Source organism: Pituophis catenifer, unplaced genomic scaffold, assembly GCF_029215685.1.
Source record: "Pituophis catenifer annectens isolate HBS135680 unplaced genomic scaffold, rPitCat1.0.hap2 SCAF_5, whole genome shotgun sequence".
NCBI lineage: Eukaryota > Metazoa > Chordata > Lepidosauria > Squamata > Colubridae > Pituophis > Pituophis catenifer.
Window position 1 is genome coordinate 78,395,220 of NW_027256885.1, and position 144,179 is coordinate 78,539,398.

Genomic DNA, 144,179 nt, shown 5'->3' on the forward strand with positions numbered 1-144,179 from the left:
TCAGTTAATTACTGAGTTTCAACCTACCTATGAAATCGATGATCATCAGCACCTGCTTGGTATAATGGTTAATTATACACCTGAATTTAATCCTACAAAATCCCTGACTTTGGGCAAGTTGTAAGAATTGATGCTGTTTTGAAAGCAAAGGGTGGTCACACCAAATATTGATTTGATTTGGATTTCTCTTCTGTTCATTTACCTTCCATTTTGTTAAATTTTTTAAATTTTTTAATTTGTGATTTTATAAATTGGGTGTTTTAATCTGTGTTTCGGCCGAAATATTTAATAATTTTAAGGGACTTTTTTAATATTTGGATTATCTGTATTTTATCTTGGCTATTCACCGCCCTGAGTCCTTCGGGAGTAGGGCGGTATAGAAATTTGATTAATAAATAATAAATAAATAAATAAATTGATAAAAATAAACTATTAACACTACTATTTCTGAAAGCATTCTTAATTTACAACATTTTAGCAAAGCTGCCTAACACTTTTGCACAGTACTGTATATGTAAAAGGGGACAATTGTAGGAAGAATTTATAAATTTTATAACTGTTAGATCAGGCGCAGGAAATGAAGACGTGACCAGCTCGATACATTTAGTAACTTTATTAGCTACAGTAACAAGACAAGACAAGACTGGCTGCGCGCTGCCGGAGCTCTCCTTATATTTGCTCCGGCAGTCACACTGCCCCTGACAGGGATTCAAACTTTCCCGCCCGATGGCTGGCAGCCAATCTGGGCGGATGTCCTTATAAGGACATAACACTCCTCCCCTCTTAGTCCGGGAACAGTCAATTCTCATTAATGAAAGTCACGTAATCACGCAGGTACGTAGGACGCCTTGGCACCCTAGTTGACCTGCGCAGTCTCACTTCTTCCTCATCCCCGACCTGGACGGACAGGGCTCCTGTGTCTCCTGGTTCCCTCCCCGGAACCGGGCTCGGTTCGGCTGGCGAGTGTGCGGGGTCACCCTCAGCGCCTCCGGCCGGACCGCAGACCTCGGATGGCTGGTTCTGGTGGTCTTCCTCCTGGCCTGTGGATCTATCGTCTCGTCGCGGTTGCTTGGTTCCGACCCGGGAAGAGCGTCTGAGTCTCGGTAAGTCCCAGGCTGTCACTTGCTCCTCCCCGGTCTCCCGGGCGCTGCGGTTCGGCTGCGGTTCGGCTCGTTGTCGTCTGTGGGGTGGTTCGGATCGGTGCCCTCGGGTCCGGTCTGCCAGCGGTGGGTGGTGTTGGCTCGTGTCGTGCTGTCCGACCTCGCAGGGGTGGCACAGGTCCCCTTGGTCGGGCTGGCGTTGGCCTACCCCGTCGGGTCGGCGGTGGTCAACCTGGTCGGGATGTCGTTGTGGGACTACCTCTGCGGGTCGGTGGAGGTCTCCCCTGCCGGGGTGGTGCAGGTCTCCCTGGCCGGGTTGTTGTCGGCTTTCCCTTCGCCCTAGTCCCTGGTCTACCGCCGGTTGGTGACTGGGGTCATCTGGGTCGGGTTGTTGTTGCCGGGTTGTCTTCTGTGTTGGGCGGGGGTCCCTCTCGCCGGGGAGTCGTGTGCCACCCTCACCCATGGGCAGTGGGGTGCCCATCTTGGATGGTTCCTGGTCTACTCGCCTGGAGTGGAGGTCTCTCTGGCAGGGCTGGCGTAGGCTGCCTTCACTGGCAGGGTGCGATGCTTCCACTCTGGGCAGGTCCCGGTCTACTCGGGGGCTGGTTTGGTAGTCCCTTGCCCTGTCGTGCCGGGAGCCCACCTCGCTGGGTTGGTGTTGCCATCCCCCATGCGGCTGGCCCCGGTCTACCGCGCTGGACTGTCGATGTGATAGTGCCTGGTAGTGTGCTTGGCCGGGTGGCGTTGGTCTGCCTCGCAGGGGTGTGGTAGGCCTACCTTGTCGGGGTGTTGTAGGCCTACCTCGCCGGGGTGTCGCAGGCCTACCTCGCCGGGGTGTTGTAGGCCTCCCTCGTCAGGCTGGTTTTCGTGCGCTCCCCCCCACCTTTTCCGGAGCTGGTCGATGTGACGTCTACAGACCTGTCCATCTTCCAGCTCCACGGTGTAGGACTTCGGGCCGGTTGTGCTGTCTATCTTCCCCTTCAGCCACTTAGGAGAGCCATTGAAATTCAGCGCGAAAACTGAATCTCCCTTGCTGAAGGCGCAAAGCGGGCGGCTGGCCGTTGCGGTCACTTTTGGGCTGTATTGGGGGTGCAGCCGGTCCAAGGGTGACCTCAACCTTCTGCCCATCAACAGTTCGGCCGGGCTCTTGTGGGTGGTGGCATGCGGCGTGATGTGCTGGGTGAGGAGGAAGTTGTCTATCCTTTCCTGCCAGTCTCCCGTGCCCATCTTGGTGAGTGCCTCCTTGGTGAGTCTCACCATTTGTTCCGCTTGTCCGTTCCCAGCCGGCCTGTACGGGGTGGACAGGGCATGGCGGATGCCCAGTCCTGCCAGGAATGCTTCCATGGCCAGGGATGTGAGTTGGGGGCCGTTGTCGGATACCAGCACATCCGGTAGACCATGGGTGGCGAAAAGGCGGCACAGGGCCCAGATCGTTGCTTCCGTTGTGGTAGATGCCATGGGTACCACCTCGAGCCACTTGGAGAAGGCATCTACCACGATGAGGAGGTGTCGCCCTTGCATCGGACCCGCGAAGTCGATATGGATCCGTGACCAGGGGTTGCTGGGGGTCTCCCACTTCGCTGTTTCGGTTTGTGGCGGCGCGGGGCGTACTTCTTGGCACGGGTCACATCTGGAGACCCACTCTTCGATGTCTCTGTCCAGTGAGGGCCACCAGACGTAACTCCGTGCCAGGGCCTTCATGCGGACGATGCCCGGGTGCCCCTTATGTAAAGTCTCTAGCGTCCGCTGTTGCAGAGTGCTTGGGATCAGCACCCTGTCTCCCCATAGCAAACAGCCCTTCATGGTGGACATCTCCTTCTGCTTCCTGGCGAACGGGCTGAACTTCTCCTCCGTCTTTTCAGATGGCCACCCCCTGAGGATCCAGGACTTCACTTGGCGGAGTGTGGGGTCCTTTTGGGTGTGGACGGCCACATCTGCGGATGAGACTGGGCAGCTGGCGTCGTCATCTATGTGGAATAGGTGGAGCGTGGGGGCTGGGTCTTCTACAGAATCCTTCAATGGGCATCTGCTCAGCGCGTCGGCGTTTCCTATGGCTGTGCCTGGCTGGTGCACGAGCCTGTAGGAGTAGCCGGCTAGGAAGATGGCCCATCTCGTCATCCGCGGGGACATGAAGGTCGGGGTGGGTTGGTCGCCTGTGAGGAGCCCCAGGAGTGGCTTGTGATCGGTGACTATGATGAAATTCCTCCCGTAGAGATACTCGTGGAATCGTTTCACTCCTGCCACGATGGCCAGGGCTTCTTTGTCCAGCTGACTGTAGTTTCGTTCCGTGCCGGACATGGTTTTAGAGAAATATGCGATTGGGGCTTCGGCGCCGTTGGGCAGTTCGTGGCTGAGGACTGCCCCCACCCCGTATGGCGACGCGTCGCAAGTCAGCTTGATGGGGAGCGTCTCATTGTACTGGATGAGGACGCTTTTGGAAGTTAAGAGTCCTTTTACTGCTCGGAATGCTGCTTCCTCTTCTTGGCCCCACTTCCAGGAAGCCGCTTTCCCCAGCAGGCGGTGGAGTGGCTCAGCAACTGTGGCTTTCTGTTTGAGAAATATGGCATAGAAGTTAAGCAACCCAAGGAATGCCTGAAGTTCCGTTTTGTTTTTTGGGCTTGGAGCTTCATGGATTGCTTTCGCTTTTGATTTGGTGGGGTGGATGCCAGTGCTATCTATGAGATAGCCCAGGAACTCGACTTCCTGTACTCCTAGGATGCACTTATCACTCCTGACCCTCAAGCCCTTGGCCTTGAATCGCTGCAGGACAAGCCTGAGCCTTTCAAGGAGTTGTGCTTGTGAGTCTCCGGAGATTAGCACATTGTCAAAGTAAGGCACCACCCCTGGAACACCTTGGAGTAGGCGTTCCATCATAGATTGGAAAATGCCGGGGGCAGCGCTGACTCCAAATTGGAGGTGGTTGCATTTGAATGCCCCCCTGTGCGTGACAATTGTTTGTGCCTCCGCTGTTTTTTCGTCCACTGGCAGTTGCTGGTAAGCCTGGGCCAGGTCCAGTTTCGCAAAAATTGAGCCAGTTCCCAGGGAATGCAGCAGGTGTTGCACTACTGGGACTGGGTATGCGCTCTGTGCCAACGCCTTGTTGATGGTACAACGGTAGTCGGCGCAGATGCGCACAGACCCATCATGCTTCAGTGGGGTCACAATGGGGGTCTCCCATGAAGCATGATCGATCGGTTCCAGGACGCCCTGGGCGATCAGCTTATCCAGCTGCTCGTCTACTTTCGGCCGCAGGCCAAAAGGAACCCGGCGGGGCTTTAGCCTAATCGGGGTGATTCCCTTGTCCAGATTAAATGAGATTGGCCTTCCCACGAATTTCCCCAGCTTACCATCGAAGACTTCTTTGAACTCTTCGATGAGGTTGTCGAGTTCATCCCTGTGAATTTGGTGGATGCCTCCGATGGATAGCCCCAGCAGCTTAAACCACTCCACTCCTAGCAGGTTCGGTCGGCTGTTCTCCACGACTGTGATGGGAAGCTCGCCTTGGAAGTCCTTGAAGGTGATGTGGAGGGTGGTTCTGCCCAGGACTCCAATGGGGTTTCCGCTGAAATCCACGAGCCTCGACTTCAGGGGTTTCAGCTGGGTCTTCTCACAGGATGGCTTTAGGCGCTTCAGATGCTGCCAGTCCATGATGGAGTAGGCGGACCTGGAGTCTACTTCCATCTTGCACGGTGACCCCTCTGCCAACAGTGTCACGTGGAACTTGGTGGTACCCTCGTCGTTCGTGTGGGCGATGGTGGTCTGGTGCACTGCTCTGCTGTGGGGATATTCCTCATCTCCGCGCCTGGACTGGTTCGAGGACCGTTTGGATGTCCTCTGGGTTTCTCTGCAGTTTTCGCGGAATCTTGGCCTGGGTGGTTCCGGGGCTGGATCTGCTGCTCTGCATGCCTCGGCGATGTGTCCCCTCTTCAGACAGCGGTGGCAGGTTGCGTCCCTCCATCTGCAGGTTGCCCTGGGGTGGTCGCCTTTGCAGCTGCCGCAGCGTTCCCCCCAGTCGCCATGCTGGGGGTTTTCCCGCCTGGGAGGGCGGGAAACCTTGTGGACGGCCATTTCCTCATCGGACTCTGATGGTGTGGTCGAGTCATCTGATGAGTTCGGGCCGGACTTGTGGATCTTGTGGATCCCTCTTGCCTTTACCATCGCGGCGGCTGCTTTTTCGGACGTCTCGGCGGCTGTGGCTTCTTCGAGGACTTCCTTGAGTGGGATCCTCTTGCGGCTCAGGAACTTCTTCTGGAGACCCACATCCCGCATTCCGAAGACAACGCGGTCCCGGATGGCATTGTCCACGTTGTCGAATTCACAATTGGCAGCGATTTGGCGAAGCGCTGCCATGAATTCTTTGATGGATTCACCTTCCCGTTGATTCCTTTGTTGGAAGGTGAATCTGTTGGCGATCGGGGTGCCTGTGGGTGCGTAGTGTTCCTGTAGGACTTCCTGCAGGTCGTTCCAGGACATCTCCTCAATGTCCCTGGGTGCCACGAGGTCAATGGCCATTTCCAGGACGTCGGACCCGCAGTGAGCCAGGAATAGGGCTCTCTTTCGCTCGTCGTCGAGGTTCTGGTATCCATTCCCTCGAAGGAATTGCCGGAATCTGACCATGTACGACCTCCATTTCTCTCGTGCCGGGTCGAATGGGTTCAGCGAGGCAATCGGTGCTTGCGGGTTTGCCATTCTGAAGGTAGCTGCGGTTGAGTGACTTCAGCTCGGTTGGGCGATTGTGCCACGAGTCTTGCTCAGGTTCTCTTCTCTAGTCCTTCGTCGCCAGTGTTAGATCAGGCACAGGAAATGAAGACGTGACCAGCTCGATACATTTAGTAACTTTATTAGCTACAGTAACAAGACAAGACAAGACTGGCTGCGCGCTGCCGGAGCTCTCCTTATATTTGCTCCGGCAGTCGCACCGCCCCTGACAGGGATTCAAACTTTCCCGCCCGATGGCTGGCAGCCAATCCGGGCGGATGTCCTTATAAGGACATAACAATAACTGTTAGAATTATTTTTTTTTATAAAAAGTTTTTTATTTTTTTAAAACAAACATTACATCATTTATCATTCAGTGTGTCATCTGGGCACAAATTTTGTGTCATCATAATATTTATATTTCTTTGCTTTTACATTTCAATTTAATATATCTCCTGTTAAAACATTTTTCTTCCGGGTTTATTTAATTTTGCACTGCTTTTTGTACATATTCATTTTCTATCCAATAATAAAATTGCCCCATATGTTGTAATATTCCAATTCTTCCTTCCCTTTAATTGCTAATGTTAATCTATTCATTTCTACACATTCTAATATTTTCTTAATTACCTCTGTCAGAGGAAAAGCCTCTGAGCATTTTGCTGCAACTAATTGATTGTTTAGTTTACATGGTTTGAATGAACCAATCAGAGCACAGCTTCCTGGCTCTGAGTTTCCTGTGCTTCCAACGGCCAGTTGGCCAGTATATAAGTAGCAGCAGGATTACAGCCACTCCAGAGCTGCAGAAGAGCTGCCACAGAGCTGAAGAGAGCAGAGTTGCTGAGCTTCAGAGAGAGCCTCTCACGCAGACTCCCTGAGAGACGCTGAGAGACAGAGAGAGAGCAGCTGTGAGATGAGACAGCCGAAAGCCTCCAGAGCTGAAGTCACTGCAAAGAGTTGAGTCACTGCCTTGCTCCTGAGAAGACTTGCAGGAGAGGACTGGCAAACAACATAGAGGACCTCCCATGTTTTTGGGAAGACTAGAGCAAATGGACTTTGCTAAGAGGAGAATCTTTTAGGCTGTTGATGCCTTTTTTGTAGGTTTGTTTTTATGTGTTTTTGTATTATTAAACTATTTACCTTTTTAAGACTCCTCTCTCAATTTGCATGCTTCAGTGCGTTTGTGTGTGTATCGGGCCACGGTTCATTCGAATCCAGAACCTCCTTCACAACCTCTCCCTCTGTAGGGATTTTTTCCACTTTCCAATTTTGTGCAAATACAATTCTCGCTGCAGTTATTACATGGATAATCAAATATACATTTTCTTTACTAATTTTCTCAGGTAAAATACCCAACAGAAAGAAGCTCCAGTGTTAAATCAATATGTTGCCGAATCATTTTCTCTAACCAAATCTGAATTTTTGCCCAATAATTTCTCGCTTCTGCATATGTCCACCACATATGGTAATACAATCCCGGTGTCTGGTGACATTTCCAACACTTAGTTGATTTATCTTTAAACATTTTGCCAATCTTTCTGGTGACATATGCCATCTATAAAACATTTTATACAAATTCTCTTTGTATGCTGTTGCCATTGTTAACTTATAGTTTCTTTCCCATAGTTGCTGCCATTGATCTAATGCTATTGTGTATCCAACGTTTTTTGTCCATGCTATCATTGTTTCCCCCTTCATGAATTACTGCCTTGTCGTGGCAAAGGGGCTTGCGTAGTGTTGTGGTCCTCCAGCAGCCTGCGGAGCTGGCAGCGGAGTCGGACAGCGATGAGGCTGAGGAAGAACATGGGCCAGTCCTGGAGGCTGGGGAAGGCCCGGATGAGGTCTCTGCGTTGGAGGCAGAGATGGGGCCAGGGCCATCAGGGAGTGATGTGCGGACTTCGGAGCCTCCAGAGGCTGACAGTAGAGAGGCAGAGGAACAGGAGGAGCCTGTTCCTAGTGCATGTATGAGAAGAGTTGCCAGAAGGCAGGAGCAGCTAAAGCAGAGAGGACGACTCGGGAGTAGGGCCAAGAGATGATTGGCCCCTCCCATAAGGCTTAAAAGACCAGCAATGGCTCTTGGCCTCTTTGCCAGAAAACAACCGTTGAGAGATTTGCTTCATGTTTGGATGTATTTCTTTCTTGTCAGCGTCTTCTGTTCCTGAACTGTTGCCAAGAAAAGCCTTTGGCAGTTTGCCTAATTATCCCAAGGTCAGAGATAAACTGAAGAATGGTGTTTTGAGGACTTTGCTTTCATTTAATTTGGAATATGCTGAGAATGAGTTAATTCTCAGCTGTTTTAATAAAATCTGTTTTTGGAACTGTTTTGCATTTAATATTAACTACGTGGGCCTGGGTCACAACAGTTTGTTTTCCAGCCTAACGAGGATAATTAGTAACAAACCTCAAACATAATGTAGCAGCTCCATGCCGAAAATGCGCAGCTTCAGCAGCAAGTAGCTTTGTTAGCTGTGTCAGGGCATTTATTAATCCCATGTTTGGCTCTGGGACTAATTACCCTGGTTTAGAGGAGATGGGTCGTGGCTTAATCCAAGTTGTCAATAATCTGAAAAGAAACGCTAGGAAGGTTTCTAATAAAACTCATTTATTTGTTATAAAGAAAATAAAACACCTCACTAACTAAGAAAAGTTAATTGTTACATTTTTGAAAATAATTTTCCTGCCGGTCCAAGACGGACCTTGCTGGCAGGAGAACAAAGGGAAGAGAAGGTGAGAAGCAAGTGAAGGAATGTGGGTGGATACGGAAACACGTAGCTTACTGATAAGAAGTTGTCAAGCTACGTAGAGTCTGATAGTCCAGAAATAATGAGCTCAGCTGGTAAATAAAATAACGCAGTGACATTCCCCTTCTTTGCCAGTTGAGCGAATATCAGTACATCATCAAATAAGGCACATCTTCTCACGCAGATACTCGTGTTGAGCTGCTGGAAGTGGTTTGTTGAGCATATCAGCAATTTGATCATGTGTAGATACATATTGCATTTTGACAAAACCTTTTTTCACTAAATGCTTTATGTTTTGGTAACGAATGTCAATGTGTCTGGACCTAGAACCTGTAAAATGAGATTCAGAAATATAAACCACCGATTCATTGTCTTCCATCACGGTGATCGGTCGGATCGGGTGTGTCCAGATATCTGTGACTAAAGCATCAAACCAAGTTAGGGAATTACATGCATCTGAAACACAAGCATATTCAGCTTCAGTAGATGAACAAGAAACAAAATTCTGTTTACGTACTTGCCAATAAACAGGACATCCATTTAAGAACATCATATAACCTGAAGTACTTTTACGTGATTTCTTATCACTTGCCCAATCAGAATCTGCATAACAACATAATTCTGCATAATCAGTATGTGTTGGTTCTAACAATAATTTCATGTGTTTGGTGTATTTTAGGTATCTCAATAATTTCTTAATACATGTCCAATGAAACTGTTTTGCCTTACCTACGTGTCGTGATAAGAGATTAACACTAAGTGCAATGTCGGGTCTGGTCCAACTACTAATGTATAACAGTGACCCAATGACTGAACGATAAAGTGTTTGATCCTCGAACTCAGGACTTTCTTCTTGTGTCAAGTTGTGAAAATCTGTTTGCATGGGTGTCTTTGTTGTGTTAGCATCTTTCATGTTGCAATGATGCAAAACTTGTTCAATTTTATCTTCTTGTGAAAGACTAAACCCCTTCTGTGTTTTTTCAATCTGAACACCTAAATAAGTGCTAATGTGACCTAATGATTTCAATGTGAAGTATCTCTGCAAAGCTTTGGCAAAAATTTCACTCATTTGCTTATTTGGACCAATATAAACAATATCATCAACATAAACAAGAACTATCTCATATGCATTGTTAGATCTTTTTGTGAACACGCACTCATCAGTTTCGGACTTAATAAAGCCCATTGAATTTAGTTTGTCAGTAAGACATAAATACCACATTAAACCAGATTGTTTCAGACCATAGAGACTTTTGTTTAGGAACCAGGTATCCCCTTCTTGCTGTCGGAATCCTGGAGGACTTCTCACGTAGATCTCTTCGTCTAGGTCTGCATGTAGATAAGCCGTGTCAACATCAAATTGGAAAACTTCTAAACCAAGGATAGTTGCAGTTGCTAAAGCAATTTTTACACTCTCAGTTCTGACTGTCGGTGAGTAAGTATTTGTGTAGTCCTCAGGATAACGTTGAGCGAAACCCTGAGCTACAAGTCTGGCTTTGTACAGTGACTCACCATTTGGTTTCTTTTTGATTCTGTAGACCCATCGAGTGCCAATGACCTTTTTGTTTACTGGAGGTTTTGCAGGTGTAAATACCTTAAGTTTCTTTAGACTGTCCATTTCAACCTGCATTGCTTCATACCATTTGTCTTGCTCTGAATCAGGGAGCTGCTTGATTTGTGTGAAATTATCAGGTGGAAGTATAACATTGCAAATCAAAGGCAAGGGTGCTTTTGTCAGTTGCCAAGAATATCGTTGTGGAGGGATTCCTTTTGTGACCCTCTTGGAACGTCTCGGAACAACTGTCCAGTCTTCTTCTGCTTCGTCCTCGTCCTCACTTTCGTCGCTAGCGTCAGCATCCGCGGCTTGCGAAGACGGAACATCGGGTTGAGAAGAACCAGTGGAATCTTGATCATCAATCTGCGTAGCATCAGCAGTATCATCTCTGGGAAAATAAACTCCAGGATCATTGGAATGAATCCTGGACCAGTCAATATCTTCTTCAAAATTAGCAGATTGGGAAATCACAATTACATGTTTAGAGTCAATAAATTTGCTCCACTTTGAATTATCATCAATACCCATAAATCTCAGTCTCTTTGCTGCTGGACCTCCTTTTCTTCTTTGAGCTAAGGGAATGTTCACCATAGCGTATGAACCAAAAATATGGATGTTTTTAAGATCAGGCTTGTAGCCATACAACATGAAGAAAGGAGTCTGATTTGTTACACTGCTCCAAGTACGGTTGACAATGTAATTTGCATACTTGATAGCTTCACCCCAGTATATCATATCAAGATTGGCGTCTTCTAGAAGACAACGCATCATGGTTTGCAGTACCTCTCCGTTGTGAGCCGATGTGTCAGGGGGTGAAGTCTGATGAATAATTCTATTCTTACGCATCCAGTCCTGGAAACGCTGAGACATGAATTCGGCACCACGATCACTCTGGATTCTGGCGATGCGAACTTGGTGTTGGGTAGAAACAAGGGTTGCAAAGTCTTTAAAGATCTGAAAAGTCTCTGATTTTTCTTTCATAGGATATCCATATCCATATCTAGAGTAATTATCAACAATTGTTAGAAAATATTTTCTCCCACCAAATGATGGTGGGAAAGGACCAACTATGTCAATGTGAACCAAATCAAAAATGCGTGTTGACAGGCGTGTAGCGCGTTTGGGAATGGCTGCTGCTTTGGATTTGGCCTTTTTGCATACAGCACAATCCAAAAACACCTTACACCCCTTTAGATCCAAACCTTTTGCAAACTCCGGCATCTTCCTAAGAACACGGAAACTGGCATGCCCCAATCTTCTATGCCATTTATGGATACACCTGGAATGCAAAGGTTTACCAGTTAGTGAATTCTCAACATTGACATTTTTATGCGGAACCTCAGGCTTGCTCTGAGCAATCTGTTTACCAATTCTATTTTTGTTGGCTTTAGGAGCCTTAGGGGTAGCAACAGGATCTCTCTCTGGAGCATCTCTATCTGGGCCTGTGCCTTCCCTTTTTGGAGTTTGCATATTTGCCTGTATTTGTGTTTTAGGCTTTGGCTTTAAGTAATAAACACCACCAATTAATATGGTTTCAGCAACAATATCTCCATCTTTAACTATGTAACTTGCTTTTTCAAGGTGGTGAACTTGGAACTTTAACATTCTAGACAAGTGATACTGACTAAGCAAATTACTGGTTGCTGTTGGTATGTAATAAACATCAGGAATGAATGCATCGAGCTCTTCAACATAAACAGTTCCTTTTCCTTTGACCTAACAAGGATGATTGGAAAAAAAATAAAGTTCACGTAGTTCAGGTTCAGGCTCGTGCATTTCTGTGAAAAGTTCCTTTCTGTAGGTAACATGCAATGCTGCACCACTGTCCAAAGTCCACAGGAGTCGTCTGTCGTACTCTGGTTGAGGTTGTGGATCATTGGTTAAAGCCAATGTGGCGAGTGGAGTTTGTGGATCACGCCGGGGACCACGACGACCTTGTCTTCCGCCTCTGCCTCTGCCTCTGCCTCTGGAATCTGTTCCTCTGGGCTGGTATGTGACGGGAGCTGGAACTCGTTGGGGACAATCCCGGGTGGCATGTCCCACACGGTTGCAGGTGTAGCATCTTGGCATCCGTGGAGCGTAGGTCCTTCCTCGGAAGGAGCGCCTAGCTGGAGCTCTTGATGCGGGTGGTCCTCTCAAGTGTGGCGTGGCCAACATGAATGCCTCTTCTTCAATTAAAAGTCTACAGACATTGTCCACTGTGCGTTGAGCAATAGGGACTTGGTTAATTTTTGTAACAGCATCTTTCCATTCATAGTTCAAAGAGTTAATAATGATGCTGATCATTTGAATATCTTCAATGTTATGGCCTCTTTTTCTCAATTCTGTTCTCAGTCCTTTCAGTTTGGTCAAATGTCCTCCAATTTGTTCACCAGGTTTCAATCTCGAACCGTGGAGTTCAGACATTTTTAGTTTTGACTCACCAGTTAGTGGAGAGACAGAAAATGCCTGGTGAGGAGCCTGCACTTGGTATGCTGGCTGTGCTGGCAGAAATGCCTGTGGTATTTGCTGTGCCTGTTGTGGACCTAAAAATGGTCTTGGTTGTGCCATTGGAGGTGGGCCAGGAGGTGGCCCTATTTGCACTTGTGGCTGGGGCACATATGCAGGCATTTGTAGCTGCTGTGGCTGATGCACTGGAATCTGCTGTATTCCAGTTGCCATTTGTGCTTGAGCTGCAATATTGGCATGACCTGCTGGAGATGCAATCATTTGCCTTTGCTGTGTTCCATCTAAAAGGACACCAACACCACCAGGGGGTGTTTGAGTTTGGGCCTGTGGAAACACTTGTGGCATTTCAGCTTCCTGTAGTAAATTACTTTCGCCAGCAGATGGTGCTGCACCTTTGGGCAGCTTTGCAGACGTGGCATGTTTATATGTAACTTGATCAGGGAGACTTTCATGTGACGTGTGCAGTGCTCTTTGCCTTAATTGGCCTGACACAGGATCCACCAGGGGGAGTGTCTTTGGCTCTGGAGAAGAAGGCAATATGGCGCTTTTTAAAAAATTTAAGTCACGGGATTCTTCCTTATCATGCTCAAGCATAAACAAATCTCTCTTAAATCGAGACAGTTCATTTTCATAATATTTTACATGCTCACGATAGGATTTGATGGCCATCTCACGCTGGGTGAGCTCAGGGCTTTGAGAAGAGTAATGAATTACTTCTCTCTCTGCGTGGGGGTGAAAAAGCTTTGCCGTTTGTGGAAACTTTCTTGGCCTGGCACCAAGCACATCGTAATCTGTGGGCTCTGGTAGAATAGATTCATAGCATGCAAATTGAGAAGAAAAAGCTACCGACCTCAGTCGCAGTTCATTATCTTCAAAAGCAGCTGTTCTGATATCTGTCCTTTGATGTGTTTCCGAAGGCATTTTCAGATCTTCTTCACCCATGGCACCTTCTTGGCAAAATACATTTTGTATTTGTTTTACTTCTGTTTCGGCATCTCAGCAATATAATTAGCGTACCTCAGTAGCTAAAAACTAATTGCCTATGCGCTCTTATCAGAAGTAACAAAACAAGGAAAAAGCCATAAATCAGACCATCCTCGTGCTATCAGTTGTCAGGGCATTTATTAATCCCATGTTTGGCTCTGGGACTAATTACCCTGGTTTAGAGGAGATGGGTCGTGGCTTAATCCAAGTTGTCAATAATCTGAAAAGAAACGCTAGGAAGGTTTCTAATAAAACTCATTTATTTGTTATAAAGAAAATAAAACACCTCACTAACTAAGAAAAGTTAATTGTTACATTTTTGAAAATAATTTTCCTGCCGGTCCAAGACGGACCTTGCTGGCAGGAGAACAAAGGGAAGAGAAGGTGAGAAGCAAGTGAAGGAATGTGGGTGGATACGGAAACACGTAGCTTACTGATAAGAAGTTGTCAAGCTACGGAGAGTCTGATAGTCCAGAAATAATGAGCTCAGCTGGTAAATAAAATAACGCAGTGACAAGCTGCACGGATGGCTCAGCTCCAAGCTCCAGCTTTTCCCCCTCCCTGTAGAATATGTCATGTTGCTGTGCCAGACAAGTTTGACGGCACTCAAGCCATGTTTCCTGCTTTTATGGGACAATGCCAGCTTTTTATCATCCTGCGAACGGAGGACTTCCCCACTGACCGGGATAAAGTGGGGTTTATACTCAGCCTGCTCTCCGGCTCTGCAGCTCGCTGGGCCACGCCCCTGCTGGTCCAGGCTGTTGAATGATTTCAGGAGGTTTTGTGAGCATCTCCAACTCATGTATGAGGACCCCATCAAGATGCAGACAGATACCAGATGACTGAAGGCCTTGAAGCAGGGCCGGAAACCACTGCAGGAAGACGCTCTGGGTCTTTGGAGAGGGGCGGCATATAAATTGAATAAATAAATAAATAAATAAATCAGTGAGTTTTGACTGCTTAGCCAGAATTCGGCCTGGAATGAGGCGGCCCTCATGGACGCGTTCAAGGATGGCTTATTGGAGGAGTTGCAAGATGAGCTGCTCCAGGTTGATACCCCTCCGACCCTCAACGCACTGGTACATCTGTGCCTTAGAATCGACGGCCGGTTGCAGATAAGGACCAGTCGCCGTGCCTGCCAGGAGACCCGTGTGGTTCCAGTCTGGCGTGAGACCCCGGTTCCACAGGAGGAGCCCATGGAAATAGGTGCAGCCAGAACCCATCTGTCGGTGGCTGAGAAAAATAGACGACGATCAGGGTGGTTGTGTTTGTATTGTGGGGAACCTGGGCACATGGTGGCCTCTTGCCCAAAGAAGCGACGAGGGGAGTCAGCTCCTGGGCCTACCCCAAAGCCACAGAAAACCCTGTTGGGAAATGCCCTGAGCTCGATCTAGGGGAGATCCTGAGTTGGGCGCACCCCAATACTAAGGCACGCCCAGCAGACGTGGAGCCTGGACTTTTTAAATAAAATCTGTTTGTTTTTTGGAAGTGTTTTGCATTTAATATTAACTATGAGGGCCTGGGTCACAACACGCAGCTCAATGAAGCTATGAGCTATGCCATGCAGGGACACCCAAGACAGACAGGTCATAGCAGAGAGTTCTGACAAAATGTGATCCACTGGAGAAGGAAATGGCAACCCACTCCAGTATATTTGCCATGAAAACCCCAAGGACAGTACCAAAAGGAAAAAAGATATGACGCCAGAAGATGAGCCCCTCAGGTCGGAAGGTGTCCAATATGCTACTGGGGAAGAGCAGAGGGCTAGTACTAGTAGCACCAGAAAGAGTGAAGCTACTGGGCCAAAGCCGAAAGGACGCTCAGCTGTGGATGCATCTGGTGGTGAAAGGAAAGTCCGATGCTGTAAAGATCTATACTCCATAGGAACCTGGAATGTAAGATCCATGAATCAAGGCAAGCTGGATGTGGTCAAACAAGAGATGACAAGATTGAACATCGACATCTTAGGGATCAGCTAACTAAAATGGACAGGAATGGGTGAATTTAATTCAGATGACCATCAGGTATACTACTGTGGGCAAGAATCCCTCAGAAGAAATGGAGTAGCCTTCATAATCAATAAAAGAGTAGGAAAAGCAATACTGGGATACAATCCCCAAAATGACAGAATGATCTCTGTTTGAATCCAAGGCAAACCATTCAATATCACAGTAATCCAAGTCTATGCCCCAACCACTGATGCTGAAAAGGATGAAATTGACAGGTTCTATGAAGCCCTACAGCACTTTATAGAATTAACACCAAAAAATGATGTCCTTATCATCATGGGGGATTGGAATGCTGAAGTAGGAAGCCAAAAAATAACCAGAATAAGAGGCAAGTTTGGCCTTGGAGTACAAAATGAAACAGGGCACAGGCTGATAGAATTCTGTCAAGATAATACGATGGTCATAGCAAACACTCTTTTCCAACAACCCAAGAGACGACTCTACACATGGACATCACCAGACGGTCAACACAGAAATCAGATTGACTATGTGCTCTGCAGCCAAAGAAGGAGAAGCTCTATACAGTCAGTAAAAACAAGACCAGGAGCTGACTGTGGCTCAGATCATGAGCTTTTCGTTGCAAAATTTAGACTTAAATTGAAGAAAGTAGGAAAAAGAACTAGGCCACTCAGGTATGAACTAAATCATATCCCTGATGAATATACAGTAGAGGTGACAAATAGATTTAAGGAATTAGATCTGATAGACAGAGTGCCTGAAGAACTATGGACGGAGGTTCACAACATTGTACAAGAGGTAGCAACTAAAACCATCCCAAAGAAAAAGAAAGGCAAGAAAGCAAAATGGCTGTCTGAGGAAGCTTTGCAAATAGCTGAGGAAAGAAGGAAAGCGAAAGGCAAGGGAGAAAGAGAAAGATACACCCAGTTGAATGCAGAATTCCAGAGAATAGCTAGAAGAGATAAGAATGCCTTCTTAAATGAACAGTGCAAAGAAATAGAAGGAAACAATAGAATAGGGAGGACCAGAGAGCTCTTCAAGAAAATTGGAGATATGAAGGGAACGTTTCATGTAAAGATGGGCATGATAAAGGACCAAAATGGCAGGGACCTAACAGAGGCGGAAGATATTAAGAAGAGGTAGCAAAATTACACAGAAGAACTATACAAGAATGAGCTTAACATCCCTGATAACCACAATTGGGTGGTCACTGACCTTGAGCCAGACATTCTAGAATGTGAAGTCAAATAGGCCTTAGGAAATCTGAGCAACAACAAAGCTAGTGGAGGAGACAGTATTCCAGCTGAGCTATTCAAAATCTTAAAAGACGATGCAGTAAAAGTGCTACCACTGATTGGTTCAAAATTGGGAAAGGAGTCCGGCAAGGCTGTATACTGTCGCCCTGCCTATTTAACTTATATGCAGAGCGCATCATGAGAAAAGCGGGGCTAGATGACTCAAAAGTTGGAATTAAGATTGCCGGGAGAAATATCAACAAGCTCAGATATGCAGATGATACTATTCTAATGGCAGAAAGTGAAGAGGAACTAAAGAGCCTCTTTATTTTTATTTATTTATTTTATTTTATTTTATTTTATTTTATTTTATTTCTATACCGCCCTTCTCCTGCGGGACTCAGGGCAGTGTACAGCCAAGATAAAACATAGCATATAAAATTTAAAAAACATTTTAAAAAACAATTAAATAATTTTGGCCCAAGTTTAAAACAAACCAATTAAAACCGAATTCAAATTAAAAACTGAGAGGATGGGATCAAGCCAGCCCAGCTAGATGGAATAAGTGTGTTTTCAGGGCCCGACGAAAAGTCCGGAGGTCTGATATCGTGCGTATCTCAGGGGGCAGGTCATTCCAGAGGGCAGGTGCTGCCACAGAGAAGGCTCTCCCCCTGGGGGTTGCCAGCTGGCACTGTCTGGCCGACGGCACCCTGAGGTGGCCCTCTCTGTGCGAGCGAACCGGTCGGTGGGAGGCTATTGGCGGCAGAAGGCGGTCTCGCAAATACCCCGGCCCTAAGCCATGGAGCGCTTTAAAGGTGGTCACCAACACCTTGAAGCGCACCCGGAAGACCACAGGAAGCCAGTGCAGCTCGCACAGGAGAGGTGTTATATGTGAGCGCCCCGTCGCTCCCATAATCCCCCGTGCGGCCGCATTCTGGACCAACTGCAGCCTCCAGGTGCACCCCAAGGGGAGCCCCATGTAGAGAGCATTGCAGTAGTCCAGGCGGGAAGTGACAAGTGCTTGAGTGACCGTGCGTAGGGAGTCCCGATCCAGAAAGGGACGCAACTGAGGTATCAGGCGAACCTGATAAAAAGCCCCCCTGGCCACGGCCGTCATATGCTCTTCTAAAGACAGCCGTGCGTCCAGGAGGACGCCTAAGTTGCGAGCCCTCTCCGTGGGGGCCAGTGATTCGCCCCCAATAGCCAGCGATGGCACCAGCTGGCTATATCGGGACGCCGGAAGCCACAGCCACTCGGTCTTGGAAGGGTTGCGTCGGAGCCTGTTTCTCCCCATCCAGGCCCGCATGGCCTCCAGGCACCGGGACATCACTTCAAGGGCATCGTTGGGGTGGCCTGGGGTGGAGATGTCCAGCTGGGTGTCGTCAGCGTACTGATGGAACTCCACCCCAAAGCCACGGATGATCTCACCCAGCGGCTTTACATAAATGTTGAACAGAAGGGGCGAGAGGACCGACCCTTGTGGCACCCCACAAACAAGGCGCCTCGGGGTCAACCGCTGCCCCCCTGTCAACACGGATTGCGACAGGTCAGAGAGGTAGGAGGAGAACCACCGCAAAACGGTGCCCCCCACCCCCAACCCCTTCAACCGGTGCAACATGATACCATGGTTGATGGTATCAAAAGCCGCTGAGAGATCTAACAGGACCAGGATAGAGGAGCACCCCCTATCCCGAGCCCTCCAGAGATCATCCACCAACGCGACCAATGCCGTTTCCGTGCTGTGCCCAGGCCGGAAGCCGGACTGGAGCAGGTCTAGATAGACAGCTTCATCCAGGTACTGGGGAAGCTGCCGCACCACCACATTCTCAACAACCTTCGCAATGAAGCCAAGGTTGGAGACCGGACGATAGTTAGCCAAAATAGCCGGATCCAGGGAGGGCTTCTTGAGGAGGGGCCTCACCACCGCTTCTTTCACAACCGCTTGATGCGGGTGAAGAAGGAGAGTGCAAAAGTTGGCTTGAAACTCAACATTAAGAAAACTAAGATCATGGCATTTGGCCCTCTCAATTCCTGGCAAATAGATGAGGAAGAAATGGAGGTAGTGACAGATTTTATTTTCCTGAGCTCCAAGATCACCGCAGATGGGGACTGCAGCCAAGAAATTAAAAGACGCTTGCTCCTGTGGAGGAAAGCTATGGCAAATCTAGACAGCATACTAAAAAGCAGAGACATCACCCTGCCAATAAAAGTGCATACAGTCAAGGTGATGGTTTTCCCAGTTACAATGTATGGCTGTGAAAGCTGGACCATAAGAAAGGCTGAGCGCCAAAGAATTGAGGCCTTTGAACTATGGTGCTGGAGAAGACTCCTGCAAGTCCCTTGGACTGCAAAGCGATCAAACCGGTCAGTCCTAGAGGAGATCAACCCTGACTACTCTTTAGAAGGCCAGATCCTGAAGATGAAACTCAAATATTTTGGCCACCTAATGAGAAGGAAGGACTCACTGGAGAAGAGCCTAATGCTGGGAAAGATTGAGGGCAAAAGAAGAAAGGGACGACAGAGAATGAGGTGGCTGGATGGAGTCACTGAAGCAGTAGGCGTGAGCTTAAATGGACTCCAGAGGATGGTAGAGGACAGGAAGGCCTGGAGGAACATTGTCCATGGGGTCGTGATGGGTCGGACACAACTTCACAACTAACAACAACAACAATTCACAATTCAATATGACATTCAGAAATGCTTAATCCTGGAATTTGTTTAAAGTCAGTGTCATTCTGTAAATTTGAAGGTGTCCATTTAATCATTTGAAATCAAAAAGCTGCTTCAAGAGTTGGCAAAATGATATACATGAAACATGAGCACTTGATTTATATTGAACTCCCGTCTTAGCTTAACTCAGTTTTACAGATCCTCATGGGAAAGGATCTAGTTTTGTTGGAGAAAGTCTAATCAACCATTGTTCTTTTGTGCACCATCAATAAACTAACTCAAATAAAAGTAACACTTCATTAGGAATATGACTTCAGATTATGCTGATCTCATTTGAAATTAAACTGTATTAAACTGAAGAGTGATGCAGTATCAAGGATTCAATTCCAAATATTGGCATGGGCTTTAATCACTTTGGGATTCTAAATTTTTGAAAAGTAAATAGAAATAGTACATGTGAGAATTACTCTCAAATTCATGAAAATAAATTCCTTAGATTTGTTTTAGATTTAATGCCTTAATACTCATTTATGTTGTTTAGGTAGAAATACCATTTAAGATCGTTCATACAGATTTCAGCATATTTTTGTAATACATAAAATGTTAACTTATTTCTTTGCTTTTGAGAAAGTCACTTTTAGTTTCTAATAATTTGCCTTATAGGCCAATTATTTGGTTTTGGTGGTATAGCACAGTATCAAAGTACTCTAAATACTGTAGGTTCATCCATAAGCTTGTATATATCTCCTTTGGATTTCTACTTCCTCAAAAAGTGTCTCATAAAAGCTTCTGAAATTCTACTGCCTTTCACAAGTAGTTTTCCATGCAGTATTTGGGGCTGTAGTTCAATAAATCCAAAGCATACTTAAATATTTTTTTTTAATATACTTTATTAAGTTTTATATATATACAAAACAAAAATCTCATTTCTATTAACATCGGATCTGCAGTGTTTATACATATGTACATAAAATATATCTGGTGTCACTTAAGCAATTTGTTGCTACTTATTTATCGTACCTTATACTCCTTCTTTAATTCTATTGTTCAACCATTCATACCACCTTTCCCACACAGTATAATACTCTGAATTCTCATCGTTGTTTATTTCATACGTTAATTTACTCATCTCTGCGCACTCCAGTATTTTCCTAATTATAAGTTCTTCTGGTGGCAGGGTTTTCTCTTTCCAGAGTTGTGCATACGCCAGTCTAGCAGCTGTGGTTATATGTATTATCAGATGAATCTTTTTCTTTCCATACCCCTTCTTTACTATTCCCAGGAGAAATATTTCCGGTGTCAATTCTATGTCTTCTCCAATTATTTCTTGTAGCCATCTCCAAATTCTGTTCCAGTATCTTTTTGCTTCGGGGCATGTCCATCACATATGAAAGAAGGTGCCCTGGCTATGACCACATTTCCAACAATTAGGGTGCATATTGGGAAACATCTTAGCTAGTCTGGCAGGTGCTAGATACCACCTGTGGAGCATTTTATACTGATTCTCCTTATACGTCGCAGCTCTGGTCAATTTGTAATTTTTATTCCACGCCTCTTCCCATTCATTAAAATTTAAACTATGTCCTATGTTTTTTTCCCATACTCTCAATTGGTTTTTAGCTGTCTCTTCAGCTCTGTCCTCATCTAACAGGTAGTTGTATAGTTTGGCCAAAACTTTTTTCTCCGATCCCATCAAAATTTTGTCTAGTCCATTATATCCTAATTCTAAGCCAAATTCTTCCTTATCTTTCTGATATCTTGATTTTATTTGTAAGTAGGTCCACCAATCTAGATTTATACCTTGGTCTCTCAGAGTGTCATTTGTTTTGAGATTTCCTCCCCCGTCTAATATGTCTTTATATCTGCACATTTTCTCCATTCCCCACCTGTTTGGATAGATCAAGGCCTCCATCGTGGAGAGCCATTTGGGGACTTTAGTATAGTATCGCTGCCTAATTCCAATCCATGTTTGTATTAGGGACCCCCTAATTTTATGTCTATGGAAATAAGTTTTCTTTTTTTTATCTGTGTCCCACAGGTAGGCGTGCCACCCCTTCTGTAGATCGTGACCTTCTAAGGTTAGAATTCTCTTATTTTCCAATATGGCCCACTCCCTTATCCAAACTAGCTTGGCTGCCCTGTAATAAGTTTCCCAGTCGGGGAGTCCAAAACCTCCCATATTCCTTTTTCCCTGTAGAATTTTGAGTGAGATCCTTGATTTTTTCCCATCCCATAAAAATTCCCTAATGTTTTTGTTTAATTCTGAAAAAAAAAATTATCTAGGGTCACTGGTATGTTTTGATATAAGAATAGAATTTTGGGAAGGATGTTCATCTTGATCGCAGCTATCTTGCCTATAAGTGATAATTTAATTTTCTTCCATCTGTCCAAATCTTGTTTCACTTTTTTAATTAGGGGAATATAATTGTCTTCCTTTAGGGATGAGCACCTTGTAGTTATCCAAATTCCCAGGTATTTTATTTTTTTGACAACCTGTAATCCCAGCGATTCCTCTATCTCTTTTTTCTGTTCTTCAGTTACATTCTTGGTTAGTATTTTAGTTTTAGTTTTATTCAATTTGAAGCCTGCCACCTCTCCATATTTGCCCAATTCATCTAATATTTTTAGTCCGGATTCTAAAGGATCTTCTAATATTAGGGCCACATCATCCGCAAATGCTTGCGTTTTATAGACTTCTTTCCTAATCTTTAGGCCTTTAATTTCTTCATTTTTTCTAATTTTTTGCAATAGGACTTCTAGGGCCAAAATAAATAATAGCGGTGATAGGGGGCAACCTTGCCTTACCCCCTTCCTAATCTGAAATCTTCTTGTCCTGTCACCATTCACTAAAATGCTCGCCCTTTGGTTGTCATAAATAGTTTCTATCATTTTTACAAAGTTTGTTCCAAATCCCATTATTCTAATTTGTTTAATCATGAAATTCCAATTCAAATTGTCGAACGCCTTTTGGGCGTCCAGAAAAATTAGGGCCATCTGCTTTCCGGGATGCTCTTCATAATATTCCAGAGTGTTTAATACAATTCTCAAATTGTCCCTAATTTGCCTCCCCGGGAGGAATCCGTTTTGATCTTTGTGTATCCAGGCGTTTAATATTTTTTTAATTCTTTCGGCCATTATACTCATGAATAATTTGTAGTCAGTGTTTAGGAGGGATATTGGCCTGTAATTTTGAATTTGTTTTAGATCGGCACCTTCTTTCGGTAGGAGTGTGACATGCGCTTCCCTCCACGTATCTGGAATTTTTGCCCCCGTCAGGGCCTCATTAAAAATTTCCACTAATTTTGGTTGTATTGTTTCTTCCAACTTTTTATATATTTCCCCTGGGAATCCATCCGGGCCTGGTGATTTATTGTTTTTGATTTTGGAGAGGGCTGTTTTAAGTTCTTCCATTGTTATTTTTCCGTTAAGCATTTCCCTCTCTTCCTCCGTTATTTGTGGAAGCTCCGCATTTATCAGATATTGCTCTACTTTTTCATCTGGGACCTCCTCTTCTTTGTATAGGGCTTCGTAGTATTCCCTTGGTCTTTCTAGTTTGTCTTCTTCTTTATTTAAAAGGTTACCCTTGGCATCTTCTAATACATGGATTTGCCCTTTTTCATTTTCCTTTTTCAATTTATAGGCCAACCACCTTCCCAATTTGTTGGCATTCTCAAAGTAATATTGTTTTGTTCTTTTTATTTTTAGGGCTAGTTCCTCCTGGTCTAAGATATTCAATTTGTGTCTCCACATCAGCCAATTTTGTTTTGCTATTTCATCTCCAGGGTTTTCCTGAAGCTTCCTTTCCACTTCTCCTAAGTGGTTAAAAAGATCTTCCAAGGATTTCCTTTTTTCTTTATTTTTAAATGCATTATAGGATATCACTACCCCTCTTAAGTAAGCCTTCATTGCATCCCAGACTATTACTTGTGGTGTTCCTTGAGTCTCGTTTTCTTTGAAAAAGAGCTTTACTTCTTCTTTCAGTTTTTCTATGCACTCTTTAGCGTTCAATAATTTCACGTTGAGCCTCCATCTCTGTTGTTTCTTTCTCTTTGTACTCTTCCAATTTATTTCAAGGGGGTTGTGATCCGCCCAAGTATTTGGGCTAATATCTGCCGTCCTTATATCTAATCCCACCTTCCTGGTGACCCATGCCATGTCTATTCTAGACCATGACTTTTGCAGGTTGGAATAGAATGTATACTGTCTATCATTTGGATGCAGGGTTCGCCATATGTCAATTACATTTAATTCGTCCGCTAAATCAAAGAAAGCTCTTGGTAAATTTGCTCTTTTATTTTTGTTAGATTTATTACTTTTATGATCTTTATCCGGATCTACAATGCCATTGAAGTCGCCTATTATGCAAATTTCGTTGTGAGCCAATTTTCCTAATTGTTCATGGAGTGTTTTGAAGTATTCTCCCTGTTTTTTGTTTGGAGCATAAATGCCCACTAATAACATTTTGGAATTACCTCTTGTAACCTCGATCATAAGAGTTCTGCCCTTTTTATTGTTGTACTTTAATTCAGCTTCTATTCCCTTTTTTTACATAGATTACTACCCCCCTCTTTTTTTTCTCTGCTAGTGAAGTAAACACTTTGCCATATTTTGTATATTCTAGACAAGTGCCCTCATCCTTTTTTATGTGAACCTCCTGTAGGCAGATTATATCTGCATTTTGTTTCGCTAGCTTTGTGAGTATTAACTTCCTCTTTTTGTAATCATTCAATCCGTTAACATTTATTGATATTAGTTTTAGATCATTCATTCCTGATTTCCTTGTCTGGTTCCTAGTTCCTGTTTGTTCTTACGGCTCTTACTGGTCTTGTTTTTTTCCCTTTGGCTTCTTCTTCTTCTGTCTTCTTCTCCTCTGCGATTTCTTCCTTACTATTTCGTTTATGTGAGGTTTCTTCTTCTAGGTTTGTTGCCTCAATTTCCTCTTTACTGCTCTGTTCTTCTTCCACTCCTCTTAGCTGGTCAAGGAAATCTTGTGCTGAACTCAGACTGTCTATTTTTATTTTCCTCCCCTGCCAGGTGATTAGCATCCCTTCTGGCAGGAGCCATCTGAATAGTATGTTCCTTTTATTCAGTTGCATGGCTAAAAATCTGTAGTCCTTTCTTACCTCCCTCACTCTTCTTGGCACCTGTTTTAATATAGTCACCTCTTCCTCTATATGTTATTTGTCCCTCTCTCGCTATATTATACAGGATGTCTTTCACTTTCTTTCTCGCAAACCTCATGTGGACTTCCCTAGGGAGCCTGTTTCTCCTCGCGTAGTTTGTTTGTACCCTATAAACATCGTCCAACTCTCTGATAATTTCTTGCTTATTCTGTTGGAGTACTTCCGCAATCAGTTCAGCCATTTTTTCTCCCAGATCTTCCTCTTTGTCTTCTATGACATTTTGGAACCGTAGGTAGAACGATGCCCTATCCTTTTCTAATTGGATTAACGAATCCTCTAACTCCTTGTTCTGCATCGTCAACGTCTGGTCCACCATGTCTAGTTTCTTCTCATTTTGTTCAATTCTTTGTTCTGCCTTCTGGATCCTTTGCTCGTTATTGAATATTGAGACTTGAATCTCATTCATCTTCTGGTCCAGTGCATGTATGTCCGTTTTTAGTTCAGTATGGTTGCTTAACATTTTCTCCTGCATAGCCATCATGGTTTCTTGTATTAACGTCAAAGATGATTGAACAGTTTGCAGTGATGGTGTTGTTGTAGATTTTTCCATTTTGGGTAGGCCTTCCGTTGATTTCTGTGTGGCTGGGGAGGTCATGGTTATAGTGGGATTGGAAGGTGTCTTTTTTCCAGTTTTCAAGATCATTGATGACATACTTGTCATTTCTCTCAGAATTATTTTTTGATCTCTAATTATTTTCTCAATGTTTCTCCAAATTATCATTCACTGGTTGCCACCTCTTTTGTCTAATAATTCCGTTGTTTTAGGGTACTAATATCTTTCTTAGTTTTCAACTATGGGAAAGGTCTACTAATCCCTCAATGTCAGTCTAACAATCTATGGCACTTCCAATCAATATCTTAGACAAATAAACACTTGAATTACAATATTAGTAATAGCAATTAATTGATTATAGTTAATTAATTGATTATACTTAATTAATTTAACAACTAATGATTGGTTAGTTAATATGAATTAATTATACTTATGAAGGGTTAATTCAGGTCCTCTAAGCACAAAAAATATCTAGCGTTTCCTAATATCTTAAATCACTCTACTTCCTAGAAAATACAATTGTCATCTAATCCTTAATTTCCTATATCTTGCTTGATTTATAAAGTTAATTTCAAGTACAAAATATTATATAGCTATAAATAAGGTAGGCTAATATAAATAAGTACTACCAATACAAGTAAATATAGTTAAATAATTAAATAGTTAAAAGGTTAGATATAATTAAATATATATGTGATAGAATGTACAAAAATATATGTTATGTATGAAAAAGGATCAAAATTTGCTAAGTATAAAAATTTACAGTACTTGTTAGAGTTAATAATAATGTATAAAAGGTCAGAATACTACAGAAAAGAATATCGGGAAAAGAGCAGATAACAAACCCCTTGGTTTCCTTTTTTTTTTTTTTTTTGGTTTTTTTCCTTCTACGAAAGTATAATGTTCTTTACTACTCAGCCTCCAGACTTCTCCAAGCCTTTCTTCTTCCCGAATTCAGTGGTCAGAGTCAAAACTCTATGGTGGATCTCACTGCTAGTTTGTCTCTGTGTCAGTCTTTCTGGTTGTTGCTCTGTCCAATCACTGTATTGGCTGCATTTCTGCAATCGGGTATGGTCAAATCTCCCACTTGCCTCGTCTTCCACTAGTTCAATGCTGTAGACAACAAAAAAAAAAAGAAGTTTTCCTGGGTTCTTTTTTCTTCTTGCTCGCTGAACCCGCCAAACCTCTGTTTTGCACAGTTGGTCTCACGCCGTCAGTCTTTTCATTCACCGCGCCGGCTTGTCGAGCTCCGTCGTCTTTAAATCTCCTTCGTTCGCAATCGCCGCTCTTCTCCTCACTGAGCCCTTATCGCCCGACTCCACTGGCCCCTTCTCCGATATCCACTTTAGTTTGGGTTAGGAAAGGTGCATTCCAATTTCAGCACTGCAGCCTCCGAATCTCCTAGCTCCCGTCTAGTTGTCGGCTGCTACAGCTTCAGGTCGGCCATTAAAGGCTGACTCACTCGCGTTGGATTGACAGAGCTGCCTGGTCTTGCAAGAAGCATTTGTGCTTCGCTTTCTCGCTCACCCGACTCTCTCTATTGTCCGCGGGGCTCTCTGGGTCCCGCACCCCCAAAGGGATCCCCAAAACGCGGTGACAAACGGTGCTGAGGAGTAGCGATCACTCACTCGGCACCATGTCGCTGTAGCTCACCAACCGGAAGTCCTCAGCATACTTAAATAATTATATGATGGCTCATTTTAGATCAATGGCCAGTGTATATCGGGGGGGGGGGGAATGTAAATCCTCACATAGCACTGTAGCAGACATGAAAGCACCATTTAAAAAACTTCCCAGATCTATATCTAGTGAATTCTACATTCTTAGACAAATATGCTTTTTGAAAAGGTAATAAACAACTTGAAGGATTTTTCTGGGCATTTCTAAGAACATTAAAAAAAATAACAGGCTTGTCAATGTAAGCTTTCTGGAATGATTTTTTTTAAAGTCTCAATTTCCTGATAAAATAAGTAAACTCGAAATACAGTTGCTTTACTTTACATCATTAAGATCTAAACTTACTAAATGAATGCTTACTCCAACAAGGACCATATGAACAGAAGGCTCTTTAGAAAAGATTCGTTTTTAATGAAATGCAGGTAGTGTCAGGTTTCGTTGCTATCTTAAATAAACTTCATTTTCAAACGCAGAGTCTCTAATGAATCTTTTTTCTTTATTTAAGAATAGAGAACGACATTTCTGAACTCTGTTGCAGCCAAACTGGCCCCTCCTTCCAACACCCTCCCCTTCCACTCTCCAACCCCAATGTCCCATTGGCCATCATGCAGATCCATCTCTTCGTCCCAAGCACGTTCTTTCACAGGAATTTGCCCCCTCCCTCCATCACCCAGGTAACACTATCGGCTGTATGCAGAAAACTAGGTAAAAGTTCATCTCAGCAGTAAATCAACGCTTCTTCTCTTTCATTCATTTCAATCATGTCAGCGCTGGAAAAGAGCCTAATTTGGAACGCTGACAGGTAGTCCTCGATTTATGACCACAATTGAGCCCAAAATATCTGTTGCTAAGTGAGACATTTGTTAAGTGAGTTTTGCCCCATTTTACCACCTTTCTTAGCACAGTTCTTAAGTGAATCACTGCAGGTGTTAAGTTAGTAACACAGTTAAGTGAATCTGGCTTCCCATTGACTTTGTTTGTCAGAAGGTTATGAAAGATGATCACATGACCCTGGGACACTGCAACCATCATAGATACGAGTCAGTGACCAGATCTTACCACATTGCGGGCCGGATCTGGCCTGTGGGCTTTGAGTTTGACATGTCTGCTTTAGGGTGTTATCAATTCAGAGTGATGACATTCAGCTTACAAGGAGCACCTGCAGTATTCATGCAGTTGATAAATGAGGTGCTGCATGAGTATTTGTATAAGGGGGTGTTGGTGTATTTAAATGATATTTTAATTTATACTGAAACGATAGAAGAACATGTAAAATTAGTGAGTGAAGTGTTTAAAAATTTATTGGATAACCAACTGTATGTAAAATTGTCAAAATGTGATTTTCACAAAACCAGTTTACATTACTTGGGGCACCGTGTTTCTGAAGGAGGCATAGAAATGGATCCAGGAAAAGTAAAGGCAATATTGGAGTGGGAAGCTCCTCAAACTCAAAGGAAGTTGCAAAGTTTTCTGGGATTTGCAAACTTCTACAGACAATTTATTCCTACCTTTGCACAGATTGATTTTCCCATAACCAAGTAAGAAGATTCTGTAACTACTGGACTGATTTAACTGGCAAAGACTTGGAATTTGTTTAAAGACTATGAGACTGTTTTTCTACTATAAAGTAAGCTTTTGGTAAACCAGTTTGCATATCTCTTATTCATTGCTCTCAGCAACGTTTCCTTGTGCATACACTCTGCTGGTTGGTAACACAACACCAATATCCTTAACACAATCCTTAACCAATTCAGTTTCCGAGTCTATTTCCAGTAATGCATTATACAACCTTTTAATATCCATCTGACTTTGATCTCTAATCTGTTTCACCAAATTTTCCTCATTTTGCATAACCCCAATTTTTTGATCCTCCCTCCATCTAGCTTGGAGCTGACCATACTGAAACCAAGTATAAATTATCCCTTCTTCTTTTAATTCATCTAGAGATTTCAATTGCAACTTGCCCCTTTCCAAAAGAAGAAGCTCTTTATAGGTAATCACCTCTATTTTTTGCTCTGTACTTATATTTTCTATTACATGTCTGGGGTTTGCCCATATAGGTATCTTTTTTTTTTTATTGAAAAAGTTTTACAAATACAAATTTTCCCATTCCACCCCCCCTTTCCCTCCCTAACCCTCCCTAACCCTCCCCTCCCCCCATGACTTCCCCAAGATGAAATCCAAATCCAAATCATATTGTATCATACTTTACCGCCCATCTATTCTACCCCCTGTGTACTCTACATTTCTACATGACATTCAACTATTCTACCCCCTATGTACTATACATTTCTACACCACATTCAGCTAAAAGCTATCTGGTACTTCCTAGTTTGATATTTATTCTGCACATAATCTATCCATTTCTTCCACTCCCATGCATAGGTCTCTTGAGTCCGGTCTTTTAAGTATGCTGATATCTTCGCCATTTCTGCAAAACTGGCCACCTTCAAAGTCCATTCTTCAATAGTAGGCATAACATCCCTTTTCCAATATTGACCAATCAGTAACCTAGCTGCTGTCACCATATACAATATCAATTTTGTTTCACCCAATGAAAAGTCCTTAACTATACCCAATAAAAACAATTGAGGAGAGAATTGGAGTTTTTTCTTCAAAACATTTTGCATAACCCACCAAATTTTTATCCAAAAAGCCTTCACTTTCTTGCAAGTCCACCATATATGATAATATGTAGCATCTAAACAATCACATCTCCAACATTTTGGTTGAACATTAGGATACATGCACGACAATTTCTTAGGATCTAAATGCCATCTATAAAACATTTTGTAAAAATTTTCCCTCAAATTCTGTGACTGCGTAAATTTAACATTCTGGACCCATATTTTTTCCCACATTTCCATCATAACTGGTTCTGCAAAGTTTTGCGCCCATTTTATCATACAATCTTTAACCAATTCATTTTCTGAATCTCTTTCTAGCAAAACGTTATAGACCCTCTTGATATGCATTGGGCCTTTCTCTTTTATCTGTCTTACCAATTCTTCTTCATGCAACATTAAACCAGTTTTTTGATCTTCTTTCCATCTCAATTGAAGTTGATTATACTGTAACCAAGTTAAATTGATCCCTTCTTCCAACAGTGTATTTAATGTCTTTAGTTGCCATCTGCCCCATCATTAAAAAGTACTTCTTTGTATAAAAACCCCCCGAGTGACTTTATCTTTATATTCCGTATAATATGACCAAGAACCAACCACAACGGTATTTTATAATCCCATTTGAACCGGTGCTTCTTCCATACTTTCATCAAGGAGTTTCTAAGCATACGGCTGTTGAATACTTTATCCACTTTATTTTCGTAAAATAAATATGCATGCCAACCAAGTTCAAGGTCATAACTTTCTATATTCAATATTCCAGTCTTTGTCCTTCCAAACCAATCACTTGCTTGTGTCAACGCTGCTGCTTCGTAGTACAGTCGTAGGTTTGGAAGTTTAAGGCCACCCCTTTCACGAACATCTTGCATAATTTTCAGTTTAACTCTCGGCTTTTTCTCATTCCAAACAAACTTATTCACTCCTTTTTGCCATTCCATCAGCTGTTTATCACTTTTAAGCACCGGAATAATAATAATAATAATAATAATAATAATAATTTTATTTCTATACCGCCCTTCTCCCGAAGGACTCAGGGCGGTGTACAGCCTATTTAAAAACACAAAAAACACGACAACAATTAAAATTTAAAATCATTAAATAATTAGGCTCCAATTAAAATCCCAGAAATTTAAAATACCCCAATTTAAAACATTATGTTAATAGCCCTGCCTGGCGGAACAACAGGGTCTTCAGAGCGCAGCGAAACACCCGGAGGTCGGAAATCTTTCGTATTTCGGGGGGCAATTCATTCCACAGGGCTGGAGCTCCCACAGAGAAGGCCCTCCCCCTGGGTGTCGCCAGCCGACATAACTTGGCTGATGGCACCCGGAGGAGACCCTCTCTGTGGGAGCGAACTGGTCGGTGGGAGGCTATTGGTGGCAGAAGTCGGTCTCGAAGGTACCCGGGTCCTATGCCATGGAGCGCTTTAAAGGTGGTAACCAACACCTTGAATCGCACCCGGAAGACCACTGGGAGCCAGTGCAGCTCGCGCAGGAGGGGTGTCACATGGGCACAACGGGTTGCACCCATAACCACCCGCGCGGCCGCATTCTGGACCAGTTGGAGCCTCCGAGTGCTCTTCAAGGGGAGCCCCATGTAGAGAGCATTACAATAGTCCAACCGGGAGGTGACAAGGGCGTGAGTGACCGTGCGCAAGGCGTCCCGATCCAGAAAGGGCTGCAACTGGCGAATCAGGCGAACCTGATAAAAGGCCCCCCTGGCCACGGCCGTCATATGCTCTTCTAAAGACAGCCGTGCATCCAGGAGGACACCCAGATTGCGAGCCCTCTCTGTGGGGGGCAAAGATTCACCCCCAATAGTCAGCGATGGCACCTGCTGACCATATCGGGGCGCCGGAAGCCACAGCCACTCGGTCTTGGAGGGGTTGAGTCTGAGCCTGTTCCTCCCCATCCAGGCCCGCACGGCCTCCAGGCAGCGGGACATCACATCAAGGGCATCGTTGGGGTGGTCTGGGGTGGAGATGTACAGCTGAGTATCGTCAGCGTACAGATGACACTTCACCCCGAAACCACGGATGATCTCACCCAGCGGCTTCACATAAATGTTGAACAGGAGAGGCGAGAGGACCGACCCTTGTGGCACTCCCCATGCGAGATGCCTCGAGGTCGACCTCTGTCCCCCTGCCAACACAAACTGCGAGCGGTCGGAGAGGAAGGAGGAGAACCACCGCAAAACGGTGCCCCCTATTCCTAACCCCCTCAACCGCTGCAGCATGATACCATGGTCGATGGTATCAAAAGCCGCCGAGAGGTCTAATAGGACTAGGACAGAGGAGCAGCCCCTGTCCCGAGCCCTCCAGAGATCATCCACCAACGCGACCAATGCCGTTTCAGTGCTGTACCCCTGCCTGAAGCCCGACTGGTACGGGTCTAGATAGATAGCTTCATCCAGGTGCCGGGGAAGTTGTCGTGCCACCACGCTCTCAACAACCTTCGCCACAAAACGAAGGTTGGAGACTGGACGATAGTTGGCTAATTCAGCCGGGTCCAGGGAAGGCTTCTTGAGGAGGGGCCTCACTACCGCCTCTTTCAAGGCGGCAGGAAAGGCACCCTCACTCAGAGAAGCACTTATAATCCCCTGGAGCCAGCCTCGTGTAACCTCCCGGGAGGCCAGCACCAACCAGGAGGGACACGGGTCCAATAAACACGTGGCGGCACTAATCTTACCCAGAACCCTGTCCACATCCTCGGGAGTCACAGGATCAAACTCCTCCCAGATAACATTCTCAAGACCTGCCCTCGTCTCCTCCCGTGGACTCATCCAGTCGGAGTCCAAGCCATCCCGAATCCGAGCGACTTTATCGTGCAGGAATTGCACAAAATCCTCAGCGCGACCCTGCAAGGGATCTTCCCGCACTCCCCCCCGGAGGAGGGAGTGGGTCACCCTAAACAAGGCGGCTGGGCGGTTCTCTGCAGATGCGATAAGAGCGGAAAAGTGGTTAGACTTTGCCGCTTTTATCGCCACTAGGTAGGTCTTGATATAAGACCTCACCTGTGTCCGGTCGGAATCGGATTGGCTAGTCCTCCAAATGCTCTCTAGGCGTCTTTTCCGACGCTTCATCTCTCTCAGCTCCTCAGAAAACCAAGGAGCCAGTTGAGATCGGCATCGGGTCAGAGGCCGCAAAGGCACGACGCGGTCCAAAGCTCCAGCGGCCGCCCTTTCCCAGGCGGCCACCAGCTCTTCAGTCGAGTCGTGTGCTAGGGTCTCAGGACACGGCCCAAGCTCCGTCAGGAACCTTTCGGGTTCCATCAGGCGCCTGGGACGGAACCATCTAGTTGGCTCCGTCTCCCTGCGGCGGGGGGCGGCGGTAGGAAAGTCTAGTTGGAGGAGCGAATGATCTGTCCATGACAAGGGTTTAATATCTAGGTCCCCTCTACCAAGATCATTCAACCACTGACCAGAGACAAAAATCAGGTCCAGAGTGTGTCCCCCTATGTGAGTGGGGCCTTGAACTAACTGGGTCAGGTCCATGGCCGTCATGGAAGCCATGAACTCCCGAGCCACCTCTGACGCCTCACCCGCGGATGGAAGGTTGAAATCCCCCATGACAATAAGTCTGGGGGTATCAACCGCCACCCCGGCAATGACGTCGAGTAGCTCGGGCAGGGTCGCTGCCACGTGGCAGGGAGCCAGGTACGTAGTCAGGAATCATTTGAAACAAAAATAAAAATCTAGGTAGAACGTTCATCTTAACTGTTGCTATTCTTCCAAGTAAAGACAGCTGCAGTTTTTTCCAGGTTTCCATATCCTTTTGTACCTTTCGCCACAACACCTCATAATTCTTTTGAAACAATTTTATATTTGAATCTGCAACTTGAACTCCTAGATATCTCACCTTTGGTACTATTTCAAAACCTGCCTTCCTTTCAAGTTCCTTCTTTTGATCTTCTGTCATATTTTTGACTATCATCTTGGTTTTTTTCTGATTCAGTCTAAATCCTGATACCATACCATATTCTTCTATAATGTCTTTCATCTGTGTTAGGGTAACAACCAGATTGTCTGCAAATGCCCTTGTTCTGTAGTCCTCTTGCCTTATAACTATTCCATTCAAAGTACTCGAGTCCCCTATTGTGTTCAACAAGACTTCTAGAGTTAAGATAAACAACAATGGGGATAACGGACACCCTTGTCTTGTGCCATTTTGTTAATTTTCAGTTTCACTCTTGGTTTCTTCCCAGCCCAAATAAAAGTATTAACCCCTTTCTGCCATTCCATCAGATTTCCATCTTTTTTAAGCACTGGTATCATTTGAAACAAAAATAAAAACCTAGGTAATACATTCATTTTTATTGCTGCTATCCTTCCCAGTAGTGAAAGTTGTAACTTTTTCCATTTTTCCATTTCTTTCTGTACTTTTTGCCAAAGAATTTCATAATTATTTTTATACAATTTCGTATTTGAGGCTGCAATATATACTCCTAGATACTTAACCTTTTTAACTACTTCAAACCCCGTTATCCTCCCTAACTCTTCTCTTTGAGTTATAGATACATTTTTAGTTATCATCTTTGTCTTGTGTAGATTTACTTTGAATCCAGATACTTTACCATATTCAGCTACTATATCCAACATATAGGGAGCTCTTCTATGGGTTGAGATAAAGTAAGAACCAGGTCGTCTGCAAACGCTCTTAATCTATAATCCTGCTGTCTAATTACAATTCCTTTTATTTTGTCAGAATCACGTAGCTTATTCAACAAAACTTCTAAAGTTAAAATAAACAACAATGGCGACAAAGGACAACCCTGCCTCGTACCTTTCTCAATTTTAAACACATCTGTTAAACCTCCATTAATTATTATTTGTGCTGTTTGTTCCTGATATATTGCTCTAATTGAATGTATAAAATGCTCCCCAAAGTGCATTTTTTCTATTATTTTAAACAAAAATGGCCAGTTCAATCGATCGAATGCTTTCTCTGCATCCACAAATATAAACGCTGCAGGGACCTGATTACTTTTCTCCAAATATTCCAATAAGTTTATAATTTGCCTAACATTATATTTCATCTGTCTCCCTTTTATAAAGCCTGATTGGTCATTGTGAATAACTTGTTGCATAACTGGCATTAGTCTAGTCGATAGTATCTTAGCAAAAATTTTGTAATCCGTGTTCAAAAGTGAAATTGGCCTAAAATTTTCAGGTTTGATACAGTTTTGATCTTTCTTCAGAATCAATGAAACAAAAGCTGTTCTCCAAGAGGGTGGAACTCCTCCCCCTGATTGAATTTTACAAAATAGAGTTCTAAGCGGCTCTACCATTTCAAGCTGTAAGTTCTTATAATAAACAGCTGTTAGTCCATCTGTTCCTGGAGCTTTCCCTATTTTTAACTGCTTAATTGCCGCAACAATCTCCTCAGAAGTTATTGGTTGATTCAATCCTTCCTTCTGTTCCAACGTTAGTTCCAAAATATTCCCTTCCTTTAAATATCTATCTATATCTATACCTTGTATTGAGTCACTAGCATATAGCTTTGTGTAAAATTCCAAAAAAGCCTTTTTAATCATATTCTGTTGGTAAACTTCCTTACCTCTATATTCTATCTTACTAATGACTCGTGCTTTCTGTTTTTTCCTCAACATGTAGGCCAACCACCTACCTGGTTTATTGGAATTACAAAATGTATTATGTTTAGCATATTGTAAACTAGTTGCCACCTGATCAGCCATTAACATATTGAATTGCCCTCATAGTATGTTTATTGTTTCTTTTACTTTCTTATCTCCTGGATTAGATATAAGTAATTGTTCTTTCTTTTTTATTTCTTCCTCTATCTCTTTACGCTTCTTCTGTTGTTTTAGTCTATATTTATTATTCATATGTATTAAGATACCCCTCATATAAGCCTTACTAGCATCCCAGACCATTTCCATAGGAGTACCCTTATTCATGTTAATAACAAAAAATTCTCTCATTTGTTTTTTAAGCTCCTTTACATTTTCTTCATATCTAAATAAGTTTTCATTCAACCTCCAAGACCTCCTTTCTCCCCTCTCCTGTTCAAATTCAATCCAGACCGGACTATGATCAGTTAAAGTTCTTGGACATATCTTCGTCTTCTTCACCCTGGAAATAAAATCATTTGTGATTAGTATAAAATCAATCCTGGAGAAGGATTGATGTCTATCAGAGAAAAAGGTAAAATCTTTTTCCTCCAGGTTACGTTCTCTCCAGATATCTCTCAATTCTATATCTTCCATCATATCAAAAAAGGATTTAGGTAGTTTTGCACGTGCTGAAGTCTTTGATAAGCTTTTTTTTATCTTTCTGCGTATCAATTACTCCATTCCAGTCACCCATTAGTATAAAGGATTTATAGTCCCACTGTATTATTTTAGTATGTAAAAATTTATAAAACTTGTCCTGTTGCTGATTAGGGGCATATATTCCAATAAGAAGCATTTTTCCAGACTGTGTCAATAATTCAATTGCAATATACCTTCCTTGATCATCTGCCTCAATTAGATTAGCTGATAGTCCTTTCCTTACATATATGACTAGTCCATTTTTCTTCTCTGGCGCTGATGCCACAAAATTTGTACCTAATCTTGAATTTATCAAATATTTTTGGTCTGATAATCTAATATGTGTTTCTTGTAAGCAAATAACATCATTGTTAAATTGTTTCAAGTAGTGAAATACTTTCTTTCTTTTTTGTGGTGAGTTTAGGCCATTAACATTCCAAGATAGGAATTTAGTTGCCATCTTTAGCCTTTCGAAGCCTTGTGAGCATCAGCTGAAGCTCCTCCTCCACCTTACTCTTCGGCCTAGCTCCCCCCACTGCTTCTGTTTTTTGAACTTCTTGAGGTGAATCTTGAGATTGTTGCCCTTTTGGTTGTTGTTGTTGCAATTTATAAGTTGATCGGGTCAGTAGTTGTGCTTTCAGCTCTCCCTTCTTAGGTGGTTCCAAAGTTGGGGGTAAACCCCCAAGATCCAAATCTTCTTCCATAATAATTCCTCCAGCTGCAGCTTCAGCGTAGGTTTGTATCTGTTTTCCATCTTTTTCTTGTTGTAACATCTCCATTTTCTTCCTTCCCCCCCCCCCCTGGTGAGGGTGGGTATCCAGCCTGTAACACATTTACATAAAAATCTTTTGCCTTCCAAACTGTGTTTAACCGGTATCTTTCTCCTTTACAAGTCACTATTAGACCAATTGGAACGTCCCATCTATATGCCACCTGTTGATTTCTCAACTCATTTACCAGAAAGCCAAAGTCTTTCCTGCTTCTCAACATCTTTGGAGGAATCTCTTTCAAAACCACCACCTCCTGCCCAGCCACCTGAACTTTATTCTTGTAAGAAGCTTGTAGAATTTCATTTCTGATCCTCCTAGTTGTAAAGTAAATCACCACATCTCGTGGCAGCTGTCTTTGTTTTGCCAACCAGGAATTAATCCTGTAAATTTTATCAATTTGGATTGCCACATCTTCTGGTCTTTCTTTAATTATCTCAGCCATAGCATCAGCACAAATGTCTTTTAAATTTTCTTTGCTATTTTCCTTCAGGCCTCTCAGTCTCAGAGCAAACTCCATAGATCTGTATTGTAACATTACCAATTCATCATCCACTTTCTCTGTTCTGGTCATGACATCACCCATTTTGCTCTCCAGATTTAAATTGGCTTCATTAATTTCTTCAACTTTCCCATCAAGCTGGATAACAAGATTTGAGAGTCCTGATACAGCAAAAACAATATCATCTCTTATTTTATCATGCTCCTTTGCAACTGCTCCCTTGATCGAACCTATGTCTTCCTCTATTTTCTTAAATTTCCCTTCAACAAGTAATGTTAAATTGTTCATTGCTTCTCCCATTGCTGTTGCTTGATTATTCATGGCTTCTTTCATAGCTTCCTTAAAATAATTAAGTGCTGCATCTTGACTCTGGCTCTGGCTCTGGCTCTGGCTCTGTGAATCAGCCGGAAGTTGTGCTTTCTGTGTCACCACTGACACAACTGGGGAGCCTCCCCCTCCTTTAGCAACTCCTGGTTTCACTTGTCTAGAAGCCATTTTTTTTCCTTCCCCACCCCCATTTTCTTTAAAAGCAACAAAGTCTTTAAAGATGTTAAATTATAGTCTCTAAGTTGCCAAACAAAGTAGTTTTTTTTCCCTTTTATTCTCTTCCCTCCGCACTCTCAGTTCCCAGCAGTTAATAGGCAGCTAATCCACTCTCCCAGCGCAGAGTTCTTAAGCACTTTTGTTTCAGGCTTTCACTTTCAAAGCTCTAACAAAGACGCCATCTTCCGCCTCTAGCTCAAGATTCAAATTGAAACAAAGTAACTTTGGAGTTAAGCTCTGTAATTTTAAGGCTTGTTCTCTTGTTTTCCGCTCTGCCTGCGCTCGGGATCAATCAAACTCACTTTTTAAAAGCAGGATCGGATTGCGGCTTCTCGCCCTGCTTTTGCAGGGTCATCCTGGCTCCGGAGCTTCTTGGCGGGCTGACTGAGGAGCTCTCACCCTCCAAGCCTCTGGAAATGATCCAGAGGACTTTCGGGGGGCTCTACTCTCGCCCACCAGCTCTCCTCTCCTTCTTTTCCCAAAGGAGAGTTTTTCAGCCATTTGACAGCCGATTTGCACTGTCAAAACGGCTTTTACGGAGACGCAGGGCTGGCGGTCATAAATGACCGTCCACGGAGCCTGCGGTGCCAACCGGAAGTCCCATGTGTGTATACTTCTTGAATGCTATCAGATACTGAGAGAAGGTGGGTTGTATGGGAAAAGAAAGCCTTAGCTGTCTGCTGGGCTCTCCTAACATGGAGACAATTCTTAGAGGGTAGTACAATCCCATTTGAAGTGTGGACGGATCATAAGAACTTAGAGGCTTTAAAAACTTTAAGGAAATTGTCTCTTAAACAAGTCAGGTGGGCTCAATATTTTAATTGATTTAATTTTAGTCTCCGTTGCATACTGGGGGAAAGAACTTTTTGGCTGATGTTCTTTAACGTATACCTCAATACCAAAGTACCAAGGAAGAAGTGGTAAATTCCATAATCCCTTCCAGCCAGCTTGCAGTGCCAGCTTGAGGGGTTCCATGCAGGGGAAAACCACCCAGGCTAGCATTAGATCCCCTGAGGCAGAAGTTTAAGGAGGCTTTGAAACAAGATAATTGGTTTCAGAACCACAAAGAGGATCTAATGATAAAACAAGGTATGGCATGGAAAGGGACCAAAGTGTACATCCCAGATAGTCAAAGAACCTTAGTGTTAAGCAGAGCACATGATGGAAAATCAGTTGGCCATTTTGGGTTTGTAAAAAGCCTTCATCTTGTGAAAAGACAGTTTTGGTGGCCAAAAATGAAATGAGATATAAAATAATATGTAGCTAGTTGCTCAGTTTGTGCTTCCATGAAGTTGTTGCCTGGGGAAACCCCAGGTTTATTACAACCAGTAGCCAACCCTAAAAGACCCTGGGAAGAAATAGCAATGGTTTTCATAGTGGAATTGCCGGAGAGTGCTGGAAATACTGTAATATGGACAGTAGTTGACTTATTCTCAAAACAAACACACTTTGTAGCTTGTCCAAAGCTTCCCTTAGCTAAGAAGTTAGCCAAGATGTTTCTGCAGCATATTTATAGGTTGCATGGAGTCCCTAAAAGGATCATATCAGACAGAGGTGTGCAGTTCACAGCAAAATTTTGGAGAGAGTTCATTCTGGCAATAAATTCATCACAAGGACTCCATTCTGGATTTCATCCATGTACGAATGGAGCAGTTGAACGTATGAATGCAATGATAGAACAATATATAAGGTGTTATATAAGTTATCAACAGAATGATTGGGCTGACTTATTGCCATTTGCTGAAGTAGCATACAATAATGCGGTACACCACAGCACCAGTTTTACCCCTTTTAAAGTGACCACATTAACCAATTGGATGGATAACATAGAAAGTACATGGCTAGGTGTGCAAAGCTCTAGAAAAAAACCCCAAAAGTAAAAAAAAGACAGGCAGACAAGAAACGAGCTATTCAAAAGGTGTTTAAAGTAGGCAATAAGGTATATTTGTCCACAAAATATTTGAACCTAAAAATACCTTGTAAAAAACTAGGTCCTAAATATATAGGACCTTTTACTATCATAGGGGTGATCAACCCAGTTATGGTAAAATTGCAATTGCCAAGGGATTTTAAATGGATACATCCCGTGTTTCATTGTAGTTTATTGAAGCCAGTTCAAGGTTCAAGAATGAGACCAATAGAAAAATCACCTTCACTCCCAATTTTAGTTAAGGGGGAAAGACATTATGAAATTGAAGAAATTTTGGATTCTAGATATTGTAGAGGAAAGCTGCAGTATTGAGTAAAGTGGAAGGGATGCCACAAAGAGGAGGGGGTCAACTTCTTTTCCAAAGCACCAGAGGGCAGGACAAAAAACAATGGATGGAAACTAATAAAGGAGAGAAGCAACCTGGAATTAAGGAGAAACTTCCTAACAGTGAGAACAATTAACCAGTGGAACAGCTTGCCTTCAGAAGTTGTGGGTGCCTCATCGCTGGAGGTTTTTAAGAATAGATTCACAGTCACTTTGTCTGAAATGATATAAGGTCTCCTGCTTGAGCAGGGGGTTGGACTAGAAGACCTCCAAGATCCCTTCCAGCTCTATTCTGATTGAAGTCACTGGAGTACTTTCTGAAAGGCCAACAAATAAAACTGTTCAACTCATCCCCAGTACTGTGAGAAATTTGTTAATGGAAGTACATTTTAAAATATTAATATGGCAAAGCTGTAATTAATCAAAGTGATTATGGGTAGTTGTTTGCCAGATGTTAATGTGTGTGCCAAAGTTGTTTACTATCTGTATAGTTTTCCTAGTTAGAGGGATTTTTACTATGTGTCTATTCCTGCTTTTTAAAAAATACAGCAGGGGTGTGACATTACGTGTAGAAAAGCTAGTTTAGAAATAAAACTAAAAAGGAAATGAAGTGTCATATAAAGCACAATGGTACTATAGTGATGCATGCATAATACAAATGTGTTCTTGATTGCAAAAAAATTCTGCATTAGTTAATTGTATCTGTTATCCAGTTTTCTCTAGTGTTAAATATTGTGTGGGAAGGAGACCGGGGTGAAATCCAGCAGGTTCTCACAGGTCAGAGAACCGGTAGCGGAAATTTTGAGCAGTTCAGAGAACCGGTAGCGGAAATTTTGAGTAGTTCAGAGAACCGGCAAATACCACCTCTGGCTGGCCCCAGAGTGGGGTGGGAATGGAGATTTTGCAGTATCCTTCCCCTGGAGTGGGGTGGGAATGGAGATTTTGCAGTATCCTTCCCCTGCCATGCCCACCAAGCCACACCCACCAAGCCACACCATGCCCACCAAGCCACGCCCACAGAACTGATAGTAAAAAAATTTGGATTTCACCACTGAAGGAGACCAAACCCTCCATCATGTCACCTTTCCCCCACCTCTTATCTGACCTTTCAGTGAACTCCAAGGGATAGAATAAAGATTACACTTAAGCCAATTTGACATCAAGGCCAAAACTGACAAGCCATGTTTAAACAAGGATGAAATCGGCAAAAGACATCAGCCTACCCAAATAAGAAAATCCTTTCAAAATATCGAGTTTCCCGTTTCACAATAGATTTCTTCATAAAATCCTTCACTCCCAAGGTCATCACCCTGACTTATAAATGGTATGATCACCCCATTTCCTTTTCAGCAACCAATTGCACTCAAGGAGTTCCTAGAAGGCAGGCTAGGTTTGTGTGCTTCCTAGGGTCAATAGAAGGATGTTCCTATAAAAACTCCCTGGGGAATTGAAGGTTGCCCACCTTTGACAGCTACGATTGGCAATTTGCCTGTGTGGGAACAATTTTAATAATTGTAATTTTAATTCAAAATTAGATGTATTCCTGTACTGTCTCTGACCCTCCTTTCTATCATTAACATGACCCACAAGTAACCCAAACTAGAAAACCACATCACTAATCTACTTCTACCTCTGGTAATTAATAACCAGGCTAAACTAATTAACTTTCACAAATAAAGGAAACAGGGAAAATAACAGGCAAGTTTACATAAACTTCCTTGAACCCACAAATGAGTTGCCCAAACATCAAAGAAAGAGGTCTGCAAACATGAGAAAAGTTAAAGTACTTTCCCCACCATTGTTACACATTCACCAAAGTAAACATCACAGAAAACATATACACACTCACTTCCTTCACCCCCTCACAAATACCACCTTCCTTGTAAAAGTACCTGATCTCTGTACCCTCATTTGTTGCTACCTTTTTTTTTTACGCTCTACCTGCCTCCTCTTCAAACACCATGTCCAGTGTCCCAAAGGTGCTTTTTCAGGAGGCAACTGGACTTTCTTGTTTTTTCTTTTAAAGACATTTTTCTTTTCTTTTCTTTTTTTATTTTTTTTATTTTTTATTATTATAACATAAAATGACATTACAAGACATACAACATTTATATATATACTCTTTTAACAGCTACTTCATGATGATCTTCTTCTAATATTTACATTTTCTCTGTTTTCCCTTTATATTATTCCAGTTTCTTCTTGTCCCCTCTCTTTTAATTACAGTGTATTTATTAAGACCCATATTAACTTTATATTTTCTATACATTGACATATTCATTCTTTCCTTTTTTACATTTCACCCCTATTTTTCTTCTCCATTATTCCTATTCTCCAGCCACTTATACCATTTGTGCCAGATTATATAATATTCTGTATCCTCTTTTTCTTTAAGCTCTTTTGTTAATTTATCCATCTCGGCACACTCTAAGATTTTTTTTATCAACTCTTCTTCTGTTGGTATATTTTCTTTTTTCCAATTTTGTGCGTATACTATACGGGCAGCTGTTATAATATGTAAGATCAAATATTTTATTTCCTTGGTGTATTTTTCCATAAATATCCCTAATAAGAATGTCTCTGGTTTTCCACTCATAGGTTGTTCTATTATTTTCTCTAGCCATTCTTTAATCTTAGCCCAGAAGTTCTTTGCAGCTGGACATGTTCACCAAAGGTGGTAGTATGTTCCGTAGCTCTTGTTACACTTCCAACACACTGGAGATTTACTCAGAAACATCTTTGCAAGTCTAGCCGGGGGTATATGCCATCTATGAAACATCTTCAACTGGTTTTCCTTGTATGCCGTGGACATTGTTAATTTTGTATTTATTTGCCACATTTTTCCCATTTCTCCAATTCTATTGTGTGGTTAAAGTTTTTTGCCCATTTAATCATTGTATCTTTAACTATTTCTTCTTCCATTTTATATCACAGCAAAAATTTATATATTCTACTGATTAATTTCTCCTTCATCCCTTGTATAATTTTGTCCAATTCATTTTGTTCAGTGTGTATCGCATTTAATTTTGTGTCTTCTTTGTATTTCGACCAAATTTGCGTATATGTTCACCAATCGATTTCTCTATTTAGATCTTGTTCCAATTCCTGTTTTGATTTCAGATTTCCTTGTTCTTTTAATATATCTTATTATCTTGTCCCACTCAGTTAAATTTGGATGTTTTAATGTTTCTGTAGGTGAAATCCAAATTGATATTTTTGTGCAATGTTTTTTTATCTTGATCCAAATTTGTAGCAATGCGTTCCTTAGTATGTGTCTTCTAAAGTAACCATGTATTTTGTATTTTTCGTCCCAAAGGTATGCATGCCATCCCACTTGCAAATCGTGCCCTTCAATCACTAATGTTCTTTTGTCCCTTAACTCCATCCATTTTTTCAGCCAGGTTATACAAGATGCTTGATAATATATTTCCCATTCTGTGAGTGCTACTCCTCCTCTATCTTTTGTGTCTTGCAATGTTTTTAATCTAATTCTCGGTCTTTTTCCTTGCCATATAAATGTGGTAATTGTTCTATTTAATGTTTCAAAGAAAGTTTTCTCTAATTTTACTGGTATAACTTGGAAGAGAAATAGTATTTTGGGCAAAATATTCATTTTGATCATAGCGATCCTTCCCATAAATGAAATTTGTAAATTTTTCCAATTATCTAAATCTTTTTTAATTTGCAGTAGTAATTTGTCATAGTTGTCTTCCTTAATTGAGGAGCATCTTGCAGTAAGCCAAATCCCTAAGTATTTTATTTTCTTGGTTATTTTAATTTTTGTACTGCATTCTAATTCCTTCTCTTGTTTCTTTGTAAGATTTTTGGTTAATAATTTGGATTTATTTTTGTTAATTTTAAGTCCTGCTACTTCGCCAAATTTTTCTATTTTTTTTATCAGTTTTGGGCCTGATTCTAATGGTTCCTCCACTATAAACACCAGATCATCGGCAGAGGCCTGAAGCTTATATTCTTCTGTCTTTATCTTTAACCCTTTTATTTCTCAATCCTCTCTAATTCTCTTCAAAAGTGTTTCTAAAGTTAATATAAATAGAAGTGGAGAAAGTGGGCATCCTTGTCTCACCCCTTTTGTTATATCGAATTTTCCTGTCATATCTTCATTCATGATTTTTTATTTTATTTATTTATTATTATCAGATTTATATACCACCCTTCTCCCGGAGGACTCAGGGCGGTGCACAGCCAAAGTAAAAACATAAATACAAGCATTAAAATACAGTTAAAAAGATATATATGCGTTTGGCCCCATAATTAAAAAACAATAACAAACCTATTAAAAACATTTAAAAATGTGTTAAGCCAGCCCGGCTTGCTGAAAAAGAAAGGTCTTCAGGGCACGGCGGAAGGCACCGAAGTCTTGGATTCTTCGTATCTCTGGGGGCAGCTGATTCCAGAGGGCAGGTGCCCCCACAGAATGATTACCCTCATTAATTTTTTTTTTAATGAAACTAATGAAAAAATACAGGCTGTTTCAGATGAGATTTTAATTCGGAATCAGCAAATTAGAGATGATATACTATTGGCATTTAAATGTTTGGCAGGTGATATTGAAATGGTGGATGATAAAGTTGAAGAAATTAAGCAATCTACGGAAATTTTGGACAATAAACTGGGAGAGACTCACAGCAGACTTGAGAGAGCTGAAGATGATGTAACGATGTTACAATATAGAGATATGGAATTTGCTTTAAGATTCAGAGGGGTGAAGGAGAATAAACAAGAGAACTTGAAAGAAATGATGTCAGAGACATTGGCACAGTTGCTGGGGGAGACGAAAACTGAGCTGGGCTGGCAGATTGACAAGGCATATCATGTTAACTCTTGGGTGTCCAGACAGAAACACTTACCAAGAGACATTGTAATATATTTTACTACAAGGAGAGTACGCAATGAAATTTTACAGGCTACTTTTAAAAACAAGCTTCAGGTTGAAGGCCAGGAGGTGATGACAATGAAAGAAATCCCCCCCAAGATGTTGAGAGCTAGAAGGGTGTATGCTTTTCTGGTGGATGAGCTGAAAAAATGTCAATTACAGTACAGATGGGAGGTCCCAGCCGGTCTTGTCATGACTTATTCGGGAGAGAGATATCGGCTTAATACAATATGGAAAGCAAGAGATTTTTACATCAATGTATTAAAGGCTGGGACACCCAAATCATCAGAAGGAAAAAGAAAGAAGGAAGTACTGGAAGGAGAGAGAGAAGAGCTACTGACAGTAGTTCAGGGGGGAGCTTTGACTGGTCAAGAAGAACCACTACAAATTCAGATGGCTGTTCAAGCCCTCTCTGGACCCAGCTGTTTCGGCAAACTATCGTCCAATGTGGTTGCGCAACAGCTCCCACAGTACCTGGATAAAACCGTCTATCTAGTTCCGTTCCAGTCCGGCTTCAGGCCCGGGTACAGCACGGAAACGGCATTGGTCGCGTTGGTAGATGATCTCTGGAGGGCTCGGGACAGAGGTTACTCCTCTGTTCTGGTCCTATTAGACCTCTCAGCGGCTTTTGATACCATCGACCATGGTATCATGCTGCGCCGGTTGGAAGGGTTGGGAGTGGGAGGCATTGTTTTACGGTGGTTCTCCTCCTATCTCTCCGACCGGTCGCAGTCTGTGTTGGCTGGAGGGCAGAGGTCGACCTCAAGGCACTTGGTTTGTGGGGTGCCACAAGGGTCAGTCGTCTCGCCTCTCCTGTTCAACATTTATGTGAAGCCGCAGGGAGAGATCATCCGTGGTTTTGGGGTGCAGTGCCATCTGTACGCTGATGACACCCAGCTGTACATCTCCACCCCAGACCACCCCAACAATGCCCTTGAAGTGATGTCCCGGTCCCTGGAGGCTGTGCGGGTCTGGATGGGGAGGAACAGGCTCCGACTCAACCCCTCCAAGACTGAGTGGCTGTGGCTTCCGGCGTCCCGATATAGTCAGCTGGTGCCATCGCTGACTATTGGGGGCAAGACATTGGCCCTCACGGAGAGGGCGCGTAACTTGGGTGTCCTCCTGGACGCACGGCTGTCTTTAGAAGAGCATATGACGGCCGTGGCCAGGGGGGCTTTCTATCAGGTTCGCCTGATACGCCAGTTGCGCCCCTTTCTGGATCGGGACTCCTTATGCACGGTCACTCATGCCCTCGTTACTTCCCGCCTGGACTACTGCAACACTCTCTACATGGGGCTCCCCTTGAGGAGCACTCGGAGGCTCCAACTGGTGCAGAATGCGGCCGCGCGGGTACTTTTGGGGGCGACATGGCGCTCCCACGTGACACCTCTCCTGCGCGAGCTGCATTGGCTTCCAGTGGTCTTCCGGGTGCACTTCAAGGTATTGGTTCTCATCTTCAAAGTGCTCCATGGCTTAGGGCCCGGTTATTTACGAGACCACCTTCTGCCTCCGATAACCTCCCACTGGCCAACACGGTCCCACAGAGAGGGCCTCCTCAGGGTGCCCTCTGTCAGGCAATGTCGGCTGGCGACCCCCCGGGGAAGAGCCTTCTCTGTGGGGGCACCCGCCCTCTGGAATGAGCTACCCCCAGGGATACGACTGATCCCGGACCTCCGTACCTTCTGCCGGGCTGGGTTAAAAATCTTTTAATTGGGGAATTTTATGGGTAAGGGGTTTTAAATTGGGGAAGCCAAAGATAAATTTAATTTCGTTTTAATGTATTTTAATATTTGTATTGTGTGTTTTTAATTTTGGCTGTTCACCGCCCCGAGTCCTTTGGGAGAGGGGGCGGTATAAAAATTTAAAAAATAAATAAATAAATAAATAAATAAATAAATAAATAAATAAATAAATAAATAAAGATGTGGATTTAATTGATATATTTGCAGAACCGAAGGCTCAAAGACAGACCAGAGCAGCAACAGCTAAGCGTAAGGAAGAATTAAGACAGCAGCAGCAACAACAACAACAACAACAACAACTGCAGATAGCAACCCAAGAAACTACCAAAATGGAAGCTGTGGGAGGAGCAAGACCTAAAGGTCAAATGAGGCAAGACCATCAGAAATTTCTCCAGACGCTTCAGAGGCCCAGAGATGGGAACTAGATTTTTGACCTGGAATGTCAATGGTTTGAATTCTCCACAGAAGAGAAGGAAAATATTTCACTATCTTAAACAATTTAAGAATGAAGTAATTTGTTTACAAGAGACTCATATTAGGATACAAGATCAAAAATATTTGACAAATGCAAGATTAGGTACACATTATGTTGCAGCAGCATCAGAGAAGAAAAATGGTATAGTTATATATGTGAAAAGAGATTTAATTGCAAAATTAGTTGAAGCAGATGATCAAGGAAGATTTTTAGCGATTGAATTTTTAATAAAAGGAGAAAAAACACGTGTAATTGGAGTATATGCCCCGAACCAACAACAAGAAAAATTTTATAACTTACTACACTCAGAGTTGACACAATGGATATATAAAACTTGTATCCTATTAGGGGATTGGAATGGTGTTTTGGATGTAAAAAAAGATAAGAAGGGACCTAAACAAAATGTTTTAACAAGAGCAAAATTGCCCAAACCATTCTGGGAGATGATGGACGACTGGGAGTTGAGAGATATTTGGCGTGAAAGAAACCCAGAAGAAAAAGACTTTACTTTTTTCTCGGATAGACATCAATCCTTTTCAAGGATTGATTTTATATTAATTACTAATGATCTTTTATCTAGGGTGAAAAATACGAAGATTTGCTCAAGAACATTGACAGACCATAGTCCAGTCTGGATGGAATTGGAGTATGGGAAAGGGCCTAGGAGGTCCTGGAGGTTAAATGATAATTTGTTTAGGTATGAAGAAAATGTAAAAGAGTGTAAAAAATTTATGAAAGAATTTTTTGTTATGAATATGCAAAAGGGCACATCAATGGAAATGGTATGGGATGCAAGTAAGGCATATATGCGAGGAATTTTGATATATTTGAATAATAAATATAGAAAGAAACAGGGGGCAAAAAGAAAAGAATTAGAAGAGGAGATTAATAAACAGGAACGGGCTTTAATAGCCAACCCAACAGATAAGAAAATTAAAGAGGCAATCAATTTATTGAAGGGTCAGTTTAATATGTTAATAGCAGATCAAGTGGCAACCATCTTACAATATGCAAAACATAATACTTTTTGTAACGCCAATAAACCAGGCAGGTGGTTGGCATATTTGTTAAGGAAAAAGCAGAAAGCAAGGACAATAGAGAAAATAAAATACAAGGGTAAAGAGGTTTATGAGCAAGAATTGATTAAAAAAGCTTTTTTAGAGTTTTATTCAAGGCTGTATACTGGTGATAAAATTCAAGATATAGATATAGATAGATATCTGCAGAAAGAGAATATTTGTATAACTTCAAAAGAGCAGAGGGATAGTTTAAATCAATTGATAACTTCCAAGGAAATTATGTTTGCAATTAAGCAGTTGAAAGTGGGTAAAGCTCCTGGAACGGATGGTTTGACAGCTATTTATTATAAAAGTTTACAGGAGGAAATGGTGGAACCACTGAAGGAATTATTCAATAATATACAACAGGGAGGAGAGGTACCTCCAACTTGGAAGACAGCATTTATTTCGCTGATCCCCAAAGATGGGCAAGACTATACAGATCCTAAAAACTATAGGCTGATTTCACTTTTAAATACAGACTATAAGATTTTTGCTAAAATTTTAGCAAACAGATTAATGACAGTTATGCAGCAAATGATTCATCATGATCAAACTGGTTTTATAAATGGAAGACAAATGAAAAGTAATGTAAGGCAGGTTGTTAATTTATTAGAGTATTTGGGAAGGAACAACCAGGTCCCCGCAGTACTAGTTTTTTTGGACGCTGAAAAAGCTTTTGATAGATTGAACTGGCAATTTTTATTAAAATTAATAGAAAGGATGCAATTTGGAGAACATTTTACACAATCTATTAAGGCAATATATCAAAAACAAACAGCGCAAATAATAATCAATGGTGGTTTAACAGATAATTTTAATATAGAAAAAGGAACAAGGCAAGGCTGTCCCTTGTCTCCGTTACTGTTTATTTTGACGCTGGAAATTTTATTAAACAAAATACGTGGGACTGATATAATAAAGGGAATTAGAATTAGACGGCATGAATATAAGCTACTGTCACATGTAAATGCCTTATTCTCTAATATGTAAATAGTATATGAACGGGATATCAGGGGTTAATTTATTCTTCACTTCTTAATGTATTCATACTTCACCACTCCCATACCTAGCTCCACCCATTGTATATATAAGGAGCTGCACGCACCCATTCCTTGCTTCTATCTGTGAATATTCAGTGAATATAGAATGCCTTGTGTAAATAAAGAGAGATATATTTGAACTCTTAATTCTTAAATGATTTATTGAGTCTGATCCTGAAAATATTGCAACAGCTACGAGCATTTGCGGATGACCTGGTGGTTACCTTAGCCCAACCGGTACAATCGATTACAGCCTTGATGGATATAATCTGCTCATATGGACAAGTATCTGGTTTTAAAATAAATACAGCTAAAACAAAGATAATAGCTAAAAACATGGACAGAAGCCAGAAAGAAGAGATAGAAAGGTTAACAGGATTTGAAATAGTTAAGAAGGTTAAATATTTAGTGGTTTATATTATGACTGCAAATACGAAATTATATCAACATAATTATGAACCGTTATGGCAAAAAATACAGAAAGAGATGGAAAATTGGAAGAAATTGCAACTGTCTTTGCTGGGTAGGATAGCCGCTGTAAAAATGAATATCTTACCAAGATTTTTATTTCTTTTTCAAATGATACCTATACTTAAAAAAGATGAAAATTTGAAGGAATGGCAGAAGGGCATAAACAGGTTTGTGTGGGCAGGGAAGAAACCACGAGTTAATCAAAAGATAATGCAAGTCACCCGAGAAAGAGGTGGTCTTAAAATGCCCAATTTAAGACTGTATTATGAAGCTGCTACCCTCTCAGCAATTACAGATTGGATAAATTTAACGGAGGAAGAGATACTGAATATTGAAGGATATGGTCTGGTCTACGGCTGGCATGTTTATCTATTGTATGACAAGAAAGTAGATAAGACTTTTAAAAGTCACATATTAAGAAATGCTCTACTGCGTGTCTGGAAAAAGTATAAATATAAACTAAAGGATAAGTTACCAATATGGACAGTACCCAGACACGCGATAGAGAATATAAATTTGGAGCAAAAGCAAGATAAGTTTACATATAAGGAACTCCTTTATAAGGAAGGAGTTAGATTACAATTAAAATCTATGGAGCAATTAAGAGAAGAAGGAATTATTAAGACTTGGTTTCAGTATGGTCAGCTGCAGGCCAGATGGAGAGAGGATCAAAAAATTGGTATTTTGCAGCAGGATGAGAATTTGATAAAGCAAATAAGAGATAAAGGTCAAATGCATATTAAAAGGTTGTATAATGTATTAGTGGAAATAGATTCGGAAACAGAGCTAGTCAAGGATTGTATGATAAAATGGGCACAAAACATAGGTGAACCAATAATGTTGGATACATGGGAAAAGATATGGATTAGAAATGTAAGATTCACACAAGCTCAAAACTTAAGAGAGAACTTTTACAAAATATTTTATAGATGGCATTTAGACCCAAAAAAATTAGCCTGCATGTATCCAAATTTACAACCCAAGTGTTGGCGATGTGAATGTGAAGATGCTACATATTTTCATATATGGTGGACATGTAAAAAAATTAAGGCTTTTTGGATAAAAATATGGTGGATTATTCAAAATATTTTAAGGAAAAAAATTAAATTTACACCACAGTTTTTTTTGTTGGGAATAGTCACAGATTGTACTGTAATAGAGACTAAGTTGGTTTTGAATTTAATAACAGCTGCCAGGTTACTGGTGGCACAGTACTGGAAGAAGGAAGATCCACCTACCATTGAGGAATGGACATTAAAAGTTGTGCATCTGGCAGAGATGGCAAAAATTTCATCATATCTTAAAGATCATTCAAATGAAAGATACATATCAGAATGGAGAAGATGGATTGACTATATACAAAAAAAGTATCCGAACAAGAAGATTCATATAGCTTATGAATGAAATATTTTTGAGTAGTTTATGTTTATAGTTTTTGAGTTATAAGGAGTTAAAGATTTAGGGAGAATATGAATGCAATAATTTGTTAGCATATTTTAGCTTTATGTTTGTGAATGCTATACCCTGTGCCTGTTCTGGGAAGTCTAGGGAGGGGGGTGGGGGGGAAGGAGGGGAGGGGGAAAGGGTGGGGGGTAGAAAATGTTTGTATTTCTTATAAAACTTTTCAATAAAAAAAAAGAATGATTACCCTCGCTGTTTGTTTTGTGTAAATTTTTCCAATCATATTTTCAAATTTAGTCCCAAATTCCATACATTTCAATTGATATAACATAAATTTCCAGTTCAAATGATCAAATGCCTTTTGGGCATCAAGGAAAACCAGTGAAGCTTGTTTTTCCGGATGTGCTTCATAGAACTCTAAGGTATTTATTATTGTTCTCGTATTGTTTTTAATTTGTCGACCTGGCAGGAAACCGTTTTGATCTGAATGTATATGTTTGTTCAAGATTTTTTTTGTTCTTTCAGCTATGATTGACATAAATATCGTGTAATCAGTATTTAACAATGAAATTGGTCTGTAGTTCTGTATTTGTTGATGATCTATATAGTCTTTAACTTTTTCTTCTGCTATCTCTTCCTGACAGTATAGATTTGAGAAAAACTTTTGTATAATTTCATTTTTGTCCTCCCTTTTATGTTGGGTTATTCCATTTTCATCTTTCAATTGATATATCATTCTTTTATCTTTATTTTTTTTTAATTTATAGGCCAACCATCTACCCGTTTTATTCGCATGTTCAAAAAATTTTTGTTTTGACATCTTTATTTTCTGCACTATTTCCTTTTGGATTGTTAAATTTATTTTATGTTTGACTATATTCCATTCCTCTTTTATTTTTTTATTTTGGGGATCTTCCTGTAATTTTCTTTCTAACTTTTTAAGTTCTTCCTGTAGTTTTTCTTTTTGACTTTTCCTTCTTCTTCCTTGCGTTGTCCATTGTCAGTCCGTGGATGTATGCCTTTAGCGTATCCCAAAGGTTTTGTATTGATGTGTCTTCTTTTTTATTCACACTAAAGAATATCTTCAACTCCTTTTCCAACATCTGTTTGTATTCTTTGTCTCTGCATATATTTTGATTCAATGTCCATCTTTTAAATCTTTTTTGTCCTTTCCATTTTATAGTTATTGGGTTATGGTCTGCCCACCCGTTTACTCCTATTTCTACTTCTTCCAATCCTGTCCATATTTCTGCTGTCATCGAAACCATATCAAACCTGGATCAGGATTGATGTGGGTGTGAATAAAATGTATATTGGCTCTCTTCACTATGCATTTCTCTCCATACATCTCGCAATTTTAGTTCTGTTGTCATATTAAAGAATTCTTTTGGTAATATATCTTTCTTTTTTAAAATTTTTTATTACTCTTGTAATCTTTTTTAATATCCACTATTGCGTTATAGTCCCCAATTAAACAAATATTATCATATCCTAGTTCTATTATTTTATTGTGCATTTTTTTAAAAAAAATCATGTTGATTTTTATTGGGAGCATATATTACTATTAAAAACAGTTGTTTTTGTTCGATTTCTAATTGGAATAATGTTACCTCTCCTATTTCATTCTTAATTTCTTTATGATGTACTTTCGCCTCTTCATGATTATCAGCTATTTTCTCTTGTGTTTTCATTAATGTTTCCTGTATCATCTGCAACATACTCTGCATATTGTTTGCTGCCAAATCTGTTTTCTCTTTTTCTTTCCCCAACATATTTTCTGTTGTTCTTTGGTTTGATGGGGAGGCAGCTATTGGTGGGGGAATTGTAGCTGTTTTTTTCCCTGTTTTGACTACAGTTGCCATGTTTGACATTTTTAAGCCTCGGGTAAAATTTTTCCACAATATCATATAACCAATACTCTCTAATTATGTTTACACACGTATCACTGTAATTCTTATTTACTATATCCACACTCTTCCAAGACAGTCTCTCTTAGTATTTTTATCTCTTATAACAGTAATTTGTGTTTTTTTTCCCGTCCACTTACTATATACTTATATATTACACAATACAATTATTGAAATTCTATATATATATTTATCTCACTTAAACTTTATCAATAATTATCTTTTGATTACTTTCTATTTATCTTATACAAGTTATACAAGATTATAAATCACTTTAGTTCATTCAACCAAGTCAATTTAATCTTTCATTACTTCATTAATTATTTACCGTCTTTTACCTTCCCCCCCTTTTCAATAACAGTAAAAAGCTCTATTTATTGTTTTTCCTTACTTTCACAGTCTATATTTATTTTATTTTGTTTTCAGTTGTTTCCTTTTATTACTTAACCTCTGGTTGCAAATGTCTGTAGTAATATTGTATCAATGTTGCATCAGACTCCTTCAATCCTTCAGTCCTATCCCCAAGTCCTTCTATTATTCTATTATCTTCTCTTCCTTCTTCTTTCTTCTTATTTATGTATCTTTGTATTTATATTTCCATTATTATAATTGCACAGTTTATATTTGTATTGTCACTCACTAATCAGTCATTAATCCTTAAATGTTTTTTCCAATATTGTAAGTCCCTTAGAATATTTTCCAATATATTTTCTTCGCTGTTTCCCCTCTCTTCTTTTTTTCTGGCACCCTCTCCGCTTCTTTTTATTTTTAAGTTCTTATCTCTGTTCCAGTTATCCTCTCAGTCTATTTAAATCCACTTTATGGGATCTTCCTTCTTTCACATTAACCTCTTCTCCAATTCGTCTCTCCGTTCTGCGCTCTGTTTCCTTTCAGTCGCCGCCTTTCCTTCTCCTCCGCGTCTTTCTCCTCTCGTGCCTCCGATCAGCAAATTTTCATCTCTCCTTCTTCTGGATTCTCCTCGGCCACCATCCGAAGCTGTTTTCACTTTCCGCTTCCCTGCTATGCAGCCGCCATCGCTCTTGGTCTGCCCTGGAGGCCGACTCTTTCTCCACTGGATTAAGAGGTTTTTCTTTGTCTTCCCAGTCGATTGCTGTTTGCCCAGGGTCTTCAGACCTTCCCCTTTTGTTTTCCGATCTCTCCGCTCATAAAGAGCTCCTAGCAGAGAATATTTGGGATTTCGGGGACGATGCTTCATTCCCTCTCCCACTTCGCAATGACGAAAGACATTTTGCTTTTCATTCAAGAAGCTTCTTCAACTCTGACAGAATAGAGGGGATTGGAAGGATTTATATTCCTTGCAGACAGCTGGTAATCTGCAACCTTTTAGAGGGTGATTGAAGCACTTGGAGGTTTATCTGTGTCCTCAGGGTCACCTGAGTAGTGCTCCTGGTTCCTGTAGTCTGCAATTTTTCCTCTGGAAATCCATTTCTACTTCCACACCATTCAAAGAGTGTTCATCCCAAATTGTATAGCTAAAGGTCTGTAGAGATTCTCAGTCATCCAGGTCATGGTTGTCCCAAAGGTGCTTTTTCAGGAGGCAACTGGACTTTCTTGTTTTAAGAAGTCTTCAAAAGAAAAAAACAAGAAATTGTTGGGCTTGGCTCAGTGCTATGGTCAGTCATGATTGGCTTTACGTGGGGCCAATGGATCCAGAAGTCTCTTTTTCTCTGCAACTTTCACAGGCATCTGGGTGATCAGTAGGACCTGGGAAGATCTGTTCCACTCTGGTTACAGTGGTGATTTTCTAGTACTGTGTTTTCCCCAAAATAAGCCCTACTTAAGAGCCTGCACAGTTGGCTGGCTGCCTATTCTGTCCCACCGTCTGGTTGCTTGCGTTGCCGCCGTCACGAGGTGAGGCAAGGCAGGAGGAGGGGGTTGGAGCTGCCCCATGCGCCCCGCACCGGATTACCTCAGGGCCCCCGCAGCCATGCCATCCACGCCCTGACACCTGCCTCGCGGTGGCGGTTTCATCAGCCCCATCCAGCAGGAGCCCGTGTAGCCGCCAGTCCACTTCTGCTTGCTCGCAGGCACAACCGAGTTGGAGGCTGAGCAGTGCACTGGTGCTGTGGCCATGAGGTGAGGCAGGTGGGGGGATGGAGCTGCCCCACACACCCTGCATTGGCTTACCTCAGAACCTCCACAGCCAGGCCATCCATGCCCCGATATGTGCCTCGCAGCGGCAGCACCAGCAGCCCCGTCCAGCAGGAGCCACTTCTACTTGCTCGCGGCCGTGAGCAGGAGGTTGAGTGGCGCACTGGTGCGGTGGCCACGAGGTGAGGCAGGTGGGGGGGTGGGGCATGAGGTGAGGCAGGTGGGGATGGGGTGGAGCTGCCCCACGTGCCCTGCACCATCTTACCTCAAGGCCCCCACAGCCAGGCCATCCACGCCCCAACACCTGCCTCACAGCAGCAGCTCCGGCAACCCCATCCAGCACGAGCCCACATGGCCACCGGCCCACTTCTGCTTGCTTGCTTGTGGCCGCAACCACAAAATCTCCATTCCTAAAGACCAGCCTCTTCAAGCTTCTGCTTGATGCTGTTTTCCTATGGCAGGAAGACTAGGGCTGCTTTTTGCCTTTGTTAAGATTTTTTTCTCCTCTTCTCCTTTAGGGGAAATATTTTTTGTGCCCAGGAAGTGAGTGTGTGTGCCTCCTGCCATGTCTCCTTCCTCACACTGCAGCAGGAGGATCTAGGACAATTGGCCATGGCTGCATTGTTGTGACCACTTCACGATCACCCCCTGCCCCACCGCGGCCCTGCTGTACTACCACATGCTCCACACCCTGGGCATCCCTCCGCCACTGGCCCTTCCCTGCCCCTCAGCCCCTGCTGCATCGCACTGAGCAAATTCCCATGGGAAAAATCTTCCCAGCTGCTATCCTGTGCAGGACAATTAGCTGCACAGGATAACTCACCAAATGCCAGGGTGGGGAGAGTGGAAGGGTGTTCTGATTCATGGCCGGGTGGAAGGCCACTCTGCCCCGATGGGCAGGAGGCCTCTTTGCCTCATGGGTGGGGGGGACACGCCATCTGGCCCTCCTGCCCATGCTTTCCATTTACATGTTCATTGAAATTGCCACACTGCAGAAATTTTTTGCAGTTGGCACCAGCACACCTAATCTGCAATGCATTCTCCTCCAAAAGAGAAGTTGGTGTGCTGGAAGGACAGGTGGAAAAAGGTTGATTTCAACTTTTCTCTCATGTTTTTTTTTTTTTTTTTTGCTTCTTCTCGCTCTCTGGTGGGCTCTCAATTTTTCCCTTCTGTCTCTTTCTTTCTTTCTTGCCCCTCCCCAAACTGGGTCTGAGGCTGCTGCACTGGCTCCCCACTGTCACCTGTGATGTGCCCTAGTTTGTCCCCACCACCGCTACCCACTTGCGCATCAATCACACATTTGGTGACCACACATTGTACCTCACAATCACTGCCTGCAATATTTTCCCCCCACGGAGGGATGAGCACTTGAAAGAGGAGCTGGGGTGGGGTGCAGGGAGGCAGCACCTTTTCACCCGGCCAACACTGTGTTGTGACCCAGGCCCACATAGCTGATATTAAATGCAAAACAGTTCCCAAAAACAAACAGATTTTATTAAAACAGCTGAGAATTAACTCATTCTCAGCGTATTCTAAATGAAATGAAAGCAAAGTCCTCAAAACACTATTCTTCAGTTTATCTCTGACCTTGGGATAATTAGGTAAACTGCCAAAGGCTTTTCTTGGCAACAGTTCAGGAACAGAAGAAATAACTACAGCCAAACAAGAAGCAATTCTCTCAACGGTTGTTTTCCGGCAAAGAGGCCAAGAGCCGTTGCTGGTCTTTTAAGCCTTATGGGAGGGGCCAATCATCTCTTGGCCCTACTCCCAAGTCGTCCTCTCTGCTTTAGCTGCTCTTGCCTTCTGGCAGCTCTTCTCATACGTGCACTAGGAACCATCTCCTCCTGTTCCTCTGCCTCTCTACTGTCAGTCTCTGGAGTCTCTGAAGTCCGCACATCACTCCCTGATGGCCCTGGCCCCATCTCTGCCTTTGACGCAGAGCCCTCATCCGGGCCCTCCCCAGCCTCCAGGACTGGCCCATGTTCTTCCTCAGCCTCATCGCTGTCTGACTCTGCTGCCAGCTCCGCAGGCTGCTGGCGGACCACAACAAAGAGAAACATTATATGGAAATACCAATGTGGCTTTCAACAATAGAAGAGTTGACACATCCAAATATGATAAACATGGACAATATTGTTAGATATAAGGACATTTTAACAGAGAAGGGAGAACTAAAACAGAAACAAGATTTAGAAAAACAAGGGATTGAGATTGATTGGTATGCATGAGTGCAGATACAATCAAGATATGATAAAGATCTGAAACAATATGGTTTTAATTTGGGGGAATCAGAGTTGGATCAGATAATGACTGAAAAGGATGAAAAAATTATTAAAAGGTTGTATAATTATCTACTGCAGATTAGATTAGAAGATGAAGAAGTAAAAGATACAATGATAACATGGGCGAAAAACTTTGGTTATGCAATAGAATTAGAGAAATGGCAACAACTATGGGAAAGGAATTATAAATTGACTATGGCAACTCCATTTAAAGAAAATTTATATAAAATGTTTTATAGATGGCATATGCAACCAGAAAGACTAGCAAAAATGTTTAAAGATAAATCAGCTAAATGCTGGAAATGTTTGCATTTGCCAGGATCATATTATCATATGTGGTGGTCATGTACGGAAGCAAAAAAACTATTGGTCTAGAATACAGATATAGTTAGAGGAAATGTTACATAAACCTATAGAATTAAAATCAGAGATTTTTCTATTGGGTATTTTGCCAGAAAGATATAGCAAAGAAGAAGTATACTTACTTATACATATAATAACAGCAGCAAGAATTGTATTTGCATAAAATTGGAAGACAGAGAAAATTCCGTCAGAAGGTGAAGTAATAAAAAAGATTTTAGACTGCGGAAATGAACAGATTGACGCTAAGAATAAAAGATAAAGAGGAATCGGTGTATTTCAAGACATGGAAAAGATTCTACGTATGGATAGAAAAGAAATATGAATAAAAGTTGATAGATAAATGATATAGATAATAGAAAGTTAAATGAGGGATAAGATAAAAAAGAAATAGAAACTCAGATGACACCAGAGTAAATGGAAAAGGAGGGGAGGGGGAAGAAAGAAGATTATAAATATAAATGTACAATTATGAAATGATAGATTGGGTAAAATGGGAAAGAAATTGAAAAGAAAGTATATATTATTAGAAAATTGGAGTTGCTCGGATACCAAATAAGGGAAATATTGCACAACAAAGGAGAAAGAAAGGAAAGAGGAGGAGAGGGAGAGAGGAGGAGAGGGAGAGAGAGGAATGGAAGAAAGGGGAAGGAGAGGAAGAAAGGATAGGGGACAAGAGCAAGAGAGAAGGTGAGAAAGGGGGAAAAGAGGGGAGGAGTGGGGGAGAGGAAGGGGAAGTAGGGGAGGAGAGGAGAGGAGGAGGAAGAAAGTAGAAGAAGAGAGGAGGGAGGGAGGGGAAAGAAAGAAAGAAAGAAAGAAAGAAAGAAAGAAAGAAAGAAAGAAAGAAAGAAAGAAAGAAAGAAAGAAGAAGGTTTGTTGTGAAAAGAGGGAAAAGAGGGTTGAAGAGCAACCCCAAATGTAATTAAAATGTCTTATTTTTATGCTTTCATTAGGAAAAAATATGTATATATATGATCAATTATGGATAATAGAATGTACATTTACAATATGTGTATAAGAAATAAAAATAAAAAACTTAAAAAAAAATAGAATAGCCAGCACCTGCAAAACCTGTCAGGCCAACAACAACACCTCCAGGAAAGCCATCCATGATGGGGGTAGGCCGTGGGCCCAACGACCATTTGAGAAGATATAGATGGAGGAGGGAAGGGGATGGGAAAAAATTGTTGTAATACTTGTTAAAACTTTTTAATTAAAAAAAAATTCTGGACGTCGTTCTCAAATAACTTTTTTATTGGTGTAAGAAAATCAGGAAATTTTAAAGGAATACAGTTAAGTGTTAAAAGAAGAAAGGGATATTTCACTTTAAAATTTAAATATTTTTAATTAATCCATTTAGCATTTAAAACTGAAAATGAACAAGTGAGTTGCTTAGAATTTCCAAACAGAAATACAGTGACATTTGAGTAGATTAAAGATTCTGAAGAAAATTGCATGTTGTGAATGGATAATAAGACAGACAGAGACAGACAGACAGAGACAGACAGACAGACAGACTTTCAGCATTTCAGCATTTGGTATGTATTTATGACAGTTGCAGCATCCCAGGGCCATAGGATTGCCCTTTGCAACCACCCTAGAGATACATTTGTCTTCTGCCTGTCTATCTATCATTATATATCCATCCCATCCAACTATCCATTCATATCTATCATCTGTCTGTCTGTCTGTCTGTCTATCTATCCCCCCCACTCTCCTATTATTTCAACATATAGGCTGCTTTAGCTGGAAAAAACTTTAAGCAACATACCCTCTAATCCCACAGATAGGTTATTGTAAAACAGGAAGAATAATACAGCACAAAAGGTTTTCTATGTATCATATACCCTGCAGGGAACCCCCATTTCTTTTTTTAAAAAAACATAAATTGTAATTTTTGAAGTTCAAGTCCCCTGTTAAATTTATACATGGAGCTCCATGGGTCTGTGGAACCCAGGTTAATAACCTCTTTTCAAGGAGCTTAGAATGGCTTACAGAGATATCTCCCTTTGCTTTAATCCAGAACAACCCTACGCAGTAAATTGGTCTGGAGTTACTCCATGAATTTCTATACCTGAAGGTGGATTTAAATATGGAACATCCTAATCCAACTTTTTAACCAGCATCTTAGTCTGCTCTGCACATAACACTAAGCCATAATGGATGGATTCCCACTCTATATTAAGCTAAGAACCAGAGGTGGGATTCAGCTGGTTCACACCAGTTCAGGAGAACAGGTAACTAATGTTTTGTGCAGTTCAGAGAACCGGCTGAATAGCCCTGCCTCGCCCCTCCTCCCAGCAACTCCTCGCCTGGCCTTCCAGCCTCTGTATCTGGATTCATCTTAACCTACAGTCCTGTCATCCCCAGCTCCGACAAAACCGACCAGGTGCTGCTACCTGTTGAGCCTGAGCATTACAATTCCCATCAACCTCGACAACCCCAGTGGTGAGTGACAGTGGCTGCAACCAGTGAATAGGCTGGGAAGGGAGGAGGGAGGGAAGCATGCGAGCAAGCCAGGTGGACCGGAACTCGAAGCTCCACATGGCGGTTGCTGAGGCAATGCATTCTGGCTGTTGCTAAGGCAACCAACGGTGGCCCGGCAGCTGCAACGGCCAAATTGAGGCAGGGGCACCATGAGCAATGAAGGCCATGGAGGCAATGGCAGCAGCAGTGGGAGCGGCGGTTCCATCATCGGTTCCACCACTTTGGTGCTGGCCGAACTCGACTGGGACAATGGGTTCACCATTCCCGCAGCTAAGAAAGAAAACAAGTCGCTGGAGGAAGAGGCAAAGGTGGGGGGGGAGCACGCTTTATTTCGTTGCAGGGTCCACCAATGGAGGCTGCAGACCAAGGACAACCAAAAAAAAAAAAAAAACCCTGGCTCCTCTCAAGATGACTAAGGCCAGTGGTGGGTTGCTCCTGGTTCGCACCGGTTCACAAGAACCAGTACTAAAAATTTGTAGTAGTTCGGAGAACCGGTAATAACATTGGCTGGCCATGCCCCCGAACCGGTCCCCGGCCTGGTTGCCACTCGCTTACCCCACCTCATCAGAGGCTTTTTTTTTTTTTACTTTTAAAAGCATTTTTCCTACAACCTCTTCGGCCGAAAAAATGCTTTTAAAAGTAAAAAAAAAAAAGCCTCTGCTGATCCCACGGCTCAGCTGGGATCATCAGAGGCTTTTCAAAGCATTTTTTTTACCACCTCTTCGGCCGAAGAGGTTGCAGAAAAAAATGCTTTGAAAAGCCTCTGACGATCCCAGCTGAGCCGTGGGATCAGCAGAGGCTTTTTTACCACCTCTTCGGCCGAAGAGGTTGCAGAAAAAAATGCTTTGAAAAGCCTCTGACGATCTCAGCTGAGTTGCCTGATCAGCAGAGGCTTTTCAAAGCATTTTTTTCTGCAACCTCTTAAGGTTGTAGAAAAAATGCTTTAAAAAGTAAAAAATAAAAAAAAAATTGGCCACGCCCACCCAGTCACATTACCAAAAGAACAGCCAAGGGAATCTACAACCTTGTGGCTACACATCCTGCAAACTCACCGACACAGAAAGATGATGGGCGGCGTGGGAAAAGGAAGCGTTCGCAGTGAGATGGGCGCTGTTGACCTGGCGACACTGGTTAGAAGGAGGCCAAAGACCGTTCGAAGTTTGGACTGACCCTAAGAATCTGGAGGCCCTCAAGACCCCGCGGAAGTTGTCGCCCAGGCAAGTATGGTGGGCCCAATACTTCAATCGTTTCAACTTCGAGCTGAAACACATCCCAGGGGGGAAAAACTTTCTGGCCGATGCCCTCTCCCGAATGCCTCAATACAACAGCGAGCGGGAGCAGGTAGTGAATGCCATCATCCCCTCTGCCCAAGGAGTAGGTCAAGTAACCACCAGACGGCAACATCACGACCAGCAAGGCCAACCTGCAAGTGACTTAACGACAAGACTCAAAACTGAAACATCAGCGGACCCCTGGTTCCGAGACAACCAACATCTCTTGACAAAAAGGGATGACCTAGCATGGAAGGGAACAAAACTCTATGTCCCAGAGACTCTACGCACCCTGATCCTCAAGAGAAGCCATGACATTAAACCAGCGGGACATTTTGGTTTCCTAAAGACTCTGCACTTAGTACGAAGACAGTTTCACCTTCCATTCTTCCATTGTAAAAAAGGTAAAGGCAAAGGCCTCCCATGTCCAGTCATGTCCGACTCTAGCAGTCAGTGCTCATTTCCATTTTTAGCAGAGAGAACCAGTATTGTCCGAAGATACTTCCATGGTCATGTGGCAAACATGAAAAATATGCTGAGACGCACAGAACTCTGTTACCTTCCCATCGAAGTGGTACCTTGCTGCTGTTGACATGTATGAAAACAAAGTTCCATAAGATGTTTCCATTTGTTTATCCATTAGACCTCAAATGAAAGTCTTTAGTTTCAATTGTACATTCATTTTAAAATCTTCTGAATCAGAATGCATACTTGGTCTGAATATTTTTGACTTTGCAAGTCCACCAAAAATGAAAAAAAAAAGTACTCTCGGGTTTGATTACATTTCTAACACATATTTGAAATTGCTTTATAGATTTTTGACCATTTGTCATGTATCAGCAGTACATTATTTTATAAAGGGTATCTTTAAGATTATAATTCAATGTAAATTTCAACCCTTTTCCCCACATGTTCTCTCTCATTGGTCTAAGGCTACACTGTATCCAAAAATTATTTGCCCATTTTATCGTACAATCTGTAATTTTTTCATTTTCCATTTCCATTTTCAATAAAAGTTTATACATCTTAGAAATGTACACAGAGAACTCTGAAAGAACTAAGAATAGAGAAGAAAATTGTTATCGTTCTTCCCACCCGGGGTTTAGCAGGTAATAAAAAGAAAAGCCTGTCTAAATGGGAAGACTCAGATAATTGAATTGATTAATTTGATATGATTTCTGTTAAAAATTATTTGTTAAGATCTGTGCATTCCCTAATTCAACTAAAATTTAAGGCGGGAATGACTAGTGTGTATGTCTAAAGTCTTTTATGTACCTTCAAGGTAACTGCAACCGCCTGATCTCTAGAGATATGAATTTTAAATTGTTAGAAAAGAATTGAAGGTATTGAGAAGAAGGAAAATATCTCACCCAATTTGGTCTGGCCATCTAGACGGATGAAGAACAAAGTTCAACTTTTCCTTCTTCTTTATGCTTCAAGATAAACTCAAGTTTATAACTAAAAGTTTTAAGTTCACTAACTACAATACTGATGTGTAGTTGCTGTCTTTCAAACTCCTTTTCTTCTACTTCTGCAAAGCCTTTTCTCACCCACAAAGGGGGGAGGGGACCTCGTTCTCATGTCTTTTAGCCCTGCAAGGTTGACTCAGATCTGTAAAAGCAGAACTAGAGAGATTAAGGACTCAACTTTTATTCAGTCATGAAGAATTATGATTTACAAAAAGGACACAAAATAAATATTGAAAATCTTAAAGATAATATGACTATGCAAGCTAAACAGCAATTAGATGATTTGCAAAATGAAATGAACAAGAAAAATTAGAAGCTATGCAATTCGAAAATGACAGCTTAATAAAATCAGAATCAACTTACATTAGAAATAGCAAGACTAAAAGATTTACCTACAGTAATTACTATCTCCGAAGAAATGATGCTTCTGGTAAATAACCTCAAGGAAGAGATAGAAGTTCTTAGACAAATTAATAGCTGAAAATGAAAAACTTGTACAAGAAGACATCAAACAAAAAGAAGAGATTGATACACTAAAAAACTCCTTTTCACTTGCTGAAATAAATTTTAATCATAATTACCAAGAACTCCAAGAAAATTATACTTCTCTTTTAAAAATAAAAATTGGATTTAGAAGAAAGCAAGGGCAAGAATAAAACTTCGGTTTTAATTGGGTTGTTTTAAATTCGGGCCAAAATTATTTAATTGTTTTTTTAAATGTTTTTAAATTTTATATGCTATGTTTTATCCTGGCTGTACACCACCCTGAGTCCCGCAGCAGAAGGGCGGTATAGAAATATAATAAAATAAATAAATAAAACTAAACTCCAGGCTTTGATGGAAAAGATTCAACATTACAGGGAGTTTTTCCTGCTGGGTTGGAAACTAAAAGTACAGTTGTTCACAGTGAGAGAGAAAAAGTAGGCTAGCTGTGCTTGTATTTGTTTCTTGCCTGCCTTCCTATAAACAATAAACTAATTCTGCTCTCAAGCAAGAAAAAAAGGGAAGCTCTGACTTCCAACAATCCTTAAAGGGAAAGGCTTCTTTTTTCCTGTGACTTATTTCTAGGATCTTACCCAATAACTCCAAAACACAGGATGCAGTGAACCAATGCTCTTTATTGATCAATGTTTCTATTACAGATATTTGGCTGGAAGTGGCCTCTGGACTCCTGGACCATGTCTTAAGTACCTGGGAGGCGGAGCTAAGGTAAGGAGGGGTCAGGGGAGGATCTGGGTGGATGTAGAGTTAACCCTTATCATACCTGAGATGGTTAATGGTGGGCATTTATACATAACAAATCCCCCTCTAAATGCCCAACAGTTGGACCTGTTTGTGTGTTCTGTACCCGTACCCCTAATTTAGACGTAAGGTAAGCATGTTGTTTGTTGGGTAGAGGTTTGGTCAGGATGTCTGCGGCTTGCTCGGCGGTCTCACAATGTACAGCCTTAATAAAACCAATGTTCGTTAATTCTCTGACATGTTTGTGTTTGATGTCTATATGTCTGGACCTTTGGCCTACTGCTTCTGCCATGGATAGGCCGGTTCGGTCCATATGCTGGTAAGTAGATCGTCAAACCATGTCAGATTGTTGGCTGCTTTGGAGAGGCAGATGTACTCTGCCTCAGCTGTGGAGGTGGCTACCAGGTTTTGTTTTCCGGTGTACCAGTGTACTGGGCAGCCGTTAATAAGGAATACGTAGCCGGATGTGCTCTTTCTACTTTTTGTGTCGCCTGCCCAGTCAGCGTCTGCATAGGAGGTTAGTATGGGTTCTTTGGACATCTCTGGTTCTAGGTTCAGGTATGCGTCCATGCTGTGTTTTAGATATCTGAGCACACGTTTTACCCCCTCCCAGTGATATATCTGTCGAGCCTAGCAACCTGCTCGACATCGCTAACGCGTGCTGAAAGCATCGAGGGACATATACATACTTGGTGGTGGTGGCACTGGGTGAAGGCGGCTGTATGCGGGGTGTGGGGTGGTGGTATCGGGTGCGACGGGATTAGGGCCATTCCGGAGGACACAGCGGCAGCACCTTCCAGAACACGCTGAAGACCAATTACGCCCCTAGAAGAGGGGCGTGGTAATAAACAAGGGCGCGATCTACGCCCCTAAAAGAGGGGCGTGGTAACAAACAAGGGCGCGGTCCTAATGAGTTAATGGAAAGATGGGCTATATAAACGCCCCATTCTTGGTGTAATGTAGCGCCGATTTCAATCGTGTTTACGAATCACAGTGTGTAGCCGGATGCGGATGCGAATAAACCAGCGTGCCAAAAGAGCTGAATAAGGCTGTAGCTGTGTTTTGATTGCGTCTCGCACGGCATTCCTGAGAATATCTTTGGATCGCTGACATGTCTGGATAGCAGGTTGACAGCCAGGAGGATGTCTGGCCTAGTCCAATTAGCTATATACAATAGTGACCCAACAACAGACCTACTGTATAGAGGGTATTGTCCTTGAAGGTCTCGCTTTCCTCATTCATGTGTTTCAGGAAGTCAATATGTATTGGCGTGTCACATGGCTTGGCTTCCTTCATGTTGCATTTAATTAACAGGTCCAGTATTTTCTCCTTTTGGGAGATCTTGAATCCCTTCTGAGTTCTCTCAATCTGGACACCCAGGTATTTGTTCACCTTTCCCAGAGTCTTTAGTGCGAAATGTTTCCCCAACTGGTTGGCAAACTCATCACAATTTTGTTTATGCTGGCCACAATATAAGATGTCATCCACGTAGATGAGTACGTACTCTATGGATGTGCCCTCTCTCTTGGTGAAAAAGCATAGGTTGGCGGAGGTGGCTGTGAACCCCATGTCCTTAAGGATCTTCGCTAGGCACTCATACCACCTCTTACCAGACTGTTTCAACCCATACAGACTTTTGTTCAGCAACCACGTGTCCTCCCCTTGTGTGTTTCTCCCTGGGGGTGCCCTGACAAAGATCTCCTTATCTAGCTTCACGTGGAGGTAGGCTGTCTGCACGTTGAACTGGTAGACTTCTAACCCTAGGATTGTGGCTATTACTAGAGTGCTTTTTACACTCTCTGCCCTGACCATGGGTGAGTACGTGTCAGTGTAGTCCTCCGGGTATCTCTGGGCAAACCCTTGTGCTACTAGCCTAGCTTTGTACAGTTTCTTATTGTCCTCTAGCTCTTTGACTTTGAAGACCCATTTAGTCCCAATGGCTACTTTGTTCTCTGGCACTCTGGATGGGGTATACACGTTCAACTCCCTCAGGCTGTTCATCTCCTTATCTATGGCCTCCTCCCATCTGTCCCTTTCCTCTCGTGGTAACTTAAGGATGTCCTCGTAGGAGTTGGGTGTTGTGGTGCCTGTGTGTATTGAGAGTATGTAATCGTCAAATCTCTTAGGTAATATGTTTCTGTTGTGTCTTATGGGCCTGCTGGGTATTGTTTCTGAGTCGTGCATGTGTTGGGCCTCCCTCTCAGTGAGTGCATCTACTTTTACCTTTAGGATGGGGTGGTTCTCTTTCCATTCTTTTGTGTTTACCCTTTTGTGTTTGGGTTTTTGTTTCTCGTGTGTCTCGTTTTCGGTTGTGTCTGGTTTGTTATTGGTTCTAGCATTGTCATTAGTTCCTTGCCCGGGCAGTACCTCATTGAGATGTATTCTTGACCAGTTTGTGTTCTCGTGGAACACAGCTGATCTGGACACGACAAATCTGTTGTCTTTGTCGATGAACCTGTAACCTTTGGTTCCGGACTCATACCCCATGAATCTTAGTCTCCTTGACACTTTGTCCCCTTTTCTCCTTAACTGTTTGGGTATGTGTACATCTGCAGTTACCCCAAATAAGTGCAGGTGGGCTATCTGGGGCTTCCTGTTGTACATGACTTTGTAGGGAGTTTTGTTCACTACGCTTGACCATACTCTGTTCAGTGTGTAGTTTGAATATGTGAGTGCCTCTGCCCAGAAGTGTTGCCCTAGTCCGGCGTCCTCTAAGACGCACCTTACCATTGTTTGTAATACGCCGTTCCTGCATTCTGATACTCCGTTCTGGAATGGTGAAAACGGAGAAGAGGAGAAGTGGAGTATCCCATGCTTCTTTGTCCAATTGGAGAAGTCCCTTGATAGGAACTCTGAGCCCCTATCTGTCATGATTTGTTTTATTTTTATGTTATGTTGAGTTTCTACCCTTTTGTAGAACTCTTTAAATTTTTGGAACACCTCACTTTTGTGGTTGAGGGTGTATACAAATCCGTAACGGCTATAGTCATCGACTATGGTTAGGAAGAACCTCTTCTTGTATTTAATAGAGGGTCTCATGGGTCCCACCACGTCCATGTGAACTAATTGGAATATTGAGTTGGTGGTGCAGGAGGCCTTCTTGGGCCTTGGTTTGGTTTTGATTTTCGAACATTTACATACAGAACACTCCAAATAATTTTTACAGTTCTTTAATGGCAAGCCATTTGAGCATTCATTCATCTTTTGTACCGTTGGAAAACTAGCGTGGCCTAATTTTCTGTGTAGTAAGTGGGCGCACCCCCTACCCTTGGACTTTGGCTCCCCTGATGATTATATGTACTCAGTGTCGGAACTCCTCGCCCTGCGAGATTCTCCCCTCTCGCAGGTTTGGCCCTCCACATTATCGAGGGCCTATCTCGATGACGGACTTTGGAGTCCAGAGAGATGGCATGGAGTAAGGAAGAATTTGTGGGGTTTTCTAGGGAAATTTTTTAAGATTTTAAGGGGTTCTGGGAGGGGGGTTTGTAATGATCTTTCTAGAGGAATTGGGAAGAAGACTTTGGGGGATGGGGGGAAATCCACCAGGGTCAGAGCCGAGCCCGGCACAGGGTAACGATTCGGGGGGTGCTGGTTGAGGGATTGGGAAAGGGATGGGGGACGATACCTATGAGGTCTGTACCATCAGCACGGTAGATGGGAGGGGCAGATATGGCGGGAGCAGGGGACCATATCATGTGTTGGGGGCTCGCACTCGCTGTTTGAGAGCAATTGCTTGCCCCGGTCCCCATGGCTCCTCTCGGATACTAGGTGGTTTAGACACTCAGGATCTGGGCCTTCGGCTGATGTTATGCAACGCTAGGTCCGTGGTAAATAAGGCCCCCCTCATTCACGATCTTATACAAGAGGGAGGAGCGGACCTGGCAGGTATTATGGAGACCTGGTTGGGCCCGGAGGGCGGTGTCCCTCTGGTTGAAATGTGCCCACCAGGCTTCAGAGCATTCCATCAGCCAAGGGCCCAGGGGAGGGGCGGGGGGGGTGGCGGTTATTATTAACGAGGATCTGGGTCCTAGGGAGACCACTGTGCCTCAGATAGCCGGATGTGAGTCCCTCCTTGTGAGGTGGGGTCGTGGGGTTCAGATGGGCTTGTTGCTTACGTACCTGGCTCCCTGCCGCATGGCAACAGCCCTACCTGAGCTACTTGACGTGATAGCCACGGTGGCAGTAGATACACCCAGGCTTTTAGTCATGGGTGATTTCAACTTGCCATCTGTTGGTGAAACGTCTGAGGTGGCTCGGGAGTTCATGGCTTCCATGATGGCCATGGACCTGACCCAGTTAGTTCATGGCCCTACTCACAGGGGAGGTCACACTCTGGATCTGATTTTTGTCTCTGGCCAGTGGTTGAGTGGTCTTGTTATTGGGGATATAGACGTGGAACCCTTGTCATGGACAGACCACTCACTCCTTCCCCTGGATCTTCGAACCACTGCCCCCCGCCGCAGGGAGGCGGATCCAATTAGATGGCTCCTCCCCAGGCGCCTGATGGATCCTGAGAGGTTCCAGATGGAGCTTGGGCCATTTCCTGAGGTTCTAGCACATGACTCGGCCGAGGACCTGGGAGCCGCCTGGGAGCGGGCGGCTGGTGGGGCCTTGAACCGAGTCGTGCCTTTGAAGCCTCTGACCCAGTGCCGATCCCGTGTGGCTCCTTGGTTCACTGAGGAGCTGAGGGAAATGAAGCGCCGGAAAAGACGCCTGGAGAGCGGTTGGAGGGCCAGTCTCGCTGAATCTGATCGAACACGGGTAAGGTCGCATATTAAGGCCTACCTAGTGGCGATAAAGACGGCAAAGTTTAATTACTTTTCCGCCTCTATTGCGTCATCAGGGAATCGTCCGGCCGCCCTGTTTAGGGTAACCCGCTCCCTGCTCCATCCGGGAGTGCGGGAGGATCCCTTGGAAGGCAGGGCGGAGGATTTCGGACAATACCTGTATGACAAAATCGCTCAGATCCCGGGGGATTTGGACTCTGACTGGGTAGATCAGGGCAGGGTGACGAGGAATAGTCTTGAGAATGTTATCTGGGAGGAGTTTGATGCTGTGACTCCTGATGATGTGGACAGGATTTTGGGGAGACTTAGTGCGGCCACATGTTTACTGGACCCGTGTCCCTCCTGGTTGGTACTGGCTTCCCGGGAGGTTACACGAGTCTGGCTCCAGGGTGTTATCAACGCTTCGTTGAGTGAGGGTTACTTCCCCACCGCCTTGAAAGAGGTGGTGGTGAGGCCTCTCCTCAAGAAGCCGTCTCTGGATCCGGCAATATTGGCCAACTATCGTCCTGTCTCCAACCTTCGCTTTATGGCGAAGGTTGTTGAGAGTGTGGTCGCGCGACAGTTTCCGCAATTCCTGGAGGAAACATCTTATCTAGATCCGTTCCAGTCGGGTTTCAGGTCTAGGCACAGTACGGAAACAGCATTGGTCGCGTTGGTTGATGATCTCTGGAGGGCTCGGGACAGGGGTTGCTCCTCTGTTCTGGTCCTGTTAGACCTCTCAGCGGCTTTTGATACCATCGACCATGGTATCATGCTGCACCGGCTGGAAGAGTTGGGGGTGGGAGGCACCGTGTTACAGTGGTTCTCCTCCTTTCTCTCCGACCGGTCGCAGTTTGTGTTGGCAGGGGGGCAGAGGTCGAACTCGAGGCTTCTCATTTGTGGCGTGCCGCAGGGATCGGTCCTCTCGCCCCTTCTGTTCAACATTTATGTGAAGCCGCTGGGTGAGATCATCCGTGGTTTTGGGGTGAGATACCACCAGTATGCTGATGACACCCAGCTGTACATCTCCACCCCAGGCCACCCCAACGATGCCCTTGAAGTGATGTCCCAGTGCCTGGAGGCTCTGTGGGTCTGGATGGGGAGGAACAGGCTCAAGCTCAACCCTTCCAAGACTGAGTGGCTGTGGCTCCCGGCATCCCGATATAGTCAGTTGATTCCATCACTGACTATTGGGGGCGAGTCGTTGGCCCCCACAGAGAGGGCTCGCAATCTGGGAGTCCTCCTGGATATGCAGCTGTCTTTGGAGGAACATCTGACGGCTGTAACCAGGGGGACCTTTTGTCAGGTTCGCCTGATTCGCCAGTTGCGGCCCTTTCTTGATCGGGATTCCCTGTGCACAGTCACTCACACCCTCGTCACCTCTCGCCTTGACTACTGCAACGCTCTCTACATGGGGCTCCCCTTGAGGAGCACCCGGAGGCTCCAGCTGGTCCAGAACGCAGCAGCGCAGGTAGTGATGGGAGCAGCATGGCGCTCCCATGTAACACCGCTCCTGCGCGAGCTGCACTGGCTCCCGGTGGTCTTCCGGGTGCGCTTCAAGGTGCTGGTTATCACCTTCAAAGCACTCCATGGCATAGGGCCTAGCTATCTTTGAGACTGCCTGCTGCCACCGACGACCTCCCATCAACCCGTGCGCTCCCACAGAGAGGGCCTCCTCAGGGTGCCATCAGCCAAACAGTGTAGGCTGGTGACCCCCAGGGGGAGGGCCTTCTCTGTGGGGGCACCTACCCTCTGGAATCAGCTGCCCCCAGAGATAAGGAGAATCCAAGACCTCAGTGCCTTCCGTCGTGCCCTTAAAACCCATTTTTTCAAGCAAGCCGGGCTGGCTTAAGAAGAAATTTTTAAATGTTTTTAAATGTTTTAAATGTTTTAATTGGTAGTGAGTTTTAATTGGGCCAAATTTATATATCTTTTAATTGTTTTTTAATATCTGTACTGCATGTTTTTTAATTCTGGCTGTACACCGCCCTGAGTCCTCAGGGAGAAGGGCGGTATAAAAATTCAATAATAAATAAATAAATAAATAAATAAATAAATAAATAAATGGGTTTGCCAATGTGTGATTTCTCTTTGTGTGTTGTGTTTGTGGTGGGTTTGCCTCCTGCAGTGTGTTCTCCTTCACCCCCTCTATTTTCTGTGGGTGTACTTGTCTCTTTCTCGTTACTTTCTGAGCTAGCGTTTGAGTGCTCTTGGGGTACTAGGTAGGTGAGTCCCCCTTCTATGATTATCTTTCCTATGCTTCTCTTTCCTTTGGTCATATATGCTTTCCCTTCCCTGAAGGTTGTCTCAATGCCCAAGTCTTTACTTAGTTTGAGTGTTGCTAATATATTGTGGGGTATTTCTGGGATGAATAGTACCCCCTCTATCTTCCCTATTCCATCTATGTGTGCGCTCCCTTCTCCTTTCACCAATACCTTGTTCTGGTTGGCTACATTGATGTGGTATTCCTTAGGCGTGAATGCCTCCAGTATGTTCCTATTGTTGGTGGTGTGGTTGGTGGCTCCTGAGTCAATGAGCCATGTGTTCCTTCCTTTTGCCTGGGTGTGTGGGTGTTGGTGGTCTCTAAGTTCGTATAGTGACCCAGTCTGACTATCCCTGGAGCTATCCCTATATCCTCTCCTGTCCCTGGGGTTGGGTGAGTCCCTGCGCCTGAACCTGCTTTCTGGGGAGCGCCTGTCTGAGTAACCTGGTTTGCGGCCTTGCCTTTCCCTACGGTAGCTGTGGTCCCTGTCCCTCTGGTTTCTGGGGCAATCTCTCCTATAGTGATTCCTAGACCCACAGTTAAAACATTCTGGCTTATCTTGGTCCCTGGTCTGGAAGTCTACCCTTTTTGTTGGTCTGCTCTCCCTGAGGCTTGATGAGCGTTCCCTTCTCAGGCTGTCCTCCGCAATCAGCCTGTTGGATAATGTCTCTAAAGGGAGGTGCTCTATGTTGAGACTATCCAGTTGCATGATAAAGTTCTCCCAACTGGGGTTTAGGGAGTTTATGATTATGCTTTTCATGATACTATCAGAAATGGTTTCCCCCCTTTGTATGAGTTCTGCCCTGGTGGTGTTTAGCTTGAGTATATGCTCCCCCATGGGTGTCCCTGCCTTATGCCTGGCTGAGTAAAATTCCCTGGATATTTTGGTTGTGGTGGTTGCACTCTTACTGTAAAATAAATTAAATATTTTTTGTAGTATCTCTGCCACAGTTAAGTGGCGGCCAAGACTGGGGTAAATGCTGGGTGACAAGCTAGACATTAACAGATAGTAAGCCCTGTGGTGCAAACAGTCAATCTCAAAAGTCCATGGCTTCTTGGGTGGGTCATCAAATAAGTACAACATATTTTCTTTCAGAAAAGCAATTTGTAGTTGGAGGTACCACTCCAAAAGATTGGCCCCATCTAATTTAAATTTGTGATTGTCAGCAGTAAAAGTTATGTTACTTACAGTCTGGTGCTGTCCATGGTTCTTTATGTGAGTGAACTTGCAATATGCTGGGGGAATGCTTGTTGCCAGTCTGAACTGACTTATCTCTATGTTCCTTGTACTTATCTCTATGTTCCTTGTACTTATCTCTATGTTCCTTTCTCTTCCTGTAGGTGGCGACTGGGTATGCGCGAGGCTCATTTCGCGCCGGAGGTCGTCTGGTGAGGAGCTCCTTGTTGCTGCTCTCAGGCCTAGGCCTAGGCCTGCCGGTTGGGGGCTGGGCTCGCTCCTGATGGGCCCGTAGCCCTCCCTGGGCGTCGGATGCCATGGCTGGGCCCCTGCATCTTGGGCGAAGAGTGGAAGAAGGCGAGGAGGCGAGGCGGTTGCAGGTCGAGGATCCCTGGAGACGGTGGCGGCGGCGGTCGTAAGTCGAGGATCTCCTGGATTCGGCGGTGCAGCGGTGGTGGCGGCGGCAGCGGCGGCGGCGGCGGCGGTGGATCCTGGGCAACGCTGAAGGACCTCCGGATGGGTCAGGAAGCCTGGTGGAGGCCACATGGTTGGTGAGTCGTTGTTTCTTCTCCTCATTCCGTGGCCTAGGGAAGTTGGTGCGGCAGGTGGCGAGTGCGAATCCTGCGGGTATTCAGTCCTGCAGGCAGCCGGGTCTTGGGTGTAGTTTTTGGGGTGCGTTGTCCCACGTGGTGTCTGCTGGCGTGCTGCAAGAGTTCCGGTGGCTACCCTGCTGCTCTTTTGGGGGTGCTGAGTGTCGGTTTGTTTCTTCCTGGCTCCTGGGGGCTTGAGTGCTGAGCCGAGTGCTGCAGCCAGGTTTTCTATCGTTTCGTCTGCTTCGGGCTCGATGGGTGAGCCCCGCGGCTTGCGATCTTGCTTGGGTGTTGTTTTGGGGGTCTTCCCCAGCAAAGTTGGGGTTCTCGCTGTTTCCCGCCATTCAATTTGAATCTCGGCTTCCCATTGGCTGTTGGCCATTCCAAGATGGCCACCGAGAGCATGGCGCAGAAATGAAATCCTCTATGTCCGGAGCCTCAGCTTGGGGATACCTTCCTCTTGCCGGGCTGAGGATTTCTTCTCTCTGTTGCTGGGTGCTCATCGCTGCTCCATTGCTTTCGAGTAGGCTTTGGAGTTTCGCGATGAGCTCCTCTTTGCTGGCAGTCGCTTCCATCATCCCCAGGATGGTGGATCAGAATTCTTCGTTGCTTGGTGGCTCTGCCCTTTCGCAGTAGTGGATTTCTTCTCTTGGCCCTTCGTCCCTGGGTTGTGGACTTGGGTTGTAGTCTCCATCACCTTCAGTTGTGGTGGTCCTTGCTGTGGCACCTTCGAGAGCCTGCAGTTCTTTCATCTGTTTGATGTAGGCTCTGGTGGTCATTCTTTTCTCTGCTTCTGTCTGGGTTCTTGATTCTGCCATCTCTGTGAGTTGTGGGTAAACCATCCTCTGCTACCAACCTGTGACTTATTTCTAGGATCTTACCCAATAACTCCAAAACACAGGATGCAGTGAACCAATGCTCTTTATTGATCAATGTTTCTATTACAGATATTTGGCTGGAAGTGGCCTCTGGACTCCTGGACCATGTCTTAAGTACCTGGGAGGCAGAGCTAAGGTAAGGAGGGGTCAGGGGAGGATCTGGGTGGATGTAGAGTTAACCCTTATTATTTTTTTTTTAATTTGATTTATATGCCGCCCTTCTCCGAAGACTCAGGGCGGCTTACAATGTGCTCAGCAATAGCCTTCATCCTTTTGTATATTTATACAAAGTCAGCTTATTGCCCCCACAACTGGGTCCTCAATTTACCTACCTTAGAAAGGATGGAAGGCTGAGTCAACCTTGAGCCTTGGCGAGATTCGAACCCTGCAGTAATTGCAGGCAGCTGGTTTTAATAACCAGCTTAATAACAGGGTGCCTTAAACCCCTGTACTACCAAGGCTCTTTTTATCATACCTGAGATGGTTAATGGTGGGCATTTATACATAACATTTCCTTCCAACAAGTCATTATAAAGACCCACAATCCTACCTGGCAGGACTTGGAACAGTTGATGACCACTCTCCTTAATGGTGACAAGAAAGAGAAATTAAGTAGTGCCATTGGTAAGATTTTAAAACCCACAGACAGGGGAAACCTCCAGGCTATATTAGACCAATGGTTTCCAAGACAAGACCCACAGTGGGACCCCTATAATGACATGGTTCACCTCCAAGATTATCAGGCATTAATCCTACAAGGTTTAGAACAGGCTGCTAAACCTCCAGTGAACATGTCCATGCCTTCCTCGGTAATACAAAAGACTGAGGAAAGCCCTGAAGCTTTCTTTCAAAGGCTTGTTGAGACTTATAAGACATACACTTCAATCAATCCCCTGGATCCCGAGAATGCCCGCATGTTAACCCTAGCCTTCATATCCCAGAGTGCCCCGGACATAAAGCGGAAACTCCAGAGGCAAGAGGGAGCTTTGGGAATGAACATTAGTCAATTAATGGAAATAGCATGAAAAGTCTATTTGAATAGAGACAAAGTAGAGGAAAAGAAGAAGGAAGTGAGGATACAACGCAAGGCTGAATTGTTGGCAGTTGCTTTATCAAACAATTCCAAAGCCTGGGAAAGAGACAGGTGTAATCGGTGTAAGGAAAAGGGCCACTGGCAACAAGAATGTCCCAAAAGACTTGAGGTCGAATTAAAAGGAGAACGTGGACCAAATAGAGGAAGAGGACATGGTCAATTGACTCGAGAGATCAAAATCTATGATTTTCAGAGAAGAGGAAGAGGGAGAGGAGTGCGTCCTCGTGGGTTCCAAGGCAGAAGGCAAAGTCGTTTCCAAGAAAGGACGGAAGCCATAGGCCTGGCCGCAGTAGATGAGAGGCCTGAAGACTGAAGGGGACCAGGGCTCAGTCAAGCCCCCCCTGAACCCTTGGTCCGAATGGAAATAGGGGGCAATAATGTAACCTTCCTAGTAGATACAGGGGCATCCAGATCTGTAATTACAAAGCCATTGGCTCCCAATTCTAATGATGTAATAAATATCCAAGGGGTTAATGGCTTCATAAATCATCACCCCATGCTGAAACCCCTGAAATGTTCCCTGGATGGAAGAAATATAGAACACCAGTTTCTCTATATGCCTGAGTGTCCAGTTTCCCTCCTGGGTCGTGACATCCTATGTGAGATGGGAGCTATTCTGTCCTTTGATGAAGACAAGATGTCATTAAGAAGGTCAAATCCCCAATACCTGGCAGGAGTTTGAAGTACCGGAGTTATGGGCAAAAGATAACCCACCAGGACAAGCGAGGAAGGAAGCTGTCTGTCGAATTGCAGAACCATTTACACCAGCCATGCAATTAAAGGAGTTTTAGAGACAAAGGTTTATTTATGGCTGACAAACCCCAGAATTTACAAGCATCAAGCTCTCCTTACTCAGAACCCACGAGTGACCCTGAAACAAACAAATGCTTTAACCCAGCCACTCTTTTGCAAGCATCGGGTCCTAAATTGAAACAACGTATGCAGGTCAACACAGCAACCAGAGTGGAACAGACCTTCCCAAGCCTGACTGACCAGCCTTACCATCAAGCAGACATGAAAGAAAGGATAGTCAGAAATTATTTGCTTTTGAATGAAAAGGCTGAAAGAATGAACAGGACTATAAGAGAAAAGGTGACAAAGGTGTGCCTTGAAAATCACCTTAAGTAGAGGGACTTCCGGTTTGCTTCCTGACGCCGAAAGACGGTCCAGTTTTTGGACCGCCAGCCCCGCTGCCTGTTAGAGCCGCTTCGATCAAGAGAAGCAGCTCGGAAGTTCCAGAATCCTGTAGGAATCTTGGAAGAGAGTGGGTGAGAAGCAGGTTGAGCCCCTGTGAGCCCCCAGATAGCTATTGTTTGCTTCTGGGGAGGAAACAGGCGCGGCTCCCTTCCAGCTTGCCGAGACTCCGGACAGCGTGGGACGAGTCTGCCTAGCGCAGAACAAGGCGGCAGGAGCAACCTTTTTCTACTGAAAATAAAGCAATTCAAATTACCAGGGTGGAAGAACAACTTGAACCTTAAAAACTGCAAGTATTACTAGCCCTGTGATTTATTTTAAAAACGGAAGAGTGAGTGAGTGAGTGAAAGTCCCTTGAAAATGGCGCCCGGCTTCAGCGTTAACGAGCTGAAAGCGAGAGTGGATTTCAACTAGTTACAAAGTTTCATTGTCTGCAACAAGTGGAGGAAGAGAAAAGAAAACTCGCTTTAAAATAAGTCTGATTTTGCTTCAACTTCACCCTTATTCTGATTAAACCTGGGGGAATTTTTTAGAGGACTTTGTGGTGGAGGAAAGGGAACAAGGATTTCTTTTTTTGGAAAAGCCAGCTTACGTGGCAGGATGGCTTCTAAGCAGACCAAACAGGAAGGGAAGGCGGCAGGGGGGGGATCCCCCACACGTAAGCCTGAACAGCAGCCTCCCAGCCAGCAAAGCCAGAAAAAAGAGTTTGATTTTGAAAGCTTAAAGGATTTTATTACCCAGGTTCTGGATGAAAAATTTAAAGAATCACAACAGGAAATTAAGCAGGAGATTAAAGAAATTAAAGAGGTAGTGCAAGAAAAGTATGATAAGGTGACTAACAAATTAATGACAGTGGTGACTGGACTATCAGAAGCAATTATTAAAATGGATGCTAAGGTGGAAGAATTTAAATCAGAAATGGATGTCAAAATGAAGGAGACTGATTATAAAATTTCTGATGTTGAGAATAAAATGCAGAGATTTGAAAATGAAATTACAATGATGCAGTTCAGGTCAATGGAATTTGCCATAAGGCTGAGAGGCATAAAAGAGAATGATAGACAAGATTTGAGACAGATTTGTTCTGATGCTCTTGCTGTGTTTTTAAAGATTAGCCCTGAAGAGATTTTTTGCAAAATTGATAAAATCTACAGAGTGAATTCGTGGGTGGCCAGACAAAGACAATTGCCTAGAGATGTGGTAATATACTTTACAGACAGAAGAATGAGAAATGATATCTTGCAAAAGTCTTTTCTCTCTACTGTTCAAGTGGAGGGAAAGGAGATTGGAGTTTATAAAGAACTACCGCCTAAGATGTTAAAAGATAGAAAGGATTTTGGATTTTTGGTGAATGAACTAAAAAAACAACAAATTCCATTTTGGTGGGATGCCCCAACTGGTATAATTCTGAGGTACAATGGAGAAAGATATCGATTAAATACTGTTGAGAAGGCGGAAGAATTTTACTCTAATGTCTTTAAAAGGAGTTCACCATCCCCACGTACATCTACCGTGTTGGAGATAAAGGAGAGTGATAAGGAGAAGCAACTCCAGCAAGAGATGGAAGAGCAGCTTAAACAGGTGGAACCAGAGGTAATGGAAATGCAGGGAGCTACAGGAGGTTTTCTGGAGGAGCCCCTGCTAGACTTTCCTTCGAAAATTGTGATTGAACCACCTAAGACTACAAGAGATGTGGCTTTGGACCTAGCCCGGATGGCTGAAGCTAAAGATTAGCGTGTAACTCGAGCAATTTCTAAGCAACTCAAAGAAAAACAACAGGAAAGGCCCAAGCCACAACAATATAAGAAAGGAGCCAAGAGCAATATACAAGAAGGTGAAGCCATGGGGGGAGCAAAGCCGAAGACTACCGACTCGGAAGATCTTCGGCAATTTTTGCTCGTCGCTTCAAAAAAGTGTACATGATGATTAAGATTCTATCTTGGAATGTGAATGGACAACTCACCACAGAAAAGGAAGAAATTATTTACATACCTGAGACAATTTAATAATGATATAATTTGTTTACAAGAAACTCATGTTAGAACACAAGATCAAAAATATCTGATAAACTCAAGATTAGGAATACACTTTATAGCCTCAAGTTTGGAAAAAAAGAATGGTGTGGTTATTTATATAAATAAAAGATTGTCAGCTAAAATTATAGAAGCAGATGAAGGTGGTAGGTTTATAGCAATTGAACTGTACACAGCAAGTGCTCCAATTTTAGTGATTGGAATTTACGCTCCTAACCAACAACAGGATAATTTTTACAAAACTTTGCATTCTAAAATATTGCAATGGGACTATAGATCTATTTTAATCATGGGAGATTGGAATGGAGTAATTGATTCAAAAATAGATAAAAAGAGTTCGGCGAAGTCAAGGATTAAACTACCACAGACTTTTTTTGATATGAAAGAAGATTTGGAATTAAAAGATATTTGGAGAATACATAATCCAAAAGAATTGGACTTTACTTTCTTTTCAGATAGACATAGATCTTTCTCTAGGATTGATTTTATTTTACTATCAACCGATTTACTTGTAAAAACAAAAAGAACAAAGATTTTTCCAAGGACTTTAACTGACCATAGCCCGGTATGGATAGAAATTGAGCTGGAAAAGAGTGAGAGAAGATCATGGAGACTAAATGAAAATCTGTTTAGATATGAAAAAAATATAATAGAACTCAAAAAGCAGATGAAAGAATTTTTTGAAATGAATTTGAATAAGGGTACCCCCATTGAAATCGTGTGGGATGCGAGTAAAGCGTATATGAGAGGGGTACTCATTCACATGAACTCTAAACATAAACTGAATAGACAAAAGAAAAGATCTGAAATTGAAGCAGAAATAAAGAATAAAGAACAGTTACTTATAAAAAATCCAACAGATGAAAGAATACGAGGAGCTATAAAACTTCTGAAAGATCAATTTCAAATGCTTATGGCGGAACAAACAGCAAAAAATTTACAATTTGCGAAACATAACACATTTTGTAATGCTAACAAACTGGGCAGATGGTTGGCTTATACACTAAGGAAGAAGCAGAGTACACGGATTATTGATAGTATTGATATTGGAGGGAAGGAAATTTCTCAACAAAAATTAATTAAAGAAGTTTTTGTAGATTATTACACTAAATTATATGCCAAAGATGACACACAGAATGGACTTATAGAAAAATATCTAGAAAACAAGAGTTACAAAAATTACCAATCAACAAAAGGAGAGAATGAATTATCCTATAACAGCCAAGGAGATTATTGCCACAATTAAACAATTGAAAACAGCTAAAGCTCCTGGGATGGATGGTTTAACTGCGGTGTACTATAAAACTTTACAAGCAGAAATGATTGAGCATCTTAAAGATTTATTTTGTAGTATACAACAAGGGGGTAAAATACCCCCATCATGGAAAACAGCTTATATTTCATTGATACCGAAAGAGCAAATAGGTCCTAAAAAACCTGAGAATTTTAGACCAATATCTCTTCTGAATAATGACTATAAAATATTTGCAAAAGTATTAACCAACAGGTTGATGCCAGTTATTCAAGAGGTGATTCATTGTGACCAAGCGGGATTTATAGAAGGCAGGTACATGAAGGATAATGTAAGGCAAGTTATAGATTTATTGGAATATCTTGAGAAGAATAAACAGATCCCTGCAGTGCTGGTCTTCTTGGATGCGGAGAAGGCCTTTGATAGAGTGGATTGGAATTTTCTATTAAAGACTTTAAAAAGGATGGACTTTGGGGGTCAATTTATACAGGCGGTTTCAGCAATTTATCAAGAACAAAAGGCACAGATTATTATTAATGGAAGTTTGACAACAGATTTTAATATTGAAAAAGGAACAAGACAAGGTTGTCCGTTATCCCCATTGTTATTTATTTTAACATTAGAAGTCTTGTTGAATACAATACGGGACTCGAGTACCTTGAAAGGAATAGTGATAAGGCAAGAGGATTACAGAATAAGGGCATTTGCAGATGATCTGGTTGTTACCCTATCACAGCCAATGGAATCAATAATCCAGATGAAAGACATTATAAAAGATTATGGTATAGTATCAGGATTTAGATTGAACCAGAAAAAAACTAAGATGATAGTTAAAAATATGACACAAGATCGAAAACAGGAACTTGAAAGCAAGGCAGGTTTTGAGATAGTACCAAAGGTTAAATATCTAGGAGTTCAGGTTGCAGAATCAAATACGAAACTGTTTCAAAATAATTATGAGGTGTTGTGGCGAGACGTACAGAAAGATATGGAGACTTGGAAAAAACTGCAACTGTCTTTACTTGGAAGAATAGCAGCAGTTAAGATGAACATTTTGCCAAGATTTCTTTTTTTGTTTCAAATGATTCCGGTGCTTAAAAGTGATAAACAATTGAAAGAATGGCAAAGTGGACTGAATAAGTTTGTCTGGAACGAAAAAAAACCGAGAGTGAAACTGAAAATTATGCAAGATGTTCCAGAAAGGGGAGGTCTTAAACTTCCAAACCTACAATTATATTATGAAGCACCAGCTTTGACCCAAGCAAGTGATTGGTTTGGAAGGAAAAAGACTGGAATATTGAACATAGAAAGTTTTGATCTTGAATTTGGTTGGCATGCTTACTTATTTTATGAGAACAAAGTGGATAAAGTATTTAAAAGCCACATACTTAGAGACTCTTTGATGAGAGTTTGGAAGAAGCACCGATTCAAATGGGATTACAAAATACCGCTATGGCTGGATCTTGGTCATATCATGTGGAATACAAATATAATGTCACTCGGGGGGGGGGGGGGGTTATATAAAGAAGTTCTTTTTGCAGATGCGGGCAGATGGCAACTGAAGACTTTAGAAACGCTGTTGGAAGAAGGGATTAATTTAACTTGGTTACAGTATAATCAACTTCAATTCAGATGGAAAGAGGACCAAAAAATTGGTATAATGATGCATGAGGAAGAACTGGTTAGACATATAAAAGAGAAAGGTCCAATGCATATTAAAAGGCTTTATAATGTTTTGTTAGAAAGGGATTCAGAAACTGAATTGGTTAAAGATTGCATGATTAAGTGGGCACAAAATTTTGCAGAACCAGTGATGTTGGAAACATGGGAAAAAATATGGGTTCAGAATGTTAAATTTACACAGTCGCAGAATTTGAGGGAAAATTTTTATAAAATGTTTTATAGATGGCATTTAGATCCTAAGAAATTGTCGTGCATGTACCCTAATGTTCAACCAAAATGCTGGAGATGTGATTGTCTAGATGCCACATATTATCATGTGTGGTGGACCTGTAAGAAAGTGAAGGCTTTTTGGATAAAAATTTGGTGGGTTATGCAGAATGTTTTGAAGAAAAAAATTCAGTTTTCTCCACAATTGTTTTTACTGGGTATAGTTAAGGGTTTTACATTGGGTGAAACAAAGCTGATATTGTATATGATAACAGCAGCGAGATTACTGATAGGTCAATATTGGAAAAATGAAGCTATGCCTACTATTGAGGAATGGACTTTGAAGATGGCCAGCTTCGCAGAGATGGCGAAGATTTCAGCATATTTAAAAGATCGCTCACAAGAGATTTATGAATGGGAGTGGAAAAAGTGGATAGATTATGTGCAGAATAAATATCAAACTAGTAAATATCAGATAGCTTTTAACTGAAAGTATTATATAAAGATAGAATATTTGAATTTTGTGAAGATGTGAAAAATATACAGGGGGTGGAGGGGTTCAAGTTTTATAAAAAGGGGATTTTGATTTGGATTATATTCTGTGGAAGTCCGGGGGGGAGGGGTGGGCTGGGGGGGTTAGGGAGGGTTAGGGAGGTTAGGGAGGGTTGGGGGGGGGAAATTGGGGAGAAAATGTAATTGTAAAACCTTTTCAATAAAAAAAAAAAAGAAAAAAAGAAAATCACCTTAAGTAAATGCATTACCACTAGTACTTTGGTCTGTGCGATGTTCTCCACGTAAAGAAATTAGATTATCTCCTTTTGAAATACTTGAAAATCATATAGGAGACCTAAGCCAGATAGGAACTAAGTGGGTGAATCAGATGGTGGGAGAATTAAATAAGCAAATACAAGAAATCCAACAATATTGTGTGTCCCTTAGCCCACCATTTTTGACCACCTCTAGTTATAATATTAAAATAGTAGTAAGAAATAAATGGGAAAACATGATTGTAAAAATGAAATGAATAATAATTGGAGCATTTGTCTTTGTATTTTTGAAATCTAGATAATAAGTTTTTCCTTTTTAATCTTTTTCTAGAAATATGAATAAGTATAAACTGTAACAATTGAAATACCTTAATGGTATATGGTGGTGAAAGTAAAAAGGATTAAGTTGTAACTTGGATAACAGCTAGAACATTTTAAATTTAATTAGGGAAATTGTAACGATTGAAATATTTTAAAATATATTGTGATGAAAGTAGAAATGATTAAATAGTGATTTGGAGGATTGTATGGGTAAAACACTGGAAAGGAAAAAAAAAGTTTAATGCCTAGGTGGAAGGGCCCGTATACTGTGGTCATGTGTTCCCACTTGCAAAAAAAAAAAAAAAAAAAAGTGTTGAAATCCAAGTCTTGGATTCACTGGACTCAAGTTAAATCCGCAGCTGAGGAATATTGGGAGGCAGACCAGGCCCAGGCCCAACCCCTAGTAGTACGCTTGAAGAAGCACCCCCTATAACTGTCCTACCGGCAATGGGCAGGCAACATACGGGGTAGAAGAGGCCTTACTGGTGTCACACCGGAAGCTGACCCTCCACGTACGGCTGAAGATTTGGAATGGGAAGTCAAACATATATAGCCATAGGTACACTATCTCTTATTTTAATAAGCGTGCTTGCTGTTATTGTGATTAGTTGTGATTGCTGTATATAGTATGCTGGAATCACCTCTTCCCCCCCAAAAAAAACAGGTGCTGAACCTAAAATCTTTGACTGTGACAGAGAGCAGTACGAAACTCCTGTAGATATTTATGTTTGAAGAAGTCAGGGAGTGGGCTCTCTGTGGGGGTGCTCTAGCTCTGGAAATGTGGATATTGTATTTAACAAATAAGGGGTGGTTCTGTGAGATACCTAAGACTGATATTGCCTTTTCCCAAGTCACATATAACCTTAACCTTCTTCCTGACGTGGTGATTTTGTAGATTAAGGGAATAGGTTCTGTGTAGAGGACAATTATGAGTTTTCTGTGGCTTTGGCTATTAATGGCAAAGGGCCTAATGAGTAATAACACCCTGAACAGTAGTTCCCAATGTTGTGAGAATGCCCGAGTGACCCCCCTTGTTCTTAAGGAAGGATCTGGGGAAGTTGAAAAACCCCAAAGAACAGGGCAGGAACAGGTCACAAGGTGTGAACTCTTTGGAACAGGTCCACCCCCGCCAACAACGTATCATCAATAGGTGGGGTCGGTACCCTGAATCTAAGCCAACCCCAAAACCTAAAGACAAGCATTTGACAATCCCAGAACAGAGTGGGGTAGAACAAAGGGAGAATGGGCCCCTGTAACAATTGAGAAAAAGGAACTACATGTTAAGAATATTGGATTTGAGTCAAAGCCTAGTTAATCAGTCTGACCCTAACCTAGGTCAAAAATGCTGGTTGTGTTTGTTTGCTGGTCCTCCATCTTACAATGCTGTTCCAGTCGAGCCAGCTCTTTGGGTCAGGACCAGGGCCACAATAGTCCTTGAGAAAGATATTAGATGGAGAACCAAAGTAGCAGTAGCCAAATTGCAAGGAGACTTTTATAACGCCTTCAAAAGGCTGGGGATGAATCGTCTCCCCATTGTTGGCCCTATAGCCGTTGGTGTGGAAATCCTAGGGTCACCCTCCTTGTGTGTAAAGTGACATCAGGAACCAGGTATTCCTGTAGGATCCCTGAAGGGAGAACAATGTCCATCAGAAATACACTTTGACCCTAGAATGACACTTAACTAACTAGTGGCATTTCTCCTTATGCCCACTATTTATTTCAACAGAAGGTCACTTCTCAATACCACCACATGTCTCCATTAGGTCCAACACAGGCTTATGTGTCCTACTTCCCCTTGGAAATGCAAGCTCCCATTATCTTTTTGAAGGCACAATTCTCAGAGATAAGCAAAAGGACCCTACACTAGAAGTCCCATTGCAGCCACTGACTGGCATGCTAGTGGCAGAGACTTTAGGGGTCTGGACTAATGAGAAAAACCAATGAGCCCATGCTTTTTCCATGAACATAGGTGTGTGTGTGTAAGGAAAACTGGAGTTTTCTTCTTATGTGGGAAAAATGTGTAGTTATGTTTACCTACAAACTGGACTGGAACATGTACATCTTTCTCCAAAATAGGTGTTGTCAGTGGAGAGCACACTATCCCTGTTCCCCTCATGGGGCATGTTCAAAAAAGAGTGTCACTCTTGGTCCCACTATTAGCAATCCTGGGGATAGGGACTGCTGTTGGAACAGGTGTAGGTGAAATGGCACACTCCATAACACAGTTCAGGCAATTGTCAGAGGGGTTCCAAGAAAGCCTGAACCAAATTGCAGGGACCTTGGTTAAGGTCCAAGACCAAATAGATCAGTGATGGCTAACGTTTTTGCCATCGCGTGCCAGGAGAGGGGGGGGGGCGGGGGAGGGTCACGCGCGCACGTGCCCACGCGCATGTGTGCGCAACCCCCTCCCCCCCCGCTCCTGGCACAGGATGGCCTGGTAGGCCCGTTTTTCTTTCTTACCTGGTTCCAGATCCTCTCTGTGTATCTGGGAACGGCGAAAACAGCCTTTCCCATTCCCTTGGAGGCCCTACGGAGGCTGAAAGGGCCCATTTCCCAACTCCCGGTGGGACAGGAAGTGACATTTTTTGCTGTCCCCAGACTCCAGAACCTCTCTAGGAGTCTGTAGGAGCCTCTCTAGGAGTCTCTGGAGGCTGGGGACAGGAAAAAACGTCACTTCCTGTCCCACCGGGAGTGGGGAAATGGGCCCTTTCAGCCTCCGTAGGACCTCCAAGGGAGTGGGAAAGGCTGTTTTCGCCGTTCCCAGATACACAGAGAGGATCTGGAGCCAGGTAAGAAAGAAAAACGGGCCTTTCCCCCCCCCAGGCCCTCCAGAGGCAGGAAACAGCCTATTTCCCTACTTCTGTTGGGCCCAGAAGGCCCGAAAATCAGCTGGCCGGCACGCGCATGCGCCCCAGAGCTGAGCTGGCGTGCCCACTAATATGGCTCCGCGTGCCACCTGTGGCACGCGTGCCATAGGTTCGCCATCACGGAAATAGATTCTTTGGCAGCAGTGGTCTTGCAAAACCGCCATGCCATAGACCTTTTAACCGCAGAGAAAGGAGGGTTGTGTGTATTCTTGGGAGAAGACTGTTGTTTTTACATGAATAAGTCAGGAGTGGTCAGAGAAATTGCCAAAGATTTACAGGACCGGGCATCCAAAATGGGTCAGAAGTTACAGGCAACAGAAATGTGGTTTTCTTGGTTGCCTGGGTCCGGATGGATTAAACAGATGTTATTCCTGTTGTGACAGGCCTGGCCTTTATTCCTTGTGCAATTCCTCTGTTCAGACAACTAGTTAAGAGAGCAGTGAAAGAGATAAGAGTTGAAAAAGAGTTGATTTTGGTGAATGTCTTATAGACCGTAAAATTGACCCTGATCTCTTTGATGAAAATGAAGTTCTGATGCAGGAACATATGTACAACTCTCAACCAGGTGACTAGAGAAAATGCCTTCAGAGTATAAGATTTGAAAATCATATGTATTACTTGTCTTTTCCTTTGCACTATTATGTATCTTATCCTGAATTGATTATGTTATGCCAAATGTTATATGCTTGCATTGTTGAATTAAGCTCTGTAATAGGTAAGACTCAATTGTAACCAAGTAAAATAGAGTCTTAAAGGGGGGGATAAGGTAGGACGTAAAGTGAAATTTGGATACAAGAGTGAAATAATACGGGGTCAGCCTAAATTATCTCTGAAGGACCCCTTGACTAATTATTATAAAAGACAGTTGCTGGGTTCAAAAAGTTAAACTGCACTTTCTACAGTTGGAGAGTTCAAGAAGTCAAAGCACAAGAAATTAACTAATCTTCCTGTTCAAGCAATAATGGGAGGAGGGGGAGAGCCTAGCACGTAGGAGGCTTATTTAACATTTCCTGTTTTTTGTTACTATAAAGATACGTGTCTTAAAGAAGGTCTTTTGTTCAGAATGTAAATAGAATGCATGTCTGAACCTTTTGGCCAAAATAAAGCTTTTTCTGATTTCGAAATTCATCTCTTTTATTTTTCTGCAACATTTCTGCACGATCTAAATTTTTTTTAATTACTTCTCCTTCCAAAGGTATTCTCTCTGCTTTCCAGTGTTGTGCATAAACAATCCTTGCAACCGTTATTACATGTACATAGATATTTTCTTTGCTATTTTTTTCTGGCAGGATACCCAATAGGAACAGTTCTGGATTTAAATCAGTACGTTGTTGTATCATTTCTTCCAGCCATATCTTAATTGTATTCCAATAATATTTTGCTTCTGGACATGTCCACCACATATGGTAATAAGAACCTGGTAACTGGTGACATTTCCAACATTTAGCTGATCTATCTTTAAACATTTTTGCCAGTTTCTCAGGGGGCATATGCCATCTATAAAACATTTTATATTAATTTTCCTTATATGCAGTGGACATTGTTAATTTATAATTCCTTTCCCATAGCTGTTGCCATTTATCTAGATCGGGGGTTGGCAACCTGTGGCTCCAGAGCTGCATGCGGCTCTTTGGGCCCCCTGCTGTGGCTCCCTGCCACCCTGTCACGACAGTGGCATGGTCAGAGCCTTAGTGTGAGAGCGAAGCACCCCTGCACTTCCCTTTGCGTGGTAACAGCATTCCGCCTTTGTCACAGTAAATTTGCTGTTGCCGCCAGCAAAGAGGGCTGGGAGAGAACAGTGGGGGCAGATCTTGCGGCATGGGGCCAAGAAAAAGAAAGGGGTGTTATGGGGAAGCGCTCCCCTCCCCCGCCAAGCTCAAAAGCCCGGGGGGGGAGATGGCCCGGCAGAAGCGCCCCCATTGGCAAGTTGTACGGCGGAGAGGCGTGGCCCGTCTTCCCCAATCTCTGCTCTTTCACTCCAGCCCGAGCTATATTACTGCTTGCTTTCTTTTCCTGTGCCTTTGCTGGGCAGCAATGGCTGGGGCCATGGGGTGGGGGCAGCAGAGGCATCAGGGCTCCCTCCCTGCTCAGCAAGCCAGGCCTGGAGGAGCGTGGAGAGTTCGGGCGAGCGCCAGAGGGTCAGAAGACGCGCTCTGACGTCACCCCAACATGCGTTTCCAGCGCATGCTCCTCTGTCCTGAAGTAGGATTGAGTGGGGGGAAGGGAGCAGGGGGAAGGGGGCAGGGTAGAAGGGAAGGAGAAGCCCTGGCTGGCTTTCCTTTGGCGTGGGGTGGGGGAAGACCCAATATCCCCTCCATGACCTGCCTGCTGCTCTCGCAGCACCTTGCAACACAGCAAAAGCGCACTTCACAATGGGGGAGACTGGAGCCCATTCCCTGCCCCACTCTCCCTGGCAGCTCTCTCTCTCTCTACGTCTGTGTTTTTTTGTGTGTGTATCTCTCGCTCCCCGTCTCTGTGTCCCTTCTCACTCTCTCAGAAAGCCCTGCGTGCTCTCCTTGGGGCTTTTCCTTACCCGTTTTTCTTTCTTTCTTTGGAAATCCAGGCTGGCTGAGGAACGAACGAATCTGCAGTGGAGGCTTCCCTCCTTCTCCTCTCGCAACCCCCTGGCCAGCTGTGGCAGGGCTGAGAGGGTGCGTAGGAAGGGGGGAGGAGGAGGGAAGCCTTTGCCACAGGTTCGTTCGTACCCTGAGGAGAGCTGCCCTGTGAGAGCGGACAGGACGGTGGGAGGCAGGCAGGAGATGGTCCTGCAGGTACCCTGGACCTAAGCCATGTAGGTCTTTATAGGTAAGTACCAGCACCTTGAAGCGGATCCGGAGGACCACCGGTAACCAGTGCAGCTCGCACAGGAGAGGTGTTACATGGGAGTAACGAGGAGCTCCTGTAACAACCCGCGCGGCCGCATTCTGGACCAGCTGGAGCCTCCGGGTGCACCTCAAGGGCAGCCCCATGTAGAGGGAATTGCAGTAATCCAAGCGGGAAGTAACCAGGGCATGAGTCACTGTGCAAAGGGCATCTCGGTCCAGGAAAGGGCGCAAGTGGCGCACCAGGCGAACCTGTGCGAAAGCCCCCCTGGTCACGGCTGTCAAATGGTCTTCTAAAGACAGCCAGGAATCCAGGAGGACCCCAAGTTGCGAGCCCTTTCAACGGGGGCAAGTACCTCCCCCCCATCAAAAGTGATGGGACCTATAGAACACGAGGTGCCGGCATCCAGAGCCACTCAGTCTTGGAGGGGTTGAGTCTGAGTCTGTTCCTACCCATCCAGGCCCGCACCGCCTCCAGGCATCGGGACATCACGGAAAGGGCATCCCCGGGGTGGCCTGGGGTGGAGATGTATAACTGAGTATCATCGGCGTACTGATGATACCTCACCCCAAAACCACGAATGATCTCACCCAGCGGCTTCATGTAGATGTTAAAGAGTAGGGGGGAAAGAACCAACCCCTGAGCTACCCCACAAGTCAGGGGCCTTGGGGTGGACCTCTGCCCCCCCACCCATACAAATTGCGAGTGACCTGAGAGGTAGGAGGAGAACCACTGTAAAACAGTGCCTCCCACCCCTAACCCCCCAAGTCACTGCAGTAAGATACCATGGTCGATGGTATCAAAAGCCGCTGAGAGGTCAAGTACGACTGGGATGGAGGAACAACCCCCATCCCAGGCCCGCCAGAGATCATTCACCAGAGCGACCAATGCCGTTTCCGTGCTGTAACCCAAATCCTCCACGTAGTCTCGTGTCCTGAAACATTTTTATGCTTATTCTTACTTTTTTCCCTTGCCATATAAATTTCCTTATTATCTTATTAAGCTGTTGAAAATAAGTCTTTTCAATTTTTATTGGTACTGTCTGAAATATAAATAATAATCTTGGTAATATATTCATCTTTATTATTGCAATCCTTCCCATTAGTGGCAATTGAAGGTTCTTCCACTTCCAAGTCTTTCTCAATTTGTTGTTTTAATCTATAATAATTATCCTCTTTTATCGTTACACATCTTGAAGTTAGATATACTCCTAGGTATTTAACTTTTTTCACCACTTGTATATCTAAATTCTCTTCTATCTCTCTTTTGTGTTTTTCTGTAATATTTTTCACCAGAATTTTCGTTTTATCTTTATTTATTTTTAGACCAGACACCTTTCCATAATTCTCTATTTGTTCTAGTAATTTGGGACCTGTTGTTTGTGGTTCCTCTAAGATGAATACTATGTCATCCGCAAAAGCTTGCAATTTATACTCTTCTTTTTTGATTTTCATCCCTTTTATCTCTTCATTTCGCCTAATATTTCTATTTAAAACTTCTAAGGTCAAAATAAACAGCAATGGTGATAGAAGACATCCTTGTCTAGTGCCCTTCATAATACTAATATTTTCTGTCATTTCTCCATTCATCATTATCTTAGCAGATTGTCTATCATAAATCGTTTTTATAGTGTTTATAAATCTATCCCCAAAGTCCATTCTCTGCAGTTGTTCTGTCATAAATTGCCAGTTCACATTGTCAAAAGCTTTTTGGGTGTCTAGAAACATCATTGTCATTTGTTTTTCTGAATGTGTCTCCTAATATTCCAAAGTATTCAAAATTATCCTCATATTGTCTCTAATTTACCTTTTACGTAAAAATCCATTTTGGTCCATATGAATAAATTCATTTAATAGTTTTTTAAATCTATTTGCCATTATTGAGGCAAAAATCTTGTAATCCACATTTAGCTACAAAATTGGTCTATAGTTTTTTAGCAATTGTAGGTCTATATCCTCTTTAGGTATAAGTGTTACATAAGCCTCCCTCCATGAGTCTGGCATTTTTGCCTTCATTACTAATTCATTAAGTAGTTCCAACATTACATTACTCATCCCTTCTTGTAGTGTTTTATATAGTTCAGCTGGTAACCCATCCGGTCCTGGTGCTTTCCCATTTTTTTGTCCTTTTATCACTTCTGTTAATTCCATCATTGTTATTCTTTCTTCTAACATTCCCTTACATTGTTCTGGTATTTTAAGTAAATCTGATTTTTCCAAATATTTTATTATCTCTTCCTCTGAGATCTTTTCTTGGGAATAAAGCTCTCCATAGTATTTTTGAATTACAATCTTTTCTTCATTTCTATAGTGTAATTTCCCCTCTTCATCTTGTAAATATTTTATTATTTTCTTCTCCTTCTCTTTTTTTAATTTATATGCTAACCACCTTCCTGGTTTGTTTGCATTTTCAAAAAAATTCTGTTTAGATGCTCTTAATTTGAAAGTTTGAAAGTTTGAAAGTTTATTAGATTTCTATACCGCCCTTCTCCCGAAGGAGAATGCAATTTGTTTGCTAATGATTCCTTTTTTTTTAAATTGAATTTTTATTGAAATATATAAGAATACAATTTAACAATTTTCGGTTTAGTGGTGTTCATAAATATATACAGATTATATACATGGTGTTCCATAATTACTTGATTATTATTGATAGTTGCACCCTCTCTTAATTCTATCTTTTACTTTTTTCTTCCATCCAGTTATACCACATTTCCCACACTGTATAATATTCCGAATTCTCTTTTTCGTTTATCACATATGTTAACTTATTCATCTCGGCACACTCTAGTATTTTTCTAATTACATGTTCTTCTGGTGGTAGCCCTTTCTCTTTCCAATACTGTGCGTATATTATTCTGGCAGCTGTTATGACATGTATAATTAGGTACCTCTTTTTTTTCCTCATATGCCCTTTTCAGTATTCCCAGGAGAAAAGCTTCGGGTTCCAAATAGATATTTTCCTCTATTTTTTCTTGAATCCATCTTCGAATCATTTTCCCAAATTTCCTCGCTTCGGAGCATGTCCACCACATATGGTAGAAGGTGCCTTGATGGTGACCGCATTTCCAACATTTTGGGCTCATGTTAGGGTAAATTTTTGCTATCCTAGTGGGGACAAAATGCCACCTGTATAGCATCTTATATTGGTTTTCTTTATACGCTACTGCCCTTGTCAATTTAAGATTGCTGTTCCAGATTGTTTCCCATTCATTTAAGTTTATACTGTGTCCAATATTTTTAGCCCATGCAATCATTTGGTCTTTGAGTTTGCTAATGATTCCTGTTCATTTACATTTATTTCATGTTTTTTTCAGTTCCATAAGCTTCTTAATTTTTTTATTTTGGATGTCTTTTTGGAATTCTTTCTCTAGGTTCTTATACTCCTCTTCCAATCTTATCTGTTTTTGCCTTTTCTTTTTATTCTTTCTTCCCAAATACGTTATTGCCAAACCTCTAATATAGGCTTTCATCGTATCCCATACATTCTGAAGTGATGTATCTTCTTTCTTATTTATTTTAAAGAAAAGTCTAATTCTTTTTCCATAAATTGCTAAAAGTCCTTTCATTTAATAATGTTGCATTCAAAGTCCATCTTGTCTTTTTCTTCTTTCCTTTCCATATGTTGTGGCCCGTACGCGGCTTGTGCAGCTAGTAGCTGATTCAGACAGCGAGGAGGCTGGTGTGGTGCTGCGCCAGCAGCCTGTGCAGCTGGCACTCGAGTCGGACAATGAGGAAGCTGGAGAAGATGTGATGCCAGAGGCGGGGATTCAGCCAGGGCCTTCAGAACCTCCAGAAGCTCCCTTAAGTGAAAAGGACAAAAAGGAGGACCCTCTTCTCGATGCACGGGCGCGCAGAGCTGCCAAAAGGCAGGAGTGGCTCCTTAGGAGGAGGCCTCCTCGAGAGTAAGGCTTGGGGCTAATTGGCCACTCCCTTAGCCTATTTAACGAGGAATGCCGACTGAAGCAATTTGCAGGGAACAACTTAGTTCACTGTTGTGGCCCGCCAGCGGCCTGCGCGGATCGTGGCTGATCCCGACAACAAGGAGGCTGGTGTGGGGTCGCGCCAGCAGCCTGAGCAGCTGGCGCTCATGTCGGACAGCGAGGAGGCTGAAGAGGATGTGGTGCCAGAGGCAGAGACTCAGCCAGAGTCTTCAGAACCTCCAGAGGCTCCTTCAAGTGGAGAGAGCGAAGTGGAGGAGCCTCTCCTCAATGCTCGAGCACGCAGGGCTGCCAAAAGGCAGGAGTGGCTACTCAGGAGGAGGAGGTTTCCTCGAGAGTAAGGTTTGAGGATAATTGGCCACTCCCTTAGCCTATTTAAGTCACACGCAGTTAGTAATTTCTTGCTGGAAACAACGTGTAATTATTAAAGAGCAGTTTGGATAGTGAGTGTCTTATCATATCTTGTTTTCTGGGCTGGTTGCCAACCTTTGCCAGACTTTGTTTATTCTTGGTACGTTATATCTTTGATAAGGACCTTTGGTGTGTGTCACAATCCTTGGGAATCCGGAGCTGGGGCAGAACATTCACATACCTTCGTGTCTTGTCTTGCTTATTTTATCAGCTTTCTGAAAATTGCTTCTGGGCATTCTGCCAACCATAGTAAGTTTTCAGTTATTATTTTTTGAATTCTTGGCGGCTGTTAATGCAATTAATTAACAGCCGTTGTTGTAAAAGACTGGTTTATTCAGTAAACTAAGGTTTGAACGGACTTTGTGTGTGCTGCGTTCTTTGGGGTCCATAGCTGGGGCAGAACACCATATTATTGTCATTGGGCTATGGTCCGCCCAAATATTTGAACCAATATTTACTTCTTGTATATTATCTATAAGTTCTGTTGACATCCATATCATGTCTATCCTTGACCACGATAAATGTCTATTTGAATAAAAAGTATATTGGTTTTCTTTCAGGTGTTTTTGTCTCCAAATATCTTGAATACTCAACTCTTCTATCATTGTAAAAAAAGATTTCGGCAATATTCTTCTGGATTTTTTATTTGTCTTCATTGTTTTATAGTCCAGATCCACATTTGTTACAGCATTAAAATCACCCATTATACATACATATTCATAATCCAATTCTAAAATTTTTCTGTGTAATCTCTGATAAAATTCTTCTTGTTTTTCATTTGGTGCATATATTGCTATCAAAAGGCTCCCCTTGAAGAGCACTCGGAGGCTCCAGCTGGTCCAGAATGCGGCCGCGCGGGTGGTTATGGGCGCAACCCGTTATGCCCATGTGACACCCCTCCTGCGCGAGCTGCACTGGCTCCCGGTGGTCTTCCGGGTGCGATTCAAGGTGTTGGTTACCACCTTTAAAGCGCTCCATGGCATAGGACCCGGGTACCTCCGAGACCGTCTTCTGCCACCAATAGCCTCCCACCGACCAGTTCGTTCCCACAGAGAGGGTCTCCTCAGGGTGCCATCTGCCAAGCTATGTCGGCTGGCGACGCCCAGGGGGAGGGCCTTCTCTGTGGGAGCCCCAGCCCTGTGGAACGAACTGCCCCCGGAAATTCGTAAGATCTCCGACCTCCGGGCGTTTTGCTGCGCATTGAAGACCCTGTTGTTCCACCAGGCCGGACTATCAACACAATAGTTTTAAATTGGGGTATTTAAATTTATTGGGGTTTTAAATTTGAGCCACTTATTTAATTATTTTAAATTTTATATCATTGTTTTGTCTGTGTTTTTAAATAGGCTGTACACTGCCCTGAGTCCTTCGGGAGAAGGGCGGTATAGAAATAAAATTATTATTATTATTATTATTATTAAAAGTATTTGTTTAAAGTTCATTTTTATTTCCACCATCAGAATCCTGCCCTCTTCATCCTCAAAAAGTAATTTAGGTTCTAATTTTTCTTTAATATACAACACCACTCCTCTTTTGCTTTGTTGTATCAATGATGTAAATAGAACTCCTAACTTTGGATATTGTAATAATTTTAAATGTTGTTTTCTAATATGTACTTCTTGTAGGCATATAATGTCCATCTTCAAGCTATTTAATTTAGATAAAGTTCTGTTTCTTTTTCTTGTTGTGACCCAGGCCCCAGTAAGTAGTAGGAAAATCAGTCGGTGAAAAAACAAACAAACTTTATTCGAACAGCTGAGAATTACTTCATTCCCAGCGTCGTTCAACTAAATTAAAGCAAATTCCTCCCAACACAAATTCCTCAGTCCTATCGCAAACCTTGATCCAATTAGGCAAACTGCCAAAGGCCTTTCTTGGCAAACATTCAGAAGTCACAGATACAAAAATAAATGCAAGATGTAGATGAAGAAGACAAAGCTACCAACGTTGTTTTCTGGCAAAGCCCAAACACCGTTGGTGGTCTGTTTTAAGCCTTATGGGACGGGCCAATCATCTCTTGGCCCTACTACTGAGTTGTCCTCTTTGCTTGAGCTGCTCTTGCCTTCTGGCAGCTCTTCTCATGCGTGCATTAGGAACAGGCTCCTCCTATTCCTCTGCTTCACTACTATCAGTCTCTGGAGGCTCCGGAGTCCGCACATCACTCCCCGATGGCCCTGGCCCCATCTCTGCCTCCGACACAGAGCCCTCATCCGGGCCTTCCCCAGCCTCCAGGACTGGCCCATGTTCTTCCTCAGCCTCATCGCTGTCCGACTCCACTGCCAACTCCACAGGCTGCTGGTGGACCACAACATTTATCGCTGCATTCAGTCCGTTTACATTTAAAAATAGTGCTTTAATTTCTTCTTCCATGTTTTACTTGTTACTAGATTTTGACTTCATCGCCCTTGTCTCTCTTTGTTCCATTGGATCTTTAGATCTCGCTCCTTCTTTTAGGGCTCTTTCTTCCTTTGCTTTTTCATCTTTATCTTTCTCTTCATCTTTTTGCTTTGTCTCTACTATTGCTCCCAAGTCTTCTTCTAGTGGTCCACAAAATTGTTGATAAAATAGTTTTGCTTTTTCAATGGAGTCAAGTCTATATCTTTGTTCTTGCCATGTCACCAAAATTCCTTCCGGTATTAACCATCTAAAATTCACTCCTTTGAATATTAGGAACTTAGTTAGAAACTGATATTCTCCCCTCAATTCTCTAACTCTTCTAGGTATTTATCTTAATACCACAATTTATTTATGTTTGTGTTTCAGTGCTGTATTTCTTGCTGCTTGTAATATCTCTGTTTTCACTGCCTTCTTCGTAAATCTTATATGTACTTCTCTTGGTAGTTTATTCCTCATTGCATATCTTGTGTATACTCTGAAGGCATCGTCAATCTCGTTTAAGATCTTTTCCTTGGATTGTTCCAAAATTTCTGATAATATCTCAGCAATCATCTCAGGTAAATTTTCTCCTTTTTCTTCCTCTATATTTTGGAATCTTAAGTAAAACTCAGAACACTCCATCTCCAACAGGATAATTGACTTTTCAGTTGGTGCCAATTTTTCTTTTAATTTCTCAACTTTCTTTTCTGTCATTTCCGCTTTTTCTTCTACTTTCTGGATTCTCTCTTCATTTTTTCCAATCATGGCTTTCATTTCTTTTATTTCCTGTTTTAAATCATCATGAAGCGATTGTATAAAATTTCTTAATTCCATCGTCTCCGACGTTTTCTGTGTTTCTGTCGATGGGGGACTTGCTGTTGGGTGTGGATGTGATGTAAATTTCTTCATATTTATAATCCAGGTGGCTAATCCTCCCCAATGGTTGGATTAGGGAAAAAAAAGAATAATAAAAATGAAAATGAAAGATAAAATACAAAAATTAAAAAACAAAAATTCCAATCCAACCTCCCTCAAAAATCAAATTTCCAAATACCCCAACAGAGAGAAAAAAAAGTGTGAGAGAAAAAAAAATTCAACTGCCAAAAGTAAAAGATAAAAATACAAATCCAAACAACCAAAAAGGAAAAATTTTCTTCTGACTCTTCCAGTCTTAATCCAATTTCTTGTCAACCTAGGGGTTTTTTTTGAAAAAAAAAGGCATAGAAAAAAAAGGTCCCTAAAAATAAATAAATAAGTAAAAATAAAAGACACAAAACACAAAATAGAGTGCCTTTCATCCACCAGCAAAAATCAAAACATGGAACTTCAAAACAATCATCAGTCAGTGAGTAATAATAATAAAAGATTAAAAGCCAAAAGGAAAGTTCGAAATCCAGTCTTCTCTCTTGTACATCTGTTTTCTTTATCAGTCTACCAAAATGCCAAGGTCAACTATAGTCAGAGTTTCTTCCAAGTCAAAATCTTTTCCCTTCTGCCACTAGATGGCACTGCAGAGTAGCTTTCAAGAACACAGCAAACTTTTTAAAGCAATCTTCAGTTTCGTTTTATCTTTTAAAAACACAGTAGGCTTTTTTAAAAACAATCTTCAAAGTTTCATTTTCTCAAATATCATCATTCCAACATTTCAATAGAAATGGGATTCAATCATTAATTCATTTAGTCCCAATTTCTTATTTTTAAGAAATTACTTTTCTTTTCTCAATCACAAAGAAAAATATAAGAAAAAAAAAGGCTTTTGTCTCTTCTCCACCGCCAGATTACTGGATGTGAGAGCAGATACACACCCGCTCTCACTCCTCACTTAGCCCATCTATTCTTATTTCATTTCCAGTTGGATTCAAAGGGAAAAGTCTTTTTTAAAAATCAGAGTCTCTCTCACCTCACCTGGAGGCTTTCCTGTCATCCTCTTTCATTAGTGCTGCCACAGCTTCCTAGTGACTTCTAAGGTCCGGTTTGAGGAGCTTCTTCTGGTTTAGCCAGGGAGTTTGCGATCCCCCTATGCTGACCAGTCTGTGCTCCCCTTGTTTATCATCCCTTCAGGATGACTTAGGTCACTTAGGACCCCTGGACTGCAGAGATATCGACGGGTCTTCAAAAGATCTTAAAGAACCTGACTTGCCACTGTGAAATTGGCCACGCCTCCTCAAAAAGCCTTACTTTTATCTACGTTGGATCTCAGAGACCCTGAAAGGTCCTGCTGCAGAAGCCATTAGAAGTTTAAAACTCAGCCGAGGACACTTCACAGTTCATGATTACCTCTGTTTACTGCAGAATGAGTTTGGGCCTGCCAAAACAGTTTCTAGCCTGCTGCTTCAGTTCGAGCAAATGTACCAGAAGAGAGGCAAAAGGCTGTCTGAGTACATCAGAGACTTGAACAGGTTACTATATCAGATTGTGGTGAGTAAAGTGATGGAGCCATCTAAGGTAGAATGGGCCAGGATGCAGCAGCTTTCAATAGGTGCTTTATCCTCAGACCCTGCCTAGAATCAGCTAAAGACCCTGGCTGAGGGGGCCACCTAGGGGTACCACAAGCTCATAGAGTTAGGAACAGGGGTGAAATGCTCCCGGTTTGGAAAGCCTTTTTTTCTTTTAAATGCCTCTGATGATCCAAGCTGAGTTGCCTGATCGTCAGAGGCATTTAAAAGAAAAAAAGCCTCTGCAGATCAGGCAACTCAGCTGGGATCGTCAGAGACTTTTGAAAGCATTTTTTTACAACCTCTTTGCTGAAGAGGTTGTAGAAAAAATGGTTTTAAAAGTAAAAAAAAAAAAAAAATTGGCCATGCCCACCCAGTCACATTATTTGTTTATTTGTTTATTTTTTATTTTTGCAATTTATATGCCGCCATTCTCCCGAAGGACTCAGGGCGGCTTACAACAACAATCAATAATACAAATCACAAAATAACAAAATAAGTTAAAAACCCCTTAAAAACCATATTTAAAATTATTACAGTTTGTGCAACCCCTAGCAGATCAATTTATTTGACGGAAGAGCCACGTCTTCAGTTCGCGGCGAAAGGAGAGGAGGTCCGGGGCTATCCTGAGCTCGGTGGGAAAATCATTCCAGAGGGTCGGCACTCTGACAGAGAATGCTCTCCCCCTGGGGGCCACCAGTTGACATTGTTTGGCCGACAGCACCCTGAGGAGGCCTGCTCTGTGGGAGCGCACAGGACGGTGGGAGGAAGCCAGAAGATGGTCCTGCAAGTACCCTGGGCCTAAGCCATGTAGGGCTTTATAGGTAAGTACCAGCACCTTGAAATGGACCCGGAGAGCAACCGGCAGCCAGTGCAGCTCGCGCAGGAGAGGTGTTGCATGGGAGTAATGAGGAACTCCCGTAACTACCCGCGCAGCTGCATTCTGGACCAGCTGGAGCCTCCGGATGCATCCCAAGGGCAGCCCCATGTAGAGGGCATTGCAGTAATCCAACCGAGAAGTAACAAGGGCATGGGTGACTGTTGCGAGGGCATCTCGGTCTAGGAAAGGGCGCAACTGGCGCACAAGATGTACTTGTGCGAAGGCTCCCCTGGTTACGGCCATCAGATGGTCATCCATGGACAGCCGAGAATCCAGGAGGACACCCAGATTGTGAACCCTAGCGGAGGGGGTAAGAGTCTCCCCTCCTATCACTAAAGATGGTACCTCTAGATCCCGAGATGCCGGCATCCACAGCCACTCAGTCTTGGATGGGTTGAGTGTGAGTCTGTTCCTACCCATCCAAGCCCGCACCGCCTCCAGGCAATGGGACATCACGGAAAGGGCATCCCTAGGGTGATCCGGGGTGGAGATATAAAGTTGGGTATCATCCGCATATTGGTGATACCTCACCCCAAAACCATGAATGATCTCACCCAGTGGCTTCATATAGATATTAAAGAGCAGGGGGGAGAGAACCGATCCCTGAGGCACCCCACAAGTGAGGGGCCTCTGGGAGGATCTCTGACCCCCTGCCGATACAAACTGCCAGCGGCCCAAGAGATAGGAGGAGAACCACTGCAGAACAGTGCCTCCTATCCCCAACCTCCCGAGTCGCTGCAGTAGGATACCATGGTCGATGGTATCGAAAGCCGCTGAGAGGTCAAGAAGGACCAGGATGGAGGAACAAGCCCCATCACGGGCCCGCCAGAGATCATTCACTAGGGCGACCAATGCCGTTTCCATGCTGTGACCGCGCCTGAAACCAGATTGGTAAGGATCCAGGTAGTCAGTTTCCTCCAGGAATTGAGGGAATTGCTGTGCCACCACGGACTCAACAACCTTCGCTAAAAAGCGGAGGTTGGAGACTGGATGGTAGTTATTAAGGGAGTCAGAGTCCAGGTTGGGCTTCTCGAGGAGAGGGCGAACCACCGCCTCTTTGAGTGCAGCGGGAAAGACCCCCTCCCTCAGTGAAGCGTTGACAACAGCCTGGATCCAGTCTCCGGTCACCTCCCTGGCTGCCGAAACAAGCCAGGAGGGACATGGGTCCAATAAACACGTGGCGGTCCCCAGCCGACCCATAATCCTGTCCACTTCATCCAACAAAACAGGCTCAAACTCAACCCAGATGTCCCCGCCAAGACAAGCCCCAGTCTCCTCAGTGGATTCTGCCCAGTCAGAGTCCAGCCCGGTCCGGATCTGAGCGATTTTATCTTGCAGAAACTGCAAAATCCTCAGCTCGGCCCTGCAAGGGGCCCTCCCTCGCTCCAAGATTAAGGAGGAAGCAGGTCACCCTAAACAGGGTGGCTGGGCGGTTTTCTGCAGATGCAATGAGAGCGGCAAAGTACTGCCGTTTTGCTGCTTCCATTGCCACAAGATAAGACCTAATATGGGTTCTTAGCTGTGTCCGGTCAGATTCTGATCAGGAGGACCTCCAACCACCCTCCAGGCGTCTTTTCCTGACACTTCATTTCCCTGAGCTCCGCAGTAAACCATGGAGCTGCCCGGGATCTGCGTCAGATCAGAGGCCGCATAGGCGCGATTCGATCCATGGCCCCTACCGCAGCCTGTTCCCAGGCCACAACTAGGGCCTCGGAGGAATCGTGGGTTAAGGAGGCGGGAAATGGCCCAAGCTCCATCAGAAACCTTTCGGGATCCATCAGGTGCCTGGGGTGGAACCATCTCATAGGCTCCGCAGCCCAGTGGGGGGTCTAGCGGTAGGAAAGTCCAGCCTAAGGAGGGAATGATCGGTCCATGACAGGGGGTCGATGGATAAGGTCCCCTCCCCCTGATCATTTATTCACCGCCCAGAGAGAAAAATCAGGTCGAGTGTGTGTCCTCCTATATGAGTTGGGGCCTGTACAATCTGAGTCAGTACCCTGGCCATCATGGAGGTCATGAACTCCCGCACTAACTCAGATGTCTCCCCTACTGAAGGCAGGTTGAAGTCTCCGACAACCAAAAGGTTGGGCAGTTCAACCACCAACTTGGCCAAGACATCTAGTAGTGCAGGCAGGGCTGAGGCTATGCAGCTGGGTGATAGGTACGTAACCAGCAAACCCGACTGAACTCCAGGATCCCACTTCAAAAGGAGCGATTCACACCTGCCAATCTGAGGGACAGTGACCTCCCTAGGACTAAGACCTTCCCTAATAACAACCGCCCCTCCCCCGCCCCTCCCCTGGAGTCGCGGCTGGTGTAATACCTGGAAGGCTGGGGGACACAAGTCGGAGAGAGGGACGCCTCCCTCCGTCCCTAACCAGGTCTCGGTGATACAAGCCAGGTCCGCTTCCTCCTCATCAATAAGATCTCAGACGAGGAGGGCCTTATTCACCATTGTTGAGGGTAAAACTGCCCTCTGCAAAGTGGTGCAACGGACCAGACAGCGAATAGATACGTTGCTTAGCAAAACACACAGATACTCACAGACTCTGAACGTTTAAAGAAAAATAAACAGTCTTTACTTGTAGTAAAACAAACTTGGCTTCTCAAAACAAAGATAACACTTCTTCAAATAATCACGGTTCAACACAAATACATAGTTTGCTTACAATTCCAGTTCTCTTCAGTAACACAGACACAGTTCCTTTCAGCAGTTCAACCTTCTAATAGCAGGAGCAGACGTGAATGAACTTCCTGCCTTCTTTTATGTCTGCTTAGCACAGCCAATTAGTCATCTTGTAGCAGTTAAAGTTACAGAACATAGTTTTTTATATATTACCTACCCAACCGTAGGATAAGCATCCAACATTCTCCCCTTTGGGTAGACTAATATATTTACAATCTTAAACCATACTGTTCACATGTATCTATATGTTTCCTACTTCGCTGTGCTTTTGTGAAATGATCAGCCACATTGTCTTCTGATGCACAATATACAAGTTCTATCATCTTGTTCATTATACATTCTCTTACATTGAGATACCGAAGATCTGTATGTTTTGTTCTAGTCTTTACAGCTGTATTTGTCGCCATTTTTATCGCTGCCTGATTATCTTCGTATACTATTATAGGATCTTGTATATCTATTCCTAAATCTAGCATCAGCTGCTTAATACTGATCAAATCCGTACATAACAAAGATAAACAAGAAAACTCTGCTTCCATTGTAGACATACTTAAATGCTTCTGTCTTATTGAACTCCACCATATCAAAGATTTTCCCAGAAATACAGCGATTCCTGAGGTTGATTTTCTTGTATTCACATCTGTTGCGAAACTAGCATCCGCATAAGCGGTTACATGCAATTCTTCTGATGGTTGTAGATATAATGCATGATGCATGGTATATTTCAGATATCTAAGAATACGTTTTGCTCCTTGCCAGTGTCTTTCTGTAGGTTCCATGTTGAATCTAGCTAATTGGTTCACGCTATAAGAAATATTGGGTCTAGACCAATTGCTAATGTATGATAAACTGCCAATCAACGATTGGTGTATCCCTTTATCAAACAACGGACTTTTCACATCAGTGTTGCAATAATCTTGAACCATAGGTGTCTTTGATGGTTTACACAATTCCATTCTGAACTGTTTTAATAGATTATTAATTTTATCAGTTTGGGATAATTTAAATCCTCCCCTAGTTTTTTCAATCCTTACACCTAAGTATTGTTGTATCTCCCCTAGATTTTTAATCCTGACATGAGCTTTTAATTCATCAACAGTCCTGTTGGCCTCTTGCTCATTCTTTGTAATCAGAGCTATATCGTCCGTAAAAAGAAGTAATAATGATACTATACCATCCCTTTCCATTTTAAATAAACATGGATCTGCTAATCCTGCTTTAAATCCAATATTCTTCAATCTTTTTACAATGCACTGGTTCCATTCATAACCTGACTGTTTTAACCCATACAGACTTTTCTTTAATAACCAACAGTCAGCCTTCCCATTTTCCTCAAATCCTGAGGGTTTCTTTAAATAAATTTCATGCTGTAATGGTGCATGCAGATATGCGGTCTCTACATCTAAATGGTTAACTATATATTTATTTCTAGCTGCCCATACCAACGCTGCTCTTTTTTTTTTTATTGAAAAAGTTTTAAAACAAACACAATTTCCCCACAACCCTCCCTCCCAACCCCCCCTCCCCCTCCCCGACTTCCCAGAGCAGAACACAAGGTATTTCTATTAACCTTTAACAATAAACTAAATTGCATAACCAATCATTAAACTAACACCCCCTAAAAAAAAATTCTTAACCCCCCATATATAAAATCCTATTTCTTAAACATAATACTTCTAATATCACTTATATAGCGCTTATACAATTAAAAGAGATCATTCATAAGCTATTTGATATTTTTTGGTCTGATACTTATTTTGTATATAATCAATCCATCTTCTCCAGTCCTGTATATACCTTCCTTGTGTGTGATCCTTCAGATATGCTGAAATTTTAGCCATTTCAGCTAAATTAGTTACTTTCAATATCCAATCATCAATAGTAGGCAAAAAGTCCTTCTTCCAGTGTTGTGCTACCAACAATCTTGCTGCTGTTATCAAGTTCAAAATCAATTTAGTCTCTGCAACTGTACAGTCCGTAGTTATACCCAGTAAGAACAACTGTGGAGTAAATTTCAGTCTCTTTTTAAGAATATTCTGCATCACCCACCAAATCTGCAGGGACTTGATTATTTTTTTCCAAATATTCCAGTAAGTTTACAATTTGTCTAACATTATATCTCATTTGTCTCCCTTTTATAAACCCTGATTGATCATTATGAATTATTTGTTGCATAACTGGCATTAATCTATTAGCTAATATCTTAGCAAAAATCTTATAATCAGTATTCAGAAGTGAAATTGGCCTGAAATTCTCAGGTTTAATGGAATTTTGGTCCTCCTTTGGGATTAGTGAGACAAAGGCTGTTTTCCAGGAAGGTGGTACTCCTCCTCCTACTTGTATTTTATTAAATAAGATTTTAAGTGGTTCTAACATTTCAGATTGTAAATGTTTATAATAGACAGCTGTTAGTCCATCTGTTCCTGGAGCCTTACCTATTTTTAATTGTTTAATTGCCCCAACAATTTCCTCGGAAGTTATTGGCTGATTCAATCTCTCTCTCTGTTCCAGCATTAATTCAGGAAAAAAGATCATTTGTAGTTAATATAAAATCAATCCTAGAAAAAGATTGATGCCTATCTGAAAAAAAAGTAAAATCACTTTCCAATACGTTCCTTTCTCTCCAAATATCTCTGAGCTCCATATCCTCCAAAATATCAAAAAAGGATTTAGGAAACTTAGCACGCATGGATATCTTGGAAAGACTTTTTTAATCTTTCTGGGTATTTATTACCCCATTCCAATCACCCATTAGAAGTAAAGATCTATAATCCCATTGTAATATTTTAGTATGTAAAAATTTATAAAATTTATCTTGTTGTTGATTAGGTGCATATACTCCAATTACAAGCAGCTTCCCATTCTGTGTTGTTAATTCAATTGCAATATATCTGCCTTGAGTATCAGCCTCAATTAAATTGGCCACTAAGCCACATACCTGGAATAATAGTCAACTATACTGAGAACATAGCAAGCACCCCCTAAACTAGCCTTCATTGGCCCTATTAAATCAGCAAATACCACTTCCAGTGGTCTCTTCATTTTAAACCCGTCAAACCTATTAGCAGGGATTGTTCTACTTTTCTGCTGATTACAAATATTGCAATTTAAATACTGGTTACATGGTTTCAGCTTCAACCCATCAACTAATTTTACAGTTTTCTGTAACATCTTAAAACTGATATGCCCCATACGTCTGTGAGGCAAGTGAACACATTCGTCATGTGGTTTGACATTTGAGTATACAACATTTGTAACATGGTTACTAGATAATACATATAAACCATCTTTCAGTTTTCCAATAATCTTGGTTTCACCTTTTTCAATTAAACAATCATTGGTTCTAAACGTTACTGTATATCCTAGCTTAACCAATACTCTAACCGAAATCAAATTAAAGTTTCGATTTGGAACATATAACATATGCATTTTTTCTTTTACATATGGACATATTGCCGTTCCCTCACCACATGCCTTTAGCTTCCACCCATTTGCTAAAGAAACCTTATTATTACTAGGCAACATTTTCACAAAATAGTTTTGTGTTCTGACAATGCACAGCAACGCCCCGCTATCAATAACCCACGAATCGTGGTTAACCGGTTTCTTATCAGACATAATAATAATAATAATAATAATAATAATAATAATAATAATAATAATAATTTTATTTCTATACCGCCCTTCTCCCGAAGGACTCAGGGCGGTGTGCAGCCTATTTAAAAACACAGACAAAACAACAATATAAAATTTAAAATAATTAAATAAATAGCTACATTACATTGTTTTTTATCTTTAACTATGGTTTTTTGTTTCAGCCTTCTGCAAAACCTGGCTATATGACCCTTCTTGCCACAATTAAAACAATGTTTTACAGCATATACATGGTTATTTGCCTTTACATTTACATTAATCGACTCGGGTTCTTCCCTTAGTTGTTTTCTTTCTTCTCTCCTTCTGGCCTCTTCTAGTAGTCACGAGGTTACATTGGCCAAAGTTAGTTCCTGCTGTGTGAGAACTTCAAATGATGTTACTACGTCGTCGTAGCTCTCATCTAGCGATGATAACAGTATATAAACCTGTTGCTGCTCGGAAAAAACCACCTCCTTCTGATGTAGCTCTCGAAAAATGCTTTTTATGCAATTCAGGTGTGTTAACATGTCACCACCCTTAAGGAGTAGTGTGCGAAATAACCTTCGTGTAATGTTAATCTGCGCCCCCCACAGTGTCATGAACATAAAGACGTTTCAAATTTCCCCAGCATCTTGCAGCAGACTGTTCACCCTCGATGTGAACAAGCTGGGTATCGTCTAGAGACAAACCAATAATACACAATGCACTCTCATTCTTCCTCTGGAACTCGGCTATCTTCCTGGCATCCTCGGCATCGTCAGCATTCCAGGAGGTCACATCTGGTAGATTCTGCACTACATCCCATAGCCCTTCTTTGCGCAACAGGTGTCATGAATAAATGCCTTGCCTCCGATCCAGAGCTAGAGGCAGGGGGGCTGGACAAGCCAGCCCCCAAGGTCCACCCTAACCCAATAACCCCTCCTTACCTTAGCCACACCCTGGGGGTACTTAAGGGTCAGCCATGCGGTCCTGCCACTGTTCCAGACTTGTACCTGTAATGATAAGATGTATAGTTAATAAATAGTAATTGATCTAATGAAAACCTGTCTATGGAGTTATTGGGCACGATCCTCGAACACATTTAACAATATGGTAGCAGAGGATGGTTGGATAGCCCAATCCTAATACTCCACAGCATGCAAAGGACCACAACAGACAGGGTGAATACCAGAGCATTCACCAAGAAGATGGCAGAACGATCTGCCCAACCCGAAACCACGCAAGGAGAGGCACCCGAGACGAGTGGCCTACTCCAACACCCATCCACCCCGGCCAGAAGCAACGAGGGGTGGACGAAACACGAAACCTCAAAAGAAGAGATGCACGACCTGAAAGGAAAACTCATGGAGCTGATAGATTCGTCACAAAGCAACACCGACCTCATCGCGGAACTCCGAAGCCTGATCAAAGGCTGCGAAGCAGCGAGTGAGGAAGATGAAGACGAATCCGATTACAGCGACGAAGACCCGGTAAGGGAAGATTTCCCCCACCGAAAACCTACCGCAAAGGCCGAAGGAGACTTCGCGCCCTTTTTACGGCGGCCATCTTGGGAGGAGGTGTCATCAAAAATGGCCGACCATCCACCAATAGACTCCCGAGATTTAAATCCCATGGCGGGAATTGGGGCCTACTCAAAAACAACCGACCAAAAATACTACAAAAAGCACAAAAGCCCAAAACCCAAACCTACGGACTCGCCTACCGAGCCCGAGGTCAATAAAGCCATCGAACTAATCGCCGCGGCCCTAGGGGACAAGGTGAAAATACCGACCATACACCCCGGTGCCAGGCCAAAAAGCAAAGGGGACCCCAGCGCGAGGAGGGCCGGCACCGACGCCCACCCTGGGAAGCTAGCCACCATCGCATGGACCCAGGGCCACCCAGAGCCCCTAAGGAACCTACCCAGAAAAACGGGACACCAAGGGCGATGGGATTACTCACCGGACCGACGACCGGGACCAGATCCATGGACCGCGAGGCCATCCGCAGGCAGGGGACGTCCATCGGCGGGCAGGGGGCTCGGGCCGACACCCACAGGCGACATCCACACGAGACCGGGCCATCTGGGACCATTCGCGACCCCAGCGGGACTCCCAGCGTCTACCGGCGATCCTCACCGCTTTCCGAGACTCCGGACGGCGATCCGCGACGATCCCGAGCAAGCAAGGCCGACCGGAGAGGAGCTGAAGGCCCATCCGGAAGATTGGGGCCTTCACCCGGGAGCGGCATGGACGAGCTCCTCACTCCACGGCGACTGGGGAGAAATGAACCTCACGCATGCGCAGCACGCCCCTGCAAGAGAAACGGAACAGGACATAGAGCTACACCGACGCAGACACATAAAGACAAGTCAGTTCAGACTTGCCACAGTCGTTCCTCTGCCTTATTGTGAGTATCCTTATGTGAGAAACCATGGACAGCGACATAATGTAAGTAATTTAACTTACAATTCAGGGACTTTGCCAAGTGACTTTCCCAAACTAAGGCTAGATGGGGAGAATTTCCTGGACTGGAATCAACAACTCCAGGCCACCCTGCTAAAGGAAGACCTATTGTCTATGGTTACAGACCCCCCAGAAAAACCCTGGACTTTTGAATTGGATTGCATCCATCACAAAGCATACTGTATTGTAATTGCCAGTATTACCCCCAGTATTTACCCCAGCATTAGCCACCACCTGACTGCTCTAGAAGTAATACAGAGAATGCACAAACTATTTTACTGCCAAAGCGTTGCCAGCACCACCAGGCTGTCCAGGGAATTTTATGCCACCAAACTCAAGGCAGGGACTCCAATGAGCGAGCATTTACTATCACTAAATAACACCAGGGCCCAGCTGACACAAAGGGGGGAGGTCATAAGCGAGAGGACCATGATAAGTATCATAGTAAATTCCCTAGACCCCAGTTGGGACACCTTCATTACGCAGATAGACAATCTAGGGACAGGGAGGCTCTCACTGGATCTACTAACAAGCAAACTAATATCCGAAGATAGCATCAGAAAGGACCGCTCCCTAAGCCGCAGGGAGCAGAGACCCAGCAGGAAGGTTGAGCCACAGGGTAGAAACCACAGCAACACAGAGTGTTATATATGTGGGTCAAGAAACCATTACAAAAGGGACTGCCCTAAAAATACAGGGGACAGGGTATATAGAAGAGATAGACCAGAACAAAGGGCAAGGCATACCAGCGGACGCTCACCAGAGGTCAGACACAGGCGTAGGGATTCCCCTAGCCCTAGGGACAGGAGAGATCACAGGGGCAGTTCCAGGGAGAGCCACACCGGGTCACTGTATGGCATAGGGGATCAAGAACGACACATAGGCCAGGACAATGAGGAAGGCACATGGCTACTGGACTCAGGAGCCACAAACCACACCACACATGACCGCAATCTACTAACCTCTTTTACAGCAGAAAGCTTTGTAGTAAAAGTGGCTAACCAGAATAACGTACAAGTAACAGGCAAAGGTAACGCATACGTGCCAGGAATAGGTGTGGTACAGGGAGTACTTTTAGTGCCAAATATACCATATAATATCCTTGCCACCCTAAAACTGAGCAAGGATAACAGTGTCGAGGTGACTTTCAAAGAAGGAAAGGCACAGGTAACTAGAGGGGGTAAAAGGATAGGGAAGGTAGTAGTCAGTGGGGAACTACCATTCTTCCACCCAACCAAGGACAAACAGCCAGAAGTAAACAACCACCGAGGGGTTAGACCCAATAGCCCAGACAATACAAGTAGGGAAGTAGAGGGGGTTAAGCACGCACATACCACCGATGATCTCAGTGAGCAGGGAGCACCCAGGAAGGAGAAACCAGCGATAGGAAAACTGATGCATGACAACTGTGCCCACCTATTACACAGAAAACTAGGACACATTAGCTTTCCCGTGGTGCAGAAAATGTTGGAATGCTCTGAAGGTATAAAAATAAAGAATTGTGAGAACTATCTCGAGTGTTCTATTTGTAAGGGCTCCAAATTAAAAACCAAACCTAGACCCAAGAAGTCAGTACGCACAACTAATTCGATCTTCCAACTCGTACATATGGATCTAGTGGGACCACTAAGGCCCTCCATCAAGTACAGGAAAAGGTACTTTCTGACCATAGTGGATGATTTCAGTCGCTATGGCTTCGTGTACACCCTAAAACACAAGAATGAGGTATTCCAAAAATTTAAGGAATTCTATGTGAGGGTGGAGACACAGCACAACACCAAAATCAGGCAAATAATGACAGACCGGGGGTCTGAATTTTTATCAAGCGACTTCTCGCGATGGCTGAAGGCACGCGGGATGGTCCATTACACAACTTCTCCGTTTTCCGCCTTTCAAAATGGCGTGGCAGAACGAAAAAATGGAACGCTGCAGACCATGATGAGGTGCGCGCTAGAGGATGCCGGCCTAGGGCAGCATTTCTGGTCCGAAGCACTCATTTATTCAAATTATACTTTAAACAGGCTATGGTCAAGCGTACTGAATAAAACTCCATACGAGTTAATGTACCAAAGGAAACCACAGGTGTCACACTTACACATATTCGGGGTCACAGCAGATGTGCACATCCCCAAACAACTCAGACGTAAGGGAGACAGGGTATCCAGGAGACTGAGGTTCATGGGCTATGAACCAGGGACGAAGGGATACAGGTTCATAGACAACAGCAACAATTTCGTGATATCACGAACAGCTGTCTTTCACGAAAACGCTAACTGGTCCAAAATACATCTCAACGAGGTGTCCCTTAACAAGGATGGACCAGGGGATGATCAAAGGGAAGTAAAGCACCAAGCAGGAAGGGGCACTGAACAGGGAAAGAATAAGCCCAAAGGACAGGAAATACCTGTGAAGGGATGGAAGGAAAACCACCCACACATCAAAGTGGACTCACTCACCGAGAGAGAAGCTAGGTACATGCATGACACAGAGACACCTCCCGACAGACCAGTCAGGGCAAACAGGGGCAAAAAGCCAGAAAGGTTAGGGGACTACGTACTATCCCTACACACTAACCAACTAACCCCCAACACATATGAGGACGTACTGAGGTTGCCGGATGGGGAGAGGGAAAAGTGGGAACAGGCCATGGAAAGGGAAATGGACAGCCTGAGGGAACTAAACGTATACACTCCCTCTAAAGTCCCAATAGGAAAGACGACCATAGGCACTAGGTGGGTCTACAAAGTTAAAACACTAGAGGGAAATAAAGCGCTCTACAAAGCTAGACTGGTGGCACAGGGGTTCGCCCAGAAATACCCTGATGACTACACAGAAACGTACTCCCCCACAGTCAGGGCTGAGAGCGTGAAGTGTGCGCTGGTAATCGCATCACTACTAGGGTTAGAAGTGCATCAATTCGACGTGCAAACCGCTTACCTGCACGCTGAGCTCGACAAAGAAATATACGTGAGAGCGCCACCTAGCCAAAACACCAAGAAGGGAGAAACCTGGATCCTGAACCGAAGCTTGTATGGACTCAAACAATCGGGGAAACGTTGGTATGAGTGCCTATCCAAGACATTGAAATCCATGGGATTCTCAGCCACCTCAGCCGACAACTGCTTCTTCACCAAGAAGTCAGACAGCTCCCTCGAATACGTTTTGATATACGTAGACGATATATTGTATATCGGTGATCAAGCTAGCAAATGTAATAACTTCGCCAATGAGCTGGGGAAACACTTTACACTAAAAATATTGGGTAAAGTAGATAAATACTTGGGGGTGCAAATCACAAAAACAGGCAAGGGTTTCCAATTGTCACAGAAGGATAAAATTTTGGAACTAATACATAAATGCAACATGACAAACGCCAAGGGGTGTGAAACACCAATGCAACCAGATTTTTTGAAGGACATGTATAATGAGGCTGAGGCGTTCAAGGACAACACATTGTACAGATCTACCATAGGCTCCCTTCTATACATTGCGAACTGGACCAGGCCAGACATCGCTCTGCCAGTTAACTTGCTGTCAAGACATGTGGGTAAGCCTACTGTGTACCATTGGGAAGCCATCAAAAGGGTATTGAGGTACCTAAAACAAACCTCCGAGGCTTGCCTATCATTAGAGCCTGAGAACACCACAACACCCACACTCACGTGCTATGCAGACGCTGACTGGGCTGGGGATGTGAAGTGCAGAAAGAGCACTTCGGGTTACGTATTCTTTCTAAACAGCAGCCCAGTTCATTGGTACACAGGCAAGCAAGACTTGGTAGCTACATCCACCACCGAGGCCGAATATATCTGTTTGTCCAAAGCCGCCAATAACCTGGTCTGGTTTGATGACCTGCTCGCTGACATATCGGCCGAACCGAACTACCCCATCATCATGCATGAGGACAATAAAGCCGCCATGGAAATATCTAAGGCTGAAGCAGTGGGTCAAAGGTCGAGGCATATCGATATAAAGTACAAGCACGTTAGACAGTTTGCGAATATAGGATTCGTAAAAGTTATACATTGTGACACAGAAGAACAAACAGCAGACATCCTAACAAAGCCATTGCAAAACAAACAGCACACGTACCTCACATCAAAATTAGGCGTCCTCTTGAAAAAGACACCTCAGGTACATACCACACAAAGGTATCTCGGCCAGGCATTTAGAGGGGGTTTTGTCATGAATAAATGCCTTGCCTCCGATCCAGAGCTAGAGGCAGGGGGGCTGGACAAGCCAGCCCCCAAGGTCCACCCTAACCCAATAACCCCTCCTTACCTTAGCCACGCCCTGGGGGTACTTAAGGGTCAGCCATGCGGTCCTGCCACTGTTCCAGACTTGTACCTGTAACGATAAGATGTATAGTTAATAAATAGTAATTGATCTAATGAAAACCTGTCTATGGAGTTATTGGGCACGATCCTCGAACACATTTAACAACAGGAGACTGCACTTGGTGGACCAGGATTTGTAGTTGGTGCCATCCAGCCGGGTAACCAGCGATAAGTTGGGAGCTTGACCTTGTGCCATCCTCACCAGGATATTAAATACGTATCAGAACGTCTGGAGCAATAATGTGTGTCGCAACTCTCTTATTGCTGTAACTGGTACACACACTCAAATCCTGGGCCCATAACCAGTGTTGAGGGCAAAACTGCCCTCTGCAAAGTGATGCAATGGACCAGACAGCGAATAGATACGTTGCTTAGCAAAACACACAGATACTCACAGACTCTGAACGTTTAAAGAAAAATAAACAGTCTTTACTTGTAGTAAAACAAACTTGGCTTCTCAAAACAAAGATAACACTTCTTCAAATAATCACGGTTCAACACAAATACATAGTTTGCTTACAATTCCAGTTCTCTTCAGTAACACAGACACAGTTCCTTTCAGCAGTTCAACCTTCTAATAGCAGGAGCAGAAGTGAATAAACTTCCTGCCTTCTTTTATGTCTGCTTATCACAGCCAATTAGTCATCTTGTAGCAGTTAAAGTTACAGAACATAGTTTTCTATATATTACCTACCCAACCGTAGGATAAGCATCCAACACCTGGCATTCAGGTATACCAGCCGGAGTCCAGGGGTCTGCACTCCGTCACTGCCGGGGGGGCAGGATGGGCCGAGGGGACAGGAGAGCCCCACCACTCGAACACAGCGGCGGGGCTCTCCAAACCCCCTCCTCCCACCAGCCCTGCCCTTCCCCACCATCACCGGGATTGAAAAACCCTCTCTCCACTGAACTTCATTTCCCCCCTCCCCCCCTCCCCCCACAACCGTCCGACGGGCCAGGTTGCTGAGCCGCAGGAGCCGCCCCCAGCTCATCTCTCACCACCCTCCTCCCGGGTCCCCTTAAAATTTGATTAAAAACCCTAATTAAAAACCCCCTCAGACCACACTTTGAGGCATGCCACCACTCGGGGTTCCAAAACCCATCCTTGAGGTAGGCCTTCGGTAGAACAGAAGGCCACGTCCGCGAGAGGGGGGCATCTCGCAGAGCAAGGAGGTCCGCTGAAATGTAGGCCAGAATTAAAACATATGAGGTAGATGAAAGACAACATTAAGCACCCTAGATGGTAAAAAGCAGGAGGGAGGGGCACATACAATACAGACTGGAGATGGAACCAGAACTGGGCAAGTCCATCGCCCTCTCACAACGATGGGAGAGTCAAAGAGAAAACTGCAACGAATGTATCCGCAGGAATCAGCCGCAACCACCCTCTCACGACGGCTAGATGGGAAAAGACCACCAGCGGAGCCATGGATCAGTTCCTGCAGTAGTGAGGCAGCAGTAATCTTCCAGGACTCTCGGCCCACCAGTCTAAAGTCCGACATCTCTCTCCAGAAACATCGAGTCCGATGGAGCCATAACAGGAGGATGTGATAAGACAAGATCGTAATTAGGAAAAGTCAGGGATCAAATGGCGAAATAATGAGGAAGATGTCAAAACAACCCAAAAACAACTGTAGACGACTAAGATGGATTGAATGGGTTAGACTGAAATAGAGTCGGGCAACAGTCAGGGAAGCCCTCGCAAATGAGGGGGGAGGGGGGGAGAAAGGCCCCAGGGAAGAGAGCAAGATGGAAAATTCCTCCTTCCCCTCTGGCCAACTCCACCCCCCCCAAGCCACACCCACAGAACCGGTAGTAACAAATTTTAGATTTCACCACTAGTTAGGACAACAGTGGTGGAGGAAGTCGAAGAAGCCACAGCCAATTCACCGCCACAATGCGGAAGTGAGGAGAACTGGAGGCGACAATGCTAGGTTCACCTCTATAGAAATTCAAATATCCCACCTAATGGAGGCAGTGGCCTCATGGACAGCAAAGGGGCATCTCACACCTGAGTGGAGGCCCAGCCAGGCCAGCCAATGGGGGGATAGGCTCCTCTACCTCAGCTGAGAAGCCAGCAAGGCCAGTGATTTGTTACAACTGTGGGGGCACAAGTCACTACAGACGCACTTGTACAAAGCCATCCAAACCACAAAGTCCAACCCAGTTGGGAAACTACAGCGGGCCCCAGAGAAGGAGCAAAGTGGATGCCCAGCAACACTAGCTAGCTCCAGCCAAAGGGATGGTTGACTGCAGCCTCGGGCATTGCCTCTTATGGGTGGAGTTCCACCAAAGGGCCACCCAATGACAGAAGTTATGGGAACATCTCCCTCATCAAGGGGCTCACATACACAAGGGCCTGGCAAGGGAAAAGTGATGAGGCTCTGGCAACAGCCTTCAGAGACTGAAAGGAACACACAAGCATGGACCATCAGACTAGATGCTGTGTCCCTCACTGCCAAGATCCTTGACAGATTGGTGGGCCCCTCCTGCTTAGAGCATGTGCGAGTTGAGGGCATTTACATGAGGGCCCTCTTGGACTTGGGCACGCAAGTGACGCTATTGTACCGGGATTTCTATGACAGGCATCTGAAGCACCTGCCCCTACAAAAGTTGGATGATTTGGAGATCTGGGGCATTGGAACCGAGAAGTTGCAAGATTTGAGCATGGCTAGTCTAGAGAAAAGAAGGACAAGGGGAGATATGATAGCAGTATTCAAGTATTTGAGGGGCTGCCACAAAGAAGAGGGTGTCAACATATTTTCCAAAGCACCAGAGGGCAGGATAAGAAATTGATGGAAACTAATCAAAGAGGGAAGCAAACTGGAATTAAGGAGAAACTTCTTCTTTTTTTTTTTAATAATTTTTTTATTGGTTAAAAAAACACACACAAACATAAATACATTAAGACACCATACATAACAAACAAACACGTCCTACGACTGACTCTTACAGCTGTTACATTGGTGGGTTATTGTTCTATTTACCTTGTCTTTCTCTGTACATATCTATATTTGCAAATTACATTGTTATGTATAAAACCTTTATAATCCACTCTTTATTTAGTTCTCTACATGTCCTGTTAAATATTTAAAGTTATTTTTATGTTCCTATCTTTTCCTCCAGACAGCTATACCATCTTTACCACACTACATAATAATCAGTATCATTCTTCTCTTGCAGTTCCTTCATAAGTCTATCCATTTCTGCGCATTCTGTGATTTTTGCAATTATTTTATTTCCTGTCGGTAATTGCTCAGATTTCCAACTTTGGGCAAAGAGTATGCGTGCAGCTGTTAAGATCTGTATAATTAAGTATTTTATTTCTTTGGTATATTGTGCTGTGATTATTCCTAATAGAAAAATTTCCGGCCTCATTTCCACTTTCTGTTTTATAATTTCGTCAATCATTTTCTTTATTTCTTGCCAATATTGTTTCGCCTTTCGACATGACCACCAGAGATGATAGTAAGTCCCCTTTTGCGATTTACATTTCCAACACATTGGAGACATAGTTGGAAACATTTTTGCCAGCCACGCCGGTGGGAGGTGCCATCTGTAGAACATTTTGTACAGATTTTCCTTATAGGGTATAGACATTGTCAGCTTGTAGTTTACCTTCCATAATTTTTCCCAATTATCCAATTTGATGTTGTATCCTATATTTTTTGCCCACATTATCATATTGTCTTTAACCACCTCTTCTTCTAATTTGTAATTGATTAAATATTTATAAATTTTGGTTATCATTTTCTCATCTGTGCCTTGTAATATCTTATCTAATTCATTTAGTTCATTTTGAAATCCGAATTGTGCCCTGTCTGTTTTATATCTTGATTTTATTTGGAAGTATGGGCACCAATCAATATCTATACCCTGGTTTTCCAATTCTTGTCTCGTGAGCAAATCTCCTTGATTGTTCAATAGTTCTTTATAATTTCTCATTTTCTCTATATCCATGGCATTTGGATATATCAATGCCTCCATGGTCGATAGCCATAGCAATTTTAGTATAATGTTGCTTTCTGATCTCTTGCCATGTTTTGTATAAAGCTCCTCTGATAATATGTTGTTGGAAATATCCGTGATGTTTATCTTTTCCCTCCCACAGAAATGTGTGCCAGCCTCTTTGTAGTTCGAATCCCTCTAGTAATAACGTTCTTTTGTTTTTGAGGTTTATCCAATCTTTTATCCAATTTAGTGATGCAGCTTTGGAATATAGCTCCCAGTCCAGTAAGCCTAATCCTCCTTTATCTCGGGTATCTTGTAAGCATTTTATTTTAATTCTGGCCTTTTTCCCTTGCCAAATATATTTTGTTACTATTTTATTGAGGTCCTTGAAGAAATCTTTTCCTGGCCAAATTGGAGCTACTTGAAAGAGGTAAAGTAGTCAGGGTAGTATATTCATTTTTATAGATGCGATCCTCCCTAGAAATGACAGTTGTAGTTTATACCATGATTCTAAATCCTTTTTGATTTGTTTCATCAATTTGATATAGTTGTCCTCTCTAATTGATGTTGCTTTGACGGTGAGCCAGATTCCCAGATATTTTACCTTCTTGACAATTTGTATTCCTAGTTTATCTTCTAATCTTGTTTCCTGTGCCTTTGTCAGATTCTTTGTTAATATTGTAGTTTTTTGTTTGTTAATTTTAAGCCCCGCCACTCTTCCATATTGCTCTATTTTCTCTAAGAGTTTAATTCCTGAAGATTCCGGTTTTTCCAATATAAACACGACATCATCGGCAAAGGCTTGTAATTTATATTCCTCATTTCAAATTCTTAGTCCTTTAATTTCTTCGTCCCACCTGACTTCATTTAATAAGATTTCCAACGATATTATAAATAGTAGTGGGGATAGAGGGCATCCTTGCCTCACGCCTTTTTTTATATCCAAATTATCTGTCATATCTTCATTAATTATAATTCTTGCCATTTGGGAAGAGTATACTTTCCTAATCATTTGTAAAATTTTGTCTCCAAAGTCCATTGCCTCTAGTTGTAATATGAGGAAGTTCCAGTTCAGGTTATCGAATGCCTTTTGCGCATCTAAGAAAATTAATACTACCTGTTTGTCAACTTTTTTCTCGTGGTATTCAAGGACGTTAATAATTGTTCGCATATTATTTTTAATCTGTCTTCTTGGTATAAATCCATTTTGATCTGTATGTATGTATTTATGGGTAATTAATTTCAATCTTTGCACTATGACCAACATAAACAGTTTATAGTCTACGTTTAACAATGAAATCGGCCTATAATTTTTAATTTGTGTAGGGTCTGTATCATCTTTGTAAATAAGTGTAATAATGGATTCAGTCCAAGATTTGGGAATTTCTGCTCCTAATAATGCATCGTTAAAGACCTGAAGTAATAACTCATCTATTGAATGGTGACATTTTTTATAAAATTCAGTTGGAATTCTGTCTGGGCCTGGGGTTTTATTGTTCTTCTGTGTCTTCCTTGCTTCTACGAGCTTGATCATCGTAATTGGTCTGTTTAGTGCTTCTCTGTGGCTCTGTTCTAGTTTTAAGATTTTTTTTTACGTAGAAATTCCTTAATGTCTTCGTCCTGTATTTCCTCTTGTTTATAGAGGTTTTGAAAGAAGTCTTTTGCTATACGTTTTTTATCTGGATTCGTATAGTATATTTGTCCTGTGTCATCCTGCAGCTGGTATATTGTTCTCCTTTCTTTTTCTTTTTTCAGTTTGTATGCTAGCCATCGACCTGTTTTGTTAGCGTACTCGAAGTGTTTCTGTTTTGCCAATTTAATTTTCTGCGCGAGTTCTGTTTGCGTAATTAAGTTGAGTTTATGTTTAACAAGGCTTAATTTTTGTTTTAGTATTTTGTTATCGGGTTGTTTCTGCAATTCTGATTCATGTATTCTAAGTTCTTCTAATAAGTTGTTCCTTAACAATAGCTTATCCTTATTTTTCTTGGCCATATACGCAATAGTGAGACCTCTTATGTAGGCTTTGGTTGTGTCCCATAGATTCTGGAGCGACGTCTGTTCTTTAGTATTTATTTGAAGGAATATTTTCATTTCCTTCTCAATCATCTGTATGTATTCATTGTCCTTTATTGTTCCGGTATCCATCATCCACCTCTTTTGCCTTCAATGTCCTTTCCATACTATTTTTATAGGATTATGGTCTGCCCAAGTGTTCGGTGTTATTTCGATATCCTCTATTTCTTTCCTAAGATCTGAGGTCATCCAAGCCATGTCAATTCTAGACCATGACTGGTGCGGGCTCAAGTAAAATGTATATTGTTTTATTTGTTTATTTGCCTCTCTCCATGCATCATGTAGTTCTTCAACCATGTCTTTGAAGGTATTTGGTAATGTTTTCTTTCTAGTTTTACTTCTTGTATTGCTGCGGTAGTCTTTTTGTGGGTCTGTAATTGCAATGAAGTCTCCTACAATGCAGATGTTTTCGTATTCCATATCTTTAATTATATTGTGTAATTTCTTTAAAAAATCGCTTTGGTTTCCATTAGGTGCGTAAATAGATATTAATAGTATTATTACTATTAATAGTATTATTTTTGATTCTGTTTGTACTTCTATTATTAGAATGCGTCCTTCTGTATCTGTACAGTCCTGCTGGAGAAGGGCGGTATAAAAATCAAATAAATAAATAAATAAATATTTGTTTTGTTCTTAGGTGTTTCTTTACATATATTACGACTCCTCTTTTTTTTTTTTATCTCCTAGGGATGCATATAAAGTTCCTAGTCTTTGATTTTCCAATAATTTTTGGTGGTGTCTTTTGATATGTACCTCTTGCAAAGTTACAATATTCATTTCGAGTTTTTGTAGCTTTGTAAACGTGTATTTTCTTTTATTTGGTGAATTGAGTCCGTTTATGTTGATTGAGATAATTTTTAACTCTCTTTCCATCTTTATTTATTTATCTATTTGTTGTTTTTTTTATTGAAAAAGTTTTACAAATACAAATTTTCCCCCCATTTTTACCCCCCCTTCCCTCCCTAACCCTCCCCTCCTCCCATGACTTCCCCAAGGTGAAATCCGTCCACATTATATTATGTCATACTTTACCACCCTTCTATTCTCCCCCCTGTGTACTATATATTTTATTCATAATATTAAACTATTGTACCCCCTACGTACTATACATTTCTACACAACATTCAGCTAAAAGCTATCTGGTACTTCCTAGTTTGGTATTTATTCTGCACATAATCTATCCATTTCTTCCACTCCCATGCATAGGTCTCTTGAGTCCGGTCTTTTAAGTATGCTGATATCTTCGCCATTTCTGCAAAACTGGCCACCTTCAAAGTCCATTCTTGAATTGTAAGCATAACATCCCTTTTCCAATATTGACCGATCAATAACCTAGCTGCTGTCACCATATACAATATCAATTTTGTTTCACCCACTGAAAAGCCCTTAACTATACCCAGTAAAAACAATTGAGGAGAAAATTGGATTTTTTTCTTCAGAACATTTTGCATAACCCACCAAATTTTTATCCAGAAAGCCTTCACTTTCTTGCAGGTCCACCATATATGATAATATGTAGCATCTAAGCAATCACATCTCCAACATTTTGGTTGAACATTAGGATACATGCACGACAATTTCTTAGGATCTAAATGCCATCTATAAAACATTTTATAAAAATTTTCCCTCAAATTCTGTGACTGTGTAAATTTAACATTCTGAACCCATATTTTTTCCCACGTTTCCATCATAACTGGTTCTGCAAAATTTTGCGCCCATTTTATCATACAGTCTTTAACCAATTCAATTTCTGAATCTCTTTCTAACAAAACATTATAAACCCTCTTAATATGCATTGGGCCTTTCTCTTTTATCTGTCTAACCAATTCTTCTTCATGCAACATTAATCCAATTTTTTGATCTTCTCTCCATCTCAGTTGAAGTTGATTATACTGTAACCAAGTTAAATTAATCCCTTCTTCCAACAGTAAGTTTAATGTCTTTAATTGCAATCTGCCCCATCACAAAAAAGTACTTCTTTATATAACCCCCCCCCGAGTGACTTTATATTTATATTCCGTATGATATGATCAAAATCCAACCATAACGGTATTTTATAATCCCATTTGAACCGGTGCTTCTTCCATACTCTCATCAAGGAGTTTCTAAGCATATGGCTGTTAAATACTTTATCCACCTTGTTCTCATAAAATAGGTATGCATGCCAGCCAAATTCAAGGTCATGACTCTCTATATTCAATATTCCAGTCTTTGTTCTTCCAAACCAGTCACTTGCTTGTGTCAACGCTGCTGCTTCATAATACAGTCGCAGGTTTGGAAGTTTAAGACCACCCCTTTCACGAACATCTTGCATAATTTTCAGTTTGACTCTTGGCTTTTTCTCGTTCCAAACAAACTTATTCACTCCTTTTTGCCATTCCGTCAATTGTTTATCACTTTTAAGCACCGGAATCATTTGAAACAAAAATAAAAATCTAGGTAGAACATTCATTTTAACTGCTGCTATTCTTCCAAGTAGAGACAGCTGCAGTTTTTTCCAAATTTCCATATCCTTTTGTACCTTTCGCCACAACACCTCATAATTGTTTTGAAACAGTTTTATATTTGAATCTGCAACTTGAACTCCTAGATATCTCACCTTTGGTACTATTTCAAAGCCTGCCTTCTTTTCCAATTCCTTCTTTTGATCAATTGTCATATTTTTAACTATCATCTTAGTTTTTTTCTAATTCAGTCTGAATCCTGATACCATACCATATTCTTCTATAATGTCTTTCATCTGGATTATTGATTCCATTGGCCGTGTTAGGGTAACAACCAGATTGTCTGCAAATGCCCTTGTTCTGTAATCCTCTTGCCTTATCACTATTCCCTTCAATGTGCTCGAGTCCCGTATTGTATTCAGCAAGACTTCTAGAGTTAAAATAAACAACAACAGGGATAATGGACAACCTTGTCTTGTACCTTTTTCTATACTGAAATTTGTAGTTAAGCTTCCATTAATGATAATTTGTGCTGTTTGCTCTTGATAGATTGCTGAAACCGCCTGTACAAACTGGTCCCCAAAGTCCATTTTTTTTAAAGTCTTTAATAGAAAGTTCCAATTTACTTGATCAAAGGCCTTCTCTGCATCCAAAAACACCAGCACTGCAGAGATCTGTTTATTCTTCTCAAGATATTCCAATAAATCTATAATTTGCCTCACATTATCCTTCATGTATCTGCCTTCTATAAATCCTGCTTGATCATGATGAATCACCTCTTGAATAACTGGCATTAGTCTGTTGGCTATCTATTTGTTGTTTTCAGTCGACTTGTGTTTCTGGTAACTCTTTGCGTCTTTTCCCTTGCTCCCTCTCTCTCCATCTTTTCTTTCTCCGCTCTTTTTTTCTCTTCTTGCTCTCTTTGTTCTTTTTCTGTCCACTGTTCCTCCTGCCTCATGGGTTCTGGTTCTTCTCTGCTCTCCTGGTCTTCCAATACAAAATGCTGGTCGAAAAAGTCTTGTGCTTTTTCTAAGCTGTCAATCCTGTACTTTCTTTCCTCCCAAGAGATTAGTAAGCCTTCTGGTATTAGCCAGCGGAATTTTATTTTAAATTTATTCAACTGTGTAGTTAAAAAAAATGATAATTTCTCCTTTGGTCTCTTGTCCTTCTCGGTATTTGTTTGAGCGTTAAGATTTCTTTTCCCCTATACATGGTTATCTCTTCTCTCATTTTTCTATAAATCTCTTCTTTTATTGGTTTCTTTGTAAATCTGATGTGTATTTCCTTGTTGTGGCTCCGTTACCTGAGCCTGTGTCATCGGCAGGAGAGGACTCCGAGAGTGAAGGAGAGGAGTTGGCAAGGCCTTCCTCTCCAGGACCCTCCTCTCTGGCAATGCCTTTGGTGTCCGCTGAAAAGCAAGAGATAGGGCCGGGGCCAAGCACGTCCACGCAGCCACAGATGGACAGTGATGAGGGTAATAAGTCTTGGCTGGACCCACGCCAGCGCCGCAGAGATAAGCGCACGCAACAGAAGAAAGGGCGTGCCCGAGATTAGGCTGAGTCACTGGACCACACCCCACAGGATATAAAAGGGAGCGTGGTGGCCAGTCAAACCTTGTGACGAACAAAGCTGAAAGCTTCCACGCCATTCTGCATTGCCGGACTTTTGCTTTAAGACTTTGCTGGAAGTATCTCTGGACTTGATTTAATTCCGTAATTATTGAACTGCTTTCCTTTGATGTATTAGAAGTGGGGAGAAGTTATCTCTCCTCTTTGTAAATAATAAACTTTTGGCAGGCAGCCACTAGGTTGTTACTAAGTTCCGTTATCATAAGGAAAAGGATTTTGCCGGCTGGTTTGGTCTTTAACTCCTGAACGTCTGTTGGTGTGTGTTACTCCTTAGGTAACTTATGCCTTCGTGCATAGTTCATATGAACTCTATAGATTTCATCTATTCCACTTCGTACCTCTTCTTTATCCTTCTGGGTCACATCCACTAGTATCTCTGTCATTATTTCCCCTAGATCTTTGTCTTTTTGCTCCTCTACATTTTGGAACCTTAGATAGAAAGATGCTTTCTCCATCTCAAGATATGTTAAAGAGTCTTCCAGGTCCTTATTTATCAATACTTGATTATGCTCCATCTTATCCATTCTCTTATCCGTACATTCTATTTTCTCTTCCACCTTATAGATCCTTTGTTCATTTTCCGCTATATTCTGTTGTATTTTTCCAATCTTCTCATCCATGTTTCTGATATTATCCTTTATTTCTCCCACATCAGTCCTCAGTTCTTCATGATTTTTCCGTGTCTCTTCATGGTTGTGGGCTATAGTCTCTTGCATTCTATTCATTCCCTCCTGAATCATTGTTAATACAGAATGGATATTTTGCATACTGAGAGCGGGGGTTGTCTTATCCTTTTCCATAGTTTCAGCTGGCTTTTGCTGCGCCGGAGAGGCCATAAGTATCATCTGATTTGAGGGGATTTTTTTACTTGTCTTGGTGACTGTTGCTGACCCTGTAGTTGCCATTAGTATTTCTTGTAATGTTTTCCCCCAAAGTTTCATATAATGATTACTGTTTAAATTTTAATATTTCTGTCTGTACTAATATTGCTAATACTAATATTCAATTTATAACGTCCAGTAGTCCTTGTCACACAGTCACTCTTTGTATGTCTATTTGATAACTTTATATATATTTGTGTATCATTCTATCTATCTTTCACCTTTTAATATTCAATAATCTTCAATAATAATCAATAACAATAGAGAAAATTAAGGAGAGGGAGTGGGGGAAAAGGTTAAAGTTTCAGCAATTCATCAATTAATTTTCCTTATAGTTAATTACTTGTTAACTTATTTAAATTATTGTTAATAAATTATTAATAAATATCTAATACCATTGATTACAGTCATTGATTTGTTAATATTTCTACTATAAATATGAATATAACTCTACTATAATATAATATCTATATAAATATAATATAATATCTAATATAAATCTTTATGACAAATTAACAATTAGATACTAAATTAGTTCACTAAGTAAATATAAAACAGAGCTATCCTTTTTTATGTCCGACTCCAAAAACAGTATATGTGTCACTTTTTAATCAATAAACAATAATTAATAATCCAACTTGAATTCAATTAATTTTACTTCACTGTATTTGATCCTTCTTCCTCTAATTCAATTTCTTCTTTTTTCAGTCTTATTCCATTCCGACTTCTTTTTTCCAGATATTTACTTTCAATGTCCAAAGTCCCAATGTCTTTTAGATTAAATGTCCACCAGGTTTCCAAAAGTTCCACCTCTCAAAATGTCCTAGTCCATGTATTTAAATATCATCCAAATATCGTCCAAATATCCAATATCCAAATAGCCAAGTGTTCTAATATCCAAAAGAATATCCAAGAAAATATCCAATATCGACAAAAGTATCCAAGAAAAAGTATTAGGTTCAAATTAATTTAAATCCAATGTTCACTAAGTACCAAATGAGCGGGGTTTCTCTGTCGCTCTCTCTTCCGGTTTCTGCTGCTCGCTAGCCACCTCTTCACTGCCTCCGCATAAGTCAAAGTCAAAGTCTATCAATCCTCTCTTCTTCTCTCCTTAAATATCGTCTTTTCACCAACAGCAAGGTATTTAACATTCAGTTTTTGTCTGGACTCTTCTTTCTCCTCTGGATTTCTTCTGATTGCACCGGCTGTCAGTTTGTGCACTGTCACTGTCAAAATGGATTCCCGCTCTGCTTGATTCTCAGTCGCCGCCTCTCTAACTTCACTTCGCCTCTTACTTGGAGATTACTTTCACCGCTTTTCGTTTATGCTTTATGGTTTAAAGCTGTACCTTTCAATTCTTGTTTCTTCTTATCTTTCCACCGATGTCTTCTTCTAATGATCTTTGCTTCCCACTAATCAGCTGTCAACGTTTCGGGCCAGCCACGGAGGCTGGTTTTTCCCCGATCAGGATTAAGGGGTTTTTCCTGAACCTTCGGAGGGATTGCTGTCCTCTCCGAGGTCCTCGGAATTTCCCCTTTTATCTATTGACCTCTCCGCGGTCAATAGTGCCTAAATCAGCTCCCAAATTCAGGATATTAGGGGCTTCAAGAGCGGAGATTCGTTCTCGTTGTCCCTAACACGATGACGTCACTGCCGGAAGTTCAAGGAGAAACTTCTTAACTGTGAGAACAATTAACAACTGGAACAGCTTGCCTTCAGAAGTTATAGGTACTTCATCACTGCAGGTTCTTAATAAGAGACTGGACATAGGGCGTGTCATTTAATGGAGTGAAAATTAATTTTTGCATTTTTTTTCAGTGAGTGGTTCTAAAAATATATATTTTTACATCAAGAATTCAAAACTGCTGTTATTTTTCTAAGTGCACAACATTTAGCTTGGTATGGTAAATCCATGTCTGATCATATACCTCACAAATACTGTTAACTTTATCTTCTCAAAATTACAGCTTGTGGTACAAAAATTAAAGTTTTTTTCTGCATTAATCTTAGCTAGCTAAGCAAAAAATAATCCATGCAATCATAAACTAACATCAGAAAGCAATGATCTGTGTTACAAAAATGTTTAAATGAGTTTCATCAAGTTTTGTTTTGATTCATTCTTTGACATCAGCTGCCAACTTGCTTCTTGGCTTCTGATATAACCCTCACATTTCTCATGTGTATACACACTCTGCTTGCTACCTCTGTGACCTGTTTCACACATCTCTCTATTGATTGGGCATGACAGGGCCACTGTGGTACTCACATTGGTTTGTCAATGAACTTCTTTATTTCTGCTGTAGTCAATTTGCATGTCAAAGGTGGCTCATATACACCTTCAGACCAGTGGTGAAATGCTACTGAACCGGTAGTGATAAAAACGACCAGTTCGGGTGAACCGGTAGTAAAAAAAAAGCTAACGGTTCCTCCGAACTGGTATTTCCAACAATCAGCTGTGCTGCGCGATTTAAAATCGCTAGAAAGCAGGAAATCCTGCTTTCTAGTGACTCTAAATTGCACGGCACATCTGATTCCCCCCTTGCTGTTCTACTTACCTTCCCAAGCCTCCTTTTGGTGTGTATTGTGCATGCGTGCACACACAGCGCATGTTTGGTGCGCACTGTGCATGCGCATGCAGTGCACGCTTGGCACGCAGTACACATGCGTGGCCAGCGAACCGGCGGCAAACCCATTCAGATTTCACCACTGCTTCAGACCAGTCAATCATGGTGCTTCTGGCTTTCGTGGCGAGAACGGCTGGAAAATAGCGGGCTCTGCCTTACGAAATCCAGCTGGTAACCACTGTTGGGAGACCTTATGGGTTCATAGCCGCCTTGTAGGGGCGGTGAAGGAAGGAGAGGTGCTTCGCTGACCACAAGGAATTCTCAATTTCCTCGTTAGGTCTGAAGCAAGCTCTCCCGAATGGCAACAGGGACGATGGACATTTTTGGCAGTCACAAAGCTGGGACAACCAGGACTGTAAGATGCTGGAGTGGATCGTGGACAGAGCATTGAAACTGGGTGAGATAATTACCAACTTTTACTCTAAAGACCTGATTTAAGTACAAGAATTTTAAAAGAGAACTTCCAAGCCTAAGAAAGCAGCGATTAAATACATGGAGAGAAAAAAACTGAAACTCAAGAGGCGAAATAAGCCCAAGGGAAGCTTTAAAACACAGAAAGCCTGAAAAAAGCTTAAACAATTTGAAAGGTGGTTTTCGGGAGAAACTGTCTTGTTTATTTGTATTTCTAACCCCCCCTGGATTTATTGGATAATCAGCTGTTTATGATAGATTGTTTAATGTTGGTTTTGGGAACAAGAGAGCCATCTACTGGAAGAAGAGAAGTACTACAGCACTATAGCCGCAGTATACTCAGTGAAAGTGAACCCAATACACACAAAGTCTAATACACAGAATAGAAGTAACAACATCTGGAAGACAGCCTGACCTTGACTTTATGTTAGAAGACAACTTGGATATTTTGAGAATACTTCATGAGCTTTTTTTTTCCCTTCTGAAGATTTCTAAAAGGAACTAACTTGCAAATAACTAAGTTTTATTAAAATTGGCTATTGGATTATGGATCTGAAAGATTGGAGGAATCTAGTGGATTAATTTGGATTTGGACTATTAATGTTATTTAACAGAACATTCTACAAAACAAAAGAAGAAAGGTGATAGAACAAAAAAGAAAAGAAGGAAAGTTGGACTTCCGGTTTGCTCTTTGTCGCTGCCAGACGGTCCCTCGGGACCGCCAGCCCCGTCGCCTGTAAAGAGCCGCCTTTACAACTGAAAGGCGGCTCGAAAAACTCCATTTCCATAAGGAAATGTGAGACAGAGCAGGTGAGGGCAGGTAGAGCTCTCTGCGAAGCCCCCAGAGTTTTTTCTTTACTCTTGGGGACGAAGCAGATGAGGCTCCCTATTTCCCCCGCCGCCGCTCCGGGCTTCGGGAGACCTCTGCCTTTTTGCAGAGCCAGGCGACGAGAACAAGCCTTTTAAAGAAAACTAGCAGATTGTTTAATCAAAGAGGATGAGATTTGGACCTGGGACCCTAAATCGCAAGTATTTTCATTGATTTTATAAATGATATTGAAGAAAGGAAAAAAGAAATTTAAAATGGCGACTGCTGAGGTTTGAGAAGGGAGAGTTGAAAGAGAAAGTCCTTCCGTTTCAATAGTTTAACAAGCTACAAAGTAGCGGAATAAATACTGCTGGCTACAATTGACAAGAAAAAGTTCTACTTCTATGTTTTTTTTTCCTGGAGATCTGATACTGATCTTGTTTGGAAAGAAGCTTTCTTTTCTTAAAAAAGAGTTTGTCTGTGTGGAGGATGGCGTTTAAATTAACAAAGCCAGACAAACAAGCAGCGGGGGGGGGGGATTCCCCTATTTACAAACTACATGAACAAGTTTTAAACCTACAGACTCAGAAAAATGATTTTAACTTAATTGAATTTCTTTTGGAGGAGATGGTAAGAAGGGATGAGATTGTGAACCAGAATTTTGAAAAATTCAAGCAGGAAATTAAAGAATTGATACAATTAAAGTATGACAATTTGCAACGAAAGATTGTAACAGTGACTAATGGTTTTTCAGAAATTGCTATAAAGTTGGATACAAATATCAAGTTATTAGAGTCTAAAATGGAGGAAATTGATGACAAGATTTACAATTTGGACAATAAAATACAAAGAATTGAAAATGATTTGATAAATACTCAAGACAATAGCTTAGAAGAAAAATTTAAAATGGAAGCTGATCATAAGACTTGCAATGTAGAAAATATAAAACAACGGATTGAAAAAGAAGTTTTAATGATGCAACACAGGTTCACAGAATTTGCGATTAGAGTGAGAGGATTACAGGAAAATAACACAGATGATTTAAGGAAAATATCTGCTGAAATTCTGGCTGGGATTTTAAAGGTTTATCCTGAGGAAGTATTTTGCAGGATTGATAGAGTCTACAGAGTAAATTCTTGGATTGCAAAGCAAAGGCAATTGCCTAGAGATGTGGTGATTTATTTTACAGACAAAGAAATAAGAAATAATATTGTGCAAAAATCTTTTAATTCTACTTTACAACTGTATGGAAGAAAGATTTGGATATATAAAGAGTTACCGCCCAAGATGTTATTAGATAGAAAGAAATTTGGATTCCTGGTGACTGATATTTTATTTAGGTGGGAAAAAGCGGAAGAATTTTATTATAAGACTTTGAAAATGAGTTTAACATCTTCATGCATAATACAGGATAAGCAGAAGGAGTTGGAAATAATGGAAAAACATCGAGCTACAGAGGTTTTTGTAGATGAATTGCCTTTGGATCCTTTAGATGTCTCAGATGGACTACTTATAAATACGAGAGAAGCGGCGTTGGACTCTAATGTGAAGACTCATCAAATCACAGACAAGCATGAAAATCAATCAGTTGATACACAACTTATAGAAAAGAAACCTGAATGGCAATCTAAGTTACAAAAGCAAAACCAACAAGATCAAGTTATAGATCAGAACGAAAATCGAACAGTTGATACACAACTCATAGAAAAGAAATTAGGCCGGAGATCAAACCCACAAGAAGTCAAGAAAAAAAAAAAGAAATAGGTCTCACAAAAACAAAATTTTTTAAACTAGGCAACAATGAAGCCAGTTATCTAAAAGATGACTGAATATATGAAAAGACAGTTGAGGCGAAGTATTGGTTAATATTATCCTGAGGAGAGTGACAGACCTCTGCAATGCCGTATTTTTGGGATGTGAAAAGGGCCTTAAACTGTTGGATTGGAATTATCTATTTTGGATTCTTTGATAAATGTATTACGTTTATGCTGAGTTATATGGCAAGAGGGCTACGTTGGGGCATGCAGAAGATCTGGTTGTTACCCCATTATGATGGTTGGAATTAATAATCCTGAAGAAAGCCACCACTACAGATACTATATGGAATACAATTATAATGTCACTTGGGTGGTTGTTTTCTTTCTTTCTTTTTTTTATATACATACATGAAGATATTTATTATTGATGGGGGCAGATGACAACTGAGGATTCCAAACATTTTGCTGGAATTAGGATGTGATGTTACCCTAATATGGGTGAAGGAGTTAACAATCCAGTTTAAAGACATTACAGAAGACATTATATGGATTACAAGTTTAAAGTTATTGATTTTATCTATATAAGGGATTTTTATTTTTTTTTAGCAGGGTGGGCAGAAGAATAAAGATATTAAGAATTGTTATTTTGTAGGAAAGTGGGTGGAGACAGGCTAGTTTATTGATGGTTTAGTTTAAGAAAAGAGATGTCTAAGAGATATATTTATGGGAGTGGAGGAAATGGACAGACTATGAGTTGAATAAATGTTAAATTAAATTAGGATTTATTATATAGTTTTATAGTGGAAGGCTGCTTTGAATTATATAGTTTTAAAATGGAAGGTTGTTTTGAGATGTTATATTAATATACATAAAAGGTTTGATTTAAGAGATATATGTATGGGGGAGGAGAAAAAAGGTAGATTATTGTTAAATTGGGAGTTATAATATTACTATGTTAAATCAGAAGTCATTACACAATGTTACAGTAGAATGTTATTTTGAAATGTATAGTAAAAGGGGGATATAATAATATTAGAAAGAAAGGGTCAGTATTTGGGGGATGGAGTAAGGGAATGGTAAAGTATTATATAATCTGTTATGAATTTGGATTTTACTTTGAAGAAGTCACAGGGGGAGGGGTGGTGAGGGGGGGTTAGGGAGGAGGGGGGAGAAAAAAGGGGGAAAAATCTGTATTTGAAAAACTTTTTCAATAAAAAAAGAAGGAAAATTAAATAAGACTTTAAAATTTGGACAATTGGGAAGATATATAATTGGAAAACTATAAGGCTGTAAATTACTAAAGAATTTTAAAGATCATAAATTTAGGGGTTTTGCAGGTATAATTATGGGATTGATGAAATTTTATTAAGCAGGATTTTAAATATTGAGATGTTGGAACTATAGAAATATACTGAGTAATTTTTATTAAATTGTTATAAAATGGATTTACAGGGGATGATAGAGGCATATGAAGAAATATTCTTGATGTTAAAAAGTGTGTGTGAAACTATAAAGAACAATAAGGAGACAAGGGGATTGTTTAAAGACACAGAAGTCACTCAACAATTGGGGGGGAAAGAGCAACATAATATTCAGGAAATAGATGAGAAATTAGAAGAAGCAGTGGAAGGGGAAAATCAAAATGAGATGCAAGAGGCTAAAAATAAAGGAGAAAGGATTAATAAGTAGGAATCAATTAGATAACTCCTTAAAAGTTCATAACAGAACAGAGAGAAAAAAGAAAAATCTCTTCAAAAAAAAAGAAAGATTTAGAGGGGAAAAAGAAAAATCTCTTCAAAAAAAAAAAAAAAAGGAAGTCTTGTGGATGGGTGTTCAAATAATACATCAGAAAGAGACAAAGGGCACCCAGAAGGGAATGTTCAGTAGGCGTAAATATATCAAAAGGAGTTACAAGATTCCAAGAGAGAGAGATAAAAGGCTGACTAAAAAGTCAATAAATGATGAAATTTCAAAAAGGTTAAGAGATTATGGATAATGAGAAAATATATTAACAAAATGGAAAAATACAAATAGGGAAAATAGTAGTATATATATTAACAGATAATACAAATTATAATAACTAAAAATAAGTTAAGTTTAGTAGATGGAAATTTAGGATTAGGTAATCTAATTGTATTATTAACATTAATAGTGTGTTAAAGTATATTGTGAATTTAAAATATTAAGGATTAAAAATTGTGGGGATTTTGAGATACTGTTGCAGAAAAATACAGGAGTTAGATTTCGAAATCAAGAGGAGCTTTATTTTGGCCAAAATGGTTCAGACAGAAATATATTCCTCTAACATCTGAACAACTTCTGTCTTTAAAACACACATTCTTATACTCTTCAGTAGTAGCAAAAACAGGAAATATGTGAAATCCGCCTCATCTGCTAGGCCCCCTTATTGCTTAGGCAGAAAAGCTGATTCATGCTGATCCATGTGGTTTTTAGTTCTGCATTTTGACATGGCAAGAGAAAGTTAGCTAACTCTGCAGTTTGACTTTTTGAACCCAGCAACTGTCTCTTACAATAACAAGTCAAGGGACCTTTAGAGATCATCCAAGCCAACCCCGTATTATTTCACTCTTATATCCAAATTTCACTTTACGTCCTACTTTAATACGCTCCCGGGATTGATTAAATATTGTTAATATTTGGCTTTATTAGTAATCCTACACATTTGGAATATTGAAGTTATGGTGGAATAATGAGAAAATTTTAAAATATTAAATATTAGTAATTTAGTAGGGGATTAGAAATACATGGCACAAAGAAATGTTATCTATGTTTAAATGAATTAGTGGGAAAAATGATGAATTATAATTATGAAGTTGGAAGAGTAGGATTACACATACTTATTTGTATTATTATTGTTAGTGTTATTTAAAAAAGATTTGACCCAGTCAATACACTGTCCACAAAATATGTATGGTGCAGTGGTGGGTTCTAAAATTTTTTACTACCGGTTTGGTGGGTGTGGCTAGGGGGGGCATGACTGATTGGGCGTGGCCAATGTGATGTCACTCACACACTCAGTCACATGACCCCCCCCAAGCCACGCCCACCAAAAAGGTGGCTAAAATTTTTGGGACTTTTTGAAACTTTTTTTTTGACACTCCGGCCCCATATCCAGGTCGGGACACGTGGGGTGGTGGTGGTCGTCTCAGCTTTCCCTCCGTTTCCCTTCCTGGCCAAAAAGCGCCCCTTCTTGCCTCTGACGGGCCTTCCTTGTGGTTGCAGCTGGAGCAACCCACTCCGCCAGCTCAGGGCAGCTGACTCAGCTGCAGCTCAGATGAGCCAAGGAACTGCGGGGAGCCTCCTGCATGTTGCACCCCCTCCCAGCCTTCCCCCCACGCCTCCGCACCATTTTCGGGCACCCAGTTTACTGGGCTGCCCCCATCCCTGTCGCGGCTCCAACAGTGGCGGCTTCGGGAGACGCTGGCAGCACGGAGGCGCAGGCGAAGGCTGGGAGGGGGATGCAACACACGGGAACTCCCCACAGTTTCTCAGCTCGTCTGGGCTGTAGCTGATTGAGGTGCTTTAGCAGCCATGAGCTGCGCTTTCCTCCAAGTCTCATAGAGAGAAGAACCTGTTTCCCTCTGCCGCCCACAGCGCTTAGAGGAAAGCACAGCTCATGGCTGCTACCAGGCTGCCCCAGTCCTTATTGCGGCTCCAACGGCAGCGGCTTTGGGAGATGCTGGTGGCACAGAGGCACGGGCGAAGGCTGGGAGGGGGGTGCAACACGTGGAGGGCCAAGTCCGCTCCCCTTTGCCTCCCCACACTTGTTTACCCATCCCAGAGAGCTCAGGCTACGCCTCCCTCCGACCCAGCCACCTTCCTTGCTGGTGTCGCTCCTGAGCGAACTCTTCCGTCCTCGGCTGTTGCAAAGAAGCGGCAGCTCTGGGTGTGTCACGCCTGCTTCGTTCTCTTTGAGAGCCGCTTTGCACCTTGTTTGCAAAGCAGCTCTCAAAGAGAAAGAAGTGGGCGTGGCGCACCCAGAGCTACCGCTTCTTCGCAACAGCCGAGGACTTCTTCCACTTGGAGCTCCAAGCTGCGAGGAAGCGGGGGGTCAGTTGCAACACCGTCAGCTTCGGTGGGCTCCTTCCCTCAATGGTTTGTTTTCTTTTACCTCGTCTAGGCGACTTTGTCATTAAAGGCTGCTCCGCGCCTTTTGATCTTTCTTGGGCGCAGAGAAAAGCAACCCTGTGTGAAGGGACTGAGCCTGCTGCTGAACTTGGAAGCCAAGAGGCTTCTTTTCCACCCAGCCACTGGTGCACAGTGCCAGAAAGACCTCTGGTCGCTGTCGCCATCTTCGCTCATGCGCAGCTTTCTTCTCATCGGTTGAAGGACTTTTCGGCACCCTACGGCCAGGCGGCTGAGAGGCTTCTTTGCTCCAGTCAGCTTTGGGTGGGTGAGCAAGCAGCGACCGGGAAACCAGTTCAGGGGTGTGGCCTGGCTGCCGTTACTACCGGTTCGGAGAACTACTTCCTAAAGTTACTACCTATGCGGTAGAACCGGGCCGAACCGGGAGCAACCCACCACTGGTATGGTGTGAAAAGAAAACTGCAAATAAAACATTTGCAGGCTGCTGGCAGACCACAACACCCATATCTTATGCATTTGTTATTTCTAATCTATTGTATTCTGTCTTTTTTAGTAGAGGGCACGTGTGTTTGGTCTAAGGCCTCTTCATAACCTCCATCAGCTTCCTCTTCCTCTTCATCATCAGTCGTCTGTCCTTCATTTTCATCATAAGAGATAATTTCTTCATTTGTCAGTATAGCAATGTCTGGAATACTTCTCTGCTTATATTTAGCAAGCCTTTGTCTCTCATCGTCTTGCTGCTTTTGTCTTTTCAACCTTTAAACATTTTATTAAGCAATAAGTGAGGGAAGGCATCCCTCCTAGAAGAATGAAATATTTTGAGAAATATTTAAAAAGGCAGACTATTATATTTCCCTAAAGAAGAAACATGTTTCTAAAGACAGAAACTCAGAGTCTCAGCTCCCTGCCCCCAAGCAGATACTAAACTGAGGCCAGCCTTTAGAAATGCAGATTTGGTAATCCATTACTGATGGCTACAATACCAAGGTGAACAGTTTTCTGAACTACACTGCTATGTATGAGACTCTGAAGAGAGATCCCACCAGCAGTTATAAGAAAAAGGTTGATTTCCTGCAACAACTATTGAAGGACAATGCCATTGACAAGCCACAATACGCCACTCCATGCATATATGGACTTCCCAAAATTCACAAGGAGGGAACACCACTCAGACCAATTGTCAGCAGCATCAACTCCATTACCCACAACATTGCAAAATATCTAACCACCTCATTAGCTCCTCTGGTCGGCAATACCACCCATCACATCAACAATTCACAGGACTTTGTTAGCAAGATTTGGAAAGTAAAACTGCATACAGATGAGACTTTTTAATGATGTGACTTCACTCTTCACCTGCATTCCAACAACTGAAGCTGTCATGGTAGTGAAGAAATGACTGCTACAAGACAGCACATTAGGTGACAGAACCAACCTCAGCCCAGACCACATATGTGCCATGCTGGACCTCTGCCTGGTGACTACCTATTTTAAATACAATGAAGGCTTCTACAGACGGCTGTGCCATGGGTTCACCTGTGTCCCCCATTGTGTCACCTGTGTCCCCCATTGTGGCCAATCTCTACATGGAAGAGGTAGAAACTCCTAAACTCCTTCACAGGAATTCCACCCACTCACTGGTATAGGCATGTGGATGATACTGTCATGCCTCCGTCGGAGTCTGAATCTGCAGGGGAAGATGAGCTGGAACAAGAGCCAACAGAGATCGAGAGGGAGGCTCCATTGGCCTTGAAGGAAACTGGGGAAGGACAGAGTCAGTCTGGGCAAGGCTTTTCAGGATTAGAAAGGCTTGCAGACAGGGAAGAGCATGAGAGACAGAGCTCAGGCGAAGAGCAAGGACCACCCCCTCCTGATCCTAGAGCATGGAGAGAAGAGAGAAGGCGAGAACAACGCAGACTGAGCTGGCTACGAGGATGAGAGTGCCCCACCCCCCTTCACAAGGCACACCTGGGGACTGAGATGTAAGGAGGTGCCGGTGGGAGGGGCATTTGTTGGGAGCAAGCGTTGAATCTGTGGAGTCTTGTGTGCACTTGCCGACGCCTGGAGATTACTGTGCTCTGTTTTGTGGGGCTTGCCCGGTTTGCCTGCTTCACTGAACTTCTTGCTCTGGTTACTGTTTGGTTAACCTGGCTTATTGGACTGCTGGCCCTGGTTACTGCTTGGCTAACCTGGCTTATTGGACTGCTGGCCCTGGTTACTGTTTGGCTAACCTGGCTTATTGGACTACTCGCAGCCAGAGGCTGCTGAGGGTGCATGTGAGAGCTTTGTTCCAGGTGTCGAGCCTAGCAACCTGCTCGACACCGCTAACGCGTGTTGAAAGCATCAAGGGACATATACATACTTGGTGGTGGTGGCACTGGGTGCAGGCGGCCGTCTGTGGGGCGAGGGGAGGTGGTATCGGGTGCAACGGGATTAGGACGTCTCCAAATGACGCTGCAACCAGCACCTTCGAGAACCAGCTGAGATGCTTCCGCGCTAACAAGGGTGTGGTGATAAACGGGGGCGCGGTTTAAAAGGGTTAATGAGAAGGGAGGGCTATATAAACGCCCATTTCTACTACACTGTAGCACCGATTTTATTCGTCTTTACGAGTCACAGCGTGTAGCCGTCCACGGACGCGAATAAACCAGCGTGCCAAAAAGAGCTGAAAGGGGTGCTGCTGTGTTTTGATTGCGTCTTGCACGGTCAACCTGAGAGGAAATCGGCACTGCTCTTAATACTTGCTTCAGCGGGATGGCGGAGGGGGTGGACCCAACCACCGCTGCAACACCGCCCTCAGAGGAGGAGGACTCACCGGCATTGGGAGAAAGCCCAGCTGAGGATCCACCTGCGGTTCGTCTGAAAGAGCGCTGCCGAAGTCGCAGCCAGGGAGAGGAGGGGAAGAATGCTGTCACGGCAAAGAGGAGGCCCCCCTCCCCGACGGAGTTGGGGGAGTGGTGGCAGAGTCCTGCCTTGGCAGCCCCGATAGGAGCCCCGAAGGGTCAAGCATCGCTCCCTTACAGCGAACGTTTCCACCGCTGGAGAGAGCGTCGTTGGATGGATGATGACAACGGGGAATGGAGTTATTCAACAGGTTTGGGCCACTCAACTATAGAAGTCCTTCGAGAGTGTTTTGGGGAAGCTAGCTTCCGGGATGCGCAGTCCTGGCAACCATGGATGGCGGGGGCGGAGCCCAGCCCAGGCTGGCCAGCGTCTTCCGCAGGGACAGAGACTAGGTTTCGATTGGCTAGCCCCAAGCTGCGGTTGGGTCCCTCCCAAAGCGATACCCGACCCCCGGCTACCCAGTCTGCTACAACTCAGCCATTTGGGCCATTGGGAGGCGTGGCTACAGGGACAGCGCCTGGCTCAGTGCAGGGCCCTTCAGGCCCACGTACGGCTCCGACTGCTATCCGACCGATGGCTTATCCAGCTGTGCCGGTTGGGCAGGCTGAGGTGTGGGGGCCCCAACCGGTCTGGGGACCGCCCCCCCTGCAGACCACGTTCGATGGCAACCCAGACTGTGTGGCCCTGTTCCTGAGCCAGGTACTTAGCTACCTCGACCTATATGGGCGCCTATATCCAACCCAGTGGTCCATGGTAGTCGCCATAACAACAACCTTAACAGGGGAAGCTGCTGATTGGGTAGCGGACCTTCACAATGATCATGCTCAAGAGCTCACTGATGTTGGTCTGTTCCTGGAAGGACTCAGGGTGCGGTTTGAGGATGATACACGAACCCAGGTGGCCGAGGGGGAGCTCGTAGCCCTGAAACAACAGGGACGTCCAGCAAAGGAATACGTAAAGGAGTTCCGTCGGCTCGCAGGGAGGGTGAGGGGTTGGCCCGAACGCATGCTTGTTCATCAATTCCATCTTGGCTTGGATCGTGAACTACGACAAGCCTGTGTATATCGGGGCATGCCACCCCGCCTGTCCGAGTGGTGTAAAGCGGCCATCGACCTGGACGTGGGATTGAGAGAGTTTCGGGTGAAGGGTGCTGTGAGCGCGATCCCCAACCGACGCCAGCCAGACCGACCGGCTCCCGTCAGAGCAGTAGGGAGAGGGGAGCCCGATCCCCGTGTGGCTGACTCCACACGCCGACCATTACGCTGTTTCCGATGCAACCAGCCCGGCCATAGGGCTCTGGAGTGCCCGTGGCCACCGGTTCAACCACCTGGGCCAAATGTTCCGACAACCAGTGGGAAGCCTCGTGGGCGACCATCTCCGGAGAAAACTAGAGCCCTGTCGCAGCAAGGACAGAGTCCAACTGGAACCACCACAGGGGGACCGGGTCCTGCTATACTCCCTGGTGTAGTCCCCATGGTAGTGGCTGATAGCGATGAGGATGAGGATACCAGCGACCCGATGGTAAGTGAGCCCATTCGTCCCTTCCTCATACCCATCACACTAATCCCATTAAAGGGGGCGGGACGGGTACAACACAAGGCCCTTATTGATTCTGGATGTACACGATGCTTGATGAGACGTGCTGTAGCCACCCGTTTGGGTATCCGGTTACGATCACTGAAACCCCCGATAACGTTCGAACAAATGGATGGGTCCACGTTAGGGGGGGCCCCGGTAACCCAGGCCACAGAGTTGGTAAAGATGGAAATAGGGGCCCATTGGGAGTATATACGATTTGTGGTGGTGGATACGATGATTGAGCCTGTGATCCTGGGTCTGGCCTGGCTAGACAAATGGAAACCCACGATCTGGTGGGAGGGGGACTTCAGGAAACTCCGTTTGCCGCTAGGTCCAGACCCGGATATCCAGAAGATCCCAAAAGAGCAAGGGGTGGCTTTGGGGATAGATAGCAATACATGTCCCATTGGTGTACCTGCCGTTTATGGGGACTTGGCAGCAGTGTTTGACGAGAAAGAGTGTGACTCGCTACCCCCACACCGACCCACTGATTGTGCTATTGAGCTAATACCCGGGGTGAAGCTCCCAAAGCCACGCATGTACGCCATGACTCCACGGGAAGTGGAAGAGTTACGGAAATACATCGATAAAAACCTAGCTCGGGGATTCATACAACCCAGTCGGTCACGTATGGCTGCTCCGGTTCGGTTCAGGGAGAAGAAGGATGGGGGCCTTCGTTTATGTGTAGATTACTGGGGTTTGAATGCAGTGAGTGTGGAACCGGTGTATCCGTTGCCGTTAATGAAAGATCTACTCGCTGCTTTGGCGACCGGCAAATATTTTACGAAATTGGACTTGCGGGAGGCCTACTATAGGGTACGAGTGAAACAAGGCGATGAGTGGAAGACCACGTTTAACTGCCCATTGGGCAGTTATAAGTTTTGTGTTATGCCTTTCGGGTTACAAGGCGCTCCCGCGGTCTTTATGCAACTAATCAATGAGGTGTTACACGATTATTTATACCAAGGGGTATTGGTGTATTTAGACGATATTTTGATATACACCAAGTCTATGGAGGAACATATCGTGTTGGTACGCCAGGTGTTGGAACGGTTATTACAAGCTCAACTGTACGTTAAGGTATCCAAGTGCGAATTCCATCGCACAGAACTAGACTATTTGGGATATAGAATATCTAAGGATGGCATAGCTATGGATCCTGCAAAAGTAAAAACAGTATTAGACTGGGTAGCCCCGATGACTAGAAAGCAATTACAAAGCTTCCTTGGCTTCGCCAACTTTTATCGTCAGTTCATCCCAACATTCGCGCAAATCGCTTTGCCCTTAACAAACTTACTACGGACAAAGGGGGAGGGGCCTCAGCGACCGGGCCATCGTTTGGCTTGGACACTGGAGTGCCAAATGGCGTCCGAAACCCTGAAGCGCCAGTTCGCAGAGGCACCCATTTTGCAGCATCCTGACCAGGCGAAACAGTTCATAGTACAAGTAGATGCCAGCGACGTTGCGGTAGGTGCCGTGTTATTGCAGACTGATGTCCAAGGTCAGTTACACCCTTGTGCATACACCTCGAAAAAGTTCAGTTCCACGGAGAGGGGCTGGGCTATCTGGGAAAAGGAGGCGTTTGCTGTCCGTTGGGCTCTCCTCACCTGGAGACATCTATTGGAGGGAGCGCAGGTGCCGTTTGAGGTGTGGACGGATCACCGCAACCTTATAGCGTTGCAAACACCCAGAAGGCTGTCCCCCAAACAGGTCCGTTGGGCTCATCACTTCCAGCGATTCCGGTTCACATTAAAATACGTGCCCGGAGGCAAGAATTTCCTGGCCGATGCTCTTTCTCGGATGCCCCAGTTCCAAAGCAAAAGGGACAAGGTAGTGCAAGCTATGATACCAGGCCCTGGAAATCCATTAGGGTTGTTACAGACTGTAGCCACCCCTACCCAACCGTGGGAGGAAATAGGGATGGATTTTATAGTTGACCTACCAGACAGCAATGGGAACACGGTTATCTGGACTGTTATTGATTTGTTCTCTAAACAAGCTCACTTCATTCCTTGCCAGGGTTTGCCGTCAGCTCGTAGGTTATCTAAATTGTTTGTACAGCACATATACCGGCTACATGGGGTGCCCCACCGTATTATATCTGATAGAGGGGTGCAGTTTACTGCTCGCTTTTGGAAAAACTTCCTCTCAGCTATTGGGTCAACACAAGGACTTAGTTCGGCGTTCCACCCCAGTACCAATGAGGCTGCAGAAAGAGCAAACGCAATGATAGAGCAATACCTCCGTTGCTATGTTTCATATCAACAGACCGAGTGGTCATCACTCTTGCCCTTTGCAGAGGTCGCCGATAATAACACGGTTCATAGCAGTACGGGTCTTACCCCTTTCCGGGTGGTGATGGGACGGGACTTCGTAGCAATACCTGAATTGAGTCATTCATCAACAGCTACCACAATGCCCCAAGAGTGGTCCGACAGAATAAGGACAGTATGGCCCCAGGTCAGGGAGGCATTGGATAAATCTGTTATCGCATACAAAACCCAGGCGGATAAAAAACGTGCACCATTCCAACCTTTTAAGGTGGGGGACATGGTATATCTCTCCACCAAGTACATCAAACTACGACTTCCTAGTAGGAAACTGGGACCAAAATATTTAGGCCCATTCCCAGTGGTGAGGACAATAAATCCTGTGACTGTGGTTCTAAAGTTACCTCCGTTACTGGGGAAGATCCACCCCGTATTTCATAGTAGTCTTCTCAAACCCGCCACCCACACCCAAACATTTGAACGTCCTGGTCCAATTACAGAGGGCCATTACGAGGTCGATGACATCCTAGACTCTAGATGGAAATGGGGGGTCCTCCATTACCTGGTTAAATGGAAGGGCTATCCAATAGAGGAAGCTTCCTGGATACCGCAGAGCAATATGAATGCGAGTCGTATAGTTCGACGGTTTCATAAACTATATCCTCACAAACCACAACAATCTAATAATATGTGTAATTTGTCTCTTACAAAAGGACACTTGGTGAAAGGGGAGCTGCCTGTTGAGCCTAGCAACCTGCTCGACACCGCTAACGTGTGTTGAAAGCATCGAGGGACATATACATACTTGGTGGTGGTGGCACTGGGTGCAGGCGGCCGTCTGCGGGGCGAGGGGAGGTGGTATCGGGTGCGACGGGATTAGGACGTCTCCAAATGATGCTGCAACCAGCACCTTCGAGAACCAGCTGAGACGCTTCCACGCTAACAAGGGTGTGGTGATAAACGGGGGTGCGGTTTAAAAGGGTTAATGAGAAGGGAGGGCTATATAAACGCCCATTTCTACTACACTGTAGCGCTGATTTCATTCGTCTTTACGAGTCACAGCGTGTAGCCGTCCACGGACGCGAATAAACCAGCGTGCCAAAAAGAGCTGAAAGGGGTGCTGCTGTGTTTTGATTGCGTCTCGCACGGTCAACCTGAGACCAGGACTTGTAGTAAATGTGGGGATGTTTGGGGGCAAAGTTGGAGCAATAAAGGGGAGTTAGACCTGTTCTCTGGCTGTGTTGCTTTCGTGCCACGCACCGGGTCATCACAGATACTTGGGTCAAGATTAAAACACAGGAAGTGGAAGCCTTCACCAAACACATCAACTCTATGGACAGATACATTACATTTACACGGGAAGATGTTAATGAAAATAGTCTGGCCTTCAACAAACGGGTCTAGGACATGAAAAGTGTCTAGTGAAGGGAATATGGTGGTGTCAGAAGAATTCCCTGGTCCGTTCCAGCTGGGAAACCGCCGACGATGAAGGAATCAAAACAGCAAGCTACCGGAAAGCAGATCTTTATTACAGGAAGGCAATACAGTGACAGAAAAGTGACTTCAGCGTTCCTGCCTTGCAAGGTGGTCTTCGGGTGGTGAGCTATGATTTTTATATGCTTTTTCTGCCCTAAGGTTATGGGAATTGATGGTTCCTTCTTTGTGTTTAATGCTTGTCTGGAGTTTTCCTTCCTGCTTTAAAGAGGTATTTCTTTGTCCAGTTTCTATTTTGGGAGTTAATCCCATCAGGGACAGGGCAAGGAGTTTCTGGTGGGCTTTGTTATCTGAATTTTGTAATTGCCTAGGCTTGGATTCCTTTGGACAAGTGTGAAGTTTATTGTTTATTTAAGGTTGTAACATTTTATGAGGTGTTAAGTGGTTCTTGGCGGTACACCCAGAAAGCTAGTTAAGGACTTTCTCTGCTGCCTGAGAGAGGAAAAAATGGGCCTTTTTCTATTCTAGTGCAGCTGCAGGGTTTCTCAATCTACTTGGGGTAAAAAGAATATGTGAGTTTTTTCAGGGTGGAGTGTGCCAAGGTAAATCTTCCGACAATCCCCTGCTTTGGGCTAGGGCAGAGAATACGAGAGGATTATCTCACCCTCAGCCCAATCTAAGGCAGTGTCTGAGTAAACCTGGAAATCTTTGTCTATTTGGACCATCATAAGTGCAGTCCGGTTGCCTGGTTTCTTCTCTTTGGGGATGCAGCTTTTGAGGCAGGTAAGGCATGGGGGAATGCAATGACAGAGGCAACACAGGAGGGCTCCTAGAACAGGGGTCACCAACCTTTCGGACCTCAGGGACCACTAAATTCATAATGTTAAATCCCGTAGACCACTAATATGAATCCAGCGCGCCACTCGCTGAAGCGCCTTGACTCCCAGTGACGGGATGGGGTCCTTCAGGCACTTAGCTTGGCTGCCTGTTTCTGCAACCTTAGACACTCAAAGAGCCATTTGGACCCGTTTCCCACAGAAAACAAAACACCGGGATCTCTCATCTCTCTCTTTCTTTCTTTCTCTCTCTCTCTCTCTCTCTCTCATCTCTCTCAGTATCTCTCAATTTCTCTCTCATCTCTCTCTCATATCACTCTCTCTCTCCCCTCTCTCTTCCTCTCTTTCTCTCTCATCTCTCATCTCTCTCCCCTCTCTTTCTCTCTGTCTCATTTCTCCCCTCTTTCTCTCTCTCTCTCATCTCTCTCTCTTAGATCTCCCCTCTCTCCCCTCTCTCTTCTCTCTTTCTCTTTCTCTCTCATCTCTCTCTCTTTCATTCTGGTTCTCTGGCGCGACTGAGGTGCACGCTGCACCAACAAGGGCTGAAAGAAACACCTGCGAGACCCAGCAAGAGATGAAGCTTTGCTCCTGCTCTGGAATATGGAGCAAATCTCCATCCCCCACCCTTCCCTTCTCAGGCCAGGTGAGGAGTGACTGGGAGGGCAAAGAGCAGGGAGAGCCAGTGGTGGGATCATCCAACAGGAAGCCACAGCAGTGGGACGAAAGAGCCACGGGTTGCCAACACCCATTGCTTTGGCCCGCCTGCACCGCCACCCACCCACCCCTGCCACAACAGCACCATTACTTTGTTCCAGCTGGCGAGGGCTGCCCTACTCCTTGCACGTTCACCACCTGCAAAGTTGCAAATTGCACGTACCTCCCTCTATGGCAGAGATTTCCAGCCCCACCACGAGCTGCCTGGCCGGTCCCATATTCCAGAGCTCTAGTCACAGGATTGGCCCATTGGTCATCCCGGAGCAGCTCCTCCACCTGGGTGCGCTGCGGACCACCAACATTTTCTCATGGACCCCTTACATTTTCTTCATATCTAAACAAATTATCATTTAACCTCCAGGACCTCCTAGGCCCTTTTCCATACTCCAATTCCAACCAGACTGGACTATGGTCTGTCAATGTTCTTGAACAAATCTTCGTATTCTTCACCCTAGAAAAAAGGTCATTAATAATTAGTATAAAATCAATCCTTGAAAAGGATTGATGTCTGTCCGAAAAGAAAGTAAAATCTTTTTCTTCTGGGTTTCTTTCACGCCAAATATCCCTCAACTCCCAATCATCCATCATCTCCAAAAATGATTTGGGCAATCTTGCTCTTGTTAAAACATTTTGCTTGGGTCCCTTCTTATCCTTTTTAACATCCAAAACACCATTCCAGTCACCCAATAGGATACAAGTCTTGTATCCCCATTGTATCAACTTTGAATGTAGAAGATTATAAAATTTTTCCTGTTGTTGGTTCGGGGCATATACTCCAATTAACAATAATTTTTCTGCTTTTATTAAAAGTTCAATCGCTAAAAATCTTCCTTGATCATCTGCTTCAATTAATTTGGCAATTAAGTCTCTTTTCACATATATAACTATACCATTTTTTTTCTCTGGTGCTGCTGCTACATAATGTATACCTAGTCTTGTATTTGTCAAATATTTTTGATCTTGTATCCTAATATGAGTCTCTTGTAAACAAATTACATCATTCTTAAATTGTTTAAGATAGTGAAATATTTTCCTCCTCTTCTGTGGCGAATTCAAACCGTTAACGTTCCAGGTTAAAAATCTAGTTCCCATCTCTGGGCCTCTGAAGCATCTGGAGCACTTTCTGATGATCTTGCCTCATTTGACCTTTAGGTCTGGCTCCTCCCACAGCTTCTGTTTTGGTAGTTTCTTGAGTTGCCATCTGAAGTTGTTGCTGTCTTAATTCTTCCTTGCGTTTAGCTGTTGCTGCTCTAGTCTGTCTTTGATCCTTCGGTTCTTCTAATATATCAATTAGATCCAAATCTTGAACAGCAATCTGTAACAATTCTTTTTGACTCGTCGAAACTCCCCCCTGGACTACTGTCAACAGCTCTTCTCTCTCTCCTTCCATTACTTCCTTCTTTCTTTTTCCTTCTGGTGATTTGGATGTCCCAGCCTTTAACACATTGGCGTAGAAATCTCTTGCTTTCCATATTGTATTAAGGCGATATCTCTCTCCCGAATATGTCACCACTAAGCCGGCTGGCACTTCCCATCTGTACTGTATCTCACACTTTTTCAGTTCATCCACCAGAAAGGCATAGTCCCTTCTAGCTCTCAACATTTTGGGAGGAATTTCTTTCATTGTCATCACCTCCTGGCCTTCCACCTGAAGCTTGTTTTTAAAGGTAGCCTGTAAAATTTCATTACGTAAACTCCTTGTAGTAAAATATATTACAATGTCTCTTGGTAAATGTTTCTGTCTGGCCATTCCTCAAAGCCATGATTATGCCTTAATAATAAGTAATCTATTGCTGCATGGTTTTCCAAGGTGGCTTCTCTGACCTGTCTTAATTCTCTATTGAGGACATCCAGGGTGTGGAAAGTTGAATTCAAACTTTTCGCTAGGGTACATGCCAGGCTATACAAGTTTCTGGAGTTTTGTACTGCGAGCCCTGGCACTCCCACTAGTGACACAGCCAATGAAACATATTCAGTTTTTGTGAGCAAGGAAACTTTGGAGTCACAGTCTGAGTCTAAGGTGTGAAAAGCTCTCCTGTATCGCCTCTGTAATGAGGGCATAATAATTGTTTGTCTCCCCAGAGTGCAGGGGGGCCCTGTGGCATTTGCGGGGTGATAAGAGAAGGCTTTTAGGCCACATAGGAAGAACCATCCTGAGGGAAACCTCATGTGACTATAAGAGAATGTGATGGTTTCTGTATTGTTGCATGTGAGGGCTGTGTTGTCTAGACTCATACAGTTGTGTACCTTTGGTAAGGAGCATCCTGTGAGGTGAAAACATTGCTCAGAGATAGTGGTTGCAGAAATGTGCAATGTGTACATTGGTTGGTCCTTTCTGTCAGAGAAATGTCCCCAGTCAAAGATGCTGGAGTAGGAGTCAGAGAGGTGATTGTCCCTAAGCTTAGTATGGTTAAAGATGGCATGTGGTCTGGATACTACTCCCATTAGGCATGTGGTAAGAATGTACTTGACTGATTTTCCCCCCACTAGGCAGAAGTTGGTGGTGTTCAGTACCTCTGTGGCTAGGTATTCTCAAATATTTCCTTTCTCTGGGAACAAGCTGGGTTCTAGGAATGCTGAAACAGTGGGTACAAGTAAACAAATACAAGCAAAGTTATACAGTGCAATCCTCAATATCTGCCCCCTCCCCATCTTCAGAAATGTTTAAAAAAGCTGCTAGGGTCCACTAGTCTGTTTCAGGATCCTTTCTGAGTCTCACAGGTGAGACAGTGGGCGTTGTGCTTGTGGCTGGGCTGAGGTCCACCACAGCTGGCTT